The sequence below is a fragment of the Kogia breviceps genome, chromosome 5, assembly GCF_026419965.1.
Source record: "Kogia breviceps isolate mKogBre1 chromosome 5, mKogBre1 haplotype 1, whole genome shotgun sequence".
Lineage (NCBI taxonomy): Eukaryota > Metazoa > Chordata > Mammalia > Artiodactyla > Physeteridae > Kogia > Kogia breviceps.
The window spans coordinates 78,512,608-78,655,816 of NC_081314.1; the positions used below are offsets into that span (position 1 = coordinate 78,512,608).

Below are 143,209 nucleotides of genomic sequence, written 5' to 3' on the forward strand. Positions count from 1 at the left end.
CTGCTTACTAGCTCTGTATCCTTGGGCCTCTATGGGCCGCAGGCTCTGTGTCACTTTCTAAGATTGCAGTGCGGTTAATAAGAGCTGACGCGTGATTAAGTGCTTTGTAAACGGGACAGAAACAAACCAGTCTTTGCCGAAATTATGGTCACTGCAGCTCCGCCGGTTCTGGTCCAGCATCCGGTGCGCAGGCGCGGGCAGGGCGGTGCGAGCACGACAAGAAGGGCGGGTCGCACAGCGCAGAGCGCGCAGCCGCCGCACATAGGGTCAAAGGCGGCGCTGTCGCCCTGGCGACCATTTCCCAGCTCCGTGGCGCCGCGAGCTAAGCCTTCTTCGGGAGAAATACGGGGCCAAGAAGTTTGGGCCATGTCGGTCGCCGCATCCTTCTCGATGCGCACGTCCTTCCCTGCGGTCGAAGCGTTGCCTGAGACTGAGAAGAACGCTGGGGAGTCTGAGAATACCTATATTCTGCGGCCCATTTTCCAGCAAAGGCGAGTAGCAGACGCGTCGTGGCATGGCCGACCTGCGAGACTGCTGCTTCCTGCAGGCAGAGCTGCCTGATAGCCGGGGCGTCCGGAAGGAACCCGCGGGTGACGGGCGGGGCGGGGCGGGACGGGACGGGAGAGAAGGGCGTGGCTAGGAGGGGCGGGGCGGGGCTAGAGACAGAGGGGCGGGCCGGGGAGGAGTCCGGGTTTTGCTGGGGAACAGGCGGAGGAAGGGACAGGACAGGGGAAGGAGGGACTGGTTGGGAGAGGGTGGGGCGCTGTTCTCCTTGGGCTTCCAGCTGCAGGGGGCAGCAGAGGATCAGACCTGCGGTTGCAGGGTTAACGCGCCGGGAGGTTGTCCCTTAGACAAGCACAGTAGGGATGGTTGACTCTAGGAAATCCAGAATGTGGGCACAGAGGAATTGAGATAGTTGCATGGCAGAAAACAAGTGGTTTGCATCGAATTCCATTCAGCCCTGTTTCGAGGGTTACTGTGTGCATACGTGTGCCAGAAAGCGCTTACTCTTCTTCAGGGCGCGAGACCTGTATGTGTACAATCTTACCCAAGTAGTATCAGGAGGCTTTTGGCCTGCCACCCTAATAGCTTCCCAGAATTAAGGCACAACGTCTCCTGCAGAGGACAGTCAGTTAGGGCTGTAGGATCAATCACTAACTTCATTTTCACAAGATTTAAAAAAATAATTTAAAACATTACTCTCCCTAGCCCTTCCTCTGTTTTTTGAAACTACATTCCTGAATCAAATGCTTGGCAAATACTAGAACCCAGGAACTTTAGTTATAATGTGATAAAAAATTTCATGTCGCAGTTTTCTGGTGGGTAGAAGGGACTTTAAAAAAAATGTGTTCAGTTATCTTGGTAAAAGATTCTAAATACATAGAATGCCATTCACCTGTGTTTGTTGTAAAACAGAACAAGATTAACATCAAATATATGTGATGTAGGAATAGCTCTATGAGATTATTTGTGACTCGTTTGAAGAAAACTTTTAGCATTTTACTGAGAGTGGAAAAGGCTTAAGGGAAGAGCCAGGTATAGTATGTTTGTTAATAGGAAGACCACATTTTGAACAGATCAAATCCTAGAAATTTGTCCATGATTCTAAAGTTCACCTGTGAGAATAAGCAAGCAAGAGACTAAAGAGAATACTGTTAAAAAGAAATAAGGGGCTGCTAGTACTACCAAATATTAAACCACATTATAAGCTTAAAACTTAAAACATTCTGGTAACTTGGCACATGATAGAATATATAGCCCAGGGGCTTCCCTGGTGATCCAGCGGTTAAGACTCTGCGCTCCAAATTCAGGGCACCCGGGTTCCATCCCTGGTCAGGGAACTAGATCCCACATGCCACAACTAAAGATCCCATACACAGCAACAAAGATCCCATGCGCCACAACTAAGACCCCGCACAGCCAAATTAAATAAATAAATATTTAAAAATATATATATAGCCCAGATGAAGGAACCTAGTGTTGTAATATGTAATAAATACAACTAAAATGCTAATAGTATTGTTAGGGTGGTGAAATGAGGGGAGACTTTTTTTTCTCTGTCATTTATTCAGCAATTAATTTCTTCAAAAAACATTGTCTACTATGTGCTGGATAGTGTTCTAGGAATGGGGATATAACAGTGAACAAAACAGATAAAAATCTCTGCTCTTTGGAGCTTGTGCTCTAGCTGGGTAGAGAGACAACAAACAAGATAAATGCCTAAGTGAACCATATAGTGTATCAGATAATAATAAGTACCGGGAAGGGAGATATAAAGTGGTAAGAAGGTGGTTTGAAGTTTTAGAGAGGGTGGCTAGGGAAAGTGACTTTTGAATAAAGACTTGAAAGGAAGGAAGGAGCTAAGCATATAAGGAGAGGAATTGAACTTCAGGCAGAGGTTAACAGCAACTGCAGAAGCACTGAGGTTTCCATGCCTGGTGTGGTCAAAGAACATAGGGAAGGCCAGTGTGGCCTGAATGGAGAGAACTAGGGGCAAAGTAGTAGAAAACAAAGTCAGAGAGTTTGGTAGGGTAGATTATATGGGACCTTGCAAGTAACAGAATGTTGCTTTTACTCTGAGTGAGGGGGGAAATATTTGGGGTATTTTGAACGGAGGAGTGTCATGATCTGACACGTATTTAATAGCACCAGTCTAGTTGCTATGTTGAGAACAGGATTTAGGGGCAAAGGCAGGCACAGAGAGACTTGTTAGGAGGCCATTGTAATCCAGGAAAGAAGTAATGGTAGCTTGGAGCAAGGTGGTGGTAGTGGGGTGGTGAGTGTGATTGAATTTTAGATTATTTTGAAGGTAGAACTAGTAAGATTTGCTCATGAATGGGATGAGGGCTGTGAGAGAGAAAGGCAACCAAACTGACACCAGGGTTTTTGGCTTGAGCAGCTGGAAGAATGGAGTTACCATTGACTGAGATGAGGACCTTGTTTTGGGGAGAGGAGATGATCAGAAGCTCAGTGTTGGATGTATTAAATTTAAGTTGCCTACTAGACATCTGGATGGAATATGGGTGGGAATATGTCGTCTTAAGTTCAAGGGAGAGGCTGGAAATACAGGTTTGCACTATGACTTGTTTTCTTAATTTGTTTTTATTACTTTTATAATAAAAAATATGAAAAAGAAGGATTAAATGGTTGTAATGACAAAAAACTGGGGGAAGTTAAGCTATGAAGGTAAATTAGGGTTTTGGAATTACCAACTGGATGTTTCAAACTGTTTCATTTAGGTTCAGACCCTCTGTGGTTAAAGACTGTATCCATGCTGTGCTCAAGGAGGAACTGGCAAATGCTGAATACTCTCCAGAAGAAATGCCTCAGCTCACAAAACGTTTATCAGAAAATATTAAAGACAAATTAAAAGGTAATAGTGGTGGTAATTGGAAACGACTTGTTCCCTTCAAACATCCAATTTTACTCATTTGTCTCCTTCTTTATTTTTAAATAAGGGATGTAACTGTGGATTCTATTAAACACAAATTTTTCTTCACTGTCTAGTCATCTCAGTTATTTGGTAACTTTACTCATGTAGGTTTTTGTAGTTGGTGGGAAAGAGCAAAGGTGTGAAACACCTAGTTGTACCGAACTACTATCCAAGAATTCCCAGTATGCAGAAAGACCAGAAAATACAGGGGCTCCTTTCCCCCATAATTTTTGGTTGTTTTTTCTACCAAGATATCAAGTCCTCAGCCTCCCATCAGTACCCTCACAGTCTGACCTCAGTGCATCTCTCCTGCCAAATCCTTAACTACTTGCCCTACTCAACACTCCACTCCTGCTTCACTCTACATCTGCAGAGCAGATCTTGTGCTTTTCCTCCCTGTTCTTTGTCTTTCTACCTCTCTCAGTCTCTTTTGTTAATAGTGTTATACAATCTGAAAAGTCCTTTCTATCTACCCTTTAAAATTTTTTTTAAATTAAATTTTATTTTTTTGGCTGCACCACGCGGCTTGCGGGATCTCAGTTCCCCAACCAGGGATTCAACCTGGGCCACGTCAGTGAAAGCCCGGAATCCTAACCACTAGGCCACCAGAGAACTCCCTATTTACTCTTTTTTAAAGATTTTTTTTGGAGGGAAGAAATGTTGTTGTAATCATAATAAATTTTCATTGTAATAAACCTGGACAATACACATAAAGTGTTTTCTTTAATGATATAAAAGCCTGTTATCCATGGTAGTTACTATTTAATACTTTGATGTATTTTCTTATTTGTATTAATATGTTTTAATTTTTAGAAATAAAAAATATAGAAAAATACTAAGAAAAAAATAGCAATTCTATTTCCATCATCCAAATTAACTGTTAGTATATTAGCATTTTTGTTTTCAGATTTTTAATGAAATTCACTATTAAATTATTGTAAAAAAAATACATGCTTGTTATAAAAAAATAGTGTAGAAAAATAATTAAAATTAGAAAAATCACTCCCAATGCCCCCACCTAAGAAGAATCATTAATATTATGTGACCATCATACCAGTCCTCTTTTCTATGTATATATACAAATACTTTAAAAACAATGGTATACTATTTCCCATAGTGTTATAGCATTCATTCTTATTTAAATGGAATGATCGCCCACTATTTAGTCCTTTCACCATGCTATTTCCATTGCTGAGTTCTTTTTTCTGGTTCAATTCTTTTTTTTGCGGTACACAGACCTCTCACTGCTGTGGCCTCTCCCGTTGCGGAGCACAGGCTCCGGACGCGCAGGCCCAGCGGCCATAGCTCACGGGCCCAGCCGCTCCGCAGCATGCGGGATCCTCCCGGACCGGGGCACGAACCCGCGTCCCCTGCATCGGCAGGCGGACTCTCAACCACTGCGCCACCAGGGAAGCCCTCTGGTTCAATTCTTACCTGATGAGATTTTATAGTAAGTTTTTTCAGGAAGGGCTCAGAAATGCTGTATTCCCTGGATTCTTTCATGTTTGAGAATGCCTTTAAACGAGAATATATTTTGGATGAATATAATATTTTGATTTAATTATTTTTTGAGAATTTTATGGATGTTGCTTCACTGTCTTCTTGCATTAAATGTTACTGTGGAGAAATCTGAGGCCAGTCTGACATTCTCTGCAGAAAGAATCCTGTCCCTAACCTTGATGCTCAGTAGTTTTTTTAGGGTGTGGCTTGGTATTGAGCATTTTATGTCTGTTAATCTGTGGATTTTATTTTTTCCATATCAAGGAAATTTTCTTGTATCTCTGAGTACATTTCTGGTTCCATTTGTTAGATTATCTTTTTTAGGACACCAAATATTGATGTGTTGAATCATCTTTGTCTTCCACATCTATTATCTTTGCTGTAATCTCTTCCTTTTTCTTTGACATATACTGTGATCACCTTGTCAGTATTTGTTTTCATTTGTGTCTGTCTTGTCTCTTGCCATTAAAAAAAAATTGTTTATTTATTTATTTTTTGGCTGCATTGGGTCTTTGTTGCTGTGCGTGGGTTTTTCTCTAGTTGCAGCTCTTGTTGCGGAGCATGGGTTCTAGGCGTGTGGGCTTCAGTAGTTGTGGCTTGTGAGATCTAGAGCATAGGCTCAGTAATTGTGGCGCACGGGCTTAGTTGCTCTGTGGCATGTGGAAACTTCCGGGACCAGGTCTTGAACCCATGTCCCCTGCTTTGGCAGGTGGATTCTTAACCACTGTGCCACCAGGGAAGCCCCTCTCTTGCCATTTTTAATTGATTAGTTCTGCACTGATATCATGTGAGTATTCAGTTTGTTTCCTAGGCCTATAATCTCCCCTTTCATCTTTTTGTCATTTTGTAATCTGATTGAGTTCTTATTTTACTGAATTTGAGGGCTTATGTTTTTCTATATTATGAATCAGTTGTGAGGAATTTCTCTTTGCTCCTTGATTTATATTATCTCCTAGGTTGAGTTTTTTGGTCTTTTAAGCAGTACGTTTCTTTCTTGTTATTCTTTGGTTTGTTTTTGCTGTTGTACCTCTACATATTGCCATTCAATTTCTTGTAATTTTGTTCTGATGTGGTGTGGGTGATTTTTTTTTTTTTTACTCTCCTCCCACTGTATCTAAGACTATTTTATTTTATTAAATATTTTTTTATTGAAGTGTAATTGATTTACACTGTTGTGGCAATCTCTGATGTACAGCAAAGTGACTCAGTTATACACATAGAGACATACTTTTTAAATACTATTTTCCATTATGGTTTATCACAGGATATTGAATATAGTTCCCTGTGCTATACAGTAGGACCTTGTTGTTTACCCATTCTATATATAATAGTTTGCATCTACCAGCCCCAAATTCCCAGTCCATCCCTCTCCCTCCCTCCCTGCCCCTTGGCAACCACAAGTTGGTTCTCTATGTCTGTGAGTCTCTTTCTGTTTTGTAGATAGGTTCATTTGCGCCATATTTTAGATTCCACGTATAAGTGATATTATATGGTATTTCCCTTTCTCTTTCTTTTATTTTTTAAAAGGGAATTCCTTTATTTTTATTATTTATTTATTTATTTATGGCTGTGTTGGGTCTTCATTTCTGTGTGAGGGCTTTCTCTAGTTGCGGCAAGCAGGGGCCACTCTTCATCGCGGTGCGCGGGCCTCTCACTGTCACAGCCTCTCGTTGCGGAGCACAGTCTCCAGACGCGCAGGCTCAGTAGTTGTGGCGCATGGGCTTAGTTGCTCCGCGGCATGTGGAATCTTCCCAGACCAGGGCTCGAACCCGTGTCCCCTGCATTGGCAGGCAGATTCTTAACCACTGCACCACCAGGGAAGCCCCCCTTTCTCTTTCTGACTCACTTCACCTACTATGATAATTTCTAGTTGCATCCATGTTGCTGTAAATGGCATTATTTCGTTCTTTTTCATGGCTGAGTAGTATTCCATTGTATATATGTACCACATCTTCTTTATACATTCATCTGTTGATGGACATTTAGGTTGTTTCCATGTTTTGGCTATTGTGAACAGTGCTGCTATGAACATGGGGTGCATGTATCTTTTTGAATTATAGTTTTGTCCAGATATATCCCCAGGAGTGGGGTTGCTGGATCACATAGTAGTTCTATTTTTAGTTTTCTGAGGAACCTCCATACTGTTTTCCATAGTGGCTGTACCACCTTACATTCCCACCAACAGTGTAGGAGGGTTTCCCTCTCTCCACACCCTCTCCAACATTGTTATTTGTAGACTTTTTAATGATGGCCATTCTGACGGGTGTGAGGTGGTACCCCACTGTAGCTTTGACTTGTGTTTCTCTAATAATTAGTGATGTTGAACATCTTTTCATGTGCCTACTGGCCATCTGTATGTCTGTATTAAGGTCTTCTGCACATTTTTCAATTGGGTTATTTGGTTTTTTGTTGTTGAGTTGTATGAGCTGTTTGTATATTTTGGAGATTAAGCCCTAGTCTGTCACATCATTTGCAAATATTTTCTCCCATTTTGTATGTTTCCTTTCATTTTTTTATGGTTTCCTTTGCTATGCAACAGCTTGTAAGTTTGATTAGCTCCCATTTGTTTATTTTTGTTTTTATTTCTATTGCCTTGGGAGACTGACCTAAGAAAACATTGGTATGATTTTTGTCGGAGAGTGTTTTGCCTATCCTCTCTTCTAGGAGTTTTATGGTGTCTAAGACTATTTTATTTTCCCTTCAGAACTGTTTTAAGTGATGGGCACATAATATTCTAGCCACATTTCTAAAGGATGGGTATGAGAAAAGGGGGAAGAGGAATGGGTAGAGAAAGGAGGAAGCGCAGATGAGCTGTGTGCACTGTTTTTTAAAAATAACTTGGGCTCTGTCTCCTTCTGAGATTTTATTAAGTATACTGCATTAGGGTTCATGTCCCACAATGGAAGGGTTCCTATAAGTGTTCAGATTGTTTGCCTAATTTACTGTATAATCCTGGAGCTTTTACTTTCATCAAAAAGAGTTGGCTCTGGGACTTCCCTGGTGGTACAGTGGTTAGGAATCTGCCTGACAATGCAGGGGACACGGGTTTGAGCCCTGGTCTGGGAAGTTCCCACATGCTGCAGAGCAACTAAGCCCGTGCACCACAACTACTGATCCTGCGCTCTAGAGCCCGCGACCCACAACTACTGAAGCCCACGAGCCTAGAGCCCGTGCTCCACAACAAGAGAAGCCACCACAGTGAGAAACCCCCACACCACAACAAATAGTAGCCCACACTCACCACAACTAGAGAAATGCCGTGCACAGCAGTGAAGACCCAACGCAGCCAAAAATAAATAAATAAAATAAATAAATTCATATATATAAAAAAAGAAATAAGACTAAATTAAGAGAAAGATTTTTTTTTTTTACAGGGACAAGAAAGTAGAGTTTATTGGTGGGCATGGGTAGGGAGGGGGCAGCGCCAAGGTTCTTACGAGTGTAGGGCCTGCCATTTGTCCAGGGGGCCACGATTAGGGATGTACTTGACCCCATAGCCATCTGGGATGAGCCACTTTTCTGCCACCATGTTTTCAAATTCATCTGCATTAAACTTAGTAAATCCCCACTTCTTGGAAATGTGGATCTTCTGACGGCCAGGGAACTTGAACTTGGCCCTGCGGAGGGCCTCAATCACATGCTCCTTGTTCTGCAGCTTGGTGCGAATGGACATTATGACCTGGCCAATGTGGACCCTGGCCACTGTGCCCTGGGGCTTTCCAAAGGCACCACGCAAACCTGTCTGGAGCCTATCAGCTCCAGCACAGGACAACATCTTATTTTTTTAAAAAAGGGGTTGGCTCTGTCTCAACTTTGCCTGTTTCACTTTTTTTTTTCTTCACTGTTTCCCCTATTCCTTGGTCAGAAAGGAGGGAAGATAAAGATGCCCATTCAGTTGTCTGTCTCCCAGATTTGGTGTTGGGGAGGATTTTGCTGTTTTAGCAGTATAGTCTTTGGGGAAGCAGCTGAGTTGTCCTAGGCCATGCCAGTATTCTCCAGAATCTTATGGTTTATTTTCTATCTTACTGAACAGCTTGCGGTTTTCTAAAGATCCCATGCTCTATGTCTTTGCATATGCCACCCCCCTCCACAGAATGGAGAAACATTGTCCATCTGGTAAATTCTCACTCGTCTTTCAGGACTCAGCTCACTTATCGCATCCTCCAAGAAGTCTTTTCTGGTCATCCCTTCCTCATTGCCCAGTCAAAGGGAGGAGCCATCCAGCTCTGTGCTCCTAATGTACCTTATACATGCCTCTCTTTGAATTATTACTCTACTGAATTTTCATTTTATTTTCCATGTTTGCCTTCCCAACTGCTATGAGTTCTTTAAGGCAAGAAGAGCATCTTATTTATCTCTGAATCTTGAGGGCCTAGCTCATTACCTGACTTAGAGTAGGGGAGAAAGGAAGGAAGCTAAGACCTACTGAGATACTACTATGGAAGAGAAATGGGTAGAGACAGGAGGCAACTTGTCTCATCTAACCTCACAACACCCGCAGGAGGAAGGTAATGATATTCCCATTTAACAGTTGAGGGAGATTTAAACTGAAAAGTTAAATAACTCGTCTAAAGTTACACAGTTACTAAGCTTATGGTTAGAATTTGTCCTCAAGTCTGACTCCCAAGCTTATAATCATACTTAGTCAGTGCTTGTAGACTGAATGCTTATGTTCATTTCTAGGCAAATTTGCCTTCATTAAGTAATTTTACCATATGTTTGCTTATAGATAACTTTCTTATTTTTTCTTTCCAGAAATGGGATTTGACCGATATAAAATGGTGGTGCAAGTCGTGATTGGAGAACAAAGAGGGGAAGGTGTATTGTGAGTAGTTGATTTTTCCTTCTTGTTTTTATTTTTATATATTTCTTTTTTTTTTTTTGCGGTACGCGGGCCTCTCACTGTTGTGGCCTCTCCCGTTGCGGAGCACAGGCTCCGGACGGGCAGGCTCAGCGCGCCGGCCCAGCAGCTCCACGGCATGTGGGATCTTCCCAGACCGGGGCACGAACCCATGTCCCTTGCATCGGCAGGCGGATTCTCAACCACTGCGCCACCAGGGAAGCCCTATATATTTCTTATTGGGTGTTCATCTTCTCGACAATCCAGTAAGATAGTGTCTTTGCAAGAGTGAGAGGAATGGACGGTATAATAAAATGCAGCTGTGAACTGAAGGGATCCTGGTACTGAGCATTGAGGTTGACAGTCTGGGTGAGCTCCATGGGGTAACTCACTTTTCATAGTATCTGTAGGCTAGTACGTCTTTCAGGATTGATGTATATATGCTCCCAAAGAGAGTGTAGAATTATGTATATATGTATCCTCCCATATGCCTTGTTGCCTGGTTTTTGGTCCTACTATTCTCCTAAATTAATATCTTTAAAGTTGTCTGAGTGACAGTTTTCATAGCTATTGTTATTGGCCTGGGCTTCTGTTTTTTACAATTCATTCTGTTTTTTTTGGCCCCAATGTCATGATGTCACTTGCGTAACTTGTTTCTCTTCTGTTGTTCTAACTGATTATTCTCTCCTAAACTGGTTCCTCTTTCTCCCCTACATCCCCAGCTGTGAGCTTTCTTCAAGGCTCAGTTCTTATTCTTCTGCTCTTCTGTGTGCTTTTTCAATGAGCTCATTCATTCTCATTACCTCAAACCATCATTTCTGTGTTGGCAAGTTCAAAATCTGTATTTCCTGTCTTTTCCTGTGCCCAAGTGTTACTCTCTTGTTTCCCTGTGTAAACAGTGCCTAGTCCAGTATTTTATAAGAAAGTATGAAAATATTTGCTGGATGAATAAAAAAAAATACCTTATAGATACTATCACTGAGAATTTTCACTGTAGAATGTTAGCTTGGGAAGAGAATGCAGATTCTTTCCGGTGTCCAGTCCCCTTATTTTATGATGACACTTATGAGGTTCAGCATGATTGGCCCAGAATTCTAGATCTGGCTGGTGTCAGGCTCACTAATAGAGCCCAGGCTTCTGACTCCTCGCACAGTACTCTTCACCGTGGTGCCCTCTACCATTCGGTCAAAAGGCTTCAGTAGAGTTCTTCACCACAGAGAAACTAAGAAATACTTTACTATTCTGTCATCTCAGAGTCAACGTGTTCAAATAGAGTTGCATATTTCTTTTCCCTTCCTCTCCTCAAATAAGCCTCTCATTTTCATTTCTCTGTCTCCTGCCTTATTACCAAGATTCCATTGACTCAGGCTTAAAAGCGTGGAACTCTCTTTTATCTTATGTAGCTCTCTCATTGCACGCACTGTAACCTGGATGCCAGGGTTGCTTAGCAGCCCCTTATCAAACACTTCCAGACTCTGATCTCTGTCCTCTGCAATTCACACAGCAGACCAGTCTCCCAGAAGTACACTCTCACCTCCTTTTCTTAAACTCTATAGAGTTTATTTCAAATCCTGTATAGTATAAACTCCTCAAACTTGTCCTGACTGACTTTGTTAAATGTAATCAGGTTAAACTCTAAAGCATGGCATATAAGGCCTTCCCCACTTCCTTTTAAAACTTTTTTCATCTAAAATTTTAGGCATATGAAAAAGTACAGCGACTAAGGAACTCCCATATGTCTATTACTTATCTTTAAGGTTATTAACACACACCCATGTTGTTTCATTTATACCTCCATCTACTCTCCCTGACCCCATCAGATTATCTTCAAGCAAGTTCTAGTCAGCATATCATTTAATCCGTAAATACAACAGTATATATCTCTAAAATATAAGGGCCCTTTTCAACATAATAAAATATCACATGTAAATATTGAAAATCCTTAATATTATAAAACATTCAGTTAGCTTTTAATTATTCCCAGTTGTCTCATATATACATGTGCATGTATGTATATGTGTGTTTTTGTGCATGTGTATGTGTATTTTTTTACAGTTTGTTCAAGTCAGGATACAAAGTCCACACATTGCATTTGGTTGATATGTCTCTTAAATTTCTTTTAGTCTGCCATTTTGCTTCTTCTCTTCCCCCCCCCCCCTTTTTTTAAGCCATTCATTTATTTTTTGAGGAAATTGGGTTGTTTGTCTTGTAGAGTTTCCTACATTCTGGTATTTGAGGATTGTATCCCCATGGTATTGTTTAGTACATCTTCTGGCTCCTGTATTTCTTGTAAATAAGTAGTTAGATCTAGTCTTAATCACTGATAGATTTGAGTTTGGGGCAAGAATAGTACATAGGTGCTTAGTATACATTCTATTGCATCTTATCAGGAGGCACAAAAATGTCTGGCTGTTCCTATTTTTATTGTTAAGATTGATCATGGAGTTCAGATGTTGTTAGATAGATCCATCTATTATAAAGTTCCCTATCAGCTTTACCGTTAATGATTTTAGCATCTGTCTTAGATCCATTATTCATCACAGGTTATAAGATAGTGATCTTCTATCATTGTTCTTTATTTATTAGCTGGAATTCTTCTATTAAGAATGACTTTTTTTCTTTCATTTGTTTCATTACAATGAGATACAGTTTGTATAAGAAAGGAGGGACAGGGCTTCCCTGGTGGCGCAGTGGTTGAGAGTCCGCCTGCTGATTCAGGGGACACCGGTTCGTGCCCCGGTCTGGGAAGATCCCACATGCCGCGGAGAGGCTGGGCCTGTGAGCCATGGCCGCTGAGCCTGCGCGTCCGGAGCCTGCGCGTCCGGAGCCTGTGCTCCTCAACGGGAGAGGCCACAACAGTGAGAGGCCCACGTACCGCAAAAAAAAAGAAAGGAGGGATAAATTTACCTATTTTTCTGAGTAATGAATTGGTTCCCTAGTATCCTCCCAGGGTTACCAATGAGTTTTTTTTCTATCCATGAACCCATGGTTTTAAATATATGTGATGTGTTTAAATCAATTGCAGTTAGTATCTTCACTGAAGCTCAAATTGTCCCATCTTTGGCCATTGGTAGCTTCTTCTTCCCCTCCCCTCCCTTCCCTTCCCTTTCCTTCCTTCCCTTCCTTCATTCCTTTTTTTTTTTGAAAAAACACAGCCGCTTTATTTCTCTTCTCAAAACACACCAGATAGGAGTCCAAGCCTGGTGAGGTTCTTCACTGCTGTCAAGGATATAGGCCTTCCTGTCTTGTTCTGCTGTGTCCTCATCTGCATGGTTGAAGACGTCTCAATACTACATTTATTTACATTCCTTAAGGGAGAGAGATAGAAGGAAAGCGTATATGCCTTTCCATTTTCAGTACTTTAAGGATGTGATTACATTGTCTTCTGATTTCAGTTGGTTCTGTTGAGAAATCAGCTCTAAGTCTTATCATTGTTCCTTTGGAGGTGATGTGTCTTTTTTCCTAGCCACTTTTAAATATTTTTCTCATTGCCTTTTTACTGTGATGATATATGGTTTTCTTTGTATTTATTCCACTTGGGGTTCTCAGGGCCTTTTGAATTTGTGGGCTCTTGAATCTGTTTTGTATTAGATTGGGAAAAGTCTTAACCATTATCTTTGTTTCTTTTTATTATTATTATTATTATTTTTATTTTTATTTTTGTGGTATGCGGGCCTCTCACTGTTGTGGCCTCTCCCCTTGCGGGGCACAGGCTCCGAATGCGCAGGCCCAGCGGCCATGGCTCACGGGCCCAGCCACTCCGCGGCACGTGGGATCTTCCCGGACCGGGGCACGAACCCGTGTCCCCTGCATCGGCAGGCGGACTCTCAACCACTGCGCCACCAGGGAAGCCCTGTTTCTTTTTTTTAAATAAATCTTTTAGAATAAGTTAGATTTACAGAAAAGTTGCAGAGATAGTACAGAGAGTTCTTAAATACTTCACATCCAGTTTCTTCTATTATTAACATCTTCTATTAGTTTGGTACATTTGTCACAATTAATGAACCAATATTCATGCATTATTATTAACTAAAGTTCACTTTATTTGGATTTCTTTAGTTTTCACCTAATGTCCCTTTTCTGTTCTAGGATCCTATCTAGGATACCACATTACATGTCTCTTTAGTCTTCTCTTGGCTATGACAGTTTCTCAGACATTCCTTGGTTTTGATGACCTTGACAGTTTTGAGAAGTATTGGTTAGGTATTTTGTAGAATATGCCTCAAATGGGATTTGTCTGCTCATGATTAGTTTGGGATTATAGGTTTTGGGGAGGAAGATCACAGAGGTAAAGTGCTGTTCTCATTATATCATTTCAGGGTACATACTGTCAACATTACATATTACTGTTGATGTTAACCTTGATCCCTGCCTGAGTAGTATCTGTCAAGTTTTTCACTATAAAGTTACTCTTTCTTCCCCTTTCCATACTGTACTTTTCACAAAGAAATCACTATGTGCAGCCCACACTTAAGGAGCAAGGAGTTATGCTCCACCTCCTTGAGGGCAGAGTGTCTACATAAATTACTTGGAGTTTTTCAACATAAGAGATTTGTCTGTTCTCTCTCATTTATTTATTTATTCAGTCACTTATTTATTTCAGTATGGACTATGGATTTTTATAATTTGAATTATAATCCAGTACTACTTTATTTATTTTGTTGCTCAAATTGTTCCAGCTTTGGCCATTGAGAGCTCTTTCAGCTGACTCCTGGATCCCTTTCACATACCCTACTGTTGTGGGTTTTTTGAGCACAACCTTATTTACTGGCACTATAAGATGCCCCACCTTATCCATTCCCTGCCCCAGCCCTAGAATCAGCCATTGCTCTAAGGAGCCTTGGTTCATTGTATGGCAGAATGGCATTAGAAACTAAGATCTGGGTGCTATATATATGGCTATTATCTTTTAAAATATTACCTGTGCTTCATTTGCTCTCTGCTATCCTTTATGGACTTCAATAACAAGTATTTAGATCTTTTTACTGTAATTTATGATGTCATTTTCTGAATTTTTGTTTTTTCTCTCTGTGCTTCAGTTTGGATATTTTTCTATTGACCTGTCCTTCAGTTCGCTAATCCTCTTACCATTGGGTCTAATCTGCTATTAAACCCACCAACTGAATTCCTAATTTGTTATTATATTTTTCAGGTCTAGAATTCCCATTTAATTCTTTTTTCATAAAATTTTTTTGTATATTCTAATTGTATAGTGAAATTCTTTATTTTTTATCTATGTTCTCCATCTTCCCTCTTTCCTCCTTTTTTTGCATTTTGGTCATAACAGTTCTTACCCTAGTATCTGGATCACATGTGAGTCTGTTTCCTTTGATTATTTTTTTGTCTTGTTAATCTTTCATATGGCTCTGTCTCTTGGCATGCCTAGTTTGAGTCCTGGACATTGTGTTAAAAAAAAAACTGTAAAACTTCCAGATAATATTATTTTCCTCCAGAGAAGTTTAACCCTTTCCTTTGTAATTCAGGTAGAATATGGGCTACTTACTGTAATCCAATCAGATACTGAGCTGAGTTGAGGTTGGGTTGCTGATTTGATAAGTCTCTCTCTATCTTTAGCTTACCTTTCTCTCTTGAACGTAGCCCTTCAGATCTTTCATCCAAGAACCTGGAGTGTTCACTGGAACCCCAGCCTCAGCAGGTACTGACTTTTAGTCCTTTCCTCAGCATTAAACTATTCTTCATTTCAGAGGCTTTTTTAAAAAATGAATTAGTTTCCTTAAAAAGCAAAAATGTATTATTTTACAGTTCTGGAGATCATAAATTCAGAATGGGTTTCGTTGAGCTAAAATCAAGGTGTTGGCAGGACTGTATTCCTTCTGGAGGCTCTGGGGGAGAGTCCATTCCCTTGCCTGTTCCATCTTCTAGAGGCCACCTGCATTCCTCAGCTCATAAACCCTTCCTCCATCTTCAAAGCCAATAGCATTGCATCTTCAAATATCTCTTGATTCTGACCCTCCTGCCTCCCTCTTTCTTTTATAAGGACCCTTGTGATTACATTGAGCCCACCTGGATAATCTCCCTATCTCAAGATCCTTAGTTATACATCTGTAAAACCATTTTTGCCATGTAATATAACATATTCACAGGTTCTGGGGTTTAGGACATAGACATATTTGGTGGGGGGCCATTATTTTGCCTACCACACATAGCTTTTTAGATTCCTGCTTATGCAGTTTCAGAATTCAGCACATGTCTTGAGAGGAAATCTACTGTGTGACCGGCTCAGTTCTACTCTCTCCTTTTTCACGTAGATCTTGGTCCCTCAAGCCTCCAATTTTATCCCCCCTGGCCCTGCAAGACTGCCAACAGTCCTGCTGGTTTCTTTTTCCCTCAGTAATTGGTCCTCTACCTGGGCAAAGCCCAGGCTCTCAGCCTCTAGCTCTGTGCCCAGAGCTGGCAAATGCCCCAGGGAGAACTTTGCTTCAGAATATCAACTTACCTCATGTGGTTCACCCTTCTCTGGAATTTTGGCTCCCCTAGTCCTGTTTGCTTAAGCAGCTGTCTGATTCATTTTATTCGGTTTTTCTAATTGACTTGGTGGGAGCATTAGCCTGCTACAAAATGTTCCATCATATTTCTTCTAAGTCTTTTGACATAACTTTATCAATATAAATATATATACACATATGTGTAAAAAATATATATATACATAAATGTGTGTATGTATATATTTAAATATAACATTCTTTTTAAAAAATATTTATTTATTTATTTGGTTCATTGGGTCTTCATTCATGGCAGGTGGCCTCCTTAGTTGTGGCGTGCGAACTCTTAGTTGCAGCATGCATGTGGGATCTAGTTCCCTGACCAGGGATCAAACCCAGGCCCCCTGCATTGGGAGTGCAGAGTCTTAACCACTGTGCCACCAGGGAAGTGCCTATAAAATTCTTTTTGATATAGCCCAGGGTTTTGATATGACCCAAGTGTCCCAGGTTTATCTTGTACATTTACAGCCATGGCCCTAGAATTGGCCATTTCTCCAAGGAACTGTGGTTCCTTTTATTGGGAAATTGTGTAAAGAGACCACAATTTGAAAGCAAAGCTTGTGATTTATTTATTTATTTTAAACATCTTTATTGGAGTATAATTGCTTTACAATGGTGTGTTAGTTTCTGCTTTACAACAAAGTGAATCTGTTATACATATACATACGTTCCCATATCTCTTCCCTCTTGTGTCTCCCTCCCTCCCACCCTCCCTATCCCACCCCTCTAGGTGGTCACAAACCACCTAGCTGATCTCCCTGTACCATGCAGCTGCTTCCCACTAGCTATCCATTCTATGTTTGGTAGTGTATATATGTCCATGCCACTCTCTCACTTCGTCCCAGCTTACCCTTCCCCCTTCCCATATCCTCAAGGCCATGCTCTAATATGTCTGTGTTTTATTCCTGTCCTACCCCTAGTCTCTTCATGACATTTTTTTTCTTAGATTCCATATATATGTGTTAGCATATGGTATTTGTTTTTCTCCTTCTGATTTACTTCACTCTGTATGACAGACACCAGGTCCATCCGCCTCACTACATATAACTCAGTTTCATTTCTTTTTATGGCTGAGTAATATTCCATTGTATATATGTGCCACATCTTCTTTATCCATTCATCTCTTGATGGACACTTAGGTTGCTTCCATGTCCTGGCTATTGTAAATAGAGCTGCAATGAACATTTTGGTACATGACTCTTTTTGAATTATGGTTTTCTCAGGGTATATGCCCAGTAGTGGGATTGCTGGGTCATATGGTAGTTCTATTGGTAGTTTTTTAAGGAACGTCCATACTGTTCTCCATAGTGGCTGTATCAATTTACATTCCCACCAACAGTGTAAGAGTGTTCCCTTTTCTCCACACCCTCTCCAGCATTTATTGTTTCTAGAGTTTTTGATGATGGCCAGTCTGACCGATGTGAGATGATATCTCATTGTAGTTTTGATTTGCATTTCTCTAATGATTAATGATGCTGAACATTCTTTCATGTGTTTGTTGGCAATCTGTATATCTTCTTTGGAGAAATGTCTATTTAGTTCTTCTGCCCATTTTTGGATTGGGTTGTTTGTTTTTTTGTCATTGAGCTGCATGAGTTGCTTATAAATTTTGGAGATTAATCCTTTGTCACTTGCTTCATTTGCAACTATTTTCTCCCATTCTGAGGGTTTTCTTTTTGTCTTGTTTATGGTATCCTTTGCTGTGCAAAAGCTCTTAAGTTTCATTAGGTCCCATTTGTTTATTTTTGTTTTTATTTCCATTTCTCTAGGGGGTGGGTCAAAAAGGATCTTGCTGTGATTTATGTCGTAGAGTGTTCTGCCTATGTTTTCCTCTAAGAGTTTGATAGTGTCTGGCCTTACATTTAGGTCTTTAACTCATTTTGAGTTTATTTTTGTGTGTGGTGTTAGGGAGTGTTCTAATCTCATACTTTTACATGTACCTGTCTAGTTTTCCCAGCACCACTTATTGAAGAGGCTATCTTTTCTCCACTGTATATTCTTGTCTCCTTTATCAAAGATAAGGTGACCATATGTGTGTGGGTTTTTCTCTGGGCTTTCTATCCTGTTCCATTGATCTATATTTCTGTTTTTGTGCCAGTACCATACTGTCTTGATTACTGTAGCTTTGTAGTATAGTCTGAAGTCAGGGAGCCTGATTCCTCCAGCTCCATTTTTCATTCTCAAGATTGCTTTGGCTATTCGGGGTCTTTTGTGTTTCCATACTAATTGTGAAAATTTTTGTTCTAGTTCTGTAAAAAATGCCAGTGGTAGTTTGATAGGGATTGCATTGAATCTGTAGATTGCTTTGGGTAGTAGAGTCATTTTCACAATGTTGAGTCTTCCAATCCAAGAACATGGTATATCTCTCCATCTATTTGTATCATCTTTAATTTCTTTCATCAGTGTCTTATAATTTTCTAAATACAGGTCTTTTGTCTCCTTAGGTAGGTTTATTCCTAGATATTTTATTCTTTTTGTTGCAATGGTAAATGGGAGTGTTTTCTTAATTTCACTCTCAGATTTTTCATCATTAGTGTATAAGAATGCCAGAGATTTCTGTGCATAATTTTGTATCCTGCTACTTTACCAAATTCATTGATTAGCTCTAGCAGTTTTCTGGTAGCACCTCTAGGATTCTCTGTGTATAGTAACATGTCATCTGCAACCAGTGACAGCTTTACTTCTTTTTTTCTGATTTGGATTCCTTTTATTTCTTTTTCTTCTCTGATTGCTGTGGCTAGAACTTCCAAAACTAGGTTGAATAAGAGTGGTGAGAGTGGGCAACCTTGTCTTGTTCCTGATCTTAGTGGGAATGGTTTCAATTTTTCACCATTGAGGACGATGTTGGCTGTGGGTTTGTCATATATGGCCTTTATTATGTTGAGGAAAGTTCCCTCTATGCCTACTTTTTGCAGGGTTTTTATCATAAATGGGTGTTGAATTTTGTCAAAAGCTTTCTCTGCATCTATTGAGATGATCATATGGTTTTTCTCCTTCAGTTTGTTGATATGGTGTATCACATTGATTGATTTGCATATATTGAAGAATCCTTGCATTCCTGGAATAAACCCCACTTGATCATGGTGTATGATCCTTTTAATGTGCTGTTGGATTCTGTTTGCTAGTATTTTGTTGAGGATAGTTGCATCTATGTTCATCAGTGATATTGGCCTGTAGTTTTCTTTCTTTGTGACATCTTTGTCTGGTTTTGGTATCAGGGTGATGGTGGCCTCATAGAATGAGTTTGGGAGTGTTCCTCCCTCTGCTATCTTTTGGAAGAGTTTGAGAAGGATAGGTGTTAGCTCTTCTCTAAATGTTTGATAGAATTAACTTGTGAAGCCATCTGGTCCTGGACTTTTGTTTGTTGGAAGATTTTTAATCACTGTTTCAATTTCAGTGCTTGTGATTGGTCCGTTCACATTTTCTATTTCTTCCTGGTTCAGTCTCGGCAGGTTGTGCATTTCTAAGAATTTGTCCATTTCTTCCAGGTTGTCCATTTTATTGACATAGAGTTGTCTGTAGTAATCTCTCATAATCTTTCATTTTTCTGCAGTGTCTTTTTCATTTCTAATTCTATTGACTTGAGTCTTCTTCCTTTTTTTCTTGATGAGTCTGGCTAATGGTTTATCAATTTTGTTTATCTTCTCAAAGAATCAGCTTTTAGTTTTATTGATCTTTGCTATCGTTTCCTTCATTTCTTTTTCTTTTATTTCTGATCTGATCTTTATGATTTCTTTCCTTCTGCTAAATTTGGTTTTTTTAAATCTTCTTTCTCTAATTGCTTTAGGTGCAAGGTTAGGTTGTTTATTTGAGATGTTTCCTGTTTCTTAAGGTAGGATTGTATTGCTATAAACTTCCCTCTTAGAACTGCTTTTTGCTGCATCCCATAGGTTTTCGGTCGTCGTGTCTCCATTGTCATTTGTTTCTAAGTATTTTTTGATTTCCTCTTTGATTTCTTCAGTGGTCACTTCGTTATTAAGTAGTGTATTGTTTAGCCTCCATGTGTTTGTATTTTTTACAGATCTTTTCCTGTAATTGATATCTAGTCTCATAGTGTTGTGGTCGGAAAAGATACTTGATACGATTTCAATTTTCTTAAATTTACCAAGGCTAGATTTGTGACCCAAGATATGATCTATCCTGGAGAATGTTCCATGGGCACTTGAGAAAAATGTGAATTCTGTTGTTTTTGGATGGAATGTCCTATAAATATCAATTAAATCCATCTTGTTTAATGTATCATTTAAAACTTGTGTTTCCTTATTTATTTTCATTTTGGATGATCTGCCCATTGGTGCAAGTGGGGTGTTAAAGTCCCCTACTATGATTGTGTTACTGTCGATTTCCCTTTTTATGGCTATTACTATTTGCGTTATGTATTGAGGTGCTCCTATGTTGGGTGCATAAAGATTGTGTTTTATGCATCTTTGTATCATTTGCACCTAGCACTTTGCTCATATATAATACTCAACAAATACTTATTAAATACGTTTTTATATTCATGCTTTCACTTGTTTCTGCTCAGCTTAAGCACTACTTCCTTCATGAAATCCTCTTTGGCTTTTTCTCCTCTCTAAATTCTCTTAAATTCTTTAGCACTTCTACAGATTAAATTCAACTATTGTGCAACTTGGATTTGAAGGCTTGATCTAGATAGACATTATAATCCCTTTTAATCCTAATAACCTATACATCAGCACCAACAATACATTATCTTATTCTTTTGGTGTGTATTAATTTTTTTTCACCTATTTAAGCTGAGAATTGTTTGAGGACAAACCGGATTTTATTCTTTCTGGACGAATGGTACTTGCTAAATAAATACTTGTTGATTGATCAGTTAAGTAGATTAATTCTATTTCATACTGTTACAGTTTGGAAATAGGTGGAACTTTTTTGATTTAAGAATGTGTGAAATATTAGGCTGGGGGGAGCTCTTCTATGTAAAACTGAAGAAAAAAAAGTCTTTTAAAATTAAACCAATATAGCATGGTGTATATATACCTTTCTCTACAGACTTGAGGCTGAACCACCTAGATTCAAAGCCAAGCTTTGTCACTTACTATATAAATGACCTTGGACAAGTTTACTTAATTTCTCTGACTCTCAGCTACCATGTTTATTAAATGGATATAATAATAATGCCTATCTCATAGGATTGATTTAATACATGTAAAGCTCTTAGACCAGTGGGGCACAAAGTAAATGCTCAATAAATGTTAATGATAAATCATATATATACATTTAATTTAAAAAATTTTAAATTACTTTTTAAACTTAACATTATATTGTGAACATCTTTTCATGTTCTTAAAGGTTTTTTTTTTTTTTTTTTTGTAAAAAATACCTTTAATGGCTGCATAGAATTTCATTGCTAAGAAATACCTTAATTTTGTTTACCAATCCAATACTTCTGGGTATTTAAGTTGTTTCCCCTTTTAAATAGGCTTTTATTTTTACTGACATTTTTTCTTATCCAAGAACTGAGGAGAAGAGAATGGCTAATTTTAGAATTTAGAGGTAGTATAGCATCCTCTAGAGATAATACTGGATTTAGAATTAGTTAGAAGATTGAATTCTAGTTCAGAGTTTGCCCCTTTCTTTTCTGTGACTCTATAAAATGATCAGGTTGGACTAAATAATTTGTTGGGTCCTTTCCAGACTTACCTTCTCATATTATTGTGCAGGAATTGAGCCCATTTTAGCCATAAGTCTTAGGTATTATTTCCTCTAAAAGTCATACATAGATATTTTACCTGAAATAATCTATAACAGAGCTTCCCACTCAGACTACCAGTGACTTAAGCCATCAGGCCATCAGGCAGCCATCAGAGTCTGAGGCTGCTAGACCCCTGGGCTGGTCACCTCCAGCTGCAAGCAGCCTTATCTATGACTCCAGTCCCTTCTAGTTTACCCAGTATACTCTGCTGTACAAATATGATTTTCTGTATGTCATCTCATTCTGTGAAAAGGTTTGGAAGCACTGATGTATAAGAATGTATCAAGGAAAACTTTTGCTTGTGGCAGATATATATAGTTCAGGTCCTTGTTATATTGTTGATAATTCTCTATTCTTTGACTTTTTAGCATGGCTGCTCGCTGTTTCTGGGATGCTGATGCTGACAACTGTACTCATGATGTTTTCATGAATGTAAGCCTATTTGGAACCCTTTTTTTCCTTTCTTAAGGTCACGTGGGCATTCCAAATCAAATCACTTACTATTTGTTAAGATGTGAGGACACTTTATTTATTTATTTATTTTGGCCGTGCCACACGGCGTGTGGGATCTTAGTTCCCCAACCAGGGATTGAACCCGTGCCTCCTGCAGTGGACCTCCAGGGAAGTCCCTGAGGACACTTTAGTTTTAGACATTTGTCTGAGACTTCTGGATAAGATGATTTTACTGTTCGTTTGTGTTATTAAAGCAGAAACCTAGAGTGCTGCTTATAGGCAAGGATACTTTAGGATGTAACTCTTCACAAGTTTGAATGTGGAAATCGCATATTATTTATTTGGTGCTAATAGACATATAGCAGTTTGCTAAGCTGCAAAGAAATTTGGGTGGTAGGGATTCATTCCATGAGCAAAGGTGATTTTTCTTTCAGTAATAAAATTAATTACTTTATCTTAAAGCTATTTCTCAAAACTAAAGTAAAGAGGAATTTTTAAAAAGAGGTTTCATTTAAATATTGGTATGTTATTGACATGAATGTCATGTATTTTAATCATATGTTGTTATTTTATACTTGCTTCCAGAAATATTCCCATCTTCTATCCAAATGCTCCCAGGTTGTTAATTAGTAGAGTCAGAATTAAAGTACAGTAGAGTAGAAAAGAACTAGGTTGGGTGAATTAGGAGAGAGGTTCCATTTTTAGCTCTGTAACTTTCTAATTAAATGACTTTAGGTAAGTCATTGAACTTTTCTGTGGTTGTATCAGTAACACTAGGAAGCTGTACTAGATTTTCGTAAAGACTAGCTGTGGCTGCCTAAGAATAATTTGAGGAACTTGTTTAAAATACAGATGCCAAGACTCTGTTCAATAGATTCTGATCAAACAAGCCAGGGGTTGGATCAGTGAATCTGAATTTTTAAAAAAGTTCTCCACATGATTATACTTACTGCCAGGTATGGAAGCTGCTTGTGTAGATGATCTTAAGGTACCTTTTAGCTCTAAAATTATATGGTCCTACCAAAGTTTTATTTTATGTGCAACTGCCCTAGGGATCAAAGGCTGAACAGTGGGAAGTACTATGTAAATCTTCATTTATCAGGATAAATAAAGGATAAATAAAGGATAAATAAAGCTCAGGTGGTGGTTTTTCCTGCTTTTTGGAGTTAAAACTGCATATTTCTCTGAGTCCTTATATAATACAGTTCATTCATTCAACAAATAATTCTGAGCTCCTATTATGGGCCAGCTTCTGTAGTGGCCTTATATATATTTTAAAATAAATTTATTTATATATTTATTTATTTATTGTATTTTTGGCTGCATTGGGTCTTCGTTGCTGTGCGCGGGCTTTTTCTAGTTGCGGTGAGAAGGGGCTACTCTTCGTTGCGGTGCATGGGCCTCTCATTGTGGTGGCTTCTCTTGTGGAGCACGGACTCTAGGCGTGCGGGCTTCAGTAGTTGTGGCTGCTTTAAAGATTATCAGGATCAGTTTTTAGAATACAGGATTAGTTGGGGTGCTGTCTAAAAATAATTTTTGAAAGCCTGGTCTAGGTTGCTGACTTAGTCTACTGTATCTTTAGTTCAGTTTGTTGAGTGTTTATTTAGGCTTAATTTTTTAGAACTTAAAGTACTTTATTTAGGAGAAGATCCCAGGAAGGACCAATAGAAGATGAGGAAATGAGAGAGGGGAGAGAAAAGCATATACTATTGAGCTGATAATTGCTGTGGATAACCAGGGCTCAGTCCTGATGGAGAATTCTGGGTGGCATTGTAAGAACAGTGCCAGTCAAAGTGGGGTCCACAGACCAGTGCCAGTCTATGAACTGTTTGCTATAGGTCCTCAACAAGATAAGTACATAAATTATGTGTAAGGGTTTAGAAACGCTCATGGAATCTGACAAAGTAATTTTATGTTCATTGAATCTAATAAGTTTTAGTTATATTTGTATGTTTCTTTTTTCATTTCATTTTCTTAGTTATTAATTTCTATTGTATTTTATGAAAGTATCAGTTCATAAGGGATTGGCAATTAAAACAAACAAAAAAATAGGTCCCTCACCACAGATAGCACTGTTTGAGAACACAGCTCAGAGTAATCCCATCCAAGAAGCCAGGGAACTGGGCTAACCACAGAATTTGCTTTTGGTTAATAATCGGGTACTTGAACTCATATTTTCTCCCATCATTGCCAGGCTGGAGGTGAGGTTGGTGAGTTAGGAGTTGCTGAGGCAGGTGGAACTCCTGTACTAAGTACCTAAAAAGTGTTTTAACAAATTTAACTAGGATCTGGAGCACATTCTGAGATTCTGAGTTAAAAGATGGGCAAATGAATTTTATCAATTAAGAACAAACAACCAGATATCATTTGTCCTTATCCAGAATTTATGACAGGGTGCTGTATTTTCGTTGTCTGTGAAACTGTAATATCCTTTGGTTGGGTAATGCATTTACTCCAAGAAACTCAAAGCATTTTAATTATATTATTTCTTTGATAAACCAGGAAAAACAGGAATACTTGTTTTATGAATAAACATTACATAAAGTACATTAGTTTGCATTTTATTTCTTCATTCAAAAATATAATTCTTTACTCATCCTACCCTTTTAGCAAGCAATTTTGTAGCTACCCCAAGGCAAACAAATTTATAGTTATACTCTGGAAAACCTGTTTCTTAAAGAAGGGAAACAGTCTTCATGATTGAAAATTGGCAAAGATCTGAGATGTTAATTTCACGTCCACACGTCTGTGCTGCCTTTAGTCTTTCATTAGTACTAACATTCTGGATTTGTGTGTTTGTTTTCTGTTTTGTTTGTTTTTTTAGGACAGTTTATTCTGTGTTGTAGCAGCATTTGGCTGTTTCTACTATTGAATCTTTGAAAGCTGGAAAAAAGATATGACCATGAAGAAATATGAAGTTTTTTATATTGTTAAATATCTTGACAAAATAAAGTTGGCAGTTTGGCAACTGAGTCTGTTGAGTTTAAGGCCTTATATTTTAATGTTTTGATTTCTTTATAACATGTTATTACATTTGGAAGGTAGAGAAAAATGTAGGGAAAATTCATAATTCAATTGTTCAAACATAACCAGTGGTGTTTTTGTTTTTGCAGAGTTAAAAAAAATCATGTATATAATTTTGTAACCTGATTTTTCACTTCTCATAATATCATGTGCAATTTTTTTGCCATTTTATTTGATTGCAATTTTCACTAACATACTTTAATAGTTATACTTATTCCATTAGGTTATACACCATTGGTTATTTTTGCCATGTCCTTATTGAGGGACTGATTATTTCTAATTTTTCACTATTATAAATAACACTGAGATCAGTTTATTTGTGCATAAAGTTTTTTATCCTACTTTTATTTTGGAAATGAGGAATATCAAATAATATATTATTAATCAAACATAACTACAGTGAATTTCCATATAGGAAATATTAATATCACCTTATAGCAATTATAGGAAAAGAGCTTAAGGAAATTGGAAAACTCCAGTTTCTTTTTTTTTTTTTTTTTTTTTTTTGGTGGTACGCGGGCCTCTCACTGCTGTGGCCTCTCCCGTTGCGGAGCACAGGCTCCAGACGCGCAGGCTCAGCCGCCGTGGCTCACGGGCCCAGCCGCTCCGCGGCATGTGGGATCTTCCCGGACCGGGGCACGAACCCGTGTCCCCTGCATCGGCAGGCGGATCCTCAACCACTGCGCCACCAGGGAAGCCCGGCAAACTCCAGTTTCTTAAAGATAGTTTTGTCGAAAAAGGTTGGAGTTTACTCTCCACATGTCAAGATGCTCCTTAGGTCAATATGCAGTGTCCTAATATCCTCTCAGATGGTTTCAACCTAATCATTGCCAAGACGCCATCATGGACAGAGTTGTCTACAGACCATCAAGCTGGTGAGGGTTACCAGGTTCTGGGTAGGACAGGCTCTTGCAGTTACCGTGCATACACATGCACATGGAGTTCAGGTAGGACACCAGCTGCTCCATCAACTACAACGTGAAAGGCCCTGTATGGAGGGTGATGTGATCATACTGTTGGAATCAGAGCAAGAGGCTCAGAGACTACGTTGATCCTGCTGAGCCCTGGATGTCTGGGTCAAGCACTTAGCCCATGTTTAGGATCAAACTTGTTTCAAGAAGCAGATCTGAATAACTCTGTAAATCATTCTTCATGGTGAATTATTGGAAGCATTTCCTTTAAGATCAAGAAAAAGGGAAGGATGTCCTCTCTCACCACTTACACTCCATATAGTGCTGACGTGCAAAGTTCCAAACAGTCTCCTTTTTTTTTGCTCTGAACGTGAATATCATTCCTGGAAATGCAAACTGGCATCCGTTCACTGACCATGCAGAGGCACTGGATCTTTCTAAGCCTAGGAGTCAAGTTTTGGAAACCTACTAGTGCTGGAGGGTCTCCTGCAGAGGCAGGAGGTGACTGTGGCTCACCGTGGTGACAAGGACACCGGGAGCAGAAGTTCTGAGAGGTACTCGTTGGCGTGAACCCTCCCGGAGTCTGCCATTAGCCCCAATGCTTTTCCTACATTTCGAATTACTGCTTGTATCTTTCACCCAGTGTTTTTGCTCAGCTCTTGCCACTCTACACTTTCCACAGCTTGTTAGTTTAAACATGTATTTGTTTTCTCCAGGGTTTGCCCAGTGTCAGGGTCTGAGAGTTTCCAGGCTGTATATGAAATTAGCTCTCCCTAAAGACTCTCGGAGATTATGTTGGTTACTATCCCAATTCCCACTATCTTTGTAGTAATGTTCCCCTTAGAGTCCCTGGTGTCTTCTCCAGCTAGCTGTCCTTATCTGCAGCACCTTAATCTATCTGCCTGTTCAAATAACCATTTGAAACTGGAAAGGGAATGGTTACAATCCCTTTTTTCACCTGGAGGCTCCTTAGCAGATGCTTAACTTTACCCACCCTACTTCTTCTCAGCCACTTTCAAGTCAAGCATGTAGACAAAAATAAAAAGTAAATACACTGAAAAGTTCTTTTACATACGTCTTCCATAACATTGGGTATTTACTTGCCTTACACCTATAGAATCAAAAGGGACCCCTCCAATGGTTCATTCTAGCAAAGGAAAAATTTCTCTTCACCAGACACCCTGCCATGTGATTTCCTACCTGTGGCCTCCCTTGAATCCGTTCCTGTTCAGCTAGCCCCCAGTTTATGCCTAGGGATCACCTTTTGTTGAGCCAACCTGGGTTAGAAATAACAGGAAGAAAGAGGGCTTTTCACAGGACTTGATTGGAATTCTCTTTACATCACCAAGTAGGGAAAAGGTGGCGCTGTGTGAAGCAGCCGCAGACCATGCGGTGGAGGTAGGGGATGTCAAGGCTGGAAGGCGTCGCGGCCATCTGCATTGTGAATGTGCTGGTACGAGTGCCTGGCACCACGCCAGGGGCTGGGGTGGAAGGACAAAGATTGACAGATCCTCCGGGAAGGGACCGAGCCCGGAGCTGGGCAAAAGGGGAGCCATCGCGTTAAAGCTTCTTGAAGGACTGACAGCACTAGTGACAAGTCACAGCGTGTCTCAGTACAAGATACATACGTATCTTCACCGCATACTCTAGTTCCGCATGGAGACTGACCCTTTGCCATTTTGTCTTCTGTCTCTGGGGATTTCGGTTCAGTCCCTCCGTCCCTGGGGCCTCTATGGAGGCGGAACTACTGTGTCAGGGGTCGTGGTTTTCAGGGAAAAGTCGTGGTCGGAGTGACAAGAGGGCGGGCAGTAGGCGGGACTTCCGGCCCACGGTTCCGTCAGCTGCCTTTCCCGGGCGTCTCCCCGCAACCCCCTCAACTTCCCTTGCCCGTGACGCGGCGGCGCCCAGGAGAAATTCGACGGGACAGGGACCGGGGGAGCGTGAGCTGCAGGTGAGGACTCGGTGTGTGCCTATACTTGCGGCTCTATTTGAGAGGAGAAACTGTGGCGCTGGGACCGCGGGGAGACTGACTGAAAGAAGAGTGGGTCAGTGACAGCGAGGGGAGTGTGAGGCTGGGGCTGCAAGGCTGCTGTGACCCAGGGGCGCTGACAACGAGGGGACTGTGACTGAGACGCAGCTGCTCGCGAGGGGTCTACGACCCGCAGCAGTGAATGTTGAGGGACTCTGACCTCGGAGAACACGAGGCAGAGGCTGCGAGGGGACTATGACCGAGGAAGTATGAAGCAGTGACAGCAGGGAACTGTGACCAAGGACCAACGACTCGGAGGAGACCGATCTATGGATAGTAACTGTGAGGGGGACTCTGACCTAAGGGAACATGAAGCGGCGGCTGCAGGGGGATTCCGACCAACGAGCAGTAACTTTGAGGGGCTGAGTTGGAGAAGAGTGTGGGATCAGTGACTGGACAGGGTACTGTAGCATGGTGTTTGGGTATGGGGTGTGGTGACTGGGTGGAGAAGGTCTTAGTGGGAAACGTCTTAGTGGGAAACACTGGTTTGGGACTTATGAGACAGACCCGAGTTTAATTTTACGAACAACCTCCTTGTGGCTGGGAGGCTCACCTCACCACTGAGCTACAGTTTCTTCCTCCGTGAATGGGAAGTTTGTGCTAGATTAATGTTTCCTAAATTGTGGCTTCCATCCTGTGATTGAGTTGTGAAGTCTATTTAGTGGATGGAACCTGAAATTAAAAAAAAAAAGAATAGACTAGAAATTTTCAGTGTGTTCACAGAGTAAGAGTATTATTTCATGAAACGTGTTTCAGTTATGTGTGTGTGAGATTATGATATAAAATGGATTTCATGTGTCTTAAAATGTAGTAAAAAAAAGTGGGAAAAACATTGGACCAGATTACTTCTGAGTTTTCTTTCTGGTCTAAAATGCGACGATTCTACGACTGTTTGGAAGTACAAAGATGCAATTGGGAAGACGGGATCCGGGGCTGGGGCACAGGCTCTATCAGATTGACTTAACTTGAGAAGGCTTCCCAAATAGAATTGAAGTGACCAGTTATGACTGGGGACTGAAACTCAAGTTCTCAGTTGGGAGAACCAACAGGTATATATTGAAATAGGGACAGTGATATTTATAAAGGCAGTGAGGATATAGGGGTTTGTGATAGGAAAAACTGCTAGGAATAGACATGGAGGAAGGGGGAAGCTTTGAGGAGGGTAGGAACCAAGCTTAGAAAGGGAACTGAAGATAGAGACAGAAAAGTTTCTGCCAAGAAATAAAGTGGGAGTAGGGAAATATAACCTTCAGGGTCCTTTTCAATCTTGATATTTAGTGATTCTGCAAGTACAGAGAATTGCTAGTAAAAAGAAACTAGTTGAGAATGGAATTTGGTGCAGGAATCAGTGGTGAACAGATAGATGATTATCTTGGAGAAGACAGGATGATCTGGGAAGGTCAACAGTGGTGACTAGAATGCCACAGCAGAGAAGCTTTACTGTTTTTAGCTATCCAGTTCAATGATTTGTGCACTGGAGGCCAAGACTGGCTGTGGATAATTCAAATGATGTTTTAGCTCTGGTTTTATTTCCTACCAATTCCCTTTCATGAGGGCTGTTAGTGATGCAGATGAAATGAACTAAAGTGAATTTCACTACTTCCTCCTCTTTTACAGCCCTTTGTAGAAGGTGCTACTTACTGTGTCACCCAGTGTTTTAAAAAATATATCTAATAGAAGAAGCTTGAGGCAATTTCAACTTACCAGACACTGTGTTTATCTGATAACCTAATAGTCACCCCACCCTCTACACACACATACATTTTGTGATAGGGGAAGAGAGTTCAGAAAGATTCTTGAATGGGACTGAGTTGGGAATGGTGAGGGATAGCCTTTGTTTAGCTAAAAAATGGCTTTTTCTAGAACATGAGATGCTTACTTGGCTTACATTCAACATAACTAAAAGGAACTACTCAAGAATTTGTTCCTAGAACAGAATATAATGCTTAAAGGTAACTCACCACAGAAGGGAAGACATTTAGACTTGGGGACTGCAGCACTGCCTCTGGGGTCATTTGTGTCTGCTGAATGAAATGATTCTTTCTGACTTACCCAGCTTTGCAAATTCCCTTTGAAAACCAGTATAATGGCCTGATTGATAAAGAATGAACTTTTATTCCTTCCTCAGCCTATGATTTCTTCTCCCACAAACAGGTGAGGTTTTATTTTTCTTGGGGAATCTCCTCTTTGGATATGTGATCCGTTAAGGAGAATGATCTAGTCAGATAGATCCTTGGATTCAGAAGTCCCTGGTTACTTTATCTGATGTTAACACTGACTTACTCTGTATCTATGGGAAGAATTATTGCTTTCTCTTGCTTTAGATTTTCTATGGCAGAGATAACTGTTCTTCTGGTTAAATGGCCCTTTAAGAATCTGGAATATATGCATACTCAACAAATTTAGTGTACAATCTCATGGAGTTTGTAAACCACCTGACCTCATTCATGATTTTCCTGTGGAAGCTGAATAACCTCTTCATGTTATAAACTCTCATGAGGATTAATTTATTAAATATTCATAGAAAAAGCAAGCATAATAATTTGCTATTATTTTTAATGATGGCTAAGGACAGAATATCTAGTTATAATTGTAATTTTCTTATGCTTTTCTTTCCAAGTATTTGCGTAACTCTCATCTGAAACCAGATCTTCTGGCTTTTCTACTAATAGAGGTAATTCTTCCTACTGAGTCAAATAGAAATAGGTCTGTCTTACACTAACGTTTGTGTTACCCTAAAATAGATTGGAAAGAATAAATTTTTCTAAAAGTCATGATTTTAGGGGAATTTTTTCTGTTAGAGAAACCCTGAAATCAGAGTACTTCCCAATCATCACTGAACTGTGAGAGTTCCTTTTTACTCAAGATTGTGGCTGCTTCTACATCTTTTACCTACGTTATCACTACATAAGTCACATTAGAAAACAATAGGCAGAAATAGAGACACAGACATAGAGAACAAACGTATGGACTTCCACCAAGGGAGGAAAGTGGGGGGGCTGGGATGAATTGGGAGATTGGGATTGACATATATATACACTAATATGTATAAAATAGATAACTAATGAGAACCTGCTGTATAGCACAGAGAACTCCACTTGGCTGTACAGTAGAAACTAACACAACATTGTAAAACAACTATACCCCAATTAAAAACAAAAAAAGAAAGAAAAAAGAAAACAATAGGAAGGAGAGTGTAAGAGCAGGGCTCAGCCCTCCTGCTTATATGCCCAGAGGGTAACTTCTAGCACTTTCTCTTTCCTAAACTTAAACCTTTCTGTTTCTAGTCCTAAAGTTCCCTTTTCACAATATTCCTGTCAAATGGGTACCTGGACACGTGTATGAAGTATGATTTGTCAATTGTTTATGAATGATTTGTGGCAAAATTTAAATTCTAACTCCCTTCCTCTATAATTCAGTCAGTAAATTTAGGGAATATACGTTTTTTTTGTGTGTGTGTGTGTGTGTGCTAGGCGGGCCTCTCACTGTTGTGGCCTCTCCCGTTGCGGGGCACAGGCTCCGGACGTGCAGGCTCAGCGGCCATGGCTCACGGGCCCAGCCGCTCCGCGGCACGTGGGATCTTCCCGGACCGGGGCACGAACCTGTGTCCCCTGCATCGGCAGGCGGATTCTCAATCACTGCGCCACCAGGGAAGCCGCACGTTTTTACATACATTATTTTGCAGTATATGCCAGGGCACCATTCCAGAAGAAAAAAAAAAAGAGTGAGTCTCTAGTATATATTTGGCATTGTGTTAGGTTCATTTACATACATTATCATTAATATAAATAATTGTATTGCCTGTATTTTACTGTTTGCAAACCAGATTAGTAGATATATAGCAGGGTTGTGTTTTGGTTTTTTGTTTGTTTGTTGTCTTTTTTCAGTCTTTTTTCTCCCTTTCTTTTGGTAACTCTCGTGTTGAAAGTTATGTTAGTTTGAAGTTTTCTATGTTTGGACTAGAATGATTGCCAGGGGAACCCATGGATCTGCTAGGCTGTTATATATCACATTCACAACTATTTGCAAACCAGTTTGAAGTGAGGGCTGCTAAAAATAATGACTTATAGTCTTTGCGTTATATTAGAGAACAGAATGAGTGTATGGCACTTAACAGAAAACGGTAGTTTTTTTATCTACATAGAATTACCTCAGATGTGATTACATTTGTTTGTTTATTTTTTGGCCCCTAGGTCTTAATCTTTTTTGTGCCGTGGACCCCTTTGTCAGTATGGTGAAACCTTGTTGACTCCTTTTTTGGAATAATGTTTTTATTGCAAAAAAATACATAGAATTATAAAGGAAACAAATTATGTTGAAATATAGTTATCAAAATATTTTTTAAATGTGTGATATAGCACATGTAGTTTTTATTAACATAGTAAATAAAGTTTACTGTCTATCAGTGAGTCTTATAGCTATAATTTTTAAATGATCGTGTGTTTAAACAGTTCAAGATATTTGTAACAAGTGTGATATTATATGAAAAAATCTATGATTTCTATTGGTGACAAAGTCTATTCTACTAAGTGTGCTATTACTATTGTGGCTTACGTTCATAATTGAAGGAATGGTTAATTTGCCAGAGGCTAGTGAAAATAAAGATATAATTTTTCTGGTCCAAATCCGAGACTTCCTGAATCTGTCGTAGACCCTGCCTTAGAGATATGAGTTCCATAACCCACTCTAGGAAGAGCAAAATCTAAACACAGGGTTTACTCACTGATTCTTCTAGTAGAATAGTGGCAGAGCAAAATCATTCAACTGTAAGAACTATTACAAGTGTCCCTTGTGGTTTTTAGGATAATCTCTTTCCTGAAATATCCTACTGTGTGGTCAGGCCCAAGAAGAAACTTTATTTTGGTCCAGGACTAACCCAGGATCTGGCACAGAGTAAGTGCCCACTCAGTGTTTGTTAAATAACGGTTTCTCTGGAGAAATTAGAGGGAAGAGATCAAGTTCAGAGCTAAGATCTTAGATGTGGCAATTTACAGGTCCCAATATTGAGGAATAATATTGAGCTCTGATTTAAAACTAATCATCCGTGCAGATCATGTTGTGAAATCACTTTTATATTTAGAACTTCCCAAATCAGGCATTCTTTTGACTTATTCTATACAGTGTGGTGATATATACAGGTTAGTGACATAAACTGTAGAAATCCCATATCAGAAAGTTATGGTACAGTTTCTTGAAATAATTCTGTTCCTGGCACTGTCCTCCACTTTAGAACTGTTTGCATAATCTAGGTAGAATTCACTACCAAATTATTGATAAAATGGATCCTGTTTTCATCTAGAATAGAGTTGGCAAACTTTTTAGGTAAAGGGCCAGATAGTAAATATTCAGCTTTGCAGGTTCTACAGTCTCTGTTGCAACTACTCAACTCTGCAGTTGTAGCACAAAAGTGTCCATAGACCACTTTTCATTCATTCATCAGTGAATGAGCGTGGCTGTGTTCCAGTAAAACCTTAGTTACAAAAACAGGCAGTGGGCCATTTTTGGCTTGTGAGCTGCTCTAGGAGTTCTGCTGGTTCTTGAATCCAGTCCCTCCTCCCCACTATGGGTTAGACATATCCTCCCTCAAGCTTCAAAGGTCTTTACACAAGGGGTGATGTGACTGCACTATTATCTGTGGGAAGGCCTGAATGTACAGCAGATGACATGATTAATGCCAACAGTATTTGATTCACTTTAACCTAGGAGTTCACAGAGCTTGCCTCTTAGAGCACTACTTTATTAAGCTCCACAAAGGTAGAAGCAGATAAAGATCCGAAGTACAAAGTATGCTTGCTCACTCAGCTTTGGAACTGGACATTGGTATGCCAGTAGAAAGTTACTGAGCATAGGGTTTTACTGAGGAAGAGATAATTGTAGGCCCAGAGACAGGGGAAGCAGGAATAGAATGCAAAGGAAAAATTCATGTTTCCTCTTTTTACAGATAGTTCCCTGTAGTAATCAGTCAAATTTGAGTTAGGTTTAAGAGTATACATGATTGCAACTTCTATTTAGGTTGTTGCCTAGCTTAGGAAGCAGAGTCCGCCTCCTCTTTCACCCTGGGGTGCTTACTAAATCTACCAACAATAAGGAAGTAGAATAGAGGGGATTGGGTGGGAGTTTCTAAAACTGTACTTGTTGGACACTTTCATCTCTAAAACACAAGCATTTGCATACCAGCGCCCAGATTTTGTCTCCTTCAAGATATTCACGTTGGAAAGACACTTGATTAGATTTATCCTCAGTATCTCCTCCCTGCCACTCCCTCCCTGCTGACACACATTTCTACTTCTGTGTACTTCCTTAATAGCAAAGTTAATCCATCCAAGCAGGCATCTATTCGAACATTAAAGAACAAGGCAAGCAGTGTATACTGGGAGGTTAGTCAGCAGAAATGGAGCCAGATTTTGTGAACCTGGGTAAAAATCACAGGAACAGATACCACATTCTGTATCTTGAAAGCAATTTGGAGACACTAAGGCACTTAAACGGCAGGGTTTTGGTAGTGATGGTGGTGGTGTGGGTATTTATGTCCATATTTAGAATCTGTGCTTGAATGGGGAATTTGAGTGACTAAGATAAGGTGACTTATCTCGGGACTGAATATGTAGCAGTGTTGGAAAGATCAGGCCTTACAAATGCTGCATTCTGGCTGCCAGCTCCCTTTTTCTCTTTTGTTATAGCTTCTTTTGACATAGAAACTTTTGGGGAGGATAAACTGCTAAGGAAATATGAAGTTTTGGCCCACCCTAATGGGCTCATAAGTGAGGCTGTGTATTCTATCTCCAACTGCTTTCATTTTGACTCATCCCAGCTTAATTAGTGTGGGTGCTATGGCTGGAAGCCAGGCTCCACCTGCAAATCATTGGGCAATCTCCTGCTCCCCATCCCTATTTTGATCTTGTACTCTACTGGTTCTGAGGAGGTGTCATCTTTTCCCAACCCTATTACCCACTGGACAAACACGTATTAAGGCAGCCTGTGTGTGTGTGTGTGTGTGTGTGTGTGTGTGTGTATGTGTTCGCTCTGGAATGTAGATATTTAAAGTCTCCTCGTTTTCCAGGGTCATCACTCACTTTTACTTGAATAGTATTGGTTGATTGCAAAGGGGCAGTTAATCATAAATGGAGAGTTGGGAAGTATTGTTCCTCATAGTTGGAGGTATTCAGTGGTTACTGGGCAATTGTGAGTATGTAAAGATGGTGTGATTTTAGGTCAAGCTAAGTCTCGGTATAATGAACTAAAAAGCCAACATATATTTGCTACCCTCAGTATGCCCTCATCTTCCCACATACCTTTTCTCAGTAGCAAATTTGATGTGTCCTAGCAGACATCTATTGGAACTTTAGGGAAGCTGGGGGTAATTTTTTTTATCAGTTTAGGCACTAATTATTAAATTTTTATATATACTTTCATAGTGTATAAGTTAGTAGATATGAGGAACATGGGGATGGTCTAAGAGAGCCAGTGAAAAATGAAAAACTTGAGAGACCTATAAAGTCAAAGTTTAAAAATTAGTAATAGTTCTAGAGGAAAGGTGTGAGGGTTAATCTCTTTATAATTTCTGAATTCTTTTAGGGTCACTATTATGCAATGACTGTGATCTTGGTGTTTTCCATCTCCTAAGAAAGTGGAGAAGATATAGAAGTGTTTTGCATTATAAAACAAAAAGTATTAGATGTGTTTGTTCTAAATCCAGAGGATCTTAAGACTTCAGTTTAAGTCTGATGTGTAATGTTCAGTTTAAAGTATAGTATAAGGGACTTACCTGGTGGCACAGTGGTTAAGAATCCGCCTGCCAATGCAGGGAATGCGGATTCGAGCCCTGGTCTGGGAAGACCCCACATGCCGCGGAGCAGCTGAGCCTGAGCGCTGCAACTACTGAGCCTGCATGCCACAGCTGCTGAAGCCCGCACACCTAGAGCCTGTGCTTTGCAACAAAGAGAAGCCACTGCAAAGAGAAGCCCGTGCACCGCAACAAAGAGAAAGCCCACGCGCAGCAACAGACCCAACACAGCCAAAAAAATTTTAATTAATTAATTAATTAAAAAAATAAAGTATAGTGTAAAATACAATATATGACACAAAAGTCATCTTGGAAAATAGAAGAACTGTAAGCAGATAAGAAAAAAGTACTTTTGACAGGATGAGAGCTTTGTTTTGCCATCTTTGATACACTTATAAATTGACAAGTACTTGACCTCTTTCCATCAAAACAAAATACTAATGTGAGTAGTGCTTTTCAAAATTTCAAAGGAGTTTTTCCCCTTATTACATTTATTCAAATAGTTATTGAGCACCTACTTTGTGCTAGGGCTCATTGCCAAGTATTGAATGCATTAATTATGATTTTGTGGTTCTAAGTGATAAAAAACCAAGCTTAATTGAGCTTAAGCAAAAAGGGGAATGTATTGGTTGACACAATTAGGCAGTTCAGGATCTGGCTTCTCTCCATCATCAGCATTGCTTTCTCTGTGTGACTATTTTGAGAAAGACTCTGTTCTTGGATATAGGATGACCACTAGATTGTTATAGGATGGTTCCTAGAGTCAGGTCTCCAGGCTTGAATTCACAGAGAAAGAAATGATAATCTTTGTCCAAGAATTCCTGTCTGGTGAGTCCTGAGATTCACTCTGATTGGACTATCTTAGGTCACCAATCACTGCCCTTCCCACCTCTCTCCTCCCCCAGTCTGTGGCCTGAGAGAGTGATGTGCTAATTGGTTCAGGTTAGGCACGTGGCATCTAATGGTATGGCTAAGGGTGAAGATCACACAGACCGAATGATACTGAGTCTCCGAATGAAAATGGGCTCTTTTCAGAGCAGGAGAATTGAACGGTGGAAAAACAGCAACATCAGGGAGTTTGTTTTCTAATCTCTCATTTGCACTCACCATAACTTAGAGTTAAGGTACTAGGTGGAGCTAGATTTTTTTTTTTTTTTGGCCAGGCTGAGAGACCTGTGGGATCTTAGTTCCCCGACCAGGGATCGAACCCATGCCCCCTGCAGTGGAAGCGCGAGTCCTAACCACTGGACTGCCAGGGAATTCCCTGGGAGGAGCTAGAATGAAGTCTCAGTTTATATGATATGATTCCTGGTCTAGTGCACCCTCTACTCTTCTACTCTGGCCCAAACCAAAATAAGCCCCTGGAATTCCTAAGTAGTCTGTCAGCGATATGCTCAGTGAGAAGGTGCCCAGTCTTTGTGAAAGATGAAATTAAATTCCTGCTTGGCACAGTGTAGTGCATGGCCAGAGTGCAGTAAGTGGTTTTGTTTAAATTCATGTATGACCATTTTATATACTAGGCAACATATAATAAGTAAATAAATACTAGGCAGTGTTGTTGTTATGTACACAGATCCTAGAGCCAGAATGCCTTGGTTCAAATCCTGGTTTTGCCTTGTCCTAGGTGTGTGACCTCAGTCAAGTCGTTTAACCCAGCTGTGCCTCAATTTCCTCATCTGCAAAATAGAGCAAATAATATTATCTACCGCATAAGATTGTTGTGAGAATTTTTATTTAATATATGCAAAAGGTTTATAACTTTCTGGCACAAAGGAAGTACTCTGTAAGTGTTAGCTATAATTTTTATCATCACTATTATCATAATCTTTGGGACTGTGATAGAGAAATGTGGATTATGTGATAGTACAATGAAACGGGTTTACATCTGATTGAATACCTTAATCATTAAGAATTCTAAATATATTTTTCTCTCCTGTTTTCTTTCTTTTTTTTTTTTTTTTGTGGTACGTGGGCCTCTCACTGTTGTGGCCTCTCCCGCTGCGGAGCACAGGCTCCGCGGCCGTGGCTCACGGGCCCAGCCGCTCCGCGGCATGTGGGATCCTCCCGGACCGGGGCACGAACCCGCGTCCCCTGCATCGGCAGGCGGACTCCCAACCACTGCGCCACCAGGGAAGCCCTCTCCTGTTTTCTAAAGATAAACTCTCCTGTGTTTTATATTGTACTAACCTAGAGTATTAAGAGTGGATCTCAATGAGGAGGAAGGGGTCTAGTGGTATGTCATATTGGTGTATGGTGACATATATCTATCCTGATCAATACTTTCAGCACTAACATGCATGGAGACGTAAAAACCATGCTTTTCAAGTGTATAGGTTACATGAAATTGTGAATGCTAATGTGATAGATGGCAGTCATGATTTGAAATTATTTTAAGATTAGAACAAACAAAAAGATCAACCATGATGGACTTTAACAGGATTATGACTAATAAAATGAATGAAGGTATTTCTACACAACCTCTCCTTGAATGTCCTGGTATGCCAAAATGAAATGCCCCCTTTTCAGATAACTCTCGTTCCTAAAAATGTTTTTATTATGTTTAGTTAAAGTTTGTGTCTCTGTATCTTCCAACTAGTGATTCATTTTCTATTATCTGGACTTTCACAGAATAAGTGTCTGCCCTATCCAATATAACAGGCATTCAGATATTTAGAGGTAGTTATTAGGTACCTTCTTGTATAGTACAGTGTCACATTTTATTGTATACCACAGTTGTTAGGGGTGTGTAGTCTGCAGCCAGGCTGACTGAATTTGATTCCTAGCTTCACCACTTACTAGCTGTGTGATCTTATTTTCTGTGCCTCAGTTTCAATAGTGATAAAAATAATACATCTATGTCAAAGTGTTGTGAATGTTGAGAGTTTTTTAAAAATTTATGAAATTTATTTATTTTTGGCTTCATTGGGTCTTCGTTGCCATGCACGGGCTTTCTCTAGTTGTGGTGAGCGGGGGCTACTCTTCGTTGCGGTGCGCGGGCTTCTCATTGCAGCGGCTTCTCTTGTTGCGGAACACAGGTTCTAGGCGCATGGGCTTCAGTAGTTGTGGCACGCGGGCTCAGTAGTTGTGGATTCCGGGCTCTAGAGCGCAGGCTCAGTAGTTATGGCGCACGGGCTTAGTTGCTCCGTGGCATGTGGGATCTTCCCGGACCAGGGCTCAAACCCGTGTTCCCTGCATTGGCAGGCAGATTCTTAACCACTGTGCCACCAGGGAAGGGAAACCCCAAGACTTTCAATATTTTTAAAGTTTTTAGACATACAGGTGTTATATAAATGCTGACAGTAGTAGTAGTAGTAGTAGTAATAGTGGTGTTTCTTCATCATAGCTTAACATCAGGCTCTAGAATAATTCTTGCTACAATAGTAATTTTTATTTTTTGGATTAGTGTCTGTTGGGCAAGGATGTTCAATTGTTAAATTACTTTATTTTTTTTAAGATTTGTTTATTATTTATCTATCTTATTTTTGGCCGCGTCGGGTCTTAGTTGCGGCATGCGGGATATTCGTTGAGGCAGGCGGGATCTTTTGCTGCGGTGCACCGGCTTCACTCTAGTTGTGGCGTGCAGGTTTTCGCTTCTCCGGTTGTGGTGCGCAGGCTCCAGAGCGAGTGGGCCCTGTACTTTGCAGCACACAGGCTCTCTAGTTGAGGCACGGGAGCTCGTTGTGACGTGCTGGCTTAGTTGCTCCGCGGCATGTGGGATCTTAGTTCCCTGAACAGGGATCAAACCCACGTCCGCTGCATTGGAAGGCGGATTATTCACCCCTGAACCAGCAGGGAAGTTCCACAGCAGTGATTCTTAAATGGGGTAAGGATAAGATGGGGAGATGGAGCATACTTCATGTTTTATCATACTTTTACATTAAAAGTACATTTTTTATAGTAGTAATCATGGGTGAAAACTTGACAAAATCTTTTTGGTTATAGGGGATACGCAGAAGATAGACTTTAAGGCAGATGATGGCAACTACTACTACTATGAAATAATAATAGTAGCTAATGTTTACAAGCACATACTGTGTGCCAGACGCTGAGCTAAGGCTTTACATGGATTATTCCATTTAAGCCACATTTGTTAGATGATGAAACTAAGACTTGGAAAGATAAAGGAATTTGTCCAAATTTTCATGGCTAGTTAGTGGTAGAAATGGGATTCATATTTAGGTAATATGATTTAGGGGCTGACCTCTGTTTAATCTCTACAGTATGCTAATGGAGTGAGGTTAAAGATTTTTACTTTTCTCAAAATGGAGCATGGATAAAAAATATTGAGAAACACTGCCTTAGACATTTGGTTAGAGGTATTTATATAAGACAGAAGGAGAGATTTTGTTGAAGAATGTATGCACTTAACTGAAATTCAGGTAAAATATGTTAGTATTACTATTATTTACCAAAGGGCTTTGCAATGTGTCAGTACTAATACTAATAATAATGGTTGCCTTGATTCTTTGTTCATGAATTTTACATTAGCTTTAAATAGCTAGTCAGATAACCTCCTTTCTCCTCCCTTGAGTCCTCATTGTGATATTTTATATTTTTTTGTATGATTTTTTTAATCTAGTGGAATAGATCCAGTGTCACAATATCTAGTGACTCCAGATATCAATTTGACTTTAAAATATCTTTAAAACCACAAGGGCAGTATTTAGCGCCTTTGCTTCTTTCTAGTATGATGATATCTACCATGTGTTTGGCTGGTTAAGTTGTATTATGCAAGATGGTTCAGTACTTCAAGAATTAAACAGTTAAAAAGCAAAGCAGAATTTATGTTATGTATATTTTACCACAATGTAAACAAAACAGAAAAGCAAAGCAAAGTCAGAGTAGGGAGGGAGAGATGGATTATAAAGTGGTATGAGGAAACTTGGGAGTGAGGGATATGTTTATTAATTTTGATGATTTCACAGGTATATAATGTTAACACTCATTAAATTATATACTTTTAATATATGGTTTATTGTATGTCAATTATAGTTCATTCAGTAGAGCTGTAAAAATATTATAGCACACATAATCCTCCCCCCCACCCCAACACACACACAGAGCAAAGACTTCTGAGAAGTTCCTATAAACATGTCTTTGGATGTGTTAAGTATTTTTCTATTAAACTTTAAGGAATTTTAACTTGAAGTCATGGAAGGTAACTGGTGAGAATATGACATGACATTTATTCCCTTGATTTATTTTGGCATCCTTAAAACTCTATTTTGTATCATGAATGAAAAGTACAGGTGACTTAAGCACCACCTATTTGTAATGTCAGAAGAGAGATGAGCAGAGAATTAAAGAATTCTTTATTGCTTACGTTGAAAGCTTATCAGGAAATCCTAGCAAAACTTTTCCAGTAGGAAAGATCTGTACAGCTGACAAATCAGGCAGCTTTGGAATCAGGCCAATAGCCATGTCAGTTCTATTTGATTGGTGCTGGGACCTTGTTTACCTTTAAGTGACTGTGACCTTTTATTCCACTGTTCAGTTAGACTGGTCTGACTTAAGTTTGCAGAAACTTAAGGAACCCATGCCATGGAAAGAATGTTCCTGATTGAGGGAAGCAGCAGTAATGATGAGACAGCTTCTTTAAAAAAATCTGTGAATTTCTGGGAGACAGTATCCTGGCTTTCTCATTTACTAGCTGTGTGATCTCTGGATAGGTTGCTTAACCTCCCTGATCCTTAGTTTTCTCACTTGTAAATTGGGACTAAAAATACCTGCTTCTCAGGTTATATGGGTTAAATGAGAATAATGTATATAAAGTACCTAGCACAGTGCCTGGCACTGGTAATATTGGAAAAAAAATAGTCATTATTATGAATTTGCTGTTATTATCTTTCTTTCAACACATTTAGATTCCTAAAACATACTTCTTGGAATATATGTATCATGTACACTGATTCAAAGAGTTAGGAAGGAGAGGAAATCGGTTTCTAGAGACCCCAAAAGACAACCTTAGATGAGGGCCTATCTGTGTAGATAATGGTTATTGAACATTTTTAAAAGTAACTTTTTACTTAAAAAAAAAATAAAGCCTTTAGAAAGTTGCAAGAATATTAAAATGAACTCCTTTATGCCTGACTCACCTTCATACATTCATACATTGATAACATTTTGCGATATTTGTTTTACCTTTTTATATGTAATATACACATTTTTCTTCTTTTTTTTTTTTGCTGAGGTTAAGTTGCAGAGATCATAACCCTTTATCCCTAGATACTTCAGCATAAAAAAACAATGACAGTCTTTTATATAACAGTATAATGATCAACTTCAGGAAGTTTATTTTAACATTGATATATATTATTATCTGATACAGAATCCATATTTTAATTTTACTGATTGTCCTAATAACTATCCTTTATAACAATTTCTCCCCCAATCTAGAATTATGCATTACATTTAGTTGTCATTTCTTTGGTCTCTTTTAACCTGGAACAGTCCCTCAGCCTTTCATTGTTTTTCAAGACTGACATTTTTTTGAAGAATACAGCCTTGTTGTTTTCTAGAATGTCCTTTAGTTGAGGTTTGTCTGATTGTTCCTTACAAATCCATACAGGTTATGCATTTTTGGCAGATGATGTGTCATCAGTGCCTCACATCAGGAGGCATTATTGGTGATGTTAATTAGCTTTAATTACTTAGCTGAGAGATTTTTTTCACTTTTTTTTTACATTATTAATAGTGTACATTTTAAAATTTTATTTATTTTTTTTTATACAGCAGGTTCTTATTAGTTATCCATTTTATACATATCGGTATATATATGTCAATCCCAATCTCCCAATTCAGATTTTGTTCACTTTAAAGGTAACTCTTTTTACTTTGTAATTAATAAGTCATTGATGGGGAGATATTTACTTTGAAACTGTTCCTAAACAAACTTTCCCCCAATGGTTTTGCAATCCTAAGGAGCATTTTTTATCATAAACATGTGGTTTCCTCACCTTGATTGAAGGCTTCTTGAGAAAATAACTTTTACTTTAAAAATGATAATACCTGTGTACAATAAATACTCAATATTATTGACTGCCTGACCTTGAGCTACCTGACACCAGATTGCTGATTATATTTCTCATAATGGATTTTGTCTGCCTACTCTGAGAATTTAACAGATATTTGCAGCAAAGTCCTGTTGTATGCAAATTAGAAATGGTCATTAACTGAACTGATTAAGCATTCTTAGCAGGCCTCTCAGACCAGTGAGATGGGAGTAGTAAATCTGACCTCTGGATATTTCAAAAGAATAATTAATAACAATAATGAAGAAAATCTCTGATCATCATCACTGGAAAAACTTGTTAAATATATAGTACCCTCCTTTCATTTTATTTTAATTTGTGATGAAAAGACATTTTAATTTTAATTGAATATGTGATGAAAGGAAGTTTCTGGGTGGTGTTCATCTTTCACTTTAGATTCTGACATTTTTTCATACCAGCCTAATACTTAGCCATGACTCATGGGGTGTTTCTTTCTGTGTCTAAGAATTAGGTTAGGTTTCTTATAGATCTTATCACATTGCCACTTGGAATTTAACCAGAGGAAAGAAAGAAAGGCACAATTGCGATTGTTTAGATAAACATCTATTCTGGAGGGCTTATTAGAGGCAGTGAGGCAGAGTAGAAAGTCCTCATTCTGTCTAGTATTTTGTTTTGTTTTCTGCTTCTGCTCTAAGGATCTTTTTTCCACCTTTCACTGTACCACATCTTGGGCAGAGATGGCAGTTGATCGTTGAAGTTCCTCTATCTCCAATTTCTGGCTGATATCTAAAATTTCATCATTATCAAGAAATTAATTTATTTGTACAAATTATGTTACCTAAGAAAAATGCAGATATCCTTGTAGGGGATTGGAGGTGTAGCACAAGCCAACATCTAAACATGAAACATCAAATATTCAGAACTTTTCTGTAATAGTTAGTTGCTAGACACTTTCTGCTAAATGAGACAATAAGTTTTTCCTTGGAGGAAGGAGAAGCCTGGGTAGGGTTTTAGTAGTTGGGGACTCTGAGCAATCTTAAGGTGCTAAGACTCTGAAAGAGGGAGGGGAAGTGAATTGAAAAAGGAAGAGGAAGGACATTTAAAAGATACAAGTACACTTACTCTACAATTTTCATAGCTGTCATCCTGGAGGAGTGGTCTCTGAAATATACAGAGCATTTAGAGTTAAGAAATCCATGCTTTGTTAAACCAGGAATCGCTGGTGGCCATACTTTTTTTAAAAAAAGGCTCTTTTCTCCATCGGTACCAAAGACATACCTTTCACATTTCCTTGCACCTGTCATAGGTGTCCTAGAGATGTGATGTAAGAATAGTGGAAAGTCTGTATAACTAACTTTCTCAGCCAAGTTCTTCCAGGTTTTTGCATGCAGTCAGGATATGAAATTAGCAGTTGGTATACAGGCTGTATTGGTTGGGAAATAATTTACAAGGTCCAGGTGATTAATTGTGCCATTGTTCCACAGAGAGGCATTTCAGTGTTTCTACTAGAGCCTGGGTTTTGTGAAGCTTTGCTGTTTTTGCTATGTGTGTGTGTGCTATGGAATTGATACTAAGTGCCTCTATATTAACATCTCTGAAATACTGGTGACAGGCTTTTCCCACCCCAATGAGACAAAAATTCTTTTTCACTTTCTATCACCAGTTAGAAGAAGATGGATGCACAGAATTCAGCCAAAGTCAACATGAGGAAGAGGAGGAAAGAGATACCTGGACCCAATGGGGCAGCAGAGGATGATGGAATTCCTTCAAAAATGCCACGCTGTGCAATTGTAAGTAAGGAAGAGATTTCTTTGTTGAACATTTAACCTGGCAGGAGGAGGGCAGAAACTGATATAACACTGACAATATCAACATAACAATGTAAATAATGGAAAGAATGAATAGTAACTTTCCACCAGTTGTTGGAACTCTTATGCAGATGATAATTCACAGCTCAGTTGTAAGAGCTTTACACTGGAATTGAAAAAAGAATGTTAGGAAAATTTGGAGGTTGTACATATATTAGGCAAAAGATCAAATTCAAACTAATGAAATAGAGAAATTGTAGCTCCAGGCAGTGATCTGATCTTAGCATCATCTCATGGTGTTTAGTTTTCTGTGTCTTACTGTCTTTTCTCTCATATCACTCCTCCACTCTATTACTGGTTATATCTTAGATGAGAACCTTTTTCTATTACTGCCTACCTTATGTTCCTTTATCTCTGGGATGTTATCTTTGTATTTCCTAACCACTTCCAAACCTTTGATGAAAGACCCCATTCCAGATGGCTCATCCTGTCTCAGGTTGGTACCCTTCCTGAAGCTTCCCCTAAAAAAAATATGTCAAAGAATATTTATACACAGTTGGAGTTATTATTGATATACAGTGTTGTTATGAAATCCATGTTTTAAAATCCCAGTGACAGAATTGTATGTTTCTGTATGTTTTGTACCTATATTGACCATTAGCCATTGATCCAGCTGCAGTTCCCACTGGTTACTTTTGGAGCTTCATAACCCACAAGGACTCGGACACAATTACTAGTTGTTCTAAACCAATATTCTATCTTGAGCAATAAAAGCAACTGGACTCCACAAATAGTAGGTATATGCTTCAGGCCTGATATTGATGATTATGTTGGGGGCAAGTGTATTAGTTTTCTATTGCTGTTGTAACAAATTACCACAAATTTAATGGCCTAAAACAATACAGATATATTATCTTACAGTTCTAGGGGTCACAAGGCTGAAATGGGTCTCAAAAGGCTAAAATCAAGTGTAGTTAGGGCTGGAGGTTCTAGGGGAAAGACTGTTTCCTTTCCTTTTCCAGCTTCTAGAAGTTGCCCGTATTGCTTTGCTCAGGGGCCAGCCAGCAATCACAACACTCTGACCACTGCTTCTGTCATCACATCTCCTTCTGATTCTGAATCTCCTGCCTCCTTCATTCACTTGTAAAGACCCTTGTAATTACATTGGACATACTTGGCTAATCCAGGATAATCTGTCTATCTCAAAATCCTTTAATCACATTTGCAAAGCCCCTTTTGCCATGTAACATAGTCACAGGTTCTAGAAAATAAGACGTAGACATCCTTAGGGGGCCATTATTCTTTACAGCAAGTAAACTCAGAAAATGACTCAGCAGTCAACAAAACAGCGCTTTTTTGTTTGTTTGTTTGTTTTCTGGCTGCTTTGGGTCTTTATTACTGCACGTGGGCTTTCTCTGGTTGCAGTGAGTGGGGGCTACTCTTAAATGCGGTGCACGGGCTTCTCATTGTGGTGGCTTTTCTTATTGCAGAGTGCGGGCTCTAGGCACGCGGGCTTCAGTAGCTGTGGGTCATGGGCTCTAGAGCACAGGCTCTAGTTGTGGCGTACGGGCTTAATTGCTCCACGGCATGTGGGATCTTCCTGGACCAGGGATTGCACCCATGTCCCTTACATTGGCAGGCAGATTCTTAACCAGTGTGCCACCAGGGAAGTCCCTAACAGGGCATTTTAAATTTCTGAATGTTTCTTAGAAAATTCAGGTTAAGGAGATGGTGGTGGGCACCAATTCAGCACTCTCACTTGGAGTAGGGACAAGTTATAACCAAGTAGGTAATACTCTGAGCCAATCACCATAGCCACGAATAGACCAAGGAAGGCCAATCTTAGTGGAATGGGCTCTGGGAAGACTTAAATTTCTTGGTTCTTAGAATCTGAGGAATTTCAATGCTTTAAGTTACTCTGCTTCATATATTCATGTCACAGATCAGTTAAGTGGCTTGCTACCTATTTCACATTCCTTTCTGGTACACACTGGCTATTTAACATGGGCTAATGGTCAAAGATTCACTCACCCAACAGGCTGGACTAACTCTAATGACAAGTGTCTGCTAAATAAACTTGTGTGTCATCTCCACTGTACACATGTACTTTCTATCTCTGAATCCCTTTCAACTCTGTAGCGAAAACAAACAAGGTTTTTTCTTTTTTTTATGATAGCTTTACTGAGATCATAAATCCACCCATTTAAACTGTACAATTCAATGATTTTTAATATATTCACAGAGTTGTGCTACCATCACCACAGCCAGTTTTAGAATATTTTTATCATCCCCAAAAGAAGCCCCATACCCATTAGCAGTCACTCCCCATTTCCTCCTAACCTCCCCAAGTATTTGGTAGCTGGGTTGGTAGGTCAGGATAAAATGGATGGAGGGAGAGAAAAGAGTTAAGGAGGAAAAATTAAGGGATAACTTTATGGCTAGTTTGTCTGTAAGTATAAAGAAGTTACTGAAACAGATGTTTCTAAAGGTAAAATCAAAAGGATCACAGAAATATTTATAAAGAATAGACATTTAACCTATCTTAATATTTGTCATATGTATGAATAAGTCACAGAGTACTTAAACTCTGAGGTTAATTGGCCGAAGTTCTGCTTATGGAGATAGATCTTACAATCTCATTTCAAACTACATATATTGAGAACCTCTGTGTGTCATTTGCTATGCATTGAGATGCAAAGATGCAAAGGTGGCCTTGCCCTTAAGAAGCTCATAGACAAATAGGGGAAAGATAAAAATAATTAAGATACAGTATGAAAAGGGCCAAATAGAAGTAAGTTAGAGGTACAGTGACCCTCTAGAGGAGCAACTTTGACCAACGGGTGGGGACAGTGGTTTTGGAAAAGCTTCATTGAGATTATTTCAGAGTTGAACTTTGAAGGCTAAATAGGAATTCAAGAAATGGACAAGAGATAGAGTACAACTTCAGAAGTGTGAAATAATAGTATGTTTAGCAAACTACAAGTTATATTACTGGAGCTTAAAGTTCAGAATAAGAATCTGCAATAGATAAGGTAAAGCAAGGGCCTGCTCATGAAGGATCTTGTATGCTGTGCTAAGGAATTTGAACTTTATCCTATAGGTAATATGATCAGATATACAATTTAGAAGATCATCCTGATAGCTTTGGAAAGGAACAGTTGAAACAGGGATAGACAGAAGCCACAGGACTAGTTGTGAGATTATTGTAAAGATACAGGTTAGAAATGATGAAGGGTTAAACTAAGGCAGTAGATACAGAGAGGACAAGATAAATTTTAAGTTTTTAAGAAGTGAAATAGACAATTGTTGGAAATTATCAGGATGCAGAGGATGAGAGGTCTTAAGGATGACTGCTAGGTTTCAGCCTTAGGTAGTTTGTGTAGATGGGGTGCTTCTCATTCAGATGTAAAATACAGGAAGAAGAGCTGTTTTAGGAGGAAGGCGATGAGTTTAGTACAGGTTCAACTTAGAAGGTCTATGAGGCATCCAAATAGTACTTAAATAGGTGAACTCATTGTTTACATCCATTGAAATGGCAACAGGAATCAGGGAGAATGATTGTTTTTCTTTTTCTTTCTGCTCTGTTCCTTATCCCTTCTTTCTCACACCACATGGTATTCCTCTTGAATCCAGAGCCTTTTCCTGGCATTATTGAAGTATTTGGAACTCAGGAGGGCATGTTACCATTTGTGCAGAATGTTTGGGTAAATGGGAAATGTTTCTCTGTGCCATTATGAAACTTTTTGCTGAAAAATGTTTACAAATCCTTGGAAATAGAATACATACTGGGAAGCCAATATCAAGTTCTAGTATTATATTATTTGAGTTACCTCCTCTTTCCTATTAGTAAGGACACCAGAATCTCTTCTTCTCTTTCACTAGAATTTTGAGGAGTAGTGAGTTAATATATGTGAATATAATCAGGAGAAAGTTTTTATGGAAGCAATATTGCATTCAGAAGTTCATTCATAATTTGGGAGATGATGATCATTATAAGTTTTAAGTTTTAGTTATAGTAGTATTAGTTATAATTTGCATAGACTTAGAAACTTTATATAGCATTTAGAAGCTAACCTCTTAGATTAATACAGTTTAGTTAATTTTGTTGGTATAATGAAACCTGTGTTCCATAGAATGGAAGAGAAAATGAGCTAATGTAGATTTGTTGAGTGCCTACTCATATGTGTAACATTGTGCTAGTTACTTTGCATATGCTATTTTATTTAATCCTCATAGCAACCTTATGGAGCAGGTATTACTGTCTTCCACTTTTTAAAAAAATTACTTAATTACTTAATTAATTTATTTTTGGCTGCATTGGGTCTTTTGTTGCTGCGCGCCAGCTTTCTCTGGTTGTGGTGTGCGGGCTTCTCATTGCGGTAGCTTCTCTTGTGGCGGAGCACGGGCTCTAGGCCTGCGAGCTTCAGTAGTTGTGGTGCACGGGCTCTAGGCGCACGAGCTTCACTAGTTGTGGCACGCGGGATCAGTAGTTGTGGCTTGCGGGCTCTAGAGCTCAGGCTCAGTAGTTGTGGCGCATGTTCCTAGTTGCTCTGCAGCATGTGGTATCTTCCCAGACCAGGGCTCGAGCCCATGTCCCTTGCATTGGCAGGCGGATTCTTAACCACTGTGCCACCAGGGAAGTCTCATCTTCCATTTTATAGCAGGTGAAATGAAAGCTGTAGAAGCTTGCTGTGATTTCACAGCTGTGAAGTGATAGAGCTGGGATTTAGATCTAAGTTTTTTAAGTCCTAAACCCTTGCCCTTTCATTTATACTTTGCTACCAGAGAGTCAAAAGACTTGAAAGCAGTATTATTCCATAGTATTCCTTTGAGGTTAAAATGAAGGAGGTTTGTTTTAGGAGAAGACAGGTAGAAATGCTTAGTCCTACTTTTATATAAACTTCAGCTTTAAGAGACAATGTTCTCTAACAGAGAAGAGAATAATCGGGTGTTTTAAAAAATACTACTCATTCTAACTGGAGGCAGCTCTAGAGAGTTAAAGATTTTGCTGATCTGTTTTAGCTGAAGAACCTTAGGTTTCATTCTCTATACTTAGGAGGAATCGATTCAGCACAAATTCTAGCCAGGAGGGACAGTTGCATTTGCCTTCTGCCTTGGAATGTACACAGTATACAAGGAAGATTGAAGAAACAGAGTTATGAAAGATAGGATACATAATGTATCTCTTAAAATTGAGATAAAATTCACATACATAAAGTTCACCATTTTAATATTTTAAAGTGTACAATTCAGTGGTTTTAATACTGAAAATTCACAGTGTTGTACAACCATCACCACTGTCTAATTCCAGAACATTTGTATCACCACAAAAAGAAACCCTGTACCTATTAGCAGTCATTCCGTCATTCCCCCCTTCCCTCTACTCCCTGGCAACTGCTAATCTACTTTCTCTCTCTAGGGATTTGCCTATTCTGGACATTTCATATAATCATACAATGCGTGGGCTCTTATGTCTGGCTTTATTTATTAAAATATGTATTTATTTATTTATTTTGGCTGCGCAAGGTCTTAGTTGTGGCACGTGGGATCTTTTAGTTGCAGAACGCGGGATGTTTTAGTTGCTGGCTCTTAGGTGCACCATGCGGGCTCTTAGGTGCGGCATGCATGTGGGATATAGTTTCCAGACCAGGGATTGAACCTGGGCCCCCTGCATTGGGAGCGCAGAGTCTTACCCACTGGACCACCATGGAAGTCTGTGGCTTCTTTTATTTAGCACAATGTTTTCAAGGTCCACCCAGGTGGTAGTGTTTAGTAATACTTCATTCCTTTTTATAGGTGAACCCATATAGACATACTACTTTGTTTATCCATTCATCAGTTGTTGGACATTTGGATTATTTCCGCTTTTTGGCTATTGTGAATAATGTTCTATTATTCACGTACAAGGTTTTTTTTTAAAGATATGTTTTCAGTTCTCTTGCTTATATACCTAGGAGTGTAATTTCTAGGTCATATATATCCTTTGTTTAACATTTTGAAGAACTGTTTTCCAAAGCTGTGTGCTAGTTTACATTCACAGCAGTGTACAGAGGTTCCAGTTTCTCCACATCCTTGCCATCAGTGTTGTTGCCTGTCTTTTTGCTTTTAACCATCCTAGTGGATGTGAAGCAGGGTCTCATTGTGGTTTTGATTTGCATTTCCATGATGCCTAGTATCGTTGAGCACCTTTTCATGTGTTTTTTGGCCATTAGTATATCTTTTTTGGAGAAATGTCTGGATACCTCTTTTTCCTTAACTCTTCTCTTCCCTCTTCTGCCTCCCTTCCATTCACCAGGACCTCACCCTAGATCTTTCAGTTTCTGTTAATTCTTTGTTTTTCTTCCTGGACCTATTAACTTGGCCTTCTAAAGATTAAAGTTTCTAGCTTGATCTGGGCTGAATATAGTAGTTCCATTAATCAGTAGTTCCATTAATCATTTGATGATGCTCAAATATATACATTTCCCACAACAGCTATTCCAAATATTTTGTACTTTCCTCAAGTTTTCAGTCTCATTCCAAGGTCCCTGTTCTTTATAGGGAACTTCACTTTCTTCTTTACTATACTGAGAAAATTGAGGGCATCAGAATATAAGTTTATACATCCTTCCTCCTTTACATCCAATATTATCCTTTTATCACCTTTCCTTTCTTCTGCTTTCAGAAAAATGTGATCCTAATTACTTATAGGGCCAACAGCTTCCCCCCTGCTCTCCTTTGAGGCCATTCCCTGTCATTCTTCTAGACTCTTCCTTCCTTAATTATCTGTTTTTTTCCTTCTTTTGATATTTTCAATCTCTTCGGCTCCCTTTCCTTTGTCTTAGACATGTACAGATATCCTCAACTTTTAAGAAAACCTGCTACTTGATCCTTCTGTCCCCTCTAGATACCTTTCTGTTTTTCTCATTCCCTTTATGGCTATACATCTCTAATGAGAGATTATTACTAATCTGTTTCCTTGTCTTCTAATTTTCTTAAAGGCACTGGTGTTCTGACTTTCACTAATATATTCTAGGAGGTCTCCAATAGTCATTTGAATCTCCAGATTCAAAGACTGTCAGTTCTCATTTTCTTTGATCTCCACTCCTTTTTTTTTGCGGTACGTGGGCCTCTCACTGCTGTGGCCTCTCCCGTTGCGGAGCACAGGCTCAGCGGCCATGGCTCACAGGCCCATCAGCGGCCATGGCTCACAGGCCCAGTCACTCCGCGGCATGTGGGATCTTCCCGGACCGGGGCACAAACCCACACCCCCTGCATCGGCAGGCAGATTCTCAACCACTGTGCCACCAGGGAAGCTCTCCACTCCTTTTTAAAAAACTTCTCTATTCCTGCTGATGGTACCACAGTCTTATTTTCTTCAGTTCAAAAGCTCCGTTATTATAAACTCCTCTCTCAAGTGACAGTATATTTTCTCTTTACCATGTCTACCTATTCTTCCTTCAGAGAATCTTTTAACTGTCACTCTCTCTATTCCCACTGCAATATTAACGGAAAAATCCACAAATCCATTTCTTCCTCCCTGTAATAACCTCTCAACTGATCTTTTTCTAAGTACGCAGAATAACCAGTGGTGTCCCGATAAACTGGGGGGAACAAACCTCTGACACATAGCATTTACTGATTTCTGTGGCTGATTTCAAACTACCAGCCCTCAAAATATGTGAATATTTAAAAACTGACTCCAGCACACCACTGATAATAAATTTCAGAGAACACAGTAAGGCTGTCTTTTATCTACATGTACTATTGTTAATAAGCACAATTTTTTCTATTTTATATATTTTATATTATGTATAAATATATTTATATATAAACAACTTCATTGAGATATAGTTCATATACCATTATAATTCACCTACACCTTTAGAGTGTTCAATTCAGTGGTTTTCAGAATATTCACAGACTTGTGCAACCATCATCATGATACATTTTAGAGCATTTTCATCACTGCAAAGAGAAACCCTCTACCCATCAGCAGTCACTCCCCATTTCTCCCCAACCCTTCCATCCCAGTGTAACCACTAATCTACTTTATGTCTGTAAATTTTCCTATTCTTGGACATTGCATATAAATGGAATCATACAATAAGTGGCCTTTTGTGGCTGGCTTCTTTCACTTAGCATAATTTTTTTCAGGTTCATCCATGTTGTAGCAGGTATCAGTACTGCATTCTTTTTTATGGCTGAATGGCATTTGTTTCTTGAGGTATAACTTACATACAGTAGAGTGCACAAACCTTAAATGTACAGCTCAATAAATGTTTATATATGTATACATCCATGTAATCACTGGTACACCTAGAAGACTCCCTCACGCTCCTGCTAGTCAGTATCCTCTTTCCCCAGACTTTGTTTCCTTTGTTCTCTGACTTCTATTAACCATAGATTAGCTTTGCCTGTTTTTGACCTTCATATAGATAGAATCATAGAATGTGTATTATTTTGTGACTAGCATATACTTTTAGAAACACAAATTACTGTTAGGCAACTCTTTGTGTACTGACTTCTAGAGGATAAATTGTTTTTTTCTAATTTAATCTATAGGTAAATTTCTAATAACTTCAGAAAATCACACATTTGTGTCCTTGGTCTATTCTTAACCTTTTTTTTGAAAATGTTCTAAAAAAGGATAACACACACACATCTCCTAAAAATGTTTTTCTTATAGCTTTAGCATATTTTAAACTAAGCTTATATAAGTGCTCTTTAAAAGAAATATGTTTTAATTTTAAAGCCTTATTTTAAAAATCTTTCCTTATCTGAAATCAAAACAAAACAATGTCTTCCCAGTTTCTGAATTTAGCCCAGTCACAATGTGATCTGTGTGTAATTTAAAAATCTAAGTAAACATCACTATAGCCCAACAGAAATTAAAAGAATTTTAAGGGAATATTATGAACAATTTCATGCCAAAAAATGTGACAATTTATATGAAATAGACATATTCCTAGAAAGAGACAAATTACCAAAACTGACCCAAGAAAAAAATAGGAAATCTGAGTAGACCTATGCCAAGTAAAGTATTGGATCGTCTTTAAAAAGATCTTCCTACAAAGTCAGACACAAATGACTTCACTGGTGAATTCTATCAGACATTTAAGGAAGAAATAATATCAATCCTATCCACTTACAGGGAATAGAGGAGAGAACACTTCCTAACCAATTTTATGAGGCCAGATAGCAAAGAAAGGCAAAAACAGCACAAGAAAAGAACATTATAGTTCAAAATCCCTCACAAACTTAGATGCAAAAGTTCTTAACAATATATTAACAAATTGAATCCAAGAACATATAAAAAGATTTATACAATGTGTCCAAGAAGAATTTCACTCAGGAATGCAAGGTTGGCTTAACATTCTAAAATCAATTAATCTAATACACCATAATTAATAAAATAAAAGACAAAACCAAAATATGATTGTTTCAATAATGTAGAAAAAGCATGTGACAAAATCCAATGCTAGTTCATTAAAAGACTCTCAACAGGGAATTCCCTGGTGGTCCAGTGGTTAGGACTCAACGCTTTCACTGCTGTGGCCTGGGTTTGATCCCTGGTGGGGGAACTAAGATCTCTCATAAGCCACATGGCACAGCCAAAAAAACCCACAACTCTCAACGAACTACAAAATGAAGAGAGATTTCTCAACCTGATAACGGGCATCTAAGAAAAACCTACTGCTAAGATAATACTTAGTGCTGAAAGATTGCATGCTTCTCCCTTAAGACTGGGAACAAGGCAAGGATATTTGTCTTTGCCGCCTCTATTCAGCATTGTACTAGAGGTTTACTAGTGCAATAAGGGATAATAAAAGGAAGTTAAAGCCATCCAGATTGGAAAGGAATAAGTTAAACTGTCTTTATTCACAGGCAACATAATCTCATATGTAGACAGTCCTAAGGAATCTACCAAACAAACTGCTAGAACTGATAATTGAGTTTAACAAAGCCACAGGAGATGAGTCAACTGAAATTACTCACACTGATACACATACACACATACAAATCAATTGCATTTCTATATGCTGGCAAGGAACAATCCAAAAATAAAATTAAGAAAATAGTTACAGGGCTTCCCTGGTGGCAAAGTGGTTGAGAGTCCGCCTGCCAATGCAGGGGACACGGGTTCGTGCCCCGGTCCGGGAAGATCCCACATGCCGCGGATCGGGTAGGCCTGTGCACTGTGGCCGCTGAGCATGCTCATCTGGAGCCAGTGCTCCACCACGGGAGAGGCCACAACAGTGAGAGGCCCGCGTACCGCAAAAAAAAAAAAAAAAAAATAGAAAACAGTTACAGAAGTATCAAATAGAATAAAATACTTAGGAATAGATTTAACAAAAGCTCTTAAGTAAGGCTTTCCTCTGAGGAGGAAAGAGCATACCTACATTTTTATTTCAGCATTGCCTCTGAGTAATTGCATGCAATTCATATAACTTCTCTGAACCTCATTTTCCTCATCTTTAAATTGAGGATACTAACTATTGTACTACTTGCCTCATAGGGCTGTCAATAAGAATTAGAACATATTTTTACAGTGTAAAGCATTATACAGTGATGATCATACTTAAAGCACATGGCAGCTGGCTGCCTTCCCAGTCCCATAGTTGAAGTGGTATGAAAAGGCACTTGTGAACCTTGGCAATTTCATCACATAGATCAGGGTTGGCTGTTCTGCAGTCTGGCAGAGGAGCTGTCATTCTGGACCCAGTTAGTTGGGACTATGCTTAGGTCCTCAGCCACTTTCCTCAGTCCTATCCTGAAATCACCATCAAGACATTTATCTTTCACGCCATGATTTGCCCATTTGGTAAAAGGTTGCAACTTTCACTTGTCATTTTGGAATGCTTTTATCTTTTTTCTTTTTAAGGTTATGAACTTTTAGGAAAAATTTTAATCATAGCACGTTGAATAACTGATTATTCTTTAAAGGTGACATTTTTTGAGTATTGTAGTTTATACCATTGAATTTTTCTTTTCCTTCACTTTCTTCTTCTTAAGGGCTTACGGCAGCCAGCGCCTTTTTCTGATGAAATTGAAGTAGACTTTAGTAAGCCCTATGTCAGGGTAACCATGGAAGAAGCCAGCAGAGGAACTCCTTGTAAGTAAATGACGAATTATTTTGTTGTTTTACTATTGTTTTTAGCATTCAATTGTACTTATCAAATGTACACCTACTCATATATTCTTCCCTCAGTTTACATGTAAAAGCTACTTGAGAGAGGGGTTCCTCCCATCTCACTTGCTGTTCTATTTGGGAGGATAACTGTACTCCACAAAATTTCATTTATATTGTATACTAATTTCCCAGTATTTTGTCACAGTTGTGAGATACAGTGGTACACACTTTTTTGGGGGACTGTTATCATCACAGCTGTGAGGTGAGATATAGAGGAGCAGAGACAATAAGATATTATCCTGAGCTGGTTTATAATCTTGTCTGTTTTTACAAAGGTCCAAATAATATGTCAGACTGTCACATTTTTAATAGCCTTCAGGATTTCCCACTAAGTTTTCCTTTCTGTCAGTCAGTACACTAGCTATGATGCTGCTGACTTATAGATGACAAAACTATCCTAAGTTGGGAGATGCTTATCACTTAATTTTATCTTTATTGATATTATAGTTTTCCAGGTTTTTTAAAAAAAGACTGGCTTTATTATTTTCAAAGTCCATACTCCATTTGTATACTTAGTTTACATTATTAAGTAGCAATTTCTGGCCTCATAAATTATTAATATGTATTCCAGATAGTTTTGGGCAGTTGGTTTTAGGGATCATCATAAATAGAAACTTCCACGAGCATTTGTTTTGAATACAAAGTCCTATAGGCATCTGTTCTTACTTCTCTGTAAATTCTCCATTTCTCCTTTTTTTCCCAATCCTTTTTCATTTCTTTTGATTACTGTGGTAAGTGTTTACTCTGTAAATGTAGGGCTGGACTCGACCCAGGAAAGCACTAGGGAATAAGAGGTAGTTATAGCCACAAATCTATACATTTTCAGTATATAGAAGATATTTGTAGTTGCTTCTTAATTGTGTTAGTATGTTTACTCTCTGTTGTAACTTAGGGGTACTGAAATATGAATAGAAATGAATGCTGGACAATGTTAGGCTAGGGGTCCCAATACCCCTTGGCTATATTTTGGCTATATGGAGCATGGTTTTGGGGTCCTCAAAATTCCAGAGAATGCTTTCCTTTTGCAAAAGTGTTTAGATATAGCTCATGTTGATCACAATCCTTCTGATTTATGAGGTGATTTTTTTGGGTTTGGCTCCTCTTACTTCAGTAATAGGCAAGCTAATGGGGCAGAGTAAAACGACAACAAGGAAAGACAGGCTTTATGTAACAGTGTAGTGGTGGCAGGTCAGACTTCAAAATGCCACTAGACAGTTCAAGGATCACATTCAGATGTGATAGTAGAGCCTGTTGAGGGCAAGAACTTTCCATATAATTTCTAATGACACACATTCAGAATGCACTACCTCACTCAGCTCTGATCACACTAGTTATATTAGCCACCTTGTTGCTAATATAGCCACATACCATTTGTGGTAGGAAAAATGTATGTATGTATATGTATACTGTTTCCAAGTTTTGCAACTTATAATTAACAAACACTAATAAATTAATTTCTAAATTTTAGAATAGTAGAATTTTATAAGTAAGTCATTTATGAGATATACTTTATACACTCTTCATTATATACATGAATATAGGTCCATAGAAACTAAGAAGTGAAACAGTAAAACAAATAATTAGTGATAGAATTGAAGCTAAAAACCTAAGTTTTTCCATCTTTGTGTTCTTTTCATCCTGGAGTGGAGCTATTCTTTATACAGACATTAGTTATAAATAATAGAAGGCTTATCAGCAAGCTGATTGAATTTTGGGTGGAACAAATAGTCACAAATTGGCCTGTAAAATTTGCCAGTCTAACTTGACCTCTGTTTTTTCCTTTATCTTATTCTGTCTGTTCAGTTTTATGTTAAATAACCAAGTAAGTGACTGTCTTCATGCCAGGGCCAGACAAGGAATAAACAAATAAAGAATCTACACGTGCCATATAGTTAGTGAATTTTAAACCAATAACTGGTTCGAGGGGGCATCCCTCCCGCTGCCCCCAGGTTTTCACTTAGGGAGGTTGAGGGAGTACAGGAGGGAAGTTTGTGTAATCTTGGAGTAAACTCACTACTTAGAGATAAAAGGAATATGGCTTGAGAGATGAGAAGATCATCATTTTTTAGAAGATGGAAAAAAAACCAGCAGCATGTTCTCTTGGAGAAAGGAAGAAAAAGGCAAAGTCTGAAGGGCAGTGGAAATCTGTTAAAGATGAATGTTTCAGTGGTAGCTATTTGAGAGAATATATCAAAAGAGATAATAAATTGAAACCCAGGTCTCTTCTGCTTAAAGGAGAACATCTAGTTACTTAGTCTAGCATTAGTTAAAAGACTATAATTTGTAACCCAAATCAAGACTATTTTGGGGAATGAAAGCAGTTGCTCTTGATAGTGTGCTGGAACAACAGATATAAATCAGAGGATATAAGTCATCCTGACCAATAGCCACTTGGTAAAAGAATGGATAACGCATGCTTTCTCCCCAGATTTTTGGTTCAACAGTGGCCCCTTCTGGTCATTTGGTTAATATACAAGCCTGGGTTTGCCAAAGACTTGGTTAAGTCTTGGGGAATTGAGAGGTTGGGAAGCTGGGGAAATGCTAAGAGGGCAAGAGGCACATCAGGGATTGGTCCAAGAAAGGGTTCAGAGGTGGCTTGGCCTAATATGGGATGTTTAACTGCTGGCAAATAGCCACTTAATCAACAGTGTCTGTGCCATTGCCACTATCCAGGAAATGTGTTTACTGAGCTAAATCTCCCTCCTCTCACTTTGCCCTTGGTGTAGAAACAACACTACAATATTCTCAAATTTTATATTCTATCGTTTGTCTTTTAGGATCAAATAAAGTGAGATCATAGACACTCTGGACTTGTTTAGGAAAGATAGAAGTATATTAGTTACTTCATGGTCATGATTTCTAGGATGTAGAAGAGAGATTATATTACTCAGGTTTGGTTTTGTTTTATAGATGAGGAAACTGAGGCTTAAAGAGATTAAGATTACAAAGGAATGAGGCTGGTTGGCAAGCTTGGGCTATAATTTTTCTGACTCTTTAAATCCATCATATTATTTCTCAGTTTTTCATTGTATTGGTGTATTTATTTTATTTAAAATTTTTATTTCCTATATTATAAAATTAGTACATTCCCATGGCCTAACATTCATAAAGTACAAAAAAGACACAGAGTGAAATGACTTCCTCTCACTACTGTCTCACAGCCACCTAGTATCCCTTTTACAGGTAACCAGTATTGCCAATTTCTTATTTATTTATTTATTTATTTATTTATTTATGCCTGCAATGGGTCTTTGTTGCTGTGTGCGGGCTTTCTCTAGTTGTGGCTAGTGAGGGCTACTTTTCATCGCAGTGCACAGGCTTCTCATTGCGGTGACTTCTCTTGTTGCAGATCACAGGCTCTAGACGCGTGGGCTTCAGTAGTTGTGGCTCGCAGGCTCTAGATCGCAGGCTCAGTAGTTGTGGCACACAGACCTAGTTGCTCCATGGCATGTGGGATCCTCCCTGACCAGGGCTCGAACCCATGTCCCCTCCATTGGTAGGCAGATTCCTAACCACTGTGCCACCAGGGAAGCCCAGTATTACCAATTTCTTGTGGATATATAAGCAAATGATATATAAATCTTCCTACACTTTTAGTGGGTGGATTATGTCATATTCAGTCTTCCATTGAAGTTTAGGTTGTTTCCAAACTTTTGCTATTACCAACAGTGCTGCAATCAATCATGCAATCTGCATACATATTTACAAACATATCTGTGAGGTAAATTCCTAGAATTGGAATAACTGGGCCAAAGGATATAAACATTTGTCATTTGTCTTTTCACAGATATTGCCTAATTGCCTTCCTTAAGAGTTGTACCAATTTATACTTCTGTCAGCAGTGTATAATTTCTCAGTTTAAAAGCAACTTTTTTTATGGATAAAGCTATCTATAAAGAAAAGTCCATAAACCTCCTGAGAACCAGTTTCCTCCCCCTTGATTCACTGTCCTCAAGGCAGGAAGGAGATGTATCTTATCCTTACCTTCAGTATGGTGTATTTGATGAGGCTCTGGCCCTTCTTTCGAAGAATGATGTAGATGTTCCTACTCTTATTTTCTGCTGCTACAGTGAAACAGCTCTTCCTTTATTCAAGTAGTGGAAATATGTTACTAGGACTCATTAGGTTTATCATTTGAAGCATGATGAACCATTATATCAATTTCATTCTCAGTGTGTTTATTTGTCTTTGGAATTAGGCTTGTACCCCAAGAGATCATTTCCTCCTTTTCTTTCATAGTCCACTACCACTGAAAATAAATTAACAATCAGTTCTCTGTTATTCTCACTAATGGACAGGGGAAGATGAAAGGCTCTAATATAAAGTCCTAAAATATTTATATTTGATTTTCAAATACCTGGTATATCACCCTCTACTGAGAAAGTGTAACATGCTCACTATCAAGGAGAAATGCTTGAAGGAACTCCATCTGTTATCACAGAGTAGTTATTAAGGGTGAATCTGGGACTGTGAAGCAATCTCACCCCTCTGCATCACTCTTTACTTTCAAAGCAAAGTATTTTATTTTCAAAGCAAAGCATTAATTGTTAGTAATCAAGGCAGCTTGAAAAAGAGAGAGCAGGCAGCCAGAGCATAGTTTAATTATACTCTGTTTAAACATAACTGAAGTTTAAACATAAAGCAAAGGTGAAGATTTTGAAATTTCAGATATAGCTCTTATATAACTCTTCCCTTCACTTCTAAAATAACTTTAAGAAAAAGCAATCATGAAATCCAATTACCTGAGCAGTTTGGTACAACCAGGCTAACAAAGACAGTTAGTGGATATGATGCCAAGAGTGTCTTTGTAGTCAAGGAAGCCTGTGATGTTATTCCTCACAACCCCAAAGTACCCCAAATTAAGGTGAATATCCAGAGAACACCTTAAAAGGGAGCTATACAGTGGTGGAACTGTCACATAGTGCCATTTTCATTTGTTAAATATGAGGTATTGAATCAATGTATTTCTGTGATAAATTCTTTCCTCTGGATTTAGGTGAACGGCCTGTGAGAGTTTATGCAGATGGAATATTTGACTTATTTCATTCTGGTCATGCCCGGGCTCTGATGCAAGCAAAGAACCTTTTCCCTAATACATATCTTATTGTGGGAGGTAAGAAAACATCTGATGATTTTAGGTCCTGTCCAGAAAAAAATTATGGTAGCCTCTTTTCTCCTATCTTTATAACCCAAATACATTGCCTCTTACGTTGGTTTTCAAATGAGAGATATAGTGCAGCCTCTTTAAAATGTGAAATATATGAAGAACATGAAGTATATAAAACCTGAACTGTATAGACCTGGAGATAGAAGCTCTAAGCTCATTGACTTGAGACGTCCAGGATTTATTTTGCTGCTTTTGGCTGGGTTTCTGCAGTCTGACCCCCAGTGGGGGCAGGGGTGGTCGGAATAGCATTAAGAATAAATGCTACTTAAGAAGAGCATTTGCTTTAGATTTCAGTTTATCATTCTGAGTCAACTGAAGTACAAAAGTCTGCTAAGCTAATGTTATGTGGTCCAGTCCAGTCTAATAAAAGTATAATAGGAAAACATTTTTTAAAACTGTTAATTGATACAGAGATGCACAGTAGTTTCATTTCAAAGCCAAAGATCTTAGTCCTCCGTTGTATCCGCTCCTCTCCAAAGTGTGAACATATTTAGTGAATGTGGCTCCTGAAGGTGTATCTTGGATTAGGAAAATCATTGTTATCCAGACTGAGCTACATCCAGAAGACTCTTATCCAGGCTGTGGAGATTGGTTATGAGAGGTTGGGAAATGAGAGGTTGATGATTGAGGAGTGGTTAAGCAGAGGGGACTTTGACTTACAGCCTTACGTTGTGGTGAACTCAGTTTGCAGTGATGAGCTAACACACAACTTCAAAGGCTTCACCGTGATGAATGAAAATGAGCGCTATGATGCAGTGCAGCACTGCCGCTATGTGGACGAGGTGGTGAGGAATGCCCCCTGGACCCTGACACCAGAGTTCCTGGCAGAACACCGGGTAAGAAACTGAGCACATGTTTCCATTCCCTGTTCTGGAATTTCCTCAACTTTCAAGACTTCTGGTACTATGGCTAAGGCTAGTTTTCCACTAGCCTTATTTTACTTCTATCTTCTATGTAAATTTCACATAGAAGAGGTAACAGTGTTATTACTTCTAATAATAGTCATCCCTGACATTTTTCTTGGGTTTGATGGTTTACAAGCACTTTTGCATCCATTGTATTTCATTTGTTCCCCACAAAAATCCTATTGGGTAGTTATTAGTTATTTCCACTTTACATATGAGAACAGGGCCAGAGAGGTCAAATAACCAGGTCACACTCTAGCAGGTCTAGAAATTGAACTCTTCAGGGCTTCCCTGGTAGCACAGTGGTTGGGAATCCACCTGCCAATGCAGGGGACATGGGTTCGGGCCCTGTTCCAGGAAGGTCCCACATGCTGAAGAGCAGCTGGACCTGTGCGCCACAACTACTGAGCCTGCGCACCATAACTACTGAAGCCTGTGCACCTAGAGCCCGTGCTCTGCAACGAGAAGCCACCGCATTGAGAAGCCCATGCACCACAATGAAGAGTAGTCCCCACTCGCCACAACTAGAGAAAGCCTGCATGCAGCAACAAAGACCCAACGCAGCCAAGAATAAATGATTTAAAAAAAAATCTGGGGGCTTCCCTGATGGCGCAGTGGTTGGGAGTCCGCCTGCTGATGCAGGGGATAGGGGTTTGTGTCCCGGTCCGGGAGGATCCCACATGCCGCGGAGCGGCTGGGCCCGTGGGCCATGGCCTCTGAGCCTGCGCCTCCAGAGCCTGTGCTCTGCAATGGGAGAGGCCACAACAGTGAGAGGCCTGCGTACAGACCGAAAAAAAAAATCTTATAAAAAAAAAAGAAATTGAACTCTTCAGTCATGTGAGTCTGTCGCACCCCCCCCCCATTATAGGCATATCCATCCTCACAGCATACCGGTCTTTTTAGAGTATACACAGCCCCAGACATGCTCTCAAGGAGTTCATATTCTAGAAAATAAGATATATAAACATAGACTTCTCTTGTATTGACTTAAATTTAGTTTCAAGACTTTTGATTTCAGGCTAGAATTATGTGGGATCAGAAACCAGGGAGGTTTCTCACTTTTTCTCAGTGAGTTGGTATTATAAAAAACCCTTATCTCCTTTTTATTTTCCCACATTAAAGCAACAGGTTTCCTACAAAAGAGGGGTTTATAGCTGAGAAGAATTTATCAGGTCACATTGGAGGCCCTCGAACTTGAGGAACCAGCAAGCATATTGTCAGTTCTCTTACAGTGGTGTGTAGAATGTTGAAGGTGAATTGTTCAATGAGGCAGGAAAGAACAAAAGTAGCCAAAGTGCTTCAAAAGCAGTAGTTGGGTAGGCCTGAAGCTAAGGGATATTTGTTACAACTATTTAGGATTAGGACAGAACTTTTATAGTTCTCTAGCTTTACTGCTTCAACATTTAGCAGCCAATGGTACCAAGGGTGATGAGCAAGATTATTCTCAGCAACATAGCCAGGCAAGCCCAGGCAGAAGAGGTTAGAGGAACTTCCATATTCCCTTTTCTCCTTGTTAGCAGTGTATCCTCAACCATGAGTCTTGCTTGCTCACCATTCTTATTTTCAATTTGCTGCCTATGGATCCCTGACAAGTTGTTCATGGGTAATTGAGATGTTAGCTGAGAGTCCCTGACATAGTCCTGATGAGCGTACTTCACATTACAGTTGCTTCTGGGAGCTGGTGTGGTGGTGTTAGCAATTGTATTAGCAAAGGGCATATGGCTTATTCAGGAAGGAGTAAATGAGTGAGGTTTAGAAAGATTATTGATCCCAGTGTGATAGGTATTGACAGTAGTAAAGTAATAGATCTGAGACTTAAAGGTCTTTTATGGCCTTGGGCTTTGCATTTCTCAGGAGTACAGATGTATCTATTCTAGTAAAAGCACTCTTGGTTGCTATTTTTATATTCCCACTCATCTCATGGACTGAGAGAGAAACCAGTTAACAAAGAAGTGACCTCTTTCTCATATTTTTAGAAACCCTATTTGACCCATCCTTGTAGACCCAGGAGGGTGGGGAGATTTCCTTTCTTCTTTCCTTGATTCCACCCACTAACTAGCATACCAGAAAATCCTCTAGGCCTATTTACCACAGCATGGTGACTGGTATACAGTGTGAGGGAAGCACTTCCAGTAAACCAGGAGGAATAGCTAAAAAAGAAACTGGCTAGCTTCATGTTTATGATGTACGAATAATTAGGTTGGGTGGCTTGTGAATGAATCGTGGAATTTATGAGCAAAGCAAAGAGAGATAAAGAGAAAAGTTCATTTGCGGCCTCACCTCTCCTTGTGGTCCTTTTTCTGGGCCTGAGAGTGTCTACTGGTTCTTTCTGAATGGCAGTTATGCTGGGTTTTAAATGATGTTTCCTTACTTTCAGATTGATTTTGTAGCCCATGATGACATCCCTTACTCTTCTGCTGGGAGTGATGATGTTTATAAGCACATCAAGGAAGCAGGTGAGTAAGTTGATGTTCATCCTCATTTTATGGAGTTTTAGGGGCAGTGACAGAGATTCAACCACATCACTACTTTACAAAGGAAAGTTTATACAGTGAGAACTTTAACATCCAGTTTCAGGTCACACTTTGGTTAAGAGGTTAAGGTGAGCATAGCTTCATATCCATCAATTCTCAGTCTAAACATCTACTTTTGATATCTCTTTTAATTTCAGTAAACCCTTCTCCAGCCCCATATTTTTCTTAACATTAGGGCCTTTCCTTACTCCTAACCTATGATTCAGTGTTCCTTCTGTATGTCAGTATCTCCAGACTTTACTTAGTAATAACAGACTCAGCTTTATGAGGAAAGAAAAGGAATGTGGCTCCCAGTTTCCATCTAGTCCTACTGCCTGAGCTAATCAGAATGTCACAGTGTTTGTATGTGTTCTTGGGTTAGGCATGTTTGCTCCAACACAGAGGACAGAAGGTATCTCCACATCAGACATCATCACCCGAATTGTCCGCGACTATGATGTATATGCCAGACGGAACCTACAGAGGGGCTACACGGCAAAGGAACTCAATGTCAGCTTTATCAATGTGAGTTCCAACCTTATCCTAGAGATCCCTGGCCCTATAGGACATGTTGCCTCTCACTTCATCTAAGTTAAACTTGCTTTTCAGTCTGCTGTTATTATCACCTCCAAAAGCTCAGTGGATACCTCTTTGCACATAACGATATGCCAAGCTGTTTACAAAGAGCATATGGATGTATCTAGAGGCATTTTCTGCCTTTATGAGCTAGTATCAACACATCGATATAAGGACATACAGCCAATTAAATAAATAAGAATGTGGAACTTACAAAGTATAGTACTTATATCAAATATATTTAAAACAGTGGTTCTTAACCTTTGCTCTTTTTGACTGGATGGTCTTTGCAAATCTGGTGAAAGCTGTGGATCCTCTCCCTGTGTGCATAGTAACACACAACATTTTGCATGCAATTTCTCAAGGCACATGAACCTAACTTTTAAAATTTGATTTATGAAAGCAAGTTTATCTTAGCTTAATACTGCCCTTTGGAAACAAACTGCTATACATTTTGTATATAAATTATACCTCAATAAAGTTGATTTAAAAAGAAGAAGAAAGCTGCTAACTGTATCTTCTTCATAAGTAGTTTACCATGCTCCCTCACTTGCTCCCAGCTCTGTGAATTATGAATAGGTGAAATGGTTTCATTTAAATAGGATTTATCTATTCAGGTAAACCCTAGCTGTTGTTAACAATCTAGCTGTTGTTATACTGCAGAATCTATCTTTAGATGTTTAAGAATCCTAAACATATTTGCCTTCCCCTTCCCCTTCCCCTTTATGATCTGGAAATGAGAATAGTTTTCATTTGGCTAAAGACTCCTCCCCTCCCCTCCCTTTGGGAGGGTTCATACCATTTTCCCTTATCTTTAGGGAAGCCTGTAGGACCAAAGAGTATCATCCTTATTCTGCAAATGAGCAAACAGACCTCCAAATATTAAAAAATAAAAAAAACAACTCCTCTATAATCATAGAATAAGCCACTGATGGAGGAAAAAAAATTCAATACAATAGCTGAATTACTTAAGTAAAAGGTCCACTATTTCCTTTTTTAAACTGTTACAGTTGGCTTATTGTTGGCAATGTTGTGCAGTGATCTTGTTGCTCTCTCCCTATACATCTCCATCTAGAATGGGGTTTGGGTTTTGTTGGGCATGTTTATCTTCCAAGTTTATGTTTCGTCTTAAAAAAATCTGACTTCGTTTGGTATGTGCCTGTCTGTTACTGATCTTACACTATACATTTAGTTTGGTCCTGGGCTCTACAATCTTAGAATTATTACACTTTTGTATAAGATGACCATCCAGAGCATATCTTATCTGTTATTATTCTGGAGAAGTATGGGATAGATTAAAGTGAAATTCTCAAGACTGAAAGGAGTGTCAGTAGGGTGCCAAACCAAGTCTTTTCCTTCCCCTTAGTATGGAAGGTCAGAATGAGTATTATTTCTCAGAGCAGTTATTTCTTTATCCAGGAGAAGAAATACCACTTGCAGGAGCGAGTTGACAAAGTAAAGAAGAAAGTGAAAGATGTGGAGGAAAAGTCAAAAGAATTTGTTCAGAAGGTAGAAGAAAAAAGCATTGACCTCATTCAGAAATGGGAGGAGAAATCCCGAGAATTCATTGGAAGTTTCCTGGAAATGTTTGGTCCAGAAGGAGCGCTGGTATGTTCTTTCTTGCTGGACAATTTAGGGAAATTCAGGAAAATCTAGGGAATTCTCATGCTGTGGAAGGAATTATAGAATCCTTGAGCAGAAAGGGACATTGACATTAAGAAGTTATCTAATCTGTTCCCCTTTTTGGGCAGAACTATATTTCCACTATCCCCAGAAAGTTTTTAAAAATCTTTACAGAAAGAGGTTATACATTCTCCTAAATAATTTTGCCGGCTCTCTATCAACCTCCAAATATTGTGACAAGGTAAGTGAGTAGCCTTGCCCAGCTTGCTTCTACTTTATATTTTTAGGCGGAAGGGAAGGAAAGAGCAAAGAGCAGTAAAAAGAAAGCTGCCTGCACTACACATAGCTCCTGCAGGACCTTTGGGTACAGTGGGAATTCTGTCCTTGAGGAGTAGCAAGATCTTTTTGAGCCAAATAAAAGGTACCAGTGTAGCTATGAGCAAATGAGCCCTAGGATATCAGGAACGATCTGACTGTGAGGGTGTTTGGATGCCAGAATAGATTATTCTGGGAGCATATGGAATTTTCTCTTCAGAGAACTCCAAAACTAGGATAGGTACCCTTTTGTCTGAGTTAATTCCTTTTGGTTTTGCCTACAGCCTAGACTACAGACCCAAGTAGCCTTTTAAGAATTCCTTTGACATAGAGGTCAAGGATTGAGTGACAGTGGATAGCAGGTGGGAACCCTTAGATACATAGTATAGCATAGACCACTTTGGAGAGGAAATTGCTTAGGATTATAGCTGTGTTCCTCCTCTGGATTACTTGATCATTTTTGGCATTACAGAGGGCACTCATGATAATTTGAAGTCTCATATCCTCCAGTGGTGCTTTAGTACGATCCATAGGTTTCTTCTAACTCTTTCTTTTGGTCTCCCCAGAAACATATGCTGAAAGAGGGAAAAGGCCGGATGCTGCAGGCCATCAGTCCAAGGCAGAGTCCCAGCAGCAGTCCCACTCGTGAACGCTCCCCCTCTCCCTCTTTCCGGTGGCCCTTCTCTGGCAAGACTTCCCCACCTTCCTCCCCAGCAAACCTCTCCAGACACAAGTCTGCAGTCTATGATATCAGTGAGGATGAAGAAGACTAATTTTTCATCTCTCCTTTCCTCTCCCCTCCCTCTGTCCCATCACCTTCAGAAGCTCTCTGTTGAATTCTGAATTGTGATCCCAACACTAAACCTAAGGACAGCTACAAAGGAAAGACAAATGGGGCAAGAGTACTTAGGATGGGGGGACCAGACAGCCTATCCTCTGGGAGACATCACCCACCCCTACCAAGAAAGAGGCTAACTACATCTTAGAAGCCTGTTCGGCATCCATATACCTTCCCCATGGACTTTGCTTTACTGTTTATGTTCATGTGATCTTGACAGGGAGATTGTCATTTTTATTAATTTTTTAAAAATTAGTCTTTCAAATGTAGTAAATAGAACTAATTTTTTGCCCCCAAGGAGTGGGCATAAGGAAGCGGTGTAATACCCAGAGGCCTTTTCTTCCTGATACACTATAGTATTTGCCTGATGTTCTGAGGCAAACTGTTTTGCCAAGTCCTTCAGGCAATGGGCCATGCTGATGAGTGATTTGGAGGGGAAATATCATAATTTTTGTTTCCTTTGAAAAAAAGCTAAAAGCTGAGTAACAGTCACAAATCCCCTAAGTGTACTGCTGGCACATGTGTCAGTGTGGCTATGGAAGAAGGAGATGTGAGTCTAACTTTTCTTGCTCCCTGAGGAGTTTCTTGTTGGACCCAATGGGGTCCATGAAGACACTGATGGGGATGGAACCAGACCACATGGCATCTGCTGAGGTTTTTCTGCTGTGTTCATCTTCTCAGAAAACTCTGTTGCCCAGTTATTTGGGAGCTCTTGTCAATCTCTTTCCTGCAATCTACCTTTAAGGGGAGGAACACTTCCAGGTTTAGTCTGATTGAGGAGGGGAGTGGGACAATACTCAATCTTATGCAAAGTCAGTTTTGATTAATTTTCTTCCTGAGAGTGAGTCCCTGGCCCTGTGACTCCTATTTTAATACTTATTACCTAGCTTTTTACAAAGGATACTTTGTGAATGTCTGCAGTTTGAACGTGATCTGTTAATCCATATTGCTCATAGCCATATCGAATATTCAGAGAGATTTGCACAGAACATAGGCGCAAAAGCGTAAGGAAACACACCCCTTTTTAAAGCCTTTTCTTGACCTCTTCCCCTCTTAAGAGTGTCCTTGACTGGAACCAGTGCTCCATGAGGTGTTTATTTTCCCCTGAGAGTTGGCAGCTGGCAGAGACTCCTGTCTGCTGCCCTTCCAGCAAGTCACCGAGCAAGGGCTCACTTTACAAGAGTGTGATAGGTTCCCTCCCTCTCACTCTGCCTGGTTCCACCTCCCCTGGTATGTTGCCCAGGGGATTCACTACTTAAATTTCACATCAGAGAATGCTGAAGCTTAACACTTGCTGTTGAGCATAAGCTCCTTTTAAACCTCTAGCATCCTATAGTACATGACCTAGCAGATCATCATCTATCATAATTCTGTATCTGGGTTCAGGGCGAAAAATTGCTTATGTCCAGGCACCATCCCATCACTCATAAATACCCCTTGTGGGGGTGGAGTTTTAGTGTTTTCAGCTAAGAAAACCACATCGTATCTTTCCTTGCCCCTCTGCTAGGGCTGTGAGCATCGCATAGTCCCCTCCCTAAACACCTTCTGTTAAAACTTGCTCTTCTGCCTGAGGGTCAGTGGCTAGATTCACTGCCTGCCTGCACAGCAGGACTACCTAGGTCCTCAGATCATCCAGAGAGGCAGAGCACAGCAGAGTAGAGGGACAGAGAGGGGGAAACTTCTTGTCCTGATGGCCTATGAAAATTACATTTCTAACTCTTCTCATGAAGTGCTATTTTTACTATCAAATCTGGTTTACACAAGCTTTGGCTTGGAATCCTTTTTTTTGAACAGTTGAAGTTAATGTTTTCCTACATTACTCAGCTTGATCATATCAAGCTGATATGATTACATATTTTAACTTGCTGCTTCAGTCTTGCCTCTTTGGGAATTCTGCCCATTTCTGTCAATAGAAAAGCAGTGAAATCACCACTGAAGCCCACTTACATGTTCTCTCAAAGTACACATGTTATCCAAGTGTATTTGGAAAAGGAGGTGCCCAGAGTATGATTTTCCTCCGTGCAGTCATTCTTCTCATGTGTATTGTCTGGGTCCCAAATTTTTGGTCCTCCTTCTCTGCTCTGTAAATGGGCTGCTTTTAGCATATCCTGCCCTTGGAATACGACCTCTAGGCTGACAAGCTCCATGAGACTGCTAGCACCAGCATGTGCACGTGTTCTTGGAAAACTCTCACCCCTTTTGGTAAACCTCTGTGGCCTCAGTCTCCTAACACAAGTATATCTTCAAATAATTTTGACTGAAAGCAAAAAATTTTATGGCGTGGCATGCTAGATACTTTGGGATAAATGTGATCCTACATGCTGCATAAGGGTGGGTGGGTGGAAGAAGCTATTGGGATGATGCATTGTTTGATCATCTGTGCCTAATTAAATGAGGTTAGAGGTTCACATTCCACAACCATGTATGTGATCTGTAAATCTTTAAATATTATTATTAATATTAACTTCTAACATTAATTTTAATATTAGTTAGCTGTTTCCCTGAATCCCACACACAAAGCTGTCAGCCTGAATAGGCCAAATGTGGCAGAAATGGGGAGCCTTAAAAGTTGCTTGGCCTCCAGTGGTTAAGAATCCACCTGCCAATGCAGGGGACACAGGTTCGATCCCTGGTCCAGGAAGATCACACATGCTGCAGAGCAACTAAGCCCATGCACCACAACTACTGAGCCTGTGCTCTAGAGCCTGCAAACCACAACTACTGAGCCCATGCGCCACAACTACTGAAACCCGCATGCTCTAGGGCCCGCGTGCCGCAACTACTGAGCCCACGTGCCACAGCTACTGAAGCCCGCACGCCTAGAGCCCGTGCTCTGCAACAAGAGAAGCCACCTCAATGAGAAACCTGCACACCACAACGAAGAGTAGCCCCTGCTCGCCACAACTATTGAAAGCCCAGGCACAGCAGCAAAGACCCAACACAGCCAAAAAAGAAAAAGTTGGTTGGCCTCAGAGCCTCTCGCTGTAAGATAGAAGGAGAATGGAGACAGAAGCCCTGTAGCCGGTGCTGAGGAGGTGCCATTTCAGTAGTTACCTTGAGATGAGCTGGGCAAAAAGTTTGCTTTTTTCATACACTAGACTCAGTACCACTGAAGGATAGAGGTTGAAATTGTAGAGGAATAAAAATGGATCATTTGTACTGCTGCAGCTGCTTCTGATAGCTAGAGCCAAAGACCATTATCTTGCTGAGGCTTGGGTAAGAAGGTTGGGGATGCGACGAGGTTGAAAATCTTGAATGAGAGAAAAAATTTGAGGGAGGTCAAGAGAGCTTTTGAACTTTTCTGATCACTGATAACTTCCTAGGCAGCACCTGAGTTACATTTTTCTTACTTTTGACCACACAGCTGTCCAGGCAGTCTTTGAATATTCCCTCCACAATGGTTCTTCACAGTGATTTTTATTCTGTTTCTTGATGTATGGGTAGCTTTTGTTTTTCTGGAGCTCATTGCCTTTTTAATCCTGTTCCAGACCCTGTATCTAAAATCTTTCCAAATCAAGTATATTTCACTGCTTTTGTTTAATTCCCTAAAAGCCATAGCTTTTACATTTTCTGTCAGCACGAACTATCACCAGAAGTTGAATCAGTACAGGTAGGAAAAGAGCTCCCTTAAAAATGTTTTTAACTAATGGTATTTTTTTTAACCTTACCAGTATAAATATTTTTAAAGTTATATTTTTCAAGGTCATGCGATGATTGTTCTTGTTTTCTCTCACAGAATAGATTGTCATGGGATAAAGAGTGGTCCCTAGCTATTATTTTTCCAAGTAAGTAGAACATGTTCTTGGGATTATACTATTAAATGTTAATTTTCTTTAAAACAAAGGAGAAAGATACTCTGTCAAAGTTTAATGTTAGTATTCAGATTGGGGTAGAGAACAAAAGTACTTGGTTTAACATTAGGATGACTCCAGTTGTGGTTTTTTTAGCTTCCAAGTGGGCTTTCCCACCCTTCTTAGGGAGGCACTGACTGTTTTGAACACAGAGACTTGATTGGTTGAGTTGTTTTATATTGAGGATCCTGAACAGAAAGAGTCTTGGAAAAAAATTCTGGCCTTGGCATGAATGTTGGCCCCATCACCAGTGCTGGTGTCCACAAGGACGTTTTCCTCAGTTGGTGTTCAGTATATTGTTTTCCTGTCTGAGTGTTATTAAATTGTTCAGTTATTTTGGCTTTTGTCATTAGCCAAATAAAGGAAAAGTGATTTTATGTTATGTTCCATTTTCTGTGTTTTTGACCTTGTATACATGTGTATGATATGTTTTATGTATTTGGGGCTTTTACCTGTACTATCAATTCCTTTGCTCTTGCATCCTAATTTGGGGGTTTTACCTGTATGATCATTTCCTTTGCTTTTGCATCTTAATTTGTCTCCCCAGAATAACTCCATGAACATATTATCAGGATTCCTTTTGCAGCTTGGTACAGAAGACTAAAAAAGCCATTGTCCCACAAAGGGAGGCTGATCCAGATCTCCCAGGTCTAATGTCATCAGTGCCCTACTGACACATCTGTAAGGGAAAGAACACCTTTCATCTATTCTTCAGAAGCCTGGTTTCTTTGAGAGTTTGGGCTCATACTATTTTGCCTGGCTGAGTTCTATTCCTGTTATTATACCAGTAAAACTATCAAATACTCTTCCTCCTTTCATTTGCTTTGGGAAATCTCAGAGTAACCTTTTAATATACAAGCTTTATGGGCTAATAGTGGCACACACAGAGGCAATGTGCCCAGTTGTAGAACATCAAACTCCATCCTGTTTGTTTATTATAAAACTTAAAATACCTTCCTCAGGCAAGATCCAAAACAATTTCATCCTATTGCATAGTTCACATTTGTCTCTAGAGTCAAGTGTGTATCATTAGCCAGCTTGCTCTGACAATGGAATCCATACCCATTTGGTCAAGGTTGAGGAACAGTAAAGAAATCTTGTGCCCATCTAATGAGTGCAGTGTCTCTTTCATTGTCCAAGCAATCCACCTCCAGCTTTGAGGTTCAAATCCAGGTTTGGAGCAGAGAAAGGTTCATATCCAACCTTGTCGTCTTTCCTTCGGTAGTATATTCGTGTTAGCACAGTTATCAGAAAAGTCTCCAGGATGAGGAGGTGGCAGTTCATCACTGCAGCATGGGGCAAAATATAATGTGGTTATACTAACTTATAGAGGTGGTATACCACTAGCAGCCCTGGTATATGAGTTGAACAACACTTTCTCCAATTTGTCCTCAAACCAGGACCTAGAGATATTAAGTTGTCACAGGTAACATAGCAGGTTAATAGTAGAGCCAGAACCAGAACTTGGCCCTCTACCTCCTGCAATTTGAGGCTAGCATTAAACATTTCTTTTGCATGTTTCATCAGCATGACTTATGCTTCCTAACCACACCCATTGCTATTCCTGGAACCCATGGCTTCCTGGGTTGGCCATCAGGGCTGGCCTCAAGCTGTGGGATTGCAGGTCTCCTCTGTGCGATCAGAGAGGTCATAGTCTGCTTAGAGCTTCTGCTAGATTTCTTGCAGGTTCCTTTCTCAGTATTCTGAGCAGAACATTCTGAGTATTCTGAGATTGGCTGGCCCAACTTCCGTTCTAAGTTCCTTTCCTCCCTGACCTCCCTCTCTTGCCCATCCTGGAATAGAATAGGAGCTCCTATGTGCTCACCTTGAGACCTGATTTTAGAAGAAAAGGGAGGCGAACAAGCAATCTGCCCACCGTTGGCCAAGGCTGAGAAGATGGATGGCTGCAGGGCAGTCAGAATAAGGAGAACCTGCAAAAGAGAAAAAAGAAGTGAGGGTAGGGGCTCAGCATCCCCGGCACTGAGGCCGGCTGGCTCACTGCTGTGTTTGAGATGTGTCTTGTACTTGCCCTCTCTGAGTACACTTTTCTGAAGCACAGCCTCTTCAGGGCAGACTTGGCTTTTCTAGGCTACCCCACAATAATCATGGGCAGGCTCGGCAATCACAGGGCTTTTACCCACTAGCCTGGCCCTGAGTGCTTCTGGGGCCCAGATCCTTTCTGTGCCCCTTCATTCCCTTACTCCATTTTAGGCTCTTCTGTCCTCTGTCTTCCTCTGGACCCTCCAATTCTACCTACTATGTGCCTGTAAGCGGCACCTGCTTAGGGTTAGATGAAATGAGAATTTATGTGAAATCACTCTGTTAACTGTAAAGGAGTCATTGTGCCTTGGGAATAGGAGAAGGGCCCAGCAAGGAGACAGAAAGAATGAAATGAGAAGGGAAACAATATTGGGCTAGAAGTCACTGCATTTGGTGGGAAGGTTATCTCTGGGCTTAGAGAATGGAAAGTGTAAAAAGTAAACAAACATGAGTTTTAGAGAATTGTCAGAAAAAATGTGAAGATGAAGAGGCAGTGTGATAAGAAGAGATGTGCGTCTGGGAGTAGACAGATCTAGGTTTAAATTCCAGTCCCATCGCTTATGAGCCTTTGAACAAGCCCCATAACATCTCCGTTTCCTCATTTGTAAAACAGAAATAATAATGACTTTGAGGATTATAGTGAATTTAAATGTAATTAATGTATGAAAAGTGCCTAGTGTGTGGTATAGATACTTCATAGTTGTAGCTGTGATAATGCTGATGTTTCTGGTGGTGATGAATTGCAGGTTTTTAGAAGTAATGGGTAGTAAAGAAAAGAAAAAAGCGAAGGTATAAGAATTTAAGGTTTGATGATACATGTGTTATGGGTTGCATTGTGTCCCGCAAAAAGATACATTGAAGTCCTAACCCTTAGTACCTCAGAATGTGACCTTATTTGGAAAAAGCATCATTGTTTTGGTAACTAATTGGATGTAATTAGTTAAGATGCGGTCATACTGGAATAGGGTGGGTCCTTCCTTATTCCAATATGACTGATGTCCTTATAAGAAAAGAGACACAAGACACAGACACATGAGGGGAGAATGCCATGTGACATGCCAGGGATGCCAAGGATTGCTGCAAACCATTGGAAGCCAGGAATAGTCAAGGAAGGGTTCTCCCCCCCAGTTTTCAGAGGGAACACGGGCCGCTGACATCTGGCCTCCAGAACTGTGAGACAACACATTTCTGTTGCTTTAAACCACCCAGTTTGTGATATTTTGCTACAGCAACCCTTGGAAACTATTACAGCACAGAAAAGCAAAAACTGGGAAAGGGCAGGGATTCTTTGCCAAATCTCACAGGAAACCTAAGGCTTAAGAAGATTACCAGACCCACTTTTTTCCTTTATAAGTCTCAGTTCCTAACCCCTATTATTTGTGGCTCATTATTAACCATCTTTTCTCTCCCAGGGTATAGTTACCTGGAACAGAACAAATTTGGCTCCTATGTTCTGCTCGCCCAGGTGCAGCTTGGCTTGACCAAAAAGGATGCCCAGGGTCCACAGAGCTGACAGGGTGGACACACCAAGGAAAGTGTTGATCCATAGAGCTGTGCTCTTCTCTGAAATCTGGTGGCAGGACAGAAAGTAGTCAGTGAGGAAGCAAGCCCTTTTCTCCTCCTTTTATTTCCCCTCTCCCATGGTGGGAAAGGTAAAAAAGCCCCAAAGCCTTGGCCCCTTCCCATTTCTTCTCTCCCCATCAGAGTCCCTGAGCCTCTACTTTTCCACAGCCACCCTGTCCCAGGGACTACCCCATTCCTGGGGCCCTGAATTAGGGGATATTGGCTCCAGCTATTCCTTTTAGAGCTCAAAGGTATTTAATGAATCTTGGCCTCCGCTGCCCCTTACTCCTGACTTACATCTGTTGGGTCATAGATGCCATCAGGGAGGAGAAACAGGCTCACAAGACTCAGTGTTATCTTGAAGAAGACGTACTGGAAGGGGCCCAACATCAGCAGCTGAAGCTTTTTCCTGAAGTGGGAAGAGGGTTAGGAACATGGACTCACAAACCACCCACCCCAAGAAGACCTTCCAGCTCCCTCACTGGGCTCCTGGGCTCCACCATCATAGACATCAATATGGTCAAATGGATGGGGACTTCGGAAGAAGCCAGAATGTGGAGAGCGTTGGGAACCCTCCTTCTTGCCTCCTACTCACCCTCAGACCAGAATGCTGCCTTTGAGCAAGAACTGAGTGTTGACCCCAACCTCATTAACCAAAATAGACGGAAGGGGAAAGTAAACAGTCCAAAATCCAGTTTGCTCTGTGTGGTAAAGTTTGTAGGGGACAGTGACCTTAAGTGATGGGAACTTTGGAGTTCTCCTTCCTCTGCTCCCCTTACCCCTGCATGGGTGCCCAGTGGACCCTGGCTGTGGGATGCCCACCCTTTCAGTGCTGGCTTTGTTCCATAAAAGCCTAATTCCATGAGGCTTGAGGCAGGGCTGAGAGAGCCAGCAGAGGCTCTTGGGAGAGTGCAGGAGGAGGCTAACCTGTTCTTCCAGGCGGCCTCTCCCTCCCACCTTACCTGGTGAGCATGAGTTGTGGGCAGCAGGGGCAGCAGCAGCAGCAGGGGCCTGTGTGGGTCATCACTGGGGTGTCCTTCAGTGTCCTTACTACTGCCTCCTTCCCACCAAAGCCTTCCACCATGACCTGCATCAGCAGGTAAAAGCACATCGCAAAAAACCTGGAGTTGGGGGAGAGGTGGGCCTGAGAGTACACAGAAGGGGAGGCGGCAGCAGCTGATAGGACAGCCCTTCCTGCCAAAGAAAAAGAGACTGCAGAGGGGGCAGGGAGAGGTGGGGATTCCTGAGAGGATCAGGTGGGGGCTAGGCGTTTTGAGTGTGTGACCCAAGAGGAAGTGAGAGAGAGGACAGGGTGGGAAGAGGGCAATTTCAGGCTGTGGGCATGAAATGGTGCCTGAGAATGCACTGGAAGTTCAAGGGCCCTATTTATGAACAATTGGTTTGCATGGATTTATGGAAGGGATAGGGGATAAAAGAAGACACGGACTCTAGAGTCCTGGGGTTGAGGGGAGCAGAGTGGGGGACCCCAGAAGGATATCCAGTTCAGCTGGGGGCAGGGCAGGACACTCACGAGGTTATGGCCATTTCCACGAGCATGAGGGCACGAGGGATCCAGAGACCAAAGCAGCAGAACACAGACACTATCTGCTTGAAGAAGAGCAAGGAGCTGGTTAGGGCAAGGAAGGAGGCTTCGTGCTCACCTTTTGCAACAAGGGCTCAAGGAAGGAAAACCTAAACATTCGAGGCATCATTACTTCAAAGTGACCAGCTGGAAAAATAACTAGTTAAAGTGACCTTGAGTCAGGGGGCTCTTTTGAAGACTATCTCAACTTATATCACTGGGGTAAGAGTAGGTCAGTTCATCTTTAAGATGTTATTAGAGCATCTGATGTCTTGAGATGGCCCAGGCAGATGTCATCTGGCAGGAAAGGACCTCAAGGGCTTTGTTCTTCCCCCCAAACAGACACAGAGCTCACCACATGGAAAGAGAAGTCCCATTTTATGACCTGGGAACATGACAAAGACCTATCTAATAGCTGTGGGAGTGAGTTTAAAAGACCTATGACATAAGGGGAGAGTGAGCATGACCCCATGGGAAAAGGTTCTTTTCCTCCTACCCTCTGAGGAACAGAAGTTGGTGTGTCCAATAAGGAGGCTTGCAATATTGTAGCAGGGGAGTAGCAAGTGAGGCTGGCGGTGGGCTGAGAGGGTTCTTCAGCTGTTTCTGTGGCTCTAAGATATTTCAAACGCTCCATCCCACTGCCTGTTGACCTTCCAAGCATGGGATCCTGACTGCAGATATCAGACTAAAACCCTCACCCTAAGGTGGTAGTGGAAGGCAACTTGAATTGTTGACTTTAAAGGAATCCTCAAGATGGACCCTGCCTTCCCTCCAGTCCCTCCCAAAAGGCAGCTACAGGGCCCTCACCGTGGGCGCAGAGCTGCTCCAGAGCAGAGTCTTCCTCTTGATGGGGCAGTAAGTCTTCTTGTATAGGTAGACAGCATCCTCCAGGAAGATGGCAACTGAGCCCAGGGCAAGCAAGGTCATGATGACCGTGAGAGAAATTTCCGCAGGGCCCAATGCTAAAGTTGAAAGAGAGGGCAGACTCCAGTGAGCTGAAGACCAGGACTGAGGATCAGAAGATGTGGGCTTCCTCCTGTGTATCTAAATTGCTTTACCATACTAGAATTACCTGGTCTAGGCCCCCTCATGCAGAAGATGGGCTTTTTCTTAGATCTAGAGTATCCAACATGTGACTAAGAAATAGTCATTCTTCTGCATTCATGAGAGACTAAACCAGATAATTCTAGGTATGGTAAGGCTTATCTGAACCAGGATATAGACACCAAACAAGTTTGTACATAATTAGCAAAAATTCTAAATTAGGAGGTCAACAGGGCTTATTCAGTTTTCTATTTCAGTGTCAGGTGTTTTGCTAGCAGACAGGGACCAATTAACATTATAATTAAAGCAGAATATAACTCTTGATTTACTTTAGAGCTGTTTAAATTTGATTTCAAAAATTATGTCACAAAACTGGGACATAGGAAGGGACTTTAACAAAAGAAATGGGTATGAGTAAAGACTCCAAGGACATATGACCCACGTTGACCTCACACTTAGTCTTACATTAAATGTGGCCCAGTAGCTCTCTTTAGTGTTTATTGAAATCATTTGAGGAGTTGTTAAGAAGTAGCTGTCCAGACCCTATCCTCATAGATGCTGTTTCAACAGATCTGGAACAGATCTGGGATGGACCCAGTAATCCACATTTTAAACAAGCTCTCCTGATAATGGTCAGAGGATAACAAACATTTTTTCAAAACACACCAGTGAAGCTCCTCTGGCCTCACCATTGCTAACAGGAAAACATTAATAGAGTCACGATATTTGTTTCTGAACATTTTCTAACCAATGCAACAATGAGGTGTGTGGTTTTTTTGTTTTTTTTTTTTTGTGGTATGCGGGCCTCTCACTGTTGTGGCCTCTCCCGTTGCGGAGCACAGGCTCCAGATGCGCAGGCTCCAGATGCGCAGGCTCCAGATGTGCAGGCTTAGTGGCCATGGCTCAAGGGCCCAGCTGCTCCGCGGCATGTGGGATCTTCCCGGACCGGGGCAAGAACCCGTGTCCCCTGCATTGGCAGGCGGATTCTCAACCACTGCACCACCAGGGAAGCCCCAACAATTAGTTTTAAACAAAGGGTTCTGTGTCCTCAGTGACTAAGCCTGGACCCTCATTTATCTAAGTCTCTTCCCTAGTTGGCAGACTTTACTTTCAGCCACTTAACTGGCTAGATGACAGATAAAATGGGGGAAGACTGTCAGAGTCCAGGCCACTGTCTTATTACATTGGGAGTAAAGTATGAGGAAGGCATTGGCTGGTCTGCCCTATGTTTTGGTGAATGAGGGCAGCTCAGGCAGAGATATTAGTGCTGACACCAAAACAAGGAGGAAGGAGACCATACCACAGTAAAGACTTGAGTTGTCATCTGGGTCAGTCATACCTGGCGGCACCACAAGGAGCAACCAGGACAAAGGTGAATTTGTCAAAAAATATGTTGATCCTGGTTGTTCTTATTTCAGGGCACACGTTTTTCTCTCTGTTTCTGTTTACTTTATCCAATAGGCCCTTTACCTCTGACCACAGTTAGGTCTGTGATCAATCCAGAGGACCTGCCATGGAGAAGGTGGCCCTTGGATTCCAGGTCCCAAGTTGTACTTCTGAAGTCAGTAGTAAGCTTTTCCTTTCTATTACAGGCCTCAAAAGACAGGACTGTGCTATTTTTCTTCCCTCCTCCCCATTCCTGCCTCCACCCCGCCTCCACTTAATTAGGATACAGCCCTCTGGGTGACCAAATTACTGGCTTGGCATTGCTGTTGCTGTTTAACTCTGTTGCCTCTTTCTCAATTACCTCTACAGATATTGCTCCAGTAGGCTCTGCAAATTTTAAACATTAAGAAAACAAAACAAAAGCCAAAAAACACCTGGTTGCAGTCCTTTATTAAAAAGAGACTTTACCTTCCTTCCTTGAAACTTTAAAAATATAAACATCATGGGGTGGGGTTGGGGGCTGACACAATTTTACCTTTATACAATAAAAATGTGGATTTAAAACAATTATGATTGTTTTATCATGAGATACACATAAAGCCTTCTATATATCAAAATAATTCCAGATAGATTAAAGAGATAAACCTCTAAAAATCAAACAGGGAAAATTGAGAGAAGGAAAAGAAAAGACAGAATTGTATCTGCATCAAGACTTTGGAGAGGGAAGACCTACCTAAGCTTAGGTGTAATCCAAGAAATCACAAAGAGAACGATGGTCAAATTTTGACATAAAGAGTTTAAACTTCTGAATGTTAAAAAAATATATAGGCAGCAAACAGACTGGAGGAAAGCATTTTTAATAAATGTATACACAAGTTTAAGATTTTTATTACGTAAAGAAAATAGCAAAAACAGAAGGATCTTGCAAATGGGAAAATGATACTAACACAGTTTAGGAAGTGGGAAAATAGTCAACCTGCCTAGCAGCCAGAGAAGAGCAAAATAACAGTAATATATTATTTTTGGCAAAATAACAGTAATATATTATTTTTTGTTTTATTTAAAGATAATGTTTCTAATATTATTAATAGCCCTACATTTAAAAAAACTTAAATGTCCAACAATACTGAAATTATTATGTAAACTACTCAATAGAATATTATGCAGGCATGAAAAATTTGTGCATACCATAAAAAAATCTTTGGGGCTTCCCTGGTGGTGCAGTGGTTGAGAGTTCGCCTGCTGATGCAGGGGACGCGGGTTCGTGCCCCGGTCCGGGAAGATCCCACATGCCGCGGAGCGGCTGGGCCCGTGAGCCATGGCCGCTGAGCCTGCGCGTCCAGAGCCTGTGCTCCGCAACAGGAGAGGCCACAACAGTGAGAGGCCCGCGTACAGCAAAAAAAAAGAAAAAAAAAAACACAACTTTTCAAAGACTATGTAGTAATATTTTTAAAAAAATGTGTTGGGCTTCCCTGGTGGCACAGTGGTTGGGAGTCCGCCTGCCAATGCAGGGGACGCGGGTTCGTGCCCCGGTCCGGGAAGATCCCACATGCTGCAAAGCGTCTGGGCCCATGGGCCATGGCCGCTGAGCCTGCGCGTCTGGAGTCTGTGCTTCGCAAAGAGAGAGGCCACAACAGTGAGAGGCCGGCGTACCGCAAAAAAAACCCCAAAGCGTGTTAACACGTTTTGAAAAACTTATTAACAGATCCACACATTTATGGTCATCTGATTTATGACAAAGGCTTCACTACAATTCAGGGGGAAGGATTCTTTTTGAGAAAGTGCTGGGTTAATTGCATCTCGTTTAATATGCAAGGTGATAAAAAAGAACACTGACCCCTCCCTCACATCATACAAAAATACCTAAATGTGAAAGTTAAAACAATAAAGTTTTTAGAAGAAAACAGAGAAGTATACCTTAATGACTTTGAGATAGGCAAAGATCCTTTTAAAATAGGACACAAAAGCACTAATCATAAAGAAAAAAAATTGATAAACTGGACTTCCTTAAAATTAAGAATTTCCATTTGACAAAGAAAACCATTAAGACAATGAAAGGGCATGCTCAGACCGAGAGAAGATATTTGCAATACAAATACCCAACAAAAGACTCATATCCATAATATATAAAGAATTCCTATCAGAAAGAAAAAGAACACAATTTTTAAAAGTGAAAAAGACCTAAACAGTAACTTTTCGAAAGAAGATATCCAAATGTTCAAGAAGCATAAAAAGGTGCTAAATATTAACAGTCACTGGGGAAATACAAATGTGAGGTGCCATTATATACCCACCAAAAGGGCTAGAATTGCTTTTAATTTTAATCATCCTTTGACTGATGATTCTAAGTGCTGATGAGGATGAGGAACAATTGGAACTCTCACACATTGCTATTGGGAGTGGTGCCACCACTTTGGAAAACAGTTTGGTAGTATCTATTAAAGCTTAACATACACCTACTCTGTGACACAAAAATTCCACTCACGGAAACATATTTAATAGAAATGAGTGCCTTAATCACCAAAAGAATGTTCAGACCAGCATTGTTCATAATGGCCAAGACTGGAAACAGTCCACATGTTCTTCAACAAGAATACAGATATGGGCTTCTCTGGTGGTACAGTGGTTAAGAATCCGCCTGCCAATGCAGGGGACACGGGTTCGAGCCCTGGTGTGGGAAGATCCCACATGCCGCGGAGCAACTAAGCCCGTGCGCCACAACTACTGAGCCTGCGATCTACAGCCTGCAAGCCACAACTACTGAAGCCCGTGCGCCTAGAGCCCGTGCTCCGCAACAAGACAGGCCACCACAATGAGAAGCCTGTGCACCGCAACGAAGAGTAGCCCCCGCTCACCACAACTAGAGAAAGCCTGTGCGCAGCAACGAAGACCCAGTGCAGCCCAAAAAATAATAATAAAAATAAAAATCATTGCCCTTTACTATATGTAATTTATGACTAAAACAAACAAATCTTTATGTGAACAAAGCAGAATGCAAAATTAGCAAAAGGAATTTCCCTGGCAGTCCAGTGGTTAGGACCTGGTACTTTCACTGCCAGCAGCCTGGGTTCAGTCCCTGGTAGGGGAACTAAGATCCTGCAAGCTGCGTGGTGTGGTCAATAAATAAATAAATAAATAAAAATAAAGATAAGTAGCGTGGTAAAATTATAACCATGTTTAAAGGATTTGACTGGGGAGAGAAATGTAGAAAAGAATTGATGGAAAGAGTGGGGCCCTAATATCTTTATCATATAAAATGGAAAGTGAAGAAGTACTGTCCATAGTTGGCAGAATAAGAAATAAAATATAGGTATATTATATACAGCTATACAGATAACCAACTAAAAATATTGACATAACTATGTGGAAAGAGTGGAAGAAGTTTGGTGCTAAGTGAATTAAATTTTCATGTATTATAGAGGCAGCTACAGATAATGTCCAAAATTGATACCACAGGAAATAATGGTAATTTGAAGGTAACTATCAGAATAATCATCAACTAAAAAAGGAGGCTGAAGATTAGAAACGAGTGGACTTCCCTGGTGGTCCAGTGGTTAAGACTCTGTGCTTCCACTGCAGAGGCTGTGGGTTTGGTCCCTGGTCAGGCAACTAAGATCCTGCATGCTGCGTGGCATGGCCCAAAAAAAGTTTTTTAGAAGAAAAAAGGAATGAGAATAAATAGGGCAGGGGATAGTTGATTTTCTTTAGTAGCCTTTTGGTACTATTTAAATTTTTAACACATGTTCATGTGTTACTTGGATAAAATAAAAACATTAAAAAATCATTGCCTAGAAAAAAGCCTAGAAATTAATTAACAATGCTGTGTTTGAGTGATGATACTGTGGGTGGTTTTTGTCTTCTTTCTTTTCCAATTATTCTATAATGAATACGTATCTTATAACAAAAGTGTTTTTTTAAACACATACTTTGCCAAACGTAGAATGACGTGAAAAAATTCATATGATGTCATGCTTATAAAAACAGGACATAAAATTGTAGTATAGTATGATTTCCACTAATGTTAAATAAAAGCATAGAAAACAGAACTTATGCTATGATATTTGCAGTGCTGGTCTTGAGTGGTGGGACCATACATGACTTTTCCTCTTTTCACGTTTCTCTATTTTCGTATTGACTTTATTGAATAATTTTTTACAATAGTAATGTTTAGTTAAAAAAATACAGACAAAATATAAAGTCTAGATAGGCAGAAACTAAAATTAATTCAGTAGATTTCTAAAAACCAACATCCATTGTTGGGAAGGGGCATACCGTTGCAGGCCTCTCCTTGTGGGATTCCCCCACCCCCTACTTGACTCTTGTCCTCATCAGCTCATTGAGAACTGAGAGAGGAAACAGCCCTTCCAGAAGCCAGCAAGTGTTCACTGTCCTTGACTGTTCCCCCTCCTTGAAAATCTCCCTCTCCTTGACCCCCAGAACCACAGTCCTCCCGGTTCCTCTCCTGGTCTCTGACCCTAGGTCTCCTCTGCTGATTCCTCATCCTCTCCCTTACCCTGCATTCTCCAAACTCAATCGCTGCCCCTCGCCTCTTCTGTTTACTGAGGTTTAGGATTTCCCTACCACTCCTCAGCCTTCCAACAACCACCTGAGCTGTTTCCACCTCCAGAACCTTATGGTACTTGGCTTCTGTCTGTTCGTCTTTTCTCCTTGAGCTCCCGTGGCGGGCTCCTTCCTATCACTGAGCTCTCTGCTCAAGTGCCCCTCCTCAGCCAGACCCCCTTGAGCGTCCAGTGTGGTGTTACCTCCTCTCCCCCAAGCTGCCCCCAACAGTTAGGTTATTTACATATTTATTTACTTGTTTGTTGTCTATCCCCATTGGAGTGATGATAGTATAAACTCTGTGAAGGCAGAGATTTTGTCAGGCTTGTTTTCTGTTCTATCTCCAAGTGCATGGAACAGTAACTGTGACTATTTTTTGAATGAAAGAAATGACCCCATAAGAATTCTTATTGTCAACTCCATTTTATAGGTTGTTTTCAGGAAACTAGGCTTAGGGAGTTGAGCACCTCACCCATGGTCACACAGCCTGGAAGTGACGGAGCTGGGATTTAAACCCAGGGGTTCCTGACCCTAAGTCCATTCTCTTCACCATTACACATGCTGACTCTTGGTGTGTGTTCACATAGCTATGGAAGGAAATGTGGAATGATAAACAATCAAATGTAGCCCTAAAGGTTGCTTAAGTTGATGAAGGTGGAGGTGAGGCATATTCCGACTGTTCAATATGGAAGTGCTTTTGCAGTTTCTTATATCTGCTGGCTTTGGTGCTCTATTATTTCTCATACTTGCAGCATCTACTGGCTCTTGTATCCACTTCCATAGCACAAAAGTATGAGAGAGAGAGAACTTCCTTAGCATACATAGCCCGACACCACTACTCTACTTCAAATTCATTTATCTTCTTGGAAGATTGTCCTCTATCTTTTTTTTTTCTGCATCTTAATAGATATTATGGAAAAAAAGTACCCAGTGGCACAAGGATCTTTGGAAACACTTTAAACAAAGTTAAACAATGTTTCTTTCCTGTGGAGTATACCAAGTTTTAAATCTGATTTATATTGTTAATTTCCAAAAGGAGGTTACAGAATATAGCTTTTACAAAACTTATTTTTCTACAGGCTCTGTTTTCATGGAGCACTCCTTGGGATTAGTATTCCAAGGAACACATTTTGGGAAATGCTTGTCTAACTCACCTGTTTGAATACAATTATACCTTTAGCAACTAGCAAATTTCCCACTGTATCTGTAACAGTGAAGATTACTTTTTAAAATAATGAAAGCAATATAAGAATATTAAAACTTTGAGAAAAGAGTATCACCATAATCCTAGCTAGTTCCAAACCAAAAATTATTTTCATTTTTGCATAATGTATTTCCATGGAAGTTAAGAGCATAGGCTCTGAGTTCAAAGTAAAATTCCATTTACTCCTTGCTCTGTAATCTTGGGCAGGTTATTTATCCTCCAATTAAACCTCTTAGCATGGAATATAGCATTTGCTCAGTAAAAACTGCTTTAAAAAAGCATCCTGTTATATGTGTAACTGATTCACTTTGTTATAAAGCAGAAACTAACACACCATTGTAAAGCAATTATACTCCAATAAAGATGTTAAAAAAAAAAGCATCCTGGTTAAAGTTCATACATATTGTATTACTGCAATCATACTGTAAAATTTTGCATTCTGTTTTTTTCATCTAACATTTCATCACAGCCTGTCAAAAATTATTTTTTATAATTATTTTTAAAATTATAAAGATTTTTAAAATAAAATATAGTAATAGAGAAAATATTAATATATCCATAATCCATTTTAAAGAGTGTTACGATATTGCCAACTTTGCTTCAAAAGTTATTCTTAGAAAAATAAAACATTACAGATGTACTTGAAGGCCCCTGTATGTACCTCCTGGATCCTTTTCACTTCCCTACCTCACCTCCCAGAGCTAACTATACTATTCTGAAGTTGAGGTGTATCTTTTCCTGTATGTTTTAATTTTTTACAATATATGTACATACTCAACATATTATATTGCTTTGCATTAAAAAAATCTATATAAATGGTATTATCCTGTGAAATGCTTTTCTACTCAACAGTGTTTTCATTGTTGTTGTTATTTTCTTTGTGACAAACAAATGCTACCATAAGCATTCTTAAATGTGTCTCCTTGGCATGTATAGGAGAGTTCCTCTATTCAAGCACTTAGAATTAGAATTGCTGGGTTGTAGGAGATGAGAATCTTCAGTGTTAAAGGTAACTAATTACTCTTCAAAGTGGTTATACCAATTTGTACTCCCACCAGCAGTCTATGAGAGTTCACAGTTCACCTTAAATTCACCATCACTTGGAATTATCGGACTTTTAATTTTCATCTTTGAGAGAGTAGAGAAATGTTATTTCATTGTTTAACTTGAGGTTCCCTAATTCCTAACAAAACAGATAATCTTTTTGTACCTTTATTGGCCATTTGGGTTTCCTCTTCTAGTATGAATTGTATGATCATCTATTTTATCTAATTTTTATTGGGTAATTTTTCTTATACTGACTAATCTAATCATCCTTTGTTGGTTATAAGGCTTGAAAATATCTTCTCCCAGTCTTTGGTTTGGCTTTTAACACTGTTTATAGTTTTTTTAGTTGTACAGAATTTTGTTTATGTAGTCAATCTTCAAGATCATTTGTGCTTTCTTGTGTTTTATTTTAGAAATTATTCTCTACTTCCAACCATAAGGATATCTTTCTATATTTTCTTTTGTAAAAATGTTTGTATTTACATTTAGGTACTTAATCTATCTGGATTAAAGCTATATTGGAGATATTTTCATGTTTATTTACTTGCCATAGGGACAGGCAATTGTCCAGCATCACTCCTCAAAGAGTCTATCCTGTCCCACTGATGTGTATACCATCCTTTCATATAGCAAGTCCCCAAGTGGCCATGGGTCTATTTCTAGACCCTCTATTTTATTTCATTTTTCTGCTTGTCAGGCCCCTTGTGAAACAGGAGGGAAGGGGGCAGGGCACAACCTCTAAAAACCATAGCTCTTGAGGATGCGACATAAACTGGTTAGAAACAACTAGGTGCAAGATGGTCGAAGATTCAACTTCCAGTGGCCCTTGAGCCTCATTATACACAGATTGTAATATATTAGCATATGCTAAATGACACACCCACAGGTGCTATGACAGTTCAGAGGCCAACCATAAAAGGACAAAAAATGAGCGGTGCCCCAATTCTTGGATATCTCCGCCCCTTCCCCAAAATAGTTGGAATAAGCCTCCTACTAGTTAGCCTATGAAATTACCCAGCCCATAAAAACTAATCACCCCGTTTTTCAGGGCCTCTCGCCTTCTGAGATGTGTCACACTCTGTCTATGGAGTGTGTAGCTCTGTAAATAAATCTACTTCTTACCTATCACTTTGCCTTTCAATGAATTTCTTCTGTGTGGAAGCATAAAGAACCTGGGCTTCAGTAAGTCCTGAGACCAGGTGTGTGATTTCAGTGAAAAGACAGTGGGGAACTTCCCTGGAGGTCCAGTGGTTAAGAGTCCTTGCTTCCAACTGCAGGGTGCACGGGTTTGACCTCTGGTTGGGAAACTAAGATGCGACATGCCAAAAATAAATAAATATTTTTTTCAGACTATACTACAAGGCTACAGTAATCAAGACAGTATGGTACTGGCACAAAAACAGAAATATAGATCAATAGAACAGGATAGAAAGCCCAGAGATAAACCCACACACATATGGTCACCTTATCTTTGATAAAGGAGGGAAGGATATACAGTGGAGAAAAGATAGCCTCTTCAATAAGTGGTGATGGGAAAACTGGACAGCTACCTGTAAAAGTATGAAATTAGAACACTCCCTAACACCACACACAAAAATAAACTCAAAATGGGTTAAAGACCTAAATGTAAGGCCAGACACTGTCAAACTCTTAGAGGAAAACATAGGCAGAACACTCTATGACATAAATCACAGCAAGATCCTTTTTGACCCATCTCCTAGAGAAATGGAAATAAAAACAAAAATAAACAAATGGGATCTAATGAAACTTAAAAGCTTTTGCACAGCAAAGAATACCATAAACAAGACCAAAAGACAACCCTCAGAATGGGAGAAAATAGTTGCAAATGAAGCAAATGACAAAGGATTAATATCCAAAATTTATAAGCAACTCATGCAGCTCAATAACAAAAAAACAAACAACCCAATCCAAAAATGGGCAGAAGAACTAAATAGACATTCTCCAAAGAAGATATACAGATTGCCAACAAACACATGAAAGAATGCTCAACATCATTAACCATTAGAGAAATGCAAATCAAAACTACAATGAGATATCATCTCACACCGGTCAGATTGGCCATCATCAAAAACTCTAGAAACAATAAATGCAGGAGAGGGTGTGGAGAAAAGGGAACCCTCTTGCACTGCTGGTGGGAATATAAATTGATACAGCCACTATGGAGAACAGTATGGACGTTCCTTAAAAAACTACAAATAGAACTACCATACGACCCCACAATACCACTACTGAGCATATACCCTGAGAAAACCATAATTCAAAAAGAGTCATGTACCAAAATGTTTATTGCAGCTCTATTTACGATAGCCAGAACATGGAAGCAACCTAAATGTCCATCAACAGATGAATGGATAAAGAAGATGTGGCACATATATACAATGGAATATTACTCAGCCATAAAAAGAAATGAAACTGAGTTATTTGTAATGAGGTGGATGGACCTGGAGTCTGTCATACAGAGTGAAGTAAGTCAGAAGGAGAAAAACAAATACCGTATGCTAACACATATATATGGAATCTAAGAAAAAAAATGTCATGAATTGATTAGTGGTAGGACGGGAATAAAACACAGACCTACTAGAGCATGGACTTGAGGATATGGGGAGGGGGAAGGGTAAGCTGTGACGAAGTGAGAGAGTGGCAGGGACATATACACACTACCAAATGTAAATTAGATAGCTAGTGGGAAGCAGCCGCATAGCACAGGGAGATCAGCTTGGTGCTTTGTGACCACCTAGAGGGGTGGGATAGGGAGGGTGGGAGGGAGGGTGACGCAAGAGGGAAAAGATATGGGAACATATGTAAATGTATAACTGACTCACTTTGTCATAAAGCAGAAACTAACACACTATTGTAAAACAGTTATACTCAAATAAAGATGTTAATTTTAAAAAAAGGAAAAAAAAAAGACAGTGGGTTCAAGTCCCAATCTGAGTTATGTGGTTGCAGTTATTACATTATTGCTTTAATTACTCTATTCTTGATATATAACCCTTAATATCCGGTAGGGCACATACCTTCCTTACTCTTTATCAAAATTGTCTTGGCTTTTCTTGGACCTTCATTCCCACAAATAAATGTTTGGATCAGTCCATTAAAAAAAAATAATCGTGTACGGATTATAATTGCAACCATATCACAGGCATTTCAAAAACAGATTATTGAAAGTTTCAATAGTTCTTCCAGAATAGTTCTTTCTTAAATGGCATTTAATTTAAGGAATAACAGAGTTTATAAATGAAGGAGGAAGGAGTTTCACCACATCCTCCAATGGGCACCAATTCCTGACTCTCCTATTTCTGTCAGTGTTATCACCACTGTCCAGAGTCTCGGGGTCATCATTAGAGTTTCTTTTTCCTTCACTAACCTTGTCTAAATATTTACCAGATTGCCTGCTCTTTCTTTGGATTGCCTGTATTTTCCAATCTTCCCTTCCTTTCCCTGACACACATCTGGCTCAGGTTTTGCCCTTCCTGCTGGGCTGGGGCAATAACCTCCAATTTATACCCCTAATTCTCAAGGCTCTTCTTCCCCAAAGTCTATCTTGATTGCTGATTAATGATCCTGAAACACTATCCAGCCTCTCCCGATCTCAGAGCCCTTGTCCACTCCTTCTGTCTGCAGGATAAAGTACAACTCCTCTGACTGACACTCATCAGGCCCCACCTTACCTGCCCAGCCCTCTCAATTGTCCCCTGCTTCCCCACCAGTAACCTTGAATCTTGCCAGATCCAGCTCCTCAGTGTCTGAAGAACCTGCCTGCTCCTATCTCCACTCCAACCCCAGCAGTGCCCACCACCGGCTATCCACTTTGCAACTGCTACCCACTCCAACAGTTCCACTTGGGGACAAGGCAGCTCTCCAGACTACCAGACTCAGAATGGTCTCCCTGCTTTGAACATCCTTGGTGCTTCTATTTGCACATTTTGTAGCAAAGCAATGTGAGATCAATTTTCATTGTGTAAGAAAGGATTTCCCAATCTCAGCACTATTGACACATTGGCCCAGATAATTCCTTGTTGTGGGGACTTTCCTTTGTTTCCAGGGCAACATCCCTGACCTCTACCCACTAGATGCCGGTAGCACCCTCTAGCTGTGGCAACTGAAACTGCCTCCAGACATTGTCAAAACTCTCCAATGGGACAAAATTGCCTCTGGTTGACAATACGGGTGTGTTGTCACTTGTGCCACCAGCTGCACTCTCTGAACAAGGGGTCCCTGGAGCTGGATGTACCATCTGCCTACTGGCATGAACCACAGAGTAGCTACAAGGCCTCTCTGGACACCCTCTGGCAGTTGGTATTCACTCTGGTTCAAAGCATCTGAAGCATGGCTGAACACTGTGCGAGGACAGGCCCATGTCTTCCTCCTAGTTCACACTGACAACATCCTGCTGTTCAGCAAGAGTCTACTCCTTGAGGTAGACATCAGGAAGGAGGCTGGGAAAGGCATTAAGGATACCATAGAGACACAGACTCCTATTCATCAATGCCTAAGAGGTAGTTAGTCATGCAGTAGGGAAATCAAATAAAATGTGGATGGGAGACACATTTACTTTTCAAGATGCTAGGGTCATTTGATTGTCCTGTTTTACGTGTCCAAGGAATAAACAGAGTCCCATCATCTGCCTTTCTCTTTCAAAAGCAATTCAGTAATAAGATCTAGTTGGCCAACATTGTCAGCGTACTTTTACAGGTTCACCTAAGTTTTCAGAACATTATTCATAATAACCACCCCACTAGAATTGTACAGACCCTCTCCTGAGGAGGATGTTGTGCACACCTCAAGGGCATTCTATGGGGCTTTGGGCACCAGCTGGAGTCCCTGGGTGGCCCTGGGGTCTGAAAGATGCTCCAGACCACTGTCCCCAATTTGAGCTGGGGAGGCCCAACATTCAGCTTTGTCTGTGGGCCATGTTGTCGTGCCTCTCTTTTGGCCTTTTGTCTCCTCCAGGAGTTGTTCTTCTCCCAGGTTTTTACCATTATAGACAGACACTGGGCCAGTCATCCTCCCAGGCCTTCCAGGCTGGCTAGCTCAGGACCACCTTTCCTCAGCTCCTCTCAGCTCTTCTGACTTCCCCAGGGATGTTCAATTTTTCCCTCCTTTCAGTTCCCTCTACAGAGGGTCCCTGACTCACCTCTCAGAAGTTGGGCTGCTGTGGGAGGGTGAGAGAAGCAGATAGAGGGAATGCTGTAATTGGTTTGCAGAACCTCCAGAAGAGCTGCCGTGTACCTGGAGAGACACCAGCGTGTGTTCAGAATATGGGGATCTGGGGACGGGGAGGTAGCAGAAGGGACACCAGCAACCTGACATTCCCTCAAATACTCCTGGGTTCAGGGAGCTTGTCCATCTCCCCTCAAGGCCCTAACTCTTAGAGGGAATGGAGAATTGGCCTGGGTCACTGTGTAAGGCAGGCTGCCACCTAGGCCATGGGTAGGTCTGGCTGCAGTGTTCAGAAAGCCCATAGTCCATTTTCTCCACTTCCACTGGGGCAGAAGCCCAGCGGTTGGCTAGGGAGAAAGAGCAGGGTCCCAGAGAAAGAGTGGACCCTTAGTACCAGGAATGGATCTCCAGCTGGTCAGGGCTCTGTGCATGCCTCCCATTGCCCCCACCTCTGGGGTCTTTCTCTCCCTGGTTGGGGGCCAAAGCCAAGGCTCTGAAGGGTCATACACTCGCCCTACCCCACAGTGTCCCTGAGGACCTTGTGGGATGGTCAGACCATTATTAGTCCTGGGTCATTCTGTGTGCTGGGAGCCAAAGGGCCCCGAGAGGGAGGTAGGGACAGGCCAGAGTGAGAGGGGCCCCTGCTGCTTAGCAACTGGCTCCTGGCTCGGGGCTTGCCTCTTTCACTCACCTGGGATCAAGCTTTATCTGAGTCCTCTCTGGCTCCATTGTCTCCTTTTTCTCTCCGGCTTTCCTTCCCTGCAGGCACTGAGGGCCCAGGAGGGACAGGCAGGTGTGGGCCCCAGGGAAGGTGGCTACTGCGGGCTCTGCTGCCTGCGGGACTGGGCTGTGGGTAGGTGGAGTGGCTGGGTCTCCCCCTCTGGCTCTCTCCCTCCTCAGGCCTCCGTGCCCACAAGCCTCCTATCTCAGAGTTCACCGCAGAGGAATTTGATCCCCTCGGCTGGCTGAGTTCCCTGGTTCCTACTCCTCCCTGTCCGTAGGTGTGGCCCCTCCTTCCTCCCTCCCTCCCACAAATGCCTTTGGCTGCCCCTTGCCCATAGCCCGCCCTCACCCTCCATCCCTCCTAAGGAGCCTTTTAGGGCTGTGGTAGAGACAAAATCCTTGGTCCTCTCGGCAATATCCCCTGATCAGCAACCCCCTCTCTCTCAGAACCTGGCTGGAACGCTGGCTCTGTCCCCCGAAGATGGAAGTCAGGGCTCAGGCCTTGACTGTGTTGGTGCTGTTGGCTTGGAGTGTGGAAGGGAGGGCTAGCCGGGAAGTCCAGACAAGGCCCATGTGGGTTTCCCAAAGCCCAGCACACAGCATCCTGATGGCAGGCTCATCCAGCCAAACGCCCCCCACCCACCACCGGAAGATGCAGCAAATGGGGAGTGGGGGAGGGTGTACTTAAGAGGCAGATTTACTGAGTGAGATTTCTGGGCATTTTGACAGATTCTGAAAAACCACCAAATTGTATGTTTCTGAACTATTTTATTGATTGGTGATTTTTCTTCTCTTTCCAAGTAGATTTAAACCTATTTAAGGCCAAGCATAGTACCCCTAAGTTCCCAGCACAGGACCTCACACATACTAAGTGCTCCTTAGAACTGGTTGCATGACTGATAAAATAATAAAATCACAGCAACAATATGTATGCTAATGCTAATGTATATTGAGCATTCATGCACCAGGTGCTGTAGGAATTGCTGCATGTTCCTTATCTCATTTAAACCTTACACTTACTCTTATGAGGTAAATGCTCTCTTTATTCCCATGTTACAGATAAGGAAACTGAGGCTCAGAGGGGTTATGACACCAGGTTGGATAGAAAGACGACATGAAGGTGTGGAGAGAGGCAGAAGGGACCTGGGTCAGGGGCTGTGTTGAGGCTCAGATGAAGTTTTTGATAGTAAAAATAAGGAAGAAAGAAGAAAAAAGGCCCATGAGAAGGTCAAGAGAATCAGTTCTGGGAAGGTAGAGAAATCCCCCGCTCTGGGCTGGTAAGTAAATACAGAGGAAGAAGTTACTGATGTGGCACCAAGAAGACTCTTTACTCCTGTCCCAAAGCACCTCAAAATATCTCCTAAGGTTCAAGAAGAGCCCTCTCCCTCTTTTACCCTTCTCCTAAAGTACAGTTCTCTGGACAGGACAATGTAATGATCCAGGAGTCTCAGGGGCCAGTTACCTCCTAAGGTGGAGGTAAGGGTACAACACATAAGACAAGGGCAGTAACCTCCGGAGGGTCAGTCGCCTGGTTCCCACCCTAGCAAGGCACAGCCTGACTCAACTTCCTCAACCATTTCCACAGGAGTGCTCCATCCTCCCTGGGTCATTCATCTCTAGCTCGGTGAGACGCCTTGAGCTTAACCGCCCAGAGCCCTGAACTTTAGACTTCCCTAGAGGAGAACACAGGGTGCTGAGGATGTTCTCTGAAACTTCTCTGGGACAGAAATGGGGGATCGGGGGTGGTGGAGGCAGGAGAGGAGGTTTGAAGAGCAGGAGGGAGTTGGAAAGGGAAGGCTGCTGGGCTGACACTTATGTTCCCACAGCCGGGCAGCAGGGGCTGGGAGGCCCAGGGGAGACTGGCTAATCCTCAGGATGGATGATGATGGAAGGAAGAATGGCAGGGGGTTGGTGAAAGGGAGGGCTTTAGAGCTGATGTGGTACTTCTATCCGACCCAAAGTCCCTATCTTCTATACAATGGGACCCATGGATAGTTAAGTCCGGGCCATCCATAGCTAAGGCGTATCAGGAAGATGAGCCGGACCAGCCAATCAGGTTCTTCTTTTGCTAATTTAGGACTGCTAGCTGTCAAACACTGATTTTTAAAATCAAGAAAAACAAATTCTTTGCACTTCCATCGTGGTCCAGTGGTTAAGACTCTGCACTCCCAGTGCAAGGGGCCCAGGTTCGAACTAGATCCCGCATGCAGCAACAAAAATCCCACGTGCTGCAACTAAGATGCGGCACAACCAAATAAATAAATAAATATTTTAAAAAGTAATAACCTATTAAAGAAAAAGAACAAATTCTTCGCTTCATTTTTCTTTTTTTTGGTTTAATTTTCTCCACAAAATCATATGGTAACATGATAAGACATCTATCACTTCAGTTTTGGCTTTCTCAGTGTAAGGGTAATTTTTGAAAAAAAAAAGACCAACCAACCATAAATTTCATCAGTTTTCCCTAGTGCTCCTCAATCATTTGATATTTATTTATTTTTTTAATACTGTATTTCTTCTTTTTAAAAAAATTTATTTATTTTTTTGGCTGTGTCAGTCTTAGTTGCAGCACACGGGATCGGATCTTCGCTGAGGCGTGTGGGCTTCTCTCTTAGTTGTGGCATGCGGGTTTTCTCTCTCTGGTTGCGGCATATGGGCTCCAGAGAGCGTGGGCTCTGTAGTTTGTGGCACTCGGGCTCTCTCATTGAGGTGTGCGAGCTCAGTAGTTGTGGTGCGTGGGCTTATTTGCCCTGTGGCATGTGGGATCTTAGTGAGTGTGTGTGTGTGTGTGTAATGTCTTCATATGGCTTGGGTATCATGGTAATATTAACTTCATATAATGAATTAGGAAGTGTTCTTTCTTCTTTCCTCTTCTATCTCTTGGAAGAGTTTGAGAAGGACTGGTGTTCATTCTTCTTTAACGTTTGGTATAATTTACCAGTGAAGCCTTAGGCATTCTTTTTTGAAGAGTCTACCGTGTTATCAACCTTATTGATATCCCATTCTTCAATTCTAAGCTGTTTTAGACTAGCCCCTTATTGGTTGATTACTTTTGGGGTCATTTAAATAATATTCTCTCTTTAAAAAACCCCCAGAATAAATAAACGAACCAAATCAAACCAAAAACAAACAGTTTTTGTTTGGTAACCAAGAGGTTACCAGAGGGTAAGGGGCAGGAGGGAGGATGAAATGCATAAAGGGGGTCAACTGCATGGTGATGGATGGAAACTTTTGGTGGTGAACATGCTGTAAGTATATACAGAATTGGAAATATAATGTCCTACACATGAAAACTATATAATGTTAAAACCAGTGTTAACTCAATAAAAATACATTTTTAAAAAATTTAAAAAATTTAAATTGCATTCTAATATAATGTCTATCAACATCATAAGATGCTGCTTCTTTTGCTAGATTTAAAATGTCACTTTGCAGTAAGTTGTCATTGTACCTGCACTTGGCATTGTTTTGCATTGCGGTTGAGATGTAAAAGGAAGATGCTAGTATTAAAGGAAAGGTGATATTTGAGTGGGGGCTCATTTCTCATTCATTAGTGAATATTTTTGGCTTCTGATGTTTTCGTTTACTACACAACATCACACGTTTAGGGATTCAGATGATGACAACTAAGAACGCAAAAAGTCTCCTGGATTCTAAAACTACAAACATTGAAATACAGGGTGCTAAATTCAATAAATCAATGAAAGAAAAAGTCCACAAACAAACTCTAGAGATTAGCACATAGGGTGTTTATTAGGGGATGATTTTGGGACCAACACCTGTGGAAGGGAAGGGAAAGAAAGGAAAGGGAAGGAAGCAGGGCTGAGCAAAGGGAGAAGTCAATCTGTGGTAAGGGCCTAATAAAAGCCTCAGCCAACTCCAAGGTCACATGGGTGCTAGGATGGCCCTTCGGATTTGTCCTGCACTGGGGCAAAGTGTCTGGGCCTTTATAACCTCATGTTGGACCACTCCTTGGATGCAACCTGCCCCTGGAAGGAGGTGGGACCCAGGGTGAGGCAATTTTCTTTAGGGGAGGCAATCCTCAAAGCTGAGGCTGTTTTCTAGCCACTGTGGGGATAAGATCTTCATTCCTGAAGGGGGTTCTGGGAGGCACCTCATAGTGCTACCTGCAGATCTTAGTGCACATGAAGAACTTAGTATCTGTTGTAAGAGGGAAAGGAAAGCTTATTTGATAAATGATGCCGAAACAACAGATTATAACGACATGGGGAAAATACACGATTAGATGGACCTTTACCTTGTATCTTACCCTTACATTAATTTCAGGTATGTTAAAGAGTTAAATGAAAAAGAAAACAAGAAATATAGTTAAATATTTATCAGATAGAAGGAGTTAAATATAGTTAAATATTTATCAGATAGAGCTTCCCTGGTGGTGCAGTGGTTGAGAGTCCGCCTGCCGATGCAGGGGACGCGGGTCCGTGCCCCGGTCCGGGAGGATCCCACATGCCGCGGAGCAGCTGGGCCCGTGAGCCATGGCCGCTGAGCCTGCGTGTCCGGAGCCTGTGCTCCGCAACGGGAGAGGCCACAGCAGTGAGAGGCCCGCGTACCGCAAAAAAAAAAAAAAAAAAAAATTATCAGATAGAAGGAGGGGAAAGACACAGAAATAAGGTAAGATGATGCTAAGGAAATGATGCATAGATTTGATTATATAAAAACAACAAAAACTTTATACACTAAATATTGCATGCAAAATTAAATGGCAAACAATAATTGGGAACACATTTGCAATAAACACAACCAAAAAAAATTTTTTTGGATGAACAATCTGTACATTTTCTAAGTATTCACTGAATACTACCTTATATACACATATACATTAAATTTGAAAAAGATTTAATTGATGATCCCCAGATACACTTCATTTTTGTTGACCTTTTGGAAGAGGTCGTATGAAGCGAAGAAGGTGTGCTTCTGGCTCATGAATTGTGTAATGAACCCAGCCTAGACTCCCAAGTGTCCTCCACTCCTCTTCAGACATCAGATGGGTTTAGGGTACTTGTCTGGAAAGTTCTCTGGGTAACATGCCATGTCAGTACTCATGGTGCTCATCGAAGTACTTGTCCGAGTAGCAGATCTGCTCACGGGCCATCCTGCGGGCGGGCACTGGGCAGCACAAGACTGGAATGACAGGACGCGAAGAGTGGACGCAGGCAAGAGACACGACCAAGTCAGGTAAGGCAACGACTTGACTCTGAAATATGTTTTCAATATTCGCATTCATTGGCCCTAAATCCAACTGTTAGGAATCTATCGTAAGGAAACAGTTGGAGATGCAGGCATGTGGATAACGGCAGAAGGCACCGCTGGAACAAAGAATACAGTGAAGTGAGGAAGCAAGTTCTGTGAATATATGTGGCAGAGAATTCCAGGGAAAGAGAAGAGCAAGTGTGAAGGACCCAGGACTGGACTATACCACGTGTGTTTGAGGAACAGCATGGAGGCCAGTGTGCCTGGCGAGCGTGGAGTGAGTATGGGGCTGAGTGTTGGGAAATGAGGTCAGAAAGTTAGTGGGGCCAGATCAGGGAGGGCCTTGAAGGCCATGGTAAGGACTTTGAACTTTACTCTGAGTGGGCAGGGAAGCAGTTGGAAGGTTTTAATCGGAGGCCATGATCTAAGTTTTAAAAGGACAGTTGCTGCATCTCAGTGGACTCCTCAGTTGGTTGGTGGTAGCAGATCTGAGGCTAATTGGTGGCGTCCAAGTCACAGGCCTGTGTGCTAGCTGCAATAGAGGCTTCGAATGCAAGTATCTGGCATTTTCAGGTTCAGTTGGGAAGGAGAAAGAGTCTTTGCCCTTCATCAAGACTTATAGTTCACGGATCCTCCAAACACAGAGGGGTTCAGATGCTCAGTGACTAAAATAAATGACAAATATCAGTTGTATGGAAAAGAAAACCCAGTTATTTTCTCACACAATAAACAGCTCAGAGGGAGGCAGTTCAAGGCTGGGGCAGTGACTCAGTGTCATTGTTGTCATTCTGTTCGTGTCCCATGTTGACTTATTGCCTAATGGGTCGAGGTAGACCAAGCCAGCATGTCTAGGTTCAAAACAGGAGGAAAGGGGCAAAGCTGCACCAGCTGTGTCTCTTCCCCCTTTTATCAGGAAAGCAAAAGCCTTTCTAGAAACCCTCAGACATCCACTTATGTCTCATTGACCAGAATTGTGTTGTGATGCCAACCCTGGAAACAAGGGAAGATTTAGCTGCCTCCTCCCCCAAAGTGCAATTTTGTAACAACAACAAGGAAAAAATGGAGATAGAACAAATGAACACCCATTTGCTTTGATTAGCGCCGAGCCTGAAAGGGTGAGTAGCATCACCCCGCTTCTCCCCACGTGTTTCTCTAATCTCATGTAGTCTTGAATCTAGCAGAGGCAGGACCTCTCAGTCCCGAGCACAAGTAGGGGTATGGTTTGCTGTTGGAAGGGACGGTCACAGGTGGCAGACAGTGCTGCTGAAGAGCCCCTAGCCCCCATTCTCCTCAGCCTCTGTGATGTCACACTGGGACTTCTTTCCCTCCACCCTGGGCTGTGGCTTCTGAGGCTGCTGTGGCCATGGGGCTCCTGGAGCCAGCAGTGGGGAGGGAGCGTGGGGGCCCTAATCTCCCCTGGGGCCATGGGAGGTCCAGCCATGCCGCTCTTGAAGGAGCCCCATATCCCGCCTCAGGCCCCACTCCCCTGGATCCTCCCGAGCCTATTTGCCGCCTTCAACGTGGTGCTGCTGGTCGTTTTCAGTGGCCTCTTCTTCGCATTCCCGTAAGTCTCCCACACAAGCTGACAGGTTTCTTACAGAGCAACAGAAAGGAAAACACATAACGATAGTACGGAGGCAGGGAGAGTACAGAGTCAGGGAAAGGAAGAGGTTCTAGGCAGAGGGAACTGAACGTGCGAAGGCACAGAGGTATAGAGTGCTTGGTGCACCTGGGAGCTGCGGGTGGCTGGTAATACTCAATGACCTTTGGTGGAGTTTCTATGGATCTGTCACTAGCCTGGATCTTTAGACCAGGATTTATGGTCTGTGGGTCCTGACCCAGTGGACTAGGTCCTGGGGGGAGCTTCAGGCCACCCCAGATCAGGGCTGACTCCTGCTCTGGTCTCAGTTGCAGATGGCTGGCCCAGAACGGGGAATGGGCCTTTCCCATCATCACAGGCCTCCTCTTTATCCTCACCTTCTTCAGTCTCGTTTCACTCAACTTCTCAGACCCTGGCATCTTGCATCAAGGTGAGACATTGGCCCCCTGGGAGAAGGAGGCAGCACCCAAAGGGCTCCTGCCTGCTGGGATGACTCCTAAAGTGCTCCTTCCATCTCCCCGCCTGGGGCCTCAGGACCCCTTCACCCCATGTCCTCATGTGCTCAAGCCCTGCATCTGGCACTTCATTTCTCGAGCCACGGAGGTGTGGAAAACCAGAAATTTGGAGGTTTTCCAGTTGCCTTGGAGGGGAGGGCTAGGGCAGGCTGGGTAGAGAAGCCAGCTCTTCACAACCACTCAGTTTTCTCTTCCTCCTTCCTACCACACAGATCCCTTAAAGCATGGCTCACAGTGGCAAAGGCCTGAGTTCTCAAAGAACTCCTCGGGCTAGAAACCCACCTTCCCTTTGACTGCCAGCCTCTCTAAGCTTGGCCAGCTTGCTCAGTGGGGACTAAGGATCCCCGTGCCCACCTGACCCCCCCCCCCCCCGCTGGAGCCCAGTGATGCCGTGGGGCTGCGTGCCCGTGCCCTTCTGCTACGGCAGACTCTGCTGGAAGGGCCTCTTGCTGCTGCTCAGTCCTTTTCCCATGCCAGGCTCCAATGAACAGGGCCCCACAATGGTGCATGTGGTATGCGTGAACCGCAGGGCCTTCCGCCTGCAGTGGTGCCATAAGTGCTGCTTTCACCGCCCGCCCCGGACCCACCACTGCCGCTGGTGCAACATCTGTGTGGAGGTAAGTGCCCCTCTCGCCTGCCCACCTACCCTCCCAGCACCTGCCTGGGACCAGGAGGCCCACTCACACAGGGGCCTGTGGTCGGTGTGAAACTACTTCCAGGACCACTAAAGACCAAGGGTTGCAGTAATTCCCAGTCACTCTTGGTCACTCATACAAGTCACTGCCACTGTGCCTGAACCTCTCCTGGGAGGCTGGCCCTTTCTTGCACTGGTGCTGACATGCAGAGGGGCATCCACATCTATGCTGGGCCTGGTCAGGCCAGGAGAATGTAAGATACCCCTGACCTATCGAGGGCTCACTGACACTAGATGCCCAAGGCCCTCAGGCAGGTTGCAGGCCTGGCCAGGGGAACTTTGCCTGTCCTCTCTGGCTGTCCAGGCCAGAGGGTCTCCTGGTCTCTTGGGCTCTAAGTGCACAGCCTGCAACAGTTTACCAATGTGCTGTCTTAACTGGTCCTTACAACCCTGGGAGTCTGGCTGGGCAAGGGTCTTATTATTAGGCTCATCCAGTGGATAAGAAAACAGAGGCCCAGAGATATTCTATGTCCTGCCTGAAGTTACACCAGGATGTGTCCCAGAGAAGACCAGCAGGCCCCGGCTCTAAAGTCCTCTTGACATGAAACTATGTGAGCCACAGAGCCATATGGTGCTCTAACCACAGAAATGCCAGCAGTGTTAGGGACTTTGTGGCTCAGTGTCTCCCTAGGAATGGGAGCCAGTGCATGAGGCCAAGGGCAGGTGGCTTAGAGGGTGGGGGTAAGGCCTCAGATCTGGGGGCGATGGAGCCTGGGTCAGAGGTTGGGTCCTCGAGGTCCCCCTCTCCCTCTCGCCTAGGACTTTGATCACCACTGCAAGTGGGTCAATAACTGCATCGGTCACCGCAACTTTCGCTTCTTTATGCTGCTCGTCCTGTCACTGTGCCTCTACTCAGGTGCCATGCTAGTCACCTGTCTGATCTTCCTGGTGCGCACGACCCACCTGCCCTTCTCCATGGACAAGGCTATTGCGTATCTGCTGGGCTGCGGGACCCACGAGGGGAGCTGTGGGGAGGGCGGGGACAGCGGAGGAGGAGGGTCACGGGGGGGGCGGTGCAGAGGTAATGGTGGGCGGGGTTTTCCGCGAAGCTGCTCGGGGAGGACCAGTGTGGGACTAGGTGCCGGTGGGTAGGGTCGGGCAGGTGGGTGGGGATAGGAGGAACTGCGAAGGGGTGAGCATCTAGCAGGGTCAAGGAGGGGAAGTGCTAGAGGTGGCACGGGGGCCTGGACAGCAGGGTGAGGTGAGGTTTACACTGGGATAGAGCACAGAGAGAGGGTGGGCGGGGCTTGTGGGCGGGGCTGTTTGGGGTCGGGGTCGGTGAAGGGCGGGGCCAAGGAGGACCGGCCGGAGGCGCTGTTCCTTAGCTGGTGCGCAGCATCGTGGTGGCTGTACCCGCCGCCAGCTTCCTGGTGCCACTCTTCCTGCTGCTGCTGATCCAGGCCATGTCGGTGAGCGCGGCCGAGCGCTCCTACGAGGGCAAGGTACGTGGGGCCGAGCGGGGCGCCACTATATCGGGCTGTGGGTGGTCACCTTGCCCCTTCCGGACTTCCGTACTTTCCGCTTTCTGTAACGCCCTGGTCCTTGATGGCCTGACTTCTCTTGAAGGTGCCTTATTAGCCCTTCCAGACCCAAATTCAGCTCAGATCTCACCTCCTCCTGGAACTCGGTGGTCACTCTCCTTCCTGGGTGCGCTGCGTCGAAGGTGCGCTACTGTGTGCTAGGCGCGTGCGCATTATTTTGAGCCATGGGCGGAGAGGTACGGCTGCATCCTGCGCTTGTGTTAACAAGGAACCTGAAATCAGAGTAACCCTCGCCAGACACTCGCGAACACTCTGGGAGAGGGGCCTGCCTACGTTGTGTAGCACAGACTCAGAGAGAGCACTGAGAGTTCATTGAGCACTTCAGTGTAGAGTAGGACGTGCCACTTAGTGGTTTCGGACGGGCATAAATCGAGGGAAGGGCATTGCAGTGATGGGCAAAGCTTGCAAAAAAGCTGGGAAGCCTGAAAGCCCGTGGAATGTTGATAGGATGATGAGGAAACAGTTCTAATTGGAGCAGCTGTGGCATGGGCAAGTGGTCTGCCTGGAATTGGCCAGATTTAAAAGGCAAAGAAGTCAGGTGGATAATTTAATCTTGGTGCAGTGGAAACCCGGGAGCCTTGATAGGATTTTTTCTTTACATACAGTAAAACTCACCCTTTTAAGTGCACAGTTGTGTGAGTTTTGACCAACTCATAAGTCCTGTAACAACCGCCATAACCAAGATTTAGAACAGTTCCATCAACCCCAACCCGTTCCCCGCCCCCCCCCCCCCCCCCGCCAAATTCCCTCATGGCCTTTTGACTCAGTTTCTTTCCCTTTCTGCAGCTGCTGGCAACCGCTGATTTGTTTTCTATCCCAATAGTTTTTCCTTTTTCAGAATCTCCCATAAATGTAATCATAGCTTTTGGGGTTTGGTTTCTTTCACTTAGCATATAATGTATTTGAGATTCATCCATGTTGTTGCCCACATCAGGAGTTTCCTCCTTTTTATTGCTGTGTAGTATTCCATCATATAGCTGTAACACAACTTGTTTACCCATTCACCAATTGAAGGATATTTGGGTTGTTTCCAATTTGTGGTGATTATAAATGAAGCCACTATAAACATTGGTGTACAGGCATGTGAACACAAGTTTTCATTTTTGGGGGGGTGTATACTTAAGGCTGGCATTGCTGGGTCATATGGTAATGTATGTTTAACTTTATAAGAAACTGCCAAATTGTCTTCCAAAATGGCTGTACCATTTTGCATTCCCATAAGGAATATATGAGAATTCCAGTTGCTCTGCATCATTAACATTTGGCTTTGTCAGTTTTTAAAAAAATTTAGACAGTCTAATAAATGTGTAGTGACACTTCATTGTGGTTTTAATTTGCATTTTCCTAATGACCAATGTTCTGGGTTTTTTTTGGCTGCGTTGGGTCTTTGTTGTGGTGCGCCGGCTTCTCACTGCGGTGGATTCTCTTGTTGCGGAGCATGGGCTCTAGGTGCGTGGGCTTCAGTAGTTGTGGCTTGCGTGCTCGAGAGCGCAGGCTCAGTAGTTGTGGCGCACGGGCTTCGTTGCTCCACGGCATGTGGGATCCTCCCGAACCAGGGCTCGAACCCGTGTACCCTGTGTCAGCAGGCGGATTCTTAACCACTGTGCCACCAGGGAAGCCCATGACTAATGATTTTGAACATCTTTTCATGTTCTTATTTGCCATCAGTATATCTTTGATTAAATATCTGTTCCAGTCTTTTGCCCATTAAAAAAAATTGGGTAGTTTTCTTAATATTGAGTTTTAAGAAATCTTTATTTATTCAGGATTCAGACATGTGTTTTGCAAATATTTTCTCCGTGTCTGTGGTTTGTCATCTCATTTTTCTCAACAGTGTCTTCCAAAGATCAGAAGTTTTAAATTTTGAAGTTCATTATCAGTTTTATCTTTTCTTTTTTAAATACATTTTCCTTTTATAACTATTTTTATTTATTCATTTATTTGGCTTTGCCAGATCTTAGTTGCAGCAATGGGATCTTTTAGTTGTGGCACGTGGGATCTTTAGTTGCACCATGCGAACTCTTAGTTGTGGCATGTGCGATCTAGTTCCCTGACCAGGGATTGAACCTGGGCCCCCTGCATTGGGAGCACAGAGTCTTAGCCACTGGACCACCAGGGAAGTCCCCCTATCAGTTTTTTCTTTTATGGATTGTGCTTTTGGTGTGTAATTAAGAAATCTTTCCTTAACTCAAGGTCACAAAGATTTTTCTCATATGTTTTCTTTTAGAAGTTTTATAGTTTTAGGTTTTATATTTAGGACTATGATTCATTTGGGGTTAAATTTTGTATATGATGCAAGGCATGGGTCAAGATTTTTTTTTTCTTATGGTTTTTTTTTTTTTTTTTGCTTATGGGTTGTTCACCGTTTTTTGAAAAGACTATCCTTCCATTGAGTTGCCTTTGAACATTTGTCAAAAATCAATTGAATATAGAGGTGTAGGTGTATTTCTGGACTCTCTGTTCTTTTACCAGTACCATACTGTTTTGCTTAGTAGCTTTATATTGTCTTGAAATCATACAATGTGAGTTCTTCAACTTTGTTCTTTTTCAAAGTTCTGTTGGCTATTCTAGTTACCTTGATTTTCTATATAAATTTTAGAAGCGGCTTGTCAATTTCTGCAAAAAATGTTTGCTGAGATTTTCATTTGGATTGTGTTGAACCTATAGATCAATTTTGAAGATGGACATTTTAACAATATTGAGTTTTTGAACCCATGAAAGTAGTATAACTCTCCATTTATTTAGGGCTTCTTTGATTTCTTTCATTAGTGTCTTACAGATTTCAGCATGTAGATCTTGACTACATTGTGTTAGATTTTTTCTAAGTATTTCATTTTTGTGTGCTATTATAATTTTTTAAAATTTCATTTCCATTTGTTTATTATTATAAGAAAATACAATGGATTTTTTTGTATATTAGTCTTGAATCTTGCAATTTTTCTAGGCTCACTTATTAGTTCTAATTTTTTTTTTTGTTGATTCTACATAGAAAATCATGTCATCTGTGAAAAGGACAGTTTCATTTCTTCCTTTCCAACGTGTATGGCTTTATTTCCTTTTCTTTTCTTACTGCATTGTCTTGGACTTTCATTACTGTGTTGATAAGGAGTGGTAAAAGTGAACACCCTTGCCATGGGATTCCTTCCACATGGCAATGACTTGACTTAAAGGCTGTTTTAGGAAGACTGTCGTAGGTCACATCAATGAGGGAGGGGCTGGAGACCTTGAGACAGATGAAAGGACAGAGGAACCCTCTTTGCCCACCATTTCCCATCCTTCCAGTCACCACTTAATCACTCCACCCCACCCATATTTGGTTCCCAGCCCACCTGTGACTCCTCTGTGTAGCCCTGACTCATCAGCTCCCTGTGGTCTGCATGTCTTTTCTCTTCAGCCTCAGTCCCTCATTTCAGCCTCTCCTGGGCAGCATTCTCCCTTCCCACATCCTGTGGTTCTTCTAGCCCAGGTCAGGCCATAGGCCTGCCCTCCCTCCCCTGCTCAGATGGGGCTGTCTCAATCCAGGGTCTCCAGCCTTAAGAAACCTAAATGTGGTCTGCACTCTGTGATTCACCAGGCAGGTCTCTTTCCCATTACCAGAACCCATTTCAGGCATTCTTCACACACCTCAACTTTATTCCCGTCTTACCTCCATCCCTTGACCACAACTTCTGCTGGGCCACTTGTTTAGGTCACAGGGGCTCTGGAGCCAGACCACATAAATTCAAATCACAGCTCCACAACACACCAGAAGGGAGATCTTGGCTGTGTTACTTAGCCATCTGGTACCTCAGTTTCCCCATCCGTAAAAGGGGACAGCATGGGTTAATGTGTGTGAGATACATAGAACAGTGGCTGGTGTGAGTAAGTGCCCCATAGGTCATCATTACTGCCATACCTTCCCATCATCAGTACACATGTTCTTGTCTCTCACAACTTAAAAACAAAGCAAACATCCCTTAACATCGCAGGCCTCCCCTATTGAACTCTGCCCTCCAGCACAACCAGATTTCCTGAAAGCATTGGCTGTGCTCACTAGCCTCGTTCTTCACCTTCCTCAGCCCACTTCAGCCCAGCCTCCGTCCTCACTGTCGTACTGGTGCTGCACTCTCCAAGTGGCCAAAGCCGGCGGGCAATCCTCAGACTAGTCTTTCCAGGCTGCACAGAGCAGCAGCATCTGAGGCAGAATGTACCTGCTGTGGCCCTTCCCCAGCCTCTCAGGGTCCAGCTCTCTCTGCTGCCCTGGGCTGCTGCTCCCCTGCCTGCACCTTGGAGTGTTGGCTCGGCTGCCTGCTCTTCTCCCCAATTCCCTCTCTGTGCTTCCCTGACCACTCCCCAACTGCCATCAGTACCCTGAAAGTTAAGGCTGGCTTTGTTGTCTGTGGTGTGTCCTCAGTCCCCAGAGCAATGCCTGGAACAGTGTTGAGGTCCCCAAATATTTATGAACAAATGAGTGAACCTACAAACAAAGGAATCCATAATGCTTTGGGAGAGAAGGAAAGAGAGAAAGAGAGAGAAGTCTGACTCCCCGATCCCCGGGGAAGAAGGGGAGAGAGAGCAGAGGCAGCAGGGAATTGGGCAGGAGATGGGGCGAGTAGATACCCACTTTGGTTTTGGTCCTGTGGAGCACATGAGGGCGTTTGAGATACAGAACTGGGGCAGGAGACCAGGCCTGAAGCCGGTGAGAGAGGACAGTCTGGGAACTTCCGAGCTGTTGGATTCCATTCATGTCTGAGGGTCCCATATGGGGAGAGGAAGGGCTCTATTTTATTAGTCAGTTCTTATGAATTCATTAAACAATTACCATCCCTTTAAGCACTGAGCAATCAACATTTTTCTCTTCTTCGTGAACATCTAATAAATAAAAATTTATTTCTCTAGATTGAAAATTCTGATCGTAAACTTAATCAGACTCTTCTAACCATTTAATTAAAATTGAGAGTAGAATGCCAGTTTCCCTTAAATTCTTGAAACACCTTAAAGTAGGGAGGACTCAAAAAATCATAATGGTTAAGGGCATGGTACCCAGGGGAGCTGGTGGGGGGCGGAGGTACTCTTGGGCCACTTTAGGACACGACAAACACTTTGTAGCTAAGGCTCTTGAGGTCCCCCTGAGACTCAGCCTGTGCTGGGAAGGAGGAGGGGTGAGGCTGATGTGCGGAAGGAGGGGAGGAGGAGAAAACCTGGTCAAGAGTTTCCGGGGAGGACTTGACCTTTGGGCTTGACATTGACCAAGCACTGGGTGCTCAGGAGCTTCAGCCCAGATTTCCAAGGCCAGGTGATTTTGGTTAGGGAAATATAATGAGGCACCACAAACTGTCCTTCTGGATAGTGAAATTCAGTGAAGGCACAATTTTAGGAAAGAATGAGATGTGGGAAAGTAGAGGAGTTGAGGGAACATGGGTGGAACTGTCTTTGGAGTAGTTTATCAGCAAAAGGAAGATCCGAAAGGATCTGGAAGGAGGTAGCAGGAGGATATGTGTGGCCAGATGAGACAGAGGGGGAGGATAGTGCAAAAGGGGATACAAGGAGATGGGAAAGGATCCCTGAGCAAGCAGGAGAGGTGGGTGCAGTGCCAGAGCTCAGAAGTGGGTTGGGGACACTGCGCCTGACTCTCCTGGCTCCTCTATCCTTGGAGTCTTGCTGCAGCCCTGGGCTGAGCTGACCGGTGCAGGGAGGGCCAGTGGGGGTGTGGCCTGCCCAGTCCTGCTGGATCTGAGCTCTTCTTCCTGTGCTCGCCCCCCCCCCACCCCGCCCAGTGCAGATACCTGCAAGGATACAACCCCTTCGACCGCGGCTGTGCCAGCAACTGGTATTTAACAATTTGTGCACCGCTGGGACCCAAGTGAGTTGGCAAAGCAGAGGCCTGAGGGGTGGCCCCTGGCGCGGGTGGGGTGGGGTGAAGCTGGGTCATCTCCCCTGGCACCTCAGCATAGCTCCCAGCCCCCTACGCTTACTATTCTTCTTTTGGAGTTTTCTCCAGGGCCTTGTGGGAGCCTCTGGAGCTTCCCCTTCCTTGCCTCTGTGGGTTCTTGCTCCAAGACATGGGGTTAGAGGGGCATGGCAGCCTGGATGAGGTTGGTGTCAGCTCCCTGCAGGACCATGCCCAGGCTGTGTGCTCCCCAGGCTGAGGGGGACCAGGCCGGGAGGGCCGTGACCACCCGCATCTGGCTTGTTGCTCCCTAGGTACATGGCCGAAGCTGTCAGGCTGCAGAGGGTGGCGGGGCCTGATTGGGTGCCCAGGCAGAACCCGCACTTCCCGATGTGCCCCTCCGCACTCAGTCCCCCAGACCTCCCTGGGCCTGGGGCTGGCCCGCAGTCCCAACCTCTGGGTCTCGACAGACCAGGGAAGGGGCCCCCAGGGAGTGGTGAGGCTGCAGCCCTCCAGGAGGTGAGGAATGTGTGTGTGTGTGTGCAAGCGTGCGCGTGTGCCTGTGTGTGTTGGGAGGGGGCGTCTGTAGATTGTACAGGTGTTGGGAGAAGCCCCCCAATGTTGGGCTGGCCCTGAAGCTGGAGCACTTAGAGCTTGAGAGAGGGGCATTATAGGCCTGAAGAGTGTTGACAGTAGAGTCACAGGCCTCCAGAATATACCAGGGGTCCCTGGAGACACAAAGGGAAAAGGCCACACCACTCACTTGCTGGGTGGCCTTGGGCCAGTCACTTACCCTTTCTGGGCCTCAGTTTCCTCAGCTATTTATGAGGATTGAGACTAGTCCCGTGGTTTATAATTGGTGGGAGCGGGAGGGGGGGATTTCCTTTCCTTAAAGGCACCTTCTACTCTCCCTGTCTATGAACCATGTGGAAGTGGAACATTAAGAATGATGTAGGGGTGGGTGGTTATCCACCACCACAGCCCCTCCAGAACCCCTGCAGTGACATTCTGGGGTGCCATCCCACTCCCTTTGCTCTGCCTGTTGATGGGTGACAGTCTGGGCAGTTTCTTGCTCCCCAGTGGGTGGCCTGCGGGGCGGGGCTTAGAGAGAGCCCGCATCGCCCCCACCGTGTGTTTAGCTCCACGACCCGGTGCTGCCCCTGCTGCAGGAGGCCCCCAGACGAGGCTCTGCCTACCTCTTGCCCTTTCGCACTGGGAGATGCCAGGAGTCCCCGCAGACGAACCTCACCTCTTGAGCACCTTGTGGAGACCTCTGTGCCCTGCCCTTGCCCACTCGCCTGGCGGGAGTGCTGAGACGCTCTCCGCCCCCACCAAAGCCCATTAAATACCCTTTGCCTACCTCCTACAGCTGCCCTGCTGCACTGTCTGTCCTCGATGCGAGGGAGTGTGGATGAGGCGGGCTCTGAAGGGCTGGGACGAAGCCCCTGGGAGGGAGGAGCCAGGGTCCTCTGCGACCTCGGGCAAGACACTCAACCTCGCTCTCATCCTTAAAATGGGGCAACCATAACAGCCACAGCGACGGCTGTAGACGATGGAGGAGAAAACCCAGCAATGCCGGAGTGTGAGCCCGAAGTACCGCCTTTGCCCTGCAGCACCCCTGTCTGGCTGCAGGGGGCGCCCGCCACCTGGGAATTCGCCAAGCCTGGCCTGGTCTGGCCGTGCCCCCTGGAGCCTCGCGGGTGGGCTGGTCCCCCTGCCTCATCCCGGGTGGAGGAGGGTGGGAGTGTTCTCCGTCACAGACCAACCCTGCAACTTTCCTGCAGGTGGGTCCCACCCTGCCATTTCTTCCTGCTGGGGAGTCAGATGCTGGTTCTGGTCCTGTCCCTGGGGTGGGTCCCAGGCCCTGTGAGTCTGTGTGTGTGGGTAGGTTGGGGTGAATGGAGGGAACCAAGTCAAACTGTGGCTCCTCTAGTGGCCAGTGTGACTTTGGGAATGGAAATAATGGCACCTTCCAGGAAGGCTGTCAAAAGATGAAATGAGGTGGTTCGTGAAAAACACCAGGTACACAGTAGGCACACAATGAATGCAGCCAGTATGATTATGATTATTTTCTCCACCACACAGCTAGCAGACCACTCAGCATCCCTCCAAGGACCACCTTCTCAGAATTACCTGGGCCCCAGACCACGAACTCAGAATCTCAGGGTGGGGGGAGGACAGGAATCTGAATCTGAATTACTGTCTAGTGCTCCATGGGATCCTACCACCCTGAAGTTACCGAATTGCTGCCTTAGGAGGTGAGGATGGACACTGACCACACTGCTTCCTACCCCCAGTGTATACAGGTGAAGTGGGGTGCGGTGAAGGTGAGAGGAAAGGATGTCACCAAAGGGTCAGAGGAGCACCCCGGGGGCCTGTGAAGGCGTGTGCCTGTGTGTGCACATGTGCTCATGTGTTGGGGGCCCGGCCTGGGGAGGTGGGTGACCTATGATGCAGGATTCGGCTCCAGTTCTCTCTACGCTGGGTGCCCTTTGAGGCCTCCCTTCCCTCTTCCTCCCACCCTATCTGTGGCAGCCCCCGGCCCAGCCTCGCCCACTCCTGTGGCTCTGGTTCTCCAGCTCCTGGCCAACCTCATTCAACCCAGGGACTCCAGTTCTTTCTCTCCTCCTTTGCCTTGGTCCCAAGCGCCCCTTGGGGTTCAAGCCTTTTCTCAGCTCTCTCAGGGTTAACCTTGGGTTCTGGGGAGGCATGCAAGGTACTCACTGCCATAGAAAAAGGCAGCCCAGTTTTAGCTTTGTTGTAAATGGCCTCAGTGGCCACATTTATCCTTAGGGCCCACGTTTACAAAGTAAAGCTGAAGCAGGCTTTCCTGTCTGGGAAGCCCACAGTCCATGGTCACAGGGTGAGGGGACGAGGGCATGAGACTTTCTGAGCCCCAGACCCCAGATGTGTATGTGATACACAGATCTGCGTGCGTGGCCTGTGTGTGTGTGTTCAGCTCAGCCCAGGCTGCTCAGCAGTGAGGAGAGGCCCTCAGTCCTCCTCCCAAATGGGAGTCCTCAGGGTGGCCTGGGCCTCCGCCAGAGAGGAAGAAGATTCAGGAACCTGGGCCAAAGCCTGGATGGAGGGATATTCATGGAACTGGCTGGGTGCCCAAATGGTGCCTGCCCAGAACCCCAGCTCCACAGGGCGCTGAGAAGGCCAGGCCGCAGAGTCTGGGGTGGCCCAGTCCTGCCTGACCGGCTGCCGTCCTTCTGTGGTCCTGGCTGCTTCATCAGGACTGCACCTATCGGGGGGCCCTGTCTCCAGCTCTACAGGGGACTCACTCTGTCTCAGGCAGGGCCTCGCAAGTCCTAAGTCACACGTGAGTCACCTCCGCCCGCAGCCTGGGCCTCATTTTCTCACTGGGCAAGGACGTAACCTTCCTGAGATTCTCAGAGGTGGCCATGTCCCCTCCTGCTCTGGGATGTAGATTCTGGGTCTCTGGGCCATCCCAACCTGAGATTTCTAGGGTTTCTTTAGGAAAGCCCCTTGGATCAGGCTCTTCTCCTCGTCAAGGTGTAAGCAGGCCTAGCTCACCCTTTCCTGTGACTCCCCACACCATCTCCCCTAAGCCTTGGGTGCCCTCAGAGATTCTTTCTGGCCAGGCTGGGGGCCTCAGTTGAGCCGCACCACCTTCCCTTTCTACCTCCACGTTTCTGCCGAACCCACCCTTGATGCCCAGACACACCCCTCGCAGTCCTTGGCCCACTGATACGGGGAGGGGTGTTATCAGGGCCCAAAAATGGGGCCAGCTCTCCACACACAACCTGGAAGCCCTACCGTCCCTGCGTTCCCTTGGACAGGAACCAAGGAGTGACACGCCCCCCCCCCCCCCCCCAAACCCTGCAGGGCTGCCAGGTGCCCACATGTCTGGAGCCCCTCTGAGAAGTCCCCAGGCCACTCCTGGAACCTGAAGAAAGGAGGGGGAGCCTGGAAGCAGCCACCCCCTTGTCATCTCTACACCTTTCCTCCATGACCTTCTAGAAGGTCAGAGTGTGTGCGGGGTGGGAAGAGCATTGGGCCAAGAGTTGGGAGGGCTGGGTGTCACTCGGCTTTGCTACCAACTAGTATGCTATGGGAGCGAGTCTCTTCTCTCTGCTTGGCCTCAGCTCCCTCGTCTGTAAACAGGATGACCATGGTGGCTAGCTCACAGGTGGCTACAGGATCCTAACTCTTTAGAGCTGGAAGGGACTTAGGGGTCACATCATCCAGCTGCCCCTCCACCCTCAATTTCACAGATTTTCACTAGAGAGGGAAGGGGTTGCCTGGGGTGACACGGTGTCCAAGCCAGGCGCACTCTCTCTGTTTCCGGGCTGCCTCTCCCATTCCTGCTCCAGGGACCATTTCAGAGGAGGAAGGCCTTGAGCAGCGTCCTCAGGGCCCCCCTACCAGTCCCCAGAGAGCCAGGCAGCACGTGTTAGCACAGGGCCTGGGGACCTGATAAGAAGGCAGGCTTAACCCTGACCCCAGCTCTGCTGAGAGTGATAATGACGCCCTGCTGCCTTGTGCCCTGCCCTGCCCTGTCCACCCCACCCAAGGGGGCCCTGCCAGTGGCTGAGGGTGGGACGGGGCAGGGACAGATAGGACAGAGGAGGTGGTTGCAGCATGGGATCAGGGGGCCAGAATCCTAATACCTCCCAGAGTACAGGCCCCTCGCTGGCTGACCCACCTGGGCACCTGGGCACAGTGCCTGACACCCAGGTGATGCTCCAGTGACGCCCACATCCTCCTCCAGTTCCTGCACGCCGAGCGCGGTGGAGGGAAGGGGCTGGGCTGAAGGTGTTCCAGGCCCGTCCTGGCTAACAAAACTTTACTGAGCCCCACCGGGCTAGGGCCTGGGCTAAGTGATTCACATGATCTCCTTTAATCCTCACAGCAACCACCGAAGTCGTTGTTCTTGTCTTAGAGTTGCGGAAACCGAACTGAGCAAACAAGCCACTTCTCTGCGGTCGCACTGCTTCTAAGTGGCAGAGCCAAACTCCTTTAGCCTTTGTCACGACACTCTGCTTCACAGGCAGTTATATTTTATTTCAACTTAGAGTAGTGGCTAAGCCATGGGCTCTGAAGCTGGACAGATGACCTGGTTTCCTGCTGTGTAATGGGATGAATCATTGCCTCTCTTGTGCCTTTATGAAGATTCAGTGTGCAGCACACATGGAGAGCTTGACCCCAGCGTGGGCACATGGTAGGTGCCTAATCAATGGTAGTGATTGTCCCCACACTAGGATCCAGGTGATGCCTGGGTCAGGACTCTGTGACCTGCTAGGGCCTTTGGGATGCCAGTCACAGTGGCTGCCATTTGGTATGGGTTTCCTGGTGGCCAGGGAGCAAAGGGGAAGGGCTGCTTCGGAGCGGAGGCTTGTGGTGTTTTACAGAAAATCAAGCAATGTTTGTGTCCCCTGGCCAACGGGGAATGGAGGCGTGGGCTGAGTGTGTTCAAGGGAACAGCAAGATAACCACCTAACGGCTCTGCCCGCCTTCATGGGAGAGGAGGTTTCCTCCTAAGAAAGCACCCTGTTGCATCTGTTTCGAGGCCGGGCAGTGCCCGGGCTGTAGGAAGCCAAAGCTGTGGTCATCTGAACCCTGTGTCCGGGCCTCGCTCAGAGCCACCGCTGCTGCTTCCGCCAGCTCTGCCCTCTCTCTGTAGCCTCCCAGTCTGTCTGTCCGTGTCTGTCTTTGCCTCACCTCTTCTCACCTTTCCACTCCATCTCCTCTCTCCTCCCCCTCTTCCTCCTTTCACTGTCTTCCACGCTCTTCCTGTGTTCACTCTGTCTCTCTCCCGACCCGTCACCACCTTTCCTGGACAACAGCTTCCAGGAACACAAAGTAAACGGTCTGACAATTTTCAAGTAATAACTTTCAACTGTGATTCTTGGAAGCCCTTGGGCCCGGGCATGGAAACCTCCAGAACTCTGGGCCAGGCCAGAGGCAGGGCCTGCACAGGGCGCCTTTGTCTGTCTCTGACCGGGGCCTCCTCCGAGCCAGGCACACGCTTTTTCAGCTGCTTCTGGTTGGGACCGTCTTGCTGCTGACATTGGAGATTCCCACACTGGAAGGAATATTCCCACATTGGAATATCTGGCTTATTTCTCAGTGAGAAGAAAACCAAGGCACCAGCACTCGGGGAGAGGTTCAGCAGGGCTTGCCCTGGGGTCACGCAGCTAAGTAGAGGCCAGGCGAGGCTGGGTCCCCATCTCCTGCTTCTCAGCCCTTTCCACCACCTGCTGTGGGTCAGAGGCCAGATGGGTTAGAGGCCTGGACTGTAAACAGGAAGGGCACTCTTTCTTCTCCTGGAGGCCTGGTAACTTGGCTCCCATAGGCAAACTCACAGAAGTGACAACAATAGTAACAATCGTTTTGATGCTAACTGTGGGCTAAGTGCTTGGCTTTTATTATCTCATTTAATCCTCAAAATGATTTGTGGGGAAGATGCTATGACTTTTGTGGGCGTGACCTTGGACAGTCCTCGGGCCTCCATCTCCCTATCTGTAAGAACAGAGTTTTCTGGAGGATCCTCAGGGCTATTCCTGCCTTGCCCTCCTGGGAGTCCATGCCTTAGTGGCCAGGGAAGAGGGTCCTTGGTCTGGGCACAAGCCCTGAGGTGGATGGGGCCCCGGGCGGAGCTTATTCAAGGACCTATTAGGGTCCTGTGCCTGAACTTCATCTGTCCCCTAGTAGCCGGGGTGGGGAGACCATTAGGTCACCAAGCAAGAGTACCAATCCCTGGGCAGGACCCTTGGCCATCTCGGCTGGGAAAGTCCCCTGACCAGTTGTTCCTAGATACCTGTTCTTCAGCTCCTGGCAAACACAACACGGAAAGACACTCTCCTGCTTGCCCTTTGCCTGGCCGGGCAGTGGAATGCCAAGACGGGGCATCAGGAGACCCGGGTTGGAAAGCAGGGTCTGTGCTTCCCGGTGGTGTGGCCCCAGGAAGGGCCCTAGCCTCTCAGAGCCGCTGTTACCACATCTGCAGAAGGGAAACTCAAGCCCAGGCCCGGCTACCTCTGGCAGATGGGGGTGACACAGTGTACCATGGGAAGGTGCTCTGGACTTTCACTTCTTCACACCAACCACAGCCCTACGGGCACGGGGCTTCTGGAAAGGGAGCAGTGGGAGGGCCAGATTGGGCTTGGGGAGCCTGGCAGGAGTAACTCCCTGTCCCTCTGTCTACATTTTCCCTGCCGTTTTTGCAGGCTCTGGATTTGGATCATCTGGAAGTGGCCAAGGCTGAGGATGGGCCGCCTCACTTTAAATCCCAGACAGACACAGCCTGGGTCACCTTCCTTGGGTGACTTCTCAGCTCCCTCTCTTCCCCACCAAGTATCTGTCCTGAGGGGAAGAGCTGGCTGGACTTGGGTTTGGGGCAGGGATATGGCCCTTTCTTCTCCCAGCTGGCACCCCCATCTGCCAGCCACCCTGAGCTCCTGGGGTGGAAGCCTCTGGAAGGCCTCAAGGTCTGGTTGTGATGGCTTGACTCTGAACCCTCGGCAGGGACATGGGCTGCACCCACCTTGGCCCAGGGGCTCCATCTACCTTGGATACAATCCAGACCAAAGAGTAAAGGAGGTTTGTTCCTGAAGCAGAGACCAGAAGTAGGCACACAGAGGGCTCTGTGCTTTGGAGTTGAAGCTTTTAAAGAGTTTTTTTCTTTAAATATCCTGCTGCAGGAAAGAGAAGCCCCAAATCAAACATTCCTGAAACATGAATTTCAGGTAGCTTTAAAGGAGCAATTTGTTTGGTTTCTGTCCCACCCTGATTCTGCTCAGTGGGGTCTCGGGCACTCATCCCTGGGGTTTGATGGAGGGTCCACACCCTTCCAGGCTCACTGTCCAGCCTCACCGGGAGGTTCCTCAGCATCAGATCCAGCCTGAGGACCTCTGGTCACAGCCAGGCCCCAAGATTGCTCCCAGGGGATGGTGGTGCACATCCATCTCAAGAAGGGAAGGCCACTGTCCGTCCATCCTCAGCTGCTTTCCCAGTGCTGGCCACACCCTCTTTCTTGAACTCTCTTTTTACCCTTGATCTCGGGCATCTGACACACTCCTGACTCTCCTCCTGAGTTAGGGATACTCTGTCTATGACTCTTTCTCTCACTTCCTGCCCAGATATCTCCCAGGTCGCATCCTGGAGGTGTGCCCCATCTTGGAGAACTCACTCATTCCCTTGCCTTCAGCAGCGCTGGGCCTGGCCGAGCCTCCATCTCCAGGCCCTCAGGCCCTGCCAGTTTCCCAGGCTCTGGCCTTAATATTCTTTTATTTTTTTATTGGGGCATAACTGACGAGTAAAATCCTAAGATATTTAAAGTGTACAACATGATGATTTGCTATCTGTATACATTGTGAAAGGATTCCCCCATCAAACTAGCCTTAATTTTGTATGATTGAATTATTCCCTTAGAATCCCACCAGAGGCTCAGGGTCTTTCCAAGCCCCAGCACCAGGGGGAAGAGAGAGAAAAAGCAAAGGCAAAACCAGCCGTTGAATTAAAGAGACAGTGTGAGGGGAGCCTCTGAGCAGGGTGCTGGGACATGGATCCAGGGGAGATGGCATCTGGATGTCCCAGATCTGTCCCAAGTCTAGTCCAAAGAGTGTCCTAAGGCCAGCCTTGACCTTGAGAGGAGCAGGATTAGAGGAATTCTCTGATCAGCCTTGTCTGCCCTCCTTGCCCCTGGATCCCTTCTGTGGGGCCCATGGTAGGACTGGGTGGGTATGGGGAGGAAAGGCACTCAGTGAAGGGATATCCAGAGAAGGGTACCAATCAAAGGCTTATTCCTGTCATTCATGGAGAAGCTCATAAAAAGACTGAGGCCTGAACTGGGATAGTGGGAATACAAATCCATTCATTCATTCATTCATTCATTCAATAAACACTGAATAACCACAACATACCCAGGAGGTAATGAAATTAGTTTTTAAAAGAATGTGTTCATGTATAATTTAATTTAAATTTATACCATATTATTTAAATCTACTATATTTCAGTATAATTTAAAATTATATTTATGGTTTTTTAAAAATTTATTTAGTTAATTTATTTTTGGCTGTGTTGGGGCTTTGCTTCTGCTCACGGACTTTCTCTAATTGCGCTGAGCAGGGGCTACTCTTCATTGTGGTGCGTGGGCTTCTCATTGTGGTGGCTTCTCTTGTTGCGGAGCACAGGCTCTAGGCACGTGGGCTTCAGTAGTTGCAGCACGCAGGCTCAGTATTTGTGGCTCGCGGGCTCTAGAGCACAGGCTCAGTAGTTGTGGCACACGGGCTTAGTTGCTCCGCAGCATGTGGGATCTTCCCAGACCAGGGCTCGAACCCGTGTCCCCTGCATTGGTGGGCGGATTCTCAACCACTGAGCCACCAGGGAAGCCCCTATTTATGTACTTTTAAAAGACTGGAAGTAAATTCATCAGATAGTCTTGGTGGACGAGCAAGTGTTTCCTAATGAAAGGGATTCTGGCTGCCAGTCTGGGTGTTCGGACACCTGATTTGTAGGCGCAGCGCTTTCTCTGACAGGCTGTGTAACTGGGAAAAGCCCTTCCTCTCTCTGGGCCTGTTCCCTCATCTGTGGAGTGAGAGTGTGGAACCAGAAGATTAGTGGCTCTTTCCAGCTCTGACATTACCTGAGAACAATGGGGACGAGGGGGTTATAGACACTTTCATCGGCATGGCCAGCTGCTCTGCCTTGCCTGCCCTCACTTCAGGCCCCTCTCCTGCAGGGCTCCACGAATGGGAGGTAGTGGCCCCCCGCAGCCTGACCAGCTGTCAGGCTCTGATCTCAAGTTAGAGTCACTCCTCTCACCTCTTTATATCCACTTTGAATCATGCAAGACCTCTTCCACCCTTCAGTTGCAGCCTTATGACCTGGATCGAAGGGGGCTATGGCAGCAGCCTCGATGGCTCTGAAGGAAGTGAGGGAGCCAGCCAGGCTGGGAGGTGACATGTGTTGATTACATGTCGCGTCCCCCCAGCCGTGTGCCCGATTTTGTGCCTTAGTTGTTCTGTGGACATTATTCTCCGCAGCAGCCCTGGGTGGGAAGCGTACCGTCTCTTCAGTAGGAGATGAGGCTCAGAGAGGTGACGCACCTGCCGGGTTGCACAGCTGGTAAGTGGGGCTCCAGGACTGGAACCGCTGTCTCAGCATCAGAGCTGAAAGCAGCCAGAGCCCTAGGCTGCTCTTCCCAGGACTGAGGGGGTTTTCTAGCTGCTTTCAGATGCTGCACCTGCCCCCGCTTCCAGAATTTTGTACATGGTGGCAGGGGTTTAAATCCACTTCTGGTTCTACCCATTGGAAACACACTTCTCCTCTGTAGAAAATGCCTTTCCCTCCTTGTTCTCAGGCCTCTGAGTCCCCCTGACTCCCCAGGAGTCGGCAGGACCAGTACCTCTGTCATCTTTCTTTGGAGGCCGGAACTCTTGTTCCAATGGGAAGCAGCCTCTTGAGCGGGAGAGAATTTAGGGTCCCTGGCCATCCTGCCGGCCCCTTCACAAGGAGCTGGCTCCCGGGGACCTGCTTCTTCCTTTCACAACATCCCGACTTGGTCAACTGTCTCTGTCCTTTTTTCTCCAGCCTGCTCCCCACTGGCTGCTCTGTGCCCCCCGCCCCACCTGTTTTTTCTTCTTTTTCTTTAAATTCTAAAATAGGAGTGCAGGGGAAATTATGTCCACTCTTCTATCTGGCCTCAGATTTTCAGGCAGGCATTCAAGATGAAAAGTCATTTCTTATCAAGTGCTATTGCTTTTCTGTTTCAATTACTGGTGTTACAACAATGTTTTTCTAGTGTTCACTATACATGTTCAAGAATTCTGGAGTGTTGTGGGTTAATTGGCCCTCCTTGGACTAGCCTGAGTACCTAAATACCATAACAACCCTATTTCAGTGGGAAAATATCTTTTGACTGCATCTTGGGTTATACCCTAGTTGGAAGTTGGGGGCTGCTAGTAATTAACAAATTCAAATTGGCTACATCTCGGGTAGGATTCTTAACTTTGCTTATTTGGCTTATAGTCCATAATTCCTAACACTATCCCAAATATTAGATGAGGTCAGACATGGGAACCTGCCTGCTCCTAATAGGTGCCAGCAAATATCCCTCACTCCTCCCCCTCTATACACATCTCAGCCTCTCCGAACCCCAGTTTCCTCATCTGTGAACTGGGGTAACAGTCCTGGAGTTGCCCTGACTACCTTGTAGGGAAGCAGAGCGTGTGAAAGTGCTGTCTAAACTGACCATGCGGAGCACGATTACAGGGTTGTTATATGCAGGCCCTGTGCACCACTTAATTGACTTGTTTTTGAAGCAATGAAGCTCCACACCCTTAAATCCTCGCTGGGCCAGGCCACTCTGAGCTCATGGAGTCAGGCCCTACCAGCCCACACAGCTCGAGAGACCTGAGCTTAACGAAGGCCGGATCTGCCCTCTCCCCCTTGCCCAGTCTCAGCCATCCTGGCACTTGGTCCTCAGGCACCAACTGGCAGGAGGAATGCACTCTGACAGTGGCCTGAAGTGGGACTCCCAGGCTGAGCTGACGTCTCGTTGCAGCCAGGCCCTAGTGCCCCCTTGTCCCCTGTGACCCCGTCGCCCTGCTTGGGGGTGGAGGGCGCTGGTCCAGGTGGCCGGCAACTCCCCCAGGCAGAGGTTTCCCATGACCCACAGCCACTGCACCCTGCCTTGGGCACGGGCTCGGGGCTGCCTATCTGTTACCTTGGGGTCTCCCAAAGCATGTTGCAGCAGCCTGCATGTCCCTTCCCCAGGGGACTTTGTATATCAGTAGTTAAGCATTTATGGCAATAAATATTAGAAAAGAATATAAGCGTCTCAAGAGAGGCCTGTCCTGACCAAGAATTGAAGGATTTGGGGACAGGAGTTTTTTAAATGGATCAATTGAAAGAAACAATTGCGTGGGCTCAGTGTTCTTTAGCAAAGTGTATTTTTTACAAAGGGAGATGATTTAAAGTTGATTCAGTGACAAACACCGAGTAAAGAATAGAGCAGGTGATGTGCAGATATGGTAAAATTTGTGCTGGGAAATTGAATGACTGAAGTTTGGGAAACACTGTTTTCCATTTAATGCTCACAACAATCCCGTGAGTAGGTGCTATTGTCTCGTTTTCCAGAGGCAGAAACAGGTGCAAAGAGGTGAGGCGAGTTGCCCAAGGTCACTCAGTGAGGGAGTAAAGGAGCTAAACAATGGCCGCGACCGATCTTCAGGAGGGTGGTAGGGCCTGGAGAGAGGGGTCCCTGCAGGACCACTGAAAGGGGGGGCAGTGAGGCCGATTCAGAGCTGACCTCTCCTCTCCACTGGGGAACTGTGCCAGGCAGGGACTGGTCCTCCGACCAGAAACGGTTGCATCAGACTGGCTGACGTCACGCATGTGGCAGGGCAGATAGCGAGACTGACTGGGGACTGGGGGGAGGGGATGGTGGGAAGGAGAAGCAGGCAGATACAAAAGGCAGGCGGAGGCCTTCCAGGCTGGGCCGCACAGGGATCTAGGACCTGGAGGAGGAACTAAGTAACTCACCCCCTGAGGTTCCTTTAAGCACTGGTCTGGCCTAGAATTGGCCTCCAGCAGGCCTGTAACACACAATCTGGTGATAGGATAGGTAAGGATTCAAGTCAAAGGAAAGCTGTAAACTCTGCAAACGGATTCCCCACCCTGCCCAGACCCCCCAGACACTGTCCCTGCCACAGTGGCCCCTCTCCTCCCACACACACACACACACACACACACACACACACACACACACACACACACACACACCATGAATGACATGGTGTCAGGGCCCTTCCTATTTGAACACCATTGCAGACCTTTTGTTCTGGTGCCTTTTGTAAAACCCTTAGGGTGTGCTTTCACCTTTGGAATGACTGGTTGCTGATCTGTCTCTCTGCCTTTGTTCTATTGTCACCATAAAGTTTAATGGTTTAAAAGTCTCTGGCTGAGACTTGCCAGAGTGGTTCTAATAGAACTAACGAACAAGTAAGGAGGCACTGGATGAGCTAGCTCTCTGCAAGGGGTGGATTTGCTGGGTGAAAAGCAAAGGGAGGGAGAGAAAGATGAATGAGGCAGCCTTGGCCTCAAGGGACTTGGAGCACCCTGAGGGGGAAGAGAAGGGAGCTTGCTTGAAGCTTAAATGACCAGCCAGCAGAAGATTGCAGTAAGACTTGTCAACTGAAGAAGAACACACAACCTGAAAGTCACGAGTTGTGTGTTTTATTCAGGGACCTTACTAAAGACTATAGCCCAAGAGACAGCCTCTCAGTTGCTCTGAGGAACTTCTCCAAAGAGGCAAGGGAGGTGCCAGGATGTATAGGAGTTTCCGTTGAGAAAAAAAAAAAATGTAGTCAAACATCAAAAGATTCCTGCTAATCATAAAAAACAGACACCTCAAGTTAATGATTTTAGTGCCTTTCTATGTATGGGAAGATGCAAGAGTCTGGGCTCATTGAAATTATTCCTTTGACATGTATCTTATCCGTCCAGGGCCAGAGTATCCTCTTTTCTCCATCCTGAATTTTCCTCAGGGCACACTGTTGGGGTGGCTACCATGTCTGATGGCTTAATGGTGGGCAACATTAGTTCTTTTTTTTTTTTCAACATCTTTATTGGAGTATAATTAATTGCTTTACAATGGTGTGTTAGTTTCTGCTTTATAACAAAGTGAATCAGCTATACATACACATATATCCCCATATCTCTAACCTCTTGCGTCTCCCTCCCTCCCGCCCTCCCTCCCTATCCCATCCCTCTAGGTGGTCACAAAGCACCAGGCTGATCTCCCTGTGCTATGCGGCTGCTTCCCACTAGCTATCTATTTTACATTTGGTAGTGTATATATGTCCATGCCACTCTCTCACTTCATCCCAGCTTACCCTTCCCCCTCCCCATATCCTCAAGTCCATGCTCTAGTAGGTCTGCATCTTTATTCCTGTCCTGCCCCTAGGTTCTTTGTGACCATTTTAGATTCCATATGTATGTGTTAGCATATGGTATTTGTTTTTCTTTTTCTGACTTACTTCACTCTGTATGACAGACTCCAGGTCCATCCACCTCAGATAACTCAATTTCATTTCTTTTTATGGCTGAGTAATATTCCATTGTATATATGTGCCACATCTTCTTTATCCATTCATCTGTCGATGGACACTTAGGTTGCTTCCATGTCCTGGCTATTTTAAACAGAGCTGCAACGAACATTATGGTACATGACTCTTTTTGAATTATGGTTTTCTCAGGGTATATGCCCAGTAGTGGGATTGCTGGGTCGTATGGTAGTTCTATTTTTAGTTTGTTAAGGAATGTCCATACTGTTCTCCATAGTGGCTGTATCAATTTACATTCCCACCAGCAGTGCAAGAGGGTTCCCTTTTCTCCACACCCTCTCCACCATTTATTGTTTGTAGATATTTTGATGATGGCCATTCTGGCTGGTGTGAGGTGATGCCTCATTGTAGTTTTGATTTGCATTTCTCTAATGATTAATGATGTTGAACATTCTTTCATGTGTTTGTTGGCAATCTGTATATCTTCTTCGGAGAAATGTCTAAATGTAAGGCCAGACACTATAAAACTCTTAGAGGAAAACATAGGCAGAACACTCTATGACATAAATCACAGCAAGATCCTTTTTGACCCACCTCCTAGAGAAATGGAAATATAAACAAAAATAAACAAATGGTACCTAATGAAACTCAAAAGCTTTTGCACAGCAAAGGGTACCATAAACAAGATGAAAAGACAACCCTCAGAATGGGAGAAAATATTTGCCAATGAAGCAACTGACAAAGGATTAATCTCCAAAATTTATAAGCAGCTTATGCAGCTCAATATCAATGAAACAAATAACCCAATCCAAAAACATTAGTTCTTTACTGAAATGGAAGACAACACTTTTTGTCAGCAACTTGAAGATGACTGACCATAGAAGGGTGGTCACAGTGAAGTACATGACTTCCTCAGGGGCTGGAGCCCACCCTTGGGTGAAGGGTACAGTGTCAGAGAGGGTTTCCTCTTCCCGGAACTGATGCCAACTAAAGAAAATTTGGTCTCACCTGTGTCGTGTGAGGCTTAATGCACAAGTCACAAATCATTCCCTCATGAGCCAGGTAAGGCAGGAGTTATCGGTGCCAGTAGACAGATGTAGAAGCTGAGGCTCAGGGAAGCATGGTAAGCTGCCCAAGACACCAGACTAAGTCAGTAAAGGTTGCATCCAGACCCCTGAAGGCAAGGCCAAGCCAAAGACTGGGCTGAGCATGGGGGATGGGGAGGGCACAGGTGGTTACTCCTGGGTCTGCAGAAAAGGGACAAATAAAAGAAGGGAAGGGTAAAGTATGGTCTCTGCCCACCCCCCAAAGCAGCTGCAGGAGAAGCAAGCTCAGGTAATTCACAGCAGAGCATCAGAGAAGGAGAGGGAAGCCGGGAGTGGGGATATGCAGGGGGAGTGGGAGGGGACACACTTGTTGGCGGGGATGAGAGGGGGGCACAAATGGTGGTTACCGCTGGTTGAGAGAGAAAGATTTCTGGTACTGGGTAAGAGAAACCTCAAAAACTTTCAATTCCAGAACTGACTTTCTGTTTCAGAGATCATTCAACTCTCTTTAGTTTTATCTTTTCTTTTTCTTAAATAAAACTTTTCTTAAGTCAGTTCTATTCTTTTTAATACCTTGAAATTAAGACAGGAAGGGAATAGCAGTTACTAGTCACCCAGTCCCTACCATGCTGTGGGAACACTGCTATGACCTCACTGAACCTCTCAGCCACCTTCAGAGGCTTCTACAGTCATCCCCCATGTTATAATTGGGGAAACTGAGGCAGGAAACGTTCAAGTACCTAGCTCAAGGCCACTCAGCAAGCAAGTGGCAGAGCTGAGATGTGACCCAGGGCTGGCTTATTTTGTCCGAAGCTGGTTGCCTCTGATACTGCAGCTCCAACACATGGAGCATCCGCCGCCTTGGCTCCACTGCTGCCCGTCTTCACAAGACCCCTGTGACTTAGAGATTGCTCTTATTCTGAAGTAAACACTTTTTTCCCCCTCACTACAAAAGTAAAACATATCTATTTTGGAAATTTTTTAATGGGTAGAAAAACACAAAGAGGAAAATTAAAATTCTCTCTAATCCCACAACCCCAAACTAACCACTGTTAACGTTTGGGGGAACATCCTTCCAGTCTTTCTTCTGTCTGTCTACATGCAAATGTAATAAAAATTTCCACCACACTCTGTGGTAATTTTTTTTTTTTGTGGCACACAGGCCTCTCACTGTTGTGGCCTCTCCCGTTGCGGAGCACAGGCTCCGGACGCGCAGGCTCAGCGGCCATGGCTCACGGGCCCAGCCGCTCCGCGGCACGTGGGATCTTCCCAGACTGGGGCACGAACCCGTGTCCCCTGCATCGGCAGGCGGATTCTCAACCACTGCACCACCAGGGAAGCCCTGTGGTAATTTTTAACAGCTTTATGGAGATATAAATGACTAAACTGGATATATTTAAAGTGTACAGTTTGATGAATTTTGACATGTGTACATCTGTGAAATGCTACCACAGTCAAGATATTGAACACACCTGCCATTCCCAAACAATTCCTTGAGGCCCTTTAATATTCCTCCTTCCCTCCAGTCCCCTCCCAGTGAGGCTGTTACTGAGTGCAAGCTCATACTGCCTGCTGCACGACAAGCCAATAAATAGAGAGATGAGTTGCTGGGGCAAGGAATAGCAACCTTATTCAGAAAGTCAGCAGACTGAGAAGATGGTGGACTAGTGTCTCAAAGAACCATCTTCCCTGAGTTAGAATTCAGGCCTCTTTTATACTAAAAAGGGAGGGGTTGTGATTGGTTGCTGCAAACCTCTTGGTGCAGGAATCCTTTGTTCTCACAGCTGTCCAGGTAGGTCTGGCCACAGTGTTCCTATAAACCTCCAACAAGGCAGAAGATATTCTCTGTTCTGCAACTTTTTATCTCTATATGAGTGGAAAAGTGTTATACGTTTGAAGATTAGAGCCTTGAGAACTGGCTATTCTGTATCTTTCAGGCTGTAGGCAACATTCTTTTAGTCATTAAACTGTAGCAAAAGCAATAGCATACAAAGGTTAAAGCAAAAGATCCAATATGGAGTTAGATTTACTCTTTGCTATTACAAGGTCAGTGTCACAGCCCTGGTAGCAGGCACCTGGCAAGGGCTTGCCTAAGCCCTGGCTCTCAGCCATGGTGTGCTTCAAGGAGCACGAACAATGCCACCTTCTGAGGTCAAAGGGTGCTTTTGATTTTGTCAGCCTCCTCCAGCAGTGTGACCTCCCAGTGGACCTGCTCCCCTCCTCCCTGGGCTCTCAGCCCTCTACCTCTAACCAGCCCTGCAGACCTGCCTCCTTGGATCTGAATCTCCCAGTTCCCTGAAGTCGGCCCCACCTCCCCCTCGAGCTGTTACCTCTTCCACACGGGAAGGTTGCTGGGGTCCCCAGTCTCAGATGTCACACGCACGTCCTTGGCTTTTGTTGCCTCTCCAGGTGGAGTAGTAGCTGGGGTGGAGTCATCCATCTTTGAGGGGGTGCAGCAGGTTCCCTGAGAAGTACCCATACTTGCTTTTTGCTGCTTTCGACAGACATCATTCTGAATCTCGTTACTCACGCACTTTGGTGAGCAGATTTCCTGAGCATAATTTAATCTTTTCTCTATGACTCAGGGCTCTCTTGGCAACCACACTTGCTAATGTCAGATGGCTAATGGAGTGTGCAGTATGGGTGGAGGGGAGAAAAACCCCAGCGGTTTTACTGGAACCTGCTTTCTTGCAAACGCCACACATGTCCTCTAGCCTCAGAAGGGGGGAGGTAGTTTTGTTTTTGCCTGGCCTATTGGCAGCCTAACATGCAACCAATTTATTAGCTAACCAAGAGCTGAAACAACCATCTCTCAAATGGCTTTCTCATCCCGCATCAAATTAACATCATAGGCCCCCGGATTTGTACAGTGACAGTTCTCAGTGCCCTTTCACACACATTTTCTCTTCTGATCTTCACAGTAACCCTGTGAGAATAGCAGGGCAGGTTCTCTTGCCCCTTTTAGATTCCTGCTACACAGCAGTCTCAAAAATCGGTTCCAGGTCCATTAACAGGCAGAATATAAACCCTTAGAAGGGTATATAGGAGTATATCTCTGTGACCTTGGGGTGCAAAGACTTTCTTGAGAGCACTAACCGTTACGAAAAAGATGAATAAATTCCACTACATTAGAATGAAAGCTGATAATGATGTGTCAATGTAGGTAAATCAATGGTAATAAATATACCATTTTGGTGGAGAGCATTGGCAGTGGGGGAGCTGTGCCTGTGGGGGGGGGGGGGCCCGGCAGTATATGAGAAACTCTCTGTACTTTCTGCTTCATAATTTTGCCATGAACCTAAAACTGCCACCCCCAAAATAAGTCCATTTAAAAGAAAAAAAGAAAAGAAAATTTCTGTTCCTCAAAGGATGCTATAAATAAGGCAAAAAGTTGCAAAACAGAAGAAGATACTTGCAGCACACAGCCAACGTAGGATTAGAGTCCAGAGTATATAAAGAACTCCTGGAAATAAATAAGAAAAAAGACAAGGAAAGTACAACCAGGTGTTTTGCAAAAGAGAAAACCTACATTGTCAGTAAGCATAGAAAAATGCCTAACTTCAATAGGAATCGGGAAAAGGCAAAATGAAAATACTGGCAAATACCATTTTACACCCACCATATTGGCACAGGGGATAGCAATCAGGGTTATCTTGCCGAGTATGTGATTGCTCTGATTGTTGCTACCCAGTCAAGACTTGCATCTGCCTTCTAGACCCAAATGACAGTTCCCTATAGGGTCCACCATGCAGGAGGTTCAGGGCAGCACCATTTGCCATGTCAAAAAACCTGTAAGTGAGCCATATAGCTTTGCAGAGTAAAATGGATAAGTGGTGTTATGTCACGTAACAGAGCATGGCAGAGAAAATGAAAAACCTCAGATTCATTCGTTAACAAGTGAATTTCAAGAATATATTATTGAATGATGTATTCATTTCCTGGGACTGCCATAACAAAGTACCACAGACTGGGTGGCTTAAACAACAAGTATATTCTTTCACAGTTCTGGAGGCCAGAAGTCCAAGATCAAGCTGTTGGAAGGGTCATGCTCCTTCTGAACCTGCTGGGAATGATCTGTTCCAGGGCTTTCTCTGAGCATCTGGTTGTTCTTTGACTGGTGGCAACATAACTCTAGTCTTCACATGGTGTCCTCCCTGTGTGTGTGGCTCTGCGTTTGAATTTTTCCCCTTTTTATACGTATGCCAGTCATATTGGATTAGGGCCCACACTTCCACTCTAATGGCGTTTAAAAAAAAGGTATATATCGTGTGATTGGAGATATAAAGTACACATATGTAAAATATTTGTATGATACATAGGCATATGTGAATAAAATAAAAGCACATAGTCACTGAGAATCATCTTTTTCATTTTATGCCATTGAATGGGAAAATACATCAGTATAAAACAAAGTGGGCAAATAAGACTAACATAGTGGGCTAGATAAGAAAGATTGCAAAGGTAATGAAACTCAACAGTATGGAAAATAATGCATCTTTAATACAGTAAATTAACAGTTATTTACACAATTCATGAAAAAAGGAGCAAGATACCTTGACAGGGCAGTGGGGAATTCAAAGGTGAATAAAACAAAATTCCTATTTTCAAGAGACTTGTAATCTAGTTGGAAAGAAAAGATAACCACCTAAAATAAGATAATTAGTAATCTAAGTTCTAACAAGGCAGATTCCAAAAATAGTAACTAGTCTGTGTTAAAATATTTAGTTGATTTGGTCTATACAAGGCAAATAATTGGCTTCATTGATTTTCTTCCTTTATTTGTTGACTGAGTCAGTCATATGTTTTGGCATCATGTTGAATAAACCAAAACATAAACTTTATGCCTACATTCTGAGAAGTTATGGAGTAAATTGTAAATGGAGCCCGCCCCCCCCCCTTTTTAAGTGAGTTTTACATGGTTCCTGAAGTTTGCTGGAGAGAAAGTGGGAAAAGATGCTGAAAAGAACATTTAGAGTAGAAATCCAAAAACCAGATTTTCCTACTGATTGATAATAATTTTGTTGTCAAGTCACTTAGCCTCTCTGGATTTTTATTTTCTGATTTGTATAATGAAGAGTTTGGACCAGGTGATTGTTTAGAAGTTCCCTAGATCTCCAGTGCTTGTGTACACATTTCAGAATTAGTACATTTAATGGTGGCACAGAGGTGATTTGCCTGGAGAAGGTAATAACCAGAGTTGATGTTGAATAGGAAGGAGTGGAGGGGGTCTTGGAGGTAAGCAAACGGTGGACAGTAAGAGCTGAATATCAAGTTAAGGAGTTTACCTTTGATTTGGTAGTCATTAAGAGATCCCTGAAGCTATAGACTGATGTGATGAGTGCATATTTGAAGCAGATTGTCCTGGCAGTTAATTGTTGGATGAATTAAGGCAGAGACCATCTAGTGGAAGCAGTAAGTTAAATACCTTGCTACATTATTTTTAATCTTGACAGCCTCTCTGTGAGGTAGGTATTATACTACTTGACAACGGAGGAAACTCAGGGATAGAGAGGTTAAATGAAGGTCACATAAGTGGCAGAACTGAAATTTGAATTCATGTCTGTCTGACTCCAAGGACCAGGCTCTGCTCTCAAAACGACTATATTTTTCCTCTTCCCCAGCTAAGATACTGTTGCTTTTGGTTCACAGGGTATTGATAAGAGGTGTTGGTTAGAGTAGACATTGCATTGAACAGGAAGGGATTAAAAAATTTTTTTTAAATTTTATTGGAGTGTAGCTGATTTACAATGTTGTGTTAGTTTCAGGCGTACAGCAAAGTGATTCAGTTTTATATAGAGATATAGATATGTATATAGATACATACATACATATATTCATTCTTTTTTAGATTCTTTTCTCATATAGGTATCAAAGAATATTGAGTAGAGTTCCCTGTGCTATACAGTAGGCCCTTGTTGGTTATCTTATACATAGTATATGTATATGATATACATATACAGTGTGTGTATGTTCATCCCAAGCTCCTGATTTATCCATCCCCCCCTCAATTTCCCCTTTGGTAACCATAAGTTTGTTTTCGATATTTGTAAGTCTGTTTCTGTTTTGTAAATAAGTTCATTTGTATCATGTTTTTAAAAATTAGATTCCACATATAAGTGATATCATGGCATTTGTCTTTCTCTGTCTGTGTTACTTCAGCTAGTGTAGTAATCTCTAGGTTCATCCATGTTGCTGCAAATGGCATTATTTCATTCTTTCTTATGGTTGATTCCCACTCTAATGACTTCATTTTAACTTGATTACCTCTACGAAGACCCTATCTCCAAAAAAGGTCACATTCTGTAATACTGAAGGTTAAGGCTCATGACACAATCTTTTCTTGGGGGGGGGGACACAATTCAATCCATAACAAATTTTAAAAGCGGCAGAAATACATTTAATGAGATACCATTTATATAAAGTTTAGGGATACATAAATACTTAAACGTTTGATGAGAGGGGAGTGGCCAAGATGGTAGAGTAGGAAGATGCCGAGCTCACCTCCTCCCACAGGCACACCCAATAACAGCTACTTATAGAGCAACTATTGCTAAGAACACCTGAGGACTAGCAGAAAAGATTTTTCACAATTAAAGCTGTAAGGAAGGAACCTACGAGATGGGTAGGAGAGGTGGAGACGAGATATAGTCAAGACCTACACACCTGGGTGTGCAACCCACAAATGGTGGATAATTATAATTGCAGAGGGTCTCCCCAAGGAGTGAGGGGTCTGAGCCCCATGTCAGGTTCCTCAGCCTAGGGGTCCTGCACTGGGAATATGAGCCCGCAGAATGTCTGGTTTTGAAGGCCAGCAGGGCTTGCATTCGGCAGGGCTGGAGGAAACAAAGACTCTACTCTTAAAGGGCTCATGTGAAATTTCACACACTCCAAGACCTTGTGCAGAGGCAGTAATTTTTTAGGAACCTGGGTCAGACCCACTTGCTGATCTTGGAGAGCCTCCTGGATAGGCAGGAGGCAACTGGGACTCCCTATGGAGACATAGATGCTGGCAGCAGCTATTTGGGGGAGCAGTCCCTGTACCTCAAGGACACTGTTGCCAGCAAGCACCATTTTGGAGTCCTCCCCCTAGCCTGTTACCACCCACCAGTGGGCCAGCACCAGCCTCAGGGCCCCCAGGCCCTGCAGCCAGCCCCCTAGAGACCTGACCCTGCCAACCAATGGGACACCCCATTGGATAGCCCTGGGACACCCCAGGCCGCACGGCCAGCCATGCTGAGACCAGCCCTGCCTGCCCACCAGTGGGCTGGCAGCCTCTGCACGGGGCAGGGCCTGGCAACCAAGTGGGCCAGGGGCCAGCCCTGCCTACCAGTGCACCCACAGTGGTCAGCCCTGCAACAGCAGAAGGGCCCATACAGCTCACAGAGGGGACACTCTAGAGCATATAACTCTGGTGACCAGACGGGAGTGTGCTGCTGGCCCCATAGCCTGTCTCCTACATAAGGCCACTTCTCCAAGATTGAGAAATGTAACCAACTTCCCTAATACATAGAAATAAAAACAGAGAATTGGGCAAAATGAGACAACAGAGGAATATGTTCCAAATAAAGGAACAAGATAAAACCCCAGAAGAAGAGCTAAGCAAAGTGGAGATAGTCTACCCTATAAAGAGTTCAAAGTAATGATCACATAGATACTCAATGAACTCTGGAGAAGAATGGATAAACACAGTGAGAAGTTTAATGAAGAGTTAGAAAATATAAAGAAGAACCCAACAGAGTTGAAGAATACAATAAATGAAATAAAAAATACACTAGAAGGAATTAACAGTAGATTAGATGATACAGAGGAACATATCAGTGAACTGGAAGACAGAGTAGTGGAAACTACCCAGGCTCAACAGAAAAAAGAAAAAGAGAATTAAAAAAAATGAGGATAGTTTAAGAGACCTCTGGGACAACATCAAGGATACTAACGTTCACATTATAGGGGGTCCCAGAAGGAGAAGAGAGAAAGAAGGGGGCAGAGAACTTATTTAAATAGATAATAACTGAAAACCTCTAACCTGGAAGACCTGAATAGATATTTTCCCAAGAAGACACACAGATGGCCAACAGACACATGAAAAGATGATCAGCATCACTAATCACTAGGGAAATGCAAATCAAAGCCACAATGAGATATCACCTCACACCTGTCAGAATGGCTATTATCAACAAAAAAAAGTGTTGGTAAGGATGTGGTGAAAAGGGAACCCTTGTACACTGTTGGTGGGAATATAAATTTGTGCAGTCTCTCTGGAAAACAGTATGGAGTTTCCTCAAAACTTAAAAGTACCATACGATTCAGCAATTTCACTTCTGGGTATTTTTCCAAAGAAACAAAAACACTAATTCAAAAAGATATATGCACCCCTATGTTTGTTGCAGCACTATTTGCAGTAGCCAAGATATGGAAGCAGCCTAAGTGTCCTTTAGTAGATGAATGGTTAAAGAAGATATAGTATATATACACTAGAATACTACTCAGCCATAAAAAAAAATGAAATCCTGTCATTTGTCAACATAGATGGACCTTGAAAGTATTTTTTTTACCATATAATACTAGTGTTTATTTTTATTTTATTTACAGTAAGTCCCCTACATACAAGCCTTCAATTTGCAAATTTTCAAAGATGTGAACGTGCATTTGCATGTCCAATCATGTAAGTTAGTTCACATGTCTGGTGTACATTGTCACATGCATTCATCCTCTATAAGTGGCTGTGCTTTTGTGTACTGTATAGAGTACAGTAGTACAGTAATTTTATTTCAAGCCTAGTATGTCTGGAAGCAAGTGTAAAAGCAGCAGTGATGTAGCTACTACAGTACTACCCAGATATCAATGGATCGTTTTTTCAAGAGGGTAGATAGAATTGAATCCAGCAAGGAGCCAGAACCTCTGCCATCAACATCACGCATGAGTGAAATTGCAGCTTGCCCTCCTTCTCCTGTTGCTGACGATCCTTCAGCTCTACCATCTCCCACCTCCTCCCCCTCCTCCAGTCAGCAACGCTTCTTGCCTCTTCACTCAATGCCAGCCCCTGGATGCCAGCTGTGGTATTGTGCTACTGTACTTTTCAAGGTACTGTACTGTAAGATTAAAAGTGTTTTCTTTATTTTTTGTGTTTGTTTTTTATGTATTATTTGTGTGAAAAGTATTATAAACCTATTACAGTACAGTACTATATAGCCGATTGTGTTAGTTGGGTACCTAGGCTAACTTTGTTGAGCTTACGAATAAATTGGACTTACAAACATGCTCTCAGAATGGAAGTCGTGCATATGTAGGGGACTTATTGTATTTTATTTTTAATTTTTTAAATTTATTTTTTAATTGAAGTGTAGTTGATTTACAATGTTGTGTTCATTTCAGCTGTATAGCAAAGTGATTCAGTTAGACATATATATACCTCCTTTTTAATATTCTTTTCCATTATGGTTTCTCTCAGGATATTGAATATAGTTCTCTGTGCTATACAGTAGGACCTTGTTGTTTATCCATTCTATATGTAATAGTTTGCATCTGCTAACCCCAAGCTCCCAGTCCATTCCCCCTCCCCACCTCTCCCTTGGCAACCACAAGTCTGTTCTCTGTGTCTGTGAGTCTGTTTCTCTTTCACAGATAGGTTCATTTGTGCCATATTTTAGATTCCATATATAAATGATATCATATGGTATTTGTCCTTCTCTTTCTGATTTACTTCACTTAGTATGATAACCTCTAGTTCCACCCATGTTGCTGCAAATAGCATTAGTTCATTCTTTTTTATGGCTGAGTGGTATTCCATTGTATATATGTACCACATCTTTATCCATTCAGCGGTCAATGGACATTTAGGTTGTTTCCATGTCTTGGCTATTGCGAATAGTGCTGCTATGAACATAAGGGGTGCGTGTATCTTCTTGCATTATAGTTTTCTCTGGATATATGCCCAGGAGTGGGATTGCTGGATCATATGGTAGTTCTACTTTTGGTTTTTTGAGGAACCTCCATACTGTTTTCCATAGTGGCTGCACCAGCTTACATTCCCACCAACAGTGCAAGAGGGTTCCCTTTTCTCCACATCCTCTCCAACATTTGTTATTTGTAGACTTTTTAATGATGGCCATTCTGACCAGTGTGAGGTGATATTTCATTGTAGTTTTGATTTGCATCTCTCTAATAAATAGCAACGTTGAACATCTTTTCATGTGCCTATTGGCTATCTGTATGTCTTCTTTGGAGAAATGTCTATTTAGGTCATCTGCCCATTTTTTTCCACTAGGTTGTTTGTTTTTTTTGTCGTTGAGTTGTATGAGATGTTTGTATATTTTAGAAATTAAGCCCCTGTCGTGGACCTTGAAAGTATTACACTGCGTAAAATAAGTTAGACAGAGAAAGACAAATATCATATGATTTCACTCATACGTGGAATCTAAAAACCAAAACAAGTGAACAAATATTACAAAACAGAAACAGACTCATTGATACAGAGAACAAACAGGTGGTTGCCAGAGGGGAGGGGAGTGAATAGTTGAGGGAGACTGAGAGGTACAAAATTCCAGTTACACAATAAATGAGTCACAGGGGTGAAATGTGAAGCGTGGGGAATATAGTCAATAATATTGTAAGAACTTTGTATGGTGACAGATGGTAACTAGACTTATCGTGGTGATTGTTTTGTAATATATAGAAATATCAAATCACTCTGTTGTGCACCTGGAGCTAACACAGTGTTCAGGTAAATTTTACTTCAATTGAAAAAACCAAGTTTAGTGAAAAGGAAGAGAATGATAGATGCCATATTTGGAATAGTGGATACTGCTGGGTGGAGGGGAGAGGGACGCGATTGGGGACTTCAGATGCTCAGCGGCCATGGCTCACGGGCCCAGCCGCTCCGCGGCAAGTGGGATCTTCCCGGACCGGGGCACGAACCCGTGTCCCCTGCATCGGCAGGCGGACTCTCAACCACTGCGCCACCAGCGAAGCCCCAAGTGCAAATTTTTTTAAAAGAATCAGAAAAAAAGACTTGGAGGCAAGTATCCACAACACTTTGGAGGAGTTTTGCTATAGAGGGGAGGAGTGAAATGGGGTGATGGCTGGAGGAGGATGAGGGAATTTTTCGCATTTTATATGGGAAGAGCTGAGTTCAGAGAGGTGAAGTGTCTCACCCAGGCTCACCCAGCTGGCCTGGCTCAGCTGGGAATGGCACCCAGGTCCCTGGCCCCCAGCACAGTGCCCTTTCCTCCCCCACAGCTGCTGCCTCTTTCTTGTGGTCATCATCAGGGTCCTTGGATACTGGCCCTTGGGTGGGTTCTCCTACTCCTACGGGAATTCCACGATTCAGAGCCTTGGAGCTGGAGGGACCAGTGCTACCTCTTGACACACTTGACCAAACCTCCCTGTCACTTGTCTCTTACTGTGATATGAAACCAGTTTCCAGACATGTGCAAGGTTGTGTATCTCTTTTTTATTACGTATGTTGACGTTTGTTCAGGGTCCTTGTGACTAGTGAGTGGTGTGGTAAAAACACTGCAGCCACTGGTAGTCAACCTGCGCTCAAATCCTGACTGCATTTGCTATCAGTTTGACCTTTGACCAAGTTCTTTACCTTTTCCGAGTCTCATCTGCCAAAGGGGGCTAATGCCTGCATCCCAGGGTGGAACTGACGACTGAGGGAAAGAAGGTGGGTGCCCAGCACAGGGCCTGGCACACAGTAGGTGCTCAGTGAAGGTAGGGCCCCTTCCCTACCCCTTCCCCACTCCATTTCTTGCACAGGGCAAGCCTGGGTCTTCTCTGCCTCTCTCTGACCAAGAGCAAACCACCCAACCACATATCCCTGCCTGTGGAGGGCCTGCCTGTGTTGTAAACCAGGTTTTTCTGAGTTTACAATAGGAGAAGGGTCTGAGCCGCTCTTCTGGAGAGTCTTCCTGGCTCCTCCTAAAGCCAGGATGTGGTCATGAGGCATTTGCACTGAGGCTGTCAAAAGATGGCCCGAAATGACCCTGCAGCTGTTCTGGAAGCTGGCGCTTGGTCCAGTGAGCTGGAGAATTTACTCTCTGCTGTTACCCCAACCCTCCTGGGGGGGATGGAGCAACCTCAGTTTTGGCTCAGACCATCCATCAAGAAAAAATAATCTTCCCCTTTGTGTGCCTCATTTTCTTTTGGACAGAGTTGACGGGGCTATCTCTAAGTCCCTTCCAGCAACAGAGACTCTAGACTTTTTGTAAGGTGTCATTTGAACCTACAAAGTTACCTCATAGACACAGGGACCCTTTTTTACTTTGCTTAAGCTCCAGAGCATTTAGTTCTCCAGCATCTGCAGGAGTCAAATCTAGCAGAAGTCAAAGGAGAGAAAGCCTGGGGCCTTCTGAGCACTGGCAGGGACAGAGCACAGATCACAGGCCAGCTGTGCCCTGTGAACAAAAACAGGCATCAGGAGGCCCTGGTCAGTGCGTGCCGTCGGCCTCAAGATACTCAGAGTTTGACTCAGTACCTTCGCTTCTGGGAAATTATTCTAAGGAAATGGTCAGAAATATGGATAACAGTATATACAGAAGGGTGTTATCACAGTTTAAAAATACTGAAAAACTTTATAAACAACCTAAATGTTCAGAAATAGAAGACTAGTTGAATAAATTTTATGTCCATATGATCACATACCAGGAAGCTATTAAAAATCATGTTACAGGAGATTTTGGAAATACTTACAATACATTAAGTGAAAAAGTAGTATATATAATTGTATCCATTGAATGCTATAAATTACAGATGGATAGATAGGTGTACATACAGGTACATGTCCAAATTACAGAAGGACATGTATCGTGTTAGTAGCAGTTGTCTCTGGGTAGTCGGGTTATGGGTAATTTTTATTTCTTTATGAGTTTTTATATGTAATATCTGAGATATGTCTTTTCCTCTTAAACTTTTCTATAAGATTTTTAATAAATATTTCTTTTATATGCAGAAAAACACAAAATGTCATTAGGGTTTTTATTTTTAATAGCGGTTAAATTTACACATAGTATAAAATTTACCATCTTAACCATTTTTAAAAATTTTATTTATTTATTTTATACAGCAGGTTCTTATTACTTATCTATTTTATACATATCAGTGTATACATGTCAATCCCAATCTCCCAATTCATCCCATCACCTCCTGCCCCAGCTTTCCCCCCTCGGTGTCCATACATTTGTTCTCTACATCTGTGTCTCTATTTCTGCCTTGCAAACCGGTTCATCTGTACCATTTTTTCTAGATTCCACATGTATGCGTTAATATACAATATTTGTTTTTCTCGTTTTGACTTCACTGTGTATGACAGTCTCTAGGTCCATCCATGTCTTTACAAATGACCCAATTTCATTCCTTTTTATGGCTGAGTAATATTCCATTGTATATATGTACCACATCTTTTTCCATTCGTCTGTCGATGGGCATTTAGGTTGCTTCCGTGACCTGGCTATTGTAAATAGTGCTGCAGTGAACACTGGGGTGCATGTGTCTTTTTGAATTACGGTTTTGTCTGGGTATATGCCTAGTAGTGGGATTGCTGGGTCATATGACCATCTTAACCGTTTTTAAGTGTACAGTTCAGTAGTGTTAAGTACATCCACACTGTTGTGTAACCAAACTCCAGAACTCTTTTCATCTGGCAAAACTGAAACCCTACCCATTGAATAACAGCTCTCCATACCCACCCCTGTAATACCATTCTACTCTCTGTCTCCACGTATCTGACCACTCCAGGTACCTCACGTCTTTGTCTTTTTGTGACTGGCTTATTTCACTTAGCATGATGTCATTAAGGTTCATCCATGTAGTAGCAGGTGTCAGAACTTCCTTCCTTTTTAAGGCTGATTAATAGTCTGTTGTATGTATACACCACATTTTTTTATACATTTTTCTGTCAGTGGACACTTCGGTTGCTTCCACCTTTTGGCTATTATGAATATTGCTGCTATACATGGATGTACAAATGTCTTTTCAAGACCCTACTTTCAGTTCTTTTAGGTATATACTCAGAAGTGGAATTGCTGAGTCATATGGTAATTCTATTTTTAATTTTTTGAGGAACCGCTGAACTGGCACAAGGGTTGCAGTTTCTCTACATCCTGGCCAATATTGTTATTTTCTTTTCCTTCTTTTTTTTTTGATAGTAGCCAAAAAAAAGTCATTTTAAAAAGAAGACAGGGCTTCCCTGGTGGCGCAGTGGCTGAGAGTCTGCCTGCCGATGCACGGGACGCGGGTTCATGCCCCGGTCCGGGAGGATCCCACGTGCCACGGAGCGGCTAGGCCTGTGAGCTGTGGCCACTGGGCCTGCGCGTCTGGAGCCTGTGCTCCATGGCAGGAGGGGCCACAGCAGTGAGAGGCCCGCATACTGAAAAAAAAAAAAATAGACAGGCTAAGCTGAAATTTTGCCCATACCCTCTGAGTGCCAGATAATGACTCCTGGGCTAGGTGCAAAGAGCATACATAGAAGTTTATTGCAAAGTCTCAGCCTTCCTGGAGCTTGTGGACCAGCCAGGAGACTTGTTCTGGCTGTGACTCATCACTGAGGACCTCACTGGAAGGACCATTCGCTAAACTCATTTCAAAGTGGGGGCATTCAGGAAGGCCTCGTGCCAGAGCTTGAGCTACAGGGGAGGTTTGTAACCTGCCCCATAGCCACGGGCTGTAAAGGGGTGCATTCAGGCCTGGCAAGTGCAGCAGGGTGATCCATGGCACACTTATGGCTTCCTTGCTTCTGGCATCACTGCCATTCTGGCCTTCGGTCTCTGGGGCTGAAGCAGGAGGAGTGGGGCTGGGTTGCCCCCAATCAGAGCTGCTCCCAAAGGCAGTGTAGAGAAATGGAGGTCCCCGGGCAAACTGGGGCATTGACGGGGACCTGTTCTTGGGCACTGAGGAGGGTCAAAATAAGTCATAAGTGTGCAGCAGAGCAGTAGGTGGGAAGCAGCCATGTCAGCCCTGTGCACCTCCAGACAGACCTGTGAGAGGGCCTCCCAGATAGCTGATGCCCAGTGATGCTCCATGTCCCAGAATTTTCCGCATTTGCCTTGAAATTGCTGGAGGCAAGGGGATGGCCTGGCTGACCTCTGGAGGGCCCAACCAGCCCAAGGATGTCACTTGATATCTCACTCTCATACTGGTGCCTATCAAATATTTATGTGTACAGTGCAGTTTATCATACGTCTATTTTGGTTTCTGTCTCTGAGAGCAGAGGGTCCCTGGAACTTCCTTTATTTGGGACTGTTATCATCAGTGGCTCCTGTCCCTTTTCCTGGCTCCTGAACCTTCTGCTGGGGGTCTGAGGTGAGGCAGAAGGCACAGTGAGGGACAGGCCATTGTCACTGGCCCCCAGACTATCGTAGGGCAGCTCTTTCTCACGCTGGGGAAATTAGCATCCATTCTGGCTTGTGGAAACCCACAGTCACTCCTGATGACTCTCATCAGACAGACCTAACTCTCCTCAAGCAGAAGTAGGGAGTGTGACACATGGTCACTGGCTTGGGAGAGGCCTGCTGACCCCTTTCCCACAAGTCTGCTCTGTTCCTGAGTCTCCCAGAGGCAGCAGCTGCCCTTCATGCAGGACTTGAGGGGCCAGCAAGGGGGTCACGTGGTGGCGGCCCCAGGGCCAGCTGCACAAGCATGCGACCTGTGTAGTCACACAGGGCCCTGCACCCAGAATGGCCCCAACCTCAGTTTAAGGCTCTGCTGTCACTGAAATTAATTTGTAATAAATTCAGCTGGTCTTGGTGGCACCTCTTCCATGGCAGCTCTGGAGGACTGCTCCCTAGGGCGGGAAGGACAAGACCACGCTACACCCACACAGCCTCTGCCACCTCTGAAGTCCCAGCATTTTCAATTAGCACAACACATAATTGTCACTATACCCTGCCTCATTTTAGACTTATTTGCCTGCATGTACCATTCTGCAACCAGACTGTACCCTCCTAGGGTGAGGGCCAGGCCTCCAAGCAGCAGAGTGCCTGGCACTTGACAGTTGCTCAGTAAATGCTAGTTGAAGTACATCTGAAGACTTCAAGCCAAGTCAGCTTTTTAGTGGCAAAGGAGAACAAAACGGATGACTCCTGATTTTTTTTGGCCTCTCCCGTTGTGGAGCACAGGCTCCGGACGCGCAGGCTCAGCGGCCATGGCTCACGCGCCCAGCCGCTCCGCGGCATGTGGGATCCTCCCGGACCGGGGCACGAACCCGCGCCCCCTGCATCGTCAGGTGGACTCTCAACCACTGTGCCACCAGGGAAGCCCGACTCCTGATTTTAAAGAGTTAGATTTTGTAAGCAAAGTACATGGGAAATAACATGATCTTGGTTTCTGAAAAACCATAGCTGGTCCATGGCTGCATTTCCACATTGCTGCATCTCTAGAAAAGCACTGATATTATCGAATACCTGCTGTTTCTGAGCACTGTGCTGGGTGCTGTAATCCAGCATCTCCCATTTAATCCTACCTCTTGAGGTCTGCGAGGCCCAGAGAGCTGAGCAGCTTGCCCAGGCCACACACTGACCAGAAGAAGAATGGGGATTTGAACGCAGGTCTGCTTGACTTCGACGGCCTCCTTTCTGGTGTTTTGATCCTGGAGAAGGGCCAGGGACGGTAACTGAGTGAAGGAGGAGGGGACGGCTTCCTCTAAGGAGCAGTCAGTTTAGGACCAAACAGCTGAGGGATATCTGAATTAGGGCCTGTAAAATCTTGACTCATATGTATTCTTGCAAAGTGTGACGTGCAAAGTGTGGAACTCGCCTTTCCTGCCTGCAGGAGGAGAGATATAATAACATTTACCTCATGGGGTTGCCCTGAAGATCAATTGAGACAATTAGTGATAACTGAGATGATTGTATCAAGGGCCCAGATACTTTGGTGACTTGGATTGCCTTCCCAAAGTGGGGCCTTACAGTTTTCTGGAGACTGTTTCAGCTCCACTTCGGCATATTAACTTAGTCTTTACCAAAAATGTTCACCACTGAGGGTCTCACCTCTGGGCTTGGTTGCCTTCCCAACGTCCGTTTCCCCTTTCTTCCTTACTAATAGAACCCTGATTTTGTTTGGTGCAATAGAACGGCTGACAAGCCTAGGCCATGATCATGGCAACCCTGCACTCTGCTTTCCCAGCCTGCCTTGCGGCTGAGGGAGACCACGTGACCAGCTCTGGCCAATGGGACTAAAGTGGGAGGAGTGCTCCCAGGACAGGTTTCCTGGTGCAGTTCCCTAGTCTTTTATGCCTGGGTTGAAGAGGTTCCTGATAGTTGAAACCACGGTAGCTATATTTCCACGGAAAAAGGCCAAGATAACCACAGAGATGCCAGCCCTGACACCCTTGAGCACCAGCCCCTGCCCATTTTCAGATATTTTATTTTGTGAGACAAAGAAGCCATTATTTGTTCAAGTGCCTGCGAGTCAGGTTTTCTGTTGCTCATAACTACATTTATAGTTGACTGACGTGTGGCTCTTCCTTCTGCTTTTACGTGGGAGGGATGCCCTAAGGCTCTCGAGGAACACCCGGTCCTGCAGTGTGTCTCTCCTCTCCTTGTTCAGACTTTTGTGGGAGCTTTTTGTGCCCTTGGAGCCTTGGGGGCATCCTGGTCTTTCTCTTACCACCCAGTTTACCCCATTTTTCCCTCATCTGTTCTGACCTCAATTTTCCTTTTCCTTTGGTCAATCCCCTCTCCCCTAAATCATCTCCCTCTACTACATATACTAATTCAGTGTCCACTTCCTATATCACGTGGCACATAAAGAACACAGACACAGACAGACACAACACACACACACACACACACACACACACACACACACACACACACACACACACCCCCCGTACGCCACTCTCCTGGCCTTTTTGGCTTTTATTTTTGTCTTCTTGATAAATGCAGAGCCACAGATCTAAAATCCAGTGTCCTGATTATGATTCTGCCCAATTCCATCTGCTCTTGCCAGATGGAGTGCTTTTAATCCACATATAATTTTAGAGACAGGAGAGGTTACCACGGGGACCAGAGACATTCACTGGCACACAGAGAGCCTGTCCTTTCTCCCCTCTGCCGCACCAAGCTATGCCCAGCTGGCCTACCCCAGGGGATGTATCCAGGAGGGTGTGAGAGCAGAGAGCCTCTCCAGGATTCTCAGTGGAGTGCTGACCTCGGAGGCCAGGCCACCCAGGCCACCCTGAGGGCTATTTGGGGACACCTCCCCAGGTCCCACCCCCTCCCGAGCAGGCCCAGAGCTGGCCAGAGTGCCTGATACTTAAGGGAATCAACTATTTTATTCTGCCTAGGCTTACTGCCCTTCTCGCTGAGGAGGTCCTCACCCACTCCAGTCCTCAGCCCTCTTCAGTGCAGGCAAGTGAGGGTGGTAGCTTTGCCAGTGAAAGGGGTGAGCTATAAGGAGCCCCTGGGTGGTGGCTCACTGCAGAGGATGAGGGAATGGCCCCCTGTCTTGTGCGAACACTTTCTCTACGGGAACTGCCACCCTACCTGGCTGATCTCATGGGTTATGTAACCTAGGCTGCAGGGAACAGCTTCTGCTGTGTGGGCCTGCCCTGGGGACCAGAAGCTCTAGTTCCTCAGCCACACCGAGGTGCCTCCTGAGCAGAAGGTCTGAAAAGCTGAAAGGTCTGAAAGCTTTCCTGGCTTCCCCTATTCCTGCCTGCTGGCATCTCTCCCATCCTGGGGAGCCTTGCTGAGGTGGCTGGGGGGATGGGTAATCAGGGCTTTCTCCTGTGTGTCAGGAGGCTACAGGCTCCCAGGCTCTTCCTTTGGGCACTCCTGGCTCAGGTGGGCTCAGTGTGTGGTCTGCAGGGCATGGCTGAAGGTCAGGAAAGGGGCAAAGGGAAGGGCACCCCACCTTTAAAGGTCCCACACCTGAGCGGGGTCTCAGACTCCACCGGGGGGGGGGGTGGCTCCAGCATGTTTTGGAAAGAGGCCTAGTTCTAGTGTCAGAGTCCTGAGTCGAGACCTGACCATGAGACCTTGTTGCTTTACCTCTTGGAATCTCGGCTTCCTTCCTTGTGAAAGTGCTCCGTGAACCACAGGGCCAGCAGAGGAGGACTTCTGTAGTCAGTGGGTGCTTCTCTTGTCCACCTTCACACAGTGGGGACTCCCTCCTCTTCTGTTCCCTTGGTAGGCCCTGGAAATAGTTCCTTGTGGAAGCTTCCCACATATCATATCAAACAGTGAAACCAGCTTCCAGCCCACTTTAAATATTTTTTGCTGTAAACATTTGGAAAGAGTTTTTTAAAAGTTGCTTTATACATTATTTGGCTATAAACAACTTACTGCATTTTGACTGGCTGATTCTTCAGTGATCATGGTGTGCATTGGAAATTCTTAGAAAGTGAGAAAAGCTACCAAGAGTTCTAAATGTAGTGCCATTGTCTTGAATTCTGAATGAGTTAATTTGCAAGCCAGTTAGTAAACCATTAGCAGTTTGGTGGGAGCATTTATACCATGGAAATTGCCAAACACTACAAGTCAGTGTAGTGTTAATTCATACTCCCACCCCTTAACTGATTTATCCCCAGCCACTGGGAAACTGTTTGTTTTAAATCTTCCTGGGTGATTCAAATGTGTAGCCCCCTATCTGGAAGAAGTTCAAGTCTGGGAGTCTACCGAGATGGGCAGTAACAGGAACTCTGGCACAAGGGGGACCCAGACTCACTTCAGTTTCATCCAGGAAGGATGAATCCCTGCAGGAAGGAGGGGGTGCTCCCTTAGGGAAGTGTTCCCCACCTCCAGCCTCAGGCCTTGTTCTTGGTGAGTCCTAATTTAGATCAAAGTCTAGTCAAAAAGGGTTTAATCGCTATGTTTTTACATTTGCACTGTAATTAGTTGGTTTGTTTTTATTGTTTGCTGCTGCCATTTTATTCACCACCCTTCAGCCTATTTATTGTGTTTATTTTACTTCTCTTTTTATCTTTCACTGTTAACAGTGAGTAGAGGTGAGGAGAACCGGCCCAGCAGAGAGGAACTGAGGGCTGCAGGGAGCTCCTGAGGCTCTGCTGGGCCTTCCTGCTCCTGCAGCAGGTGGCCCGGGGGGAAGTCCTTGATCTTGAACCCAGACGGTTAGGGCCTGCAGGTGGCCCCACTTTCAAAGTGAACTCCCCGTGATTCTGGCCTCTCCCAGCGAGGAAGTCTGTGAGCCCAGGAGGCTTCCTCAAAGTGGCTCAGGACCTGCCCCACAGAGCCCACAGCCCTCAGAAGCAGTGGGAAATGGGGCAGGAGCACGGGGCTATCAGCAGGGTCCATCAAGCATGGCACGTTTGATGGTGGAGTAGAGCAGAGCAAAGGAACAAACCAGATTCATGTGTTTCAACAGGAACAACTCTCAAGATGTGCTGTGGAGTAAAAAAATGCAAGTTGCCAAACCACGGGTGGTACGTGATGCCATCTATGTGAAAACACCCA

General features: G+C 43.1%; 4 protein-coding genes and 1 pseudogene across 6 annotated transcripts; 3 read left to right on the plus strand and 2 right to left on the minus strand.

Annotated features, from left to right (window-relative positions):
• The first annotated feature begins 251 nt into the window (after positions 1-251).
• Positions 252-25,419, plus strand: DYNLT2B (dynein light chain Tctex-type 2B). Of its 2 annotated transcripts, XM_067034323.1 has the most exons (6): positions 272-491; positions 3,240-3,373; positions 9,689-9,758; positions 15,372-15,429; positions 22,364-22,427; positions 25,273-25,419. In XM_067034323.1, exons 1-5 carry the CDS (start codon positions 367-369, stop codon positions 22,391-22,393), a joined length of 417 nt encoding a protein of 138 aa, XP_066890424.1. In that variant the 5' UTR covers positions 272-366; the 3' UTR covers positions 22,394-22,427; positions 25,273-25,419. The 2 variants fall into 2 exon arrangements, with proteins under 2 accessions (XP_058921229.2, XP_066890424.1); XM_059065246.2 differs by lacking the exon at positions 15,372-15,429 and having other exon boundaries at positions 252-491.
• Positions 25,420-28,190: 2,771 nt separating this feature from the next.
• Positions 28,191-72,333, plus strand: PCYT1A (phosphate cytidylyltransferase 1A, choline). 2 transcript variants are annotated; one of them, XM_067034324.1, is made up of 11 exons: positions 28,244-28,334; positions 30,541-30,566; positions 31,033-31,086; positions 44,851-44,977; positions 55,991-56,090; positions 61,165-61,281; positions 62,020-62,171; positions 64,618-64,696; positions 65,136-65,278; positions 66,749-66,937; positions 67,834-72,333. In XM_067034324.1, exons 4-11 carry the CDS (start codon positions 44,861-44,863, stop codon positions 68,038-68,040), a joined length of 1,104 nt encoding a protein of 367 aa, XP_066890425.1. In that variant the 5' UTR covers positions 28,244-28,334; positions 30,541-30,566; positions 31,033-31,086; positions 44,851-44,860; the 3' UTR covers positions 68,041-72,333. The 2 variants fall into 2 exon arrangements, with proteins under 2 accessions (XP_058921220.1, XP_066890425.1); XM_059065237.2 differs by lacking the exons at positions 30,541-30,566; positions 31,033-31,086 and having other exon boundaries at positions 28,191-28,334.
• Positions 72,334-72,862: 529 nt separating this feature from the next.
• Positions 72,863-78,097, minus strand: SLC51A (solute carrier family 51 member A). The gene is made up of 7 exons (XM_059065243.2): positions 77,949-78,097; positions 77,091-77,164; positions 76,522-76,680; positions 75,857-75,968; positions 75,420-75,566; positions 73,782-73,887; positions 72,863-73,242 (listed from the first exon to the last, which is right to left on the minus strand). Exons 1-7 carry the CDS (start codon positions 78,066-78,068, stop codon positions 73,085-73,087), a joined length of 876 nt encoding a protein of 291 aa, XP_058921226.2. The 5' UTR covers positions 78,069-78,097; the 3' UTR covers positions 72,863-73,084.
• A 19,074-nt stretch (positions 78,098-97,171) lies between these two features.
• On the minus strand, positions 97,172-97,402 carry LOC131757373 (cyclin-dependent kinases regulatory subunit 2 pseudogene; annotated as a pseudogene).
• Positions 97,403-98,924: 1,522 nt separating this feature from the next.
• Positions 98,925-108,975, plus strand: ZDHHC19 (zinc finger DHHC-type palmitoyltransferase 19). The gene is made up of 8 exons (XM_059064127.2): positions 98,925-99,064; positions 99,409-99,530; positions 100,093-100,232; positions 101,069-101,241; positions 101,646-101,751; positions 107,607-107,692; positions 108,034-108,238; positions 108,859-108,975. The coding sequence occupies exons 1-8, from the start codon at positions 98,925-98,927 to the stop codon at positions 108,973-108,975; spliced, it is 1,089 nt and encodes a 362-aa protein (XP_058920110.1).
• The last annotated feature ends 34,234 nt before the right edge of the window (positions 108,976-143,209 follow it).

What these genes read in the sequence shown, in the direction of transcription:
- ZDHHC19 (XM_059064127.2), top strand. Translation starts at nt 98,925, where the DNA reads ATGGGAGGTCCAGCCATGCCGCTCTTGAAGGAGCCCCATATCCCGCCT. An exon ending in TGTGCACCGCTGGGACCCAA is followed by an intron (nt 107,693 to 108,033) that starts GTGAGTTGGCAA and finishes GTTGCTCCCTAG; the next exon opens with GTACATGGCCGAAGCTGTCA. An exon ending in AGGCTGCAGCCCTCCAGGAG is followed by an intron (nt 108,239 to 108,858) that starts GTGAGGAATGTG and finishes CCGTGTGTTTAG; the next exon opens with CTCCACGACCCGGTGCTGCC.
- DYNLT2B (XM_059065246.2), top strand. Translation starts at nt 367, where the DNA reads ATGTCGGTCGCCGCATCCTTCTCGATGCGCACGTCCTTCCCTGCGGTC. An exon ending in CGGCCCATTTTCCAGCAAAG is followed by an intron (nt 492 to 3,239) that starts GCGAGTAGCAGA and finishes TGTTTCATTTAG; the next exon opens with GTTCAGACCCTCTGTGGTTA. An exon ending in CAAAGAGGGGAAGGTGTATT is followed by an intron (nt 9,759 to 22,363) that starts GTGAGTAGTTGA and finishes TTGACTTTTTAG; the next exon opens with CATGGCTGCTCGCTGTTTCT.
- SLC51A (XM_059065243.2), bottom strand. Translation starts at nt 78,068, where the DNA reads ATGACCTTGCTTGCCCTGGGCTCAGTTGCCATCTTCCTGGAGGATGCT. An exon ending in GCATCTATGACCCAACAGAT is followed by an intron (nt 75,567 to 75,856) that starts GTAAGTCAGGAG and finishes TCCTGCCACCAG; the next exon opens with ATTTCAGAGAAGAGCACAGC. An exon ending in TTCTAAAATCAGGTCTCAAG is followed by an intron (nt 73,243 to 73,781) that starts GTGAGCACATAG and finishes CCCATGCTGCAG; the next exon opens with TGATGAACTGCCACCTCCTC.
- PCYT1A (XM_059065237.2), top strand. Translation starts at nt 44,861, where the DNA reads ATGGATGCACAGAATTCAGCCAAAGTCAACATGAGGAAGAGGAGGAAA. An exon ending in TACATATCTTATTGTGGGAG is followed by an intron (nt 61,282 to 62,019) that starts GTAAGAAAACAT and finishes TGGTGAACTCAG; the next exon opens with TTTGCAGTGATGAGCTAACA. An exon ending in TAAGCACATCAAGGAAGCAG is followed by an intron (nt 64,697 to 65,135) that starts GTGAGTAAGTTG and finishes TTCTTGGGTTAG; the next exon opens with GCATGTTTGCTCCAACACAG.